The sequence below is a fragment of the Sus scrofa genome, chromosome 3 (assembly GCF_054392235.1).
Source record: "Sus scrofa isolate SSC_HxYL_T2T_F1_AM1 chromosome 3, Sscrofa_HxYL_maternal_Yorkshire_Landrace_v2.0, whole genome shotgun sequence".
Classification (NCBI taxonomy): domain Eukaryota; kingdom Metazoa; phylum Chordata; class Mammalia; order Artiodactyla; family Suidae; genus Sus; species Sus scrofa.
The window spans coordinates 16,390,410-16,501,263 of record NC_139385.1 but is presented as its reverse complement, the minus strand read 5'-3'; the positions used below and the strand labels follow the sequence as shown (position 1 = coordinate 16,501,263).

Genomic DNA, 110,854 nt, shown 5'->3' with positions numbered 1-110,854 from the left:
CAGACTCAGCTCGGATCCCACGTTGCTGTGGCTGTGGTGTAGGCCTAGCCTGGGAGTTTTCATATGCTGCGGGTGTAGCCCTGAAAAAAAAAAAAGCAAAAAAAAAAAAAAAAAAAATCGGGTATCCAAAACTTTTTTAGAAAAATAAATCTAGCAACAGTATTGAAGGAGGAATGGAGGGGAGAAGAGATCAATAGCTGGGTTACCTCATGGGTTACTGGTTTTTAGCCTTCCCTCAAGGGTGGAGTTACTTGGAGTTGCTAGAATGCATCTGGTGATTGCAAGCTTTCCTAAATGCTCTTCCCTCTGCCTGGAATGCCCTGCTCACTGTCTATCTTGCTACTCCCCTTCATCCATCAGTATTCTAGCCAAGCATCTTCAGTGTTGGGAAGACTCTTGCTGAACTAGGTGTCCAGCTGCAGACTCTTGTGGGGTCTTGGAGGAGCATCCAACAGTCTTTCCCCGAACTAGTAGCATGTGGCTTCTGGGCTTTCTCCCCTACCCTACTGTGAGCTCCTTGGAAGCAAGGCTCGGCCTCTTAATCCTGACCCCCAGCCCTCTCCTTCTTCTCCCACAGAAGCCCTAGAACTGGGCTGCAGGAGGCCACAAGGTGGGCAGGGAAGCCCTTGAGACCAGCCATTGGTCCTGACAACTGAATGTTGTGGCAAATCCCTGGGATCTGCCTGCTAGTGCCTGACATCCCTTCCTGCAAAAGTCAGTGGTACTCTGCAAACATGAGGTCCCTTTCCTGAATATCCAACAGCACGCAGGGGGCAAACCCTTTGGCAAATGAATGGAGGCTAAAAACGGTGTTGAGAAAGTGGTAAAAAAATGCTCATGGACTCACTGTTAAAAGCCTCATGAACCTGGATATATATGGATGTGTGTGTATGTCTATGTATAAATATATAATGTATATATTAGCTTTATTGATATTTAGTTGATATACAATAATATATACATATTTAAAATGTATAATTTGCTATGTTTTGACACATATACACAAATGAAACCACGCCGTTCTCAAGACAGTGAACATATCCATCACACTCCAAGGATCCTCATGCCTCTTCAGAGTCCCTTCTTCCTTTTCCTTTGGCTGCACCCTTGGCATGTGGAATTTCCTGTGCCAGGGATCGAACCCACACCACAACAGCCACCAGGGCCACAGCAGCGACGTGAGCCACTACAGTGACAATACCAGATCCGTAACCTGCTGTGCTACCGGGGAACTCCTTGTGTTAACTGTTTTTAAGAGCACATTTCCGTAGCATTACATTTACATTGCTGTGAAACATAACTCCAGAACTTTGTCATCTTGCAGAACTGAAATTGTATCCATTAAACAATTCCACTTCGCCCAGTGCCCCCAGCCTACTTTCTATATATATGAATTTCACTACTTTATGCCATCTCATCTAAATGGAACCATACATTGTTCTCCCTTCGGGACTGGCTTACTTCGCTTGGCATAATCTCCTCAAAGTGTACCCATATTGTGTAATGTGTCAAGATTTCCTTCCTTTTTAAGGCCACATTATTTTTGTATTCTTTTTTTTTTTTTTTTTACAGCCACACCTGCAGCATGCGGAAGTTTCCGGGCCAGGGGTCAAATTGGAGCTGCAGCTGTGGCCTATGCCACAGCCACGGCAATACCAGATCCTTAACCCACTGAATGAGGCCAGGGATTGAACCTGCATCCTCACAGAGACAGTGTTGGGTCCTTAACCACCCAACGGAAACTCCTAAAGCTGAGCCTCAGCAGGTGCTCCTAAAGCTGCGTTATCATTGCATTGTGATAGTTAATTGTATGTGTCAACTTGACTGGGCTAAGGGATGCCCATAAAGATGGTAAAACATCATTTCTGGGTGTGTCTGTGAAGCTATTTCCAGAAGAGATTAGCATTTGCCTCGGTGACCTGAGTAAAACAGAGGGGCCCTCCCCCATGTGGCCCAAATAGAGCAAAAGGTGAAGGAAGGTGAATTTGCTCTATCTGCATGAGCTGAGCCCTCCATCTTCTCTTGCCATTCTTGGTTCTTGGGCTTTGGCACTCAGGTTGGGACCTACACCATCACCCTCCTGCTTCTCAGGCCTTTGAACTCAGACAGAATGACACCCGTGGCTGTCCTAGTCCTCCAGCTTGCAGATGGCAGGATCCTTAACCCACCGCAACACATAGGAACTCACCCCTTTTGTTTTCTGTCTCTCAGGACTCTCTCCCCCTCCTTGAAGAACTTTGTTTCATGTATTTTGCCTTTTGATTTTGTTTTCTATTTGTTTCATATATGATGATAAATCACATCCGGGTGATTCTATCTTGGCCAGAAGCGAAAGTGTGGTGGCAGATATTTAACACAAAATGTAAGCGTGGTGAAGATGAACTTACCGTGGCTTAAATCCCAGCTCTGTCACTATAAAGTGTGACGGGGGCTGGAGTTCCTATTGTGGCTCAGTAGTGACAAACTTGACTAGTATCCATGAGGACTCAGGTTCCATCTCTGGACTTGCTTATTGAGTTAAGGATCCGGCATAGCTGTGGTGTAGGTTGAAAACATGGCTTGGATCCTGTGTTGCTGTGACTGTGGCTGTGGTGTAGGCTGGCAGCTGCAGCTCCAATTTGACCCCTACCCTTCCATATGCTGCAGGTGTGGCCCTAAGAAAAGAAAAAAACAAGTGTGACAGGGGATGGCGGGAGTCTTTTACATCCAAACGGCTATTTGAACTTCTTCCTTAGATGTTTAAAAAGACATCAGGAGTTCTCCTCATGGCTCAGCGGTTAGCGAACCCAACTAGTATCCATGAGGACGTGGGTTTGATCCCTGGCCTCCCTCAGTGGGTTAAGGATCCGGCATTTCTGTGAGCTGTGGTGTAGGTCGCAGACATGGCTCGGATCCCCTGTTGCTGTGGCTGTGATGTAGGCCGGCGGCTGCAGCTCCCATTTGGACCCCTAGGGGAACCTCCATATGCTTCCGATGCGGCCCTAAAAAGACAAAAAGACCAAATAAATAAATAAATAAATAGATAGATAGATAAATAAATAAATAAAAGACATCTAAAAGTCAACATGCTCAAAACCGAAGCCCTGCTCTCCCCACCTCCAAAAGTGATTGTCATTTTGTCTTTCCCATGACAATAAGTGGCAACACCATGCAGCTAATTGTTCAGACCAAAACCTTTGGACTCCTGTTTTTCCCCCCTCACATCCAAATCTCATCAGTCATATAATCCTGCTGGATCTATTTCAAATTATATCCAGGATTGAACTGTTTCTCCCCCATCCATTGCTTCTTCCTGGACTGAGCCACCGTCATCTTTTGCATTGACTATTAGCTTACAACAGCCTTTCTGCTGGTGTCTCTGCTGCCATCCGTGCTCTTGGAAGGTCTTTTCCTAACACAGGAGCAGAGGATCTTTTAAAAATTTAAGTTAGATCATGTCACTTCTCTGCTCAAAACCCTCCTGTGGCTCCCCGTTTCATTCAGAGTGAAAGCCAGCATCCTCCCAGCGGCCTAGGACTCAGTGACCTGCCCCTTCCCCCTTCTTCCTTACCACCCTACCCTCTTCTCCTGTGATTCTCCTGTCACCCAGTCACTCTCTACTCCAGCCACATCGGCTCGCTGTGTTCTTCGAGCATTCAGGCGTGTCCCTGCCATGGGGTCTCCATGTAGCTTGCTGTCCCCTGTGTCTGGAATATTGACCCCAGTCTCCGCATGTGTCCCCTTCTTCATGTCTTTACTCACATGTCTCCTTCTCAGAAAGTGAGGACTTTCCTTGACTACCGGTTTGCTTCTTCTTTTTTTTTTTTTAAGGGCTGCGCCTACATGTGGAAGTTCCCAGGCTAAGAGTGGAGAATCGGAGCTGTAGCTGCAATCTACACGACAGCATAGCAACATGGGATCCAAGCTGCATCTGTGGCATATGGAGGCGCCCAGGCTTGGGGTTGAATTGGAGCTGTAGCCGCCGGCCTACGCCACAGCCACAGCAACTTGAGATCTGAGCTGTATCTGCAACCTACACCACAGCTCACAGCAATGCCGGATCCTTAACCCACTGAGCAAGGCCAGGGATTGAACCCGCAACCTCATGGTTACTAGTTGGATTTATTTCCGCTGCGCCACGATGGGAACTCCTATATAGTGATTATAGACTTGAATCTTCACATCCATCTCTTGTGGTCAATGCTGTAATTACTCCCATTCTGCTGATGAAAGTACTGAGTCTGGGAGAGGTCAGGTGACTTGCTTCTCAACACCCAGCTAGGAAGTGGCAGAGCTGAGGATGAACCCCACCAGTCTGGCCACAAAGCCTGTGTTCTGGGCAGGCAGCAATAACATCTGTCTGGCGAACCAAGAGATTGATTTATCAGAAATTAATGACCCAAGGGATTGAGTTAAAAACAACTGGCCAAAAGGATCATTATTAAATCTCACATGACCATCAACTGCCTTTCCAGTCTTTGTGGTGAAAACAAAAGTTAGACTAGAAGTCTTTTTTTTTTAAATTTTTTATTAGAGTTGATTTACAATGTTCTGTGAATTTCTGCTATACGACAGGGTGACCCAGTTATACATTTATAGACAGTCTTTTTTAAAATGATTTTTATATTTTCCACTATAGTTGGTTTACAGTGTCTGTCAACTTTCTACTGTACAGCAAGGTGACACAGTCAAACGTACATGTATACATTTTTTTCTCACATTAGCATGCTCCATCATAAGTGACTAGATATAGGTCCCAGTGCCATACAGCAGGACCTCATTGCTTATCCATTCCAAAGGCAATAGTTTGCATCTATTAACTCCAGACTCCCAGTCCATCCCACTCCCTCCCCCTCCCCCTTGGCAACCACAAGTCTCTTTTCCAAGTCCAAGAGTTTCTTTTCTATGGAAAGTTTCATTTGTGCTATGTGTTAGATTCCAGGAGTTCCCGTTGTGGCTCAGTTGTTAACAAATATTATTAGGAACCATGAGGTTTCGGGTTTGATCCCTGGCCTTGCTCAGTGGGTTAAGGATCTGGCGTTGCTGCGGCAACAGCTCCAATTAGACCCGTAGCTTGGGAACCTCCATATGCTGTGGGTGCCGCCCTAGAAAATACAAAAAGACCAAAAAAAACCAAAACAAAACAAACAAAAAAAAGATTCCAGATATGTGATACCATATATTTGTCTTTCTCTTTCTGACTTATTTCACTTAGTATGAGAGTCTCTGTTTCCACCCATGGTGCTGTGAGTGGCATTGTTTTGTTCTTTTTTATGGCTGAGTCGTATTCCACTGTGTATATATACCACATCTTCTGGATCCACTCCTCTGTCGATGGACATTTAGGTTGTTTCCATGTCTTGGCTATTGCGAATAGTGCTGCAATGAACATACGGGTGCATGTGTCTTTTTCAAGGAAAGTTTTGTCTGGATATATGCCCAAGAGTGGGATTGTTGGGTCATATGGTAGTTCTATATTTAGTTTTCTAAGTTACCTCCATACTGTTCTCCATAGTGGTTGTACCAGCTTACATTCCCACCAACAGTGCAGGAGGGTTCCCTTTTCTCCACACCCCCTCCAGCATTTGTTATTTGTGGACTTATTAATGATGGCCATTCTGACTGGTGTGAGGTGGTATCTCGTGGTAGTTTTGATTTGCATTTCTCTAATAATCAGTGATGTTGAGCATTTTTTCAGTGGTGTTTTCATTTTTTCAATTAGTGATTGTTGGCCATCTGTATATCTTCCTTGGCGAAATATGTCTATTCAGGTCTTTTGTCCATTTTTCCATTGGGTTGTTGGTTTTTTTGCTGTTGAGTTGTAGAAGTCGTTTGTATATTTTAGAGATTAAGCCCTTGTCAGCTGCATCATTTGAAACTATTTTCTCCCATTCTGTAAGTTGTCTTTTTGGGTTTTTTTTTTATGGTTTCCTTTGCTGTGCAAATGCTTGTCGGTTGGATTAGGTCCCATTGGTTTCTTTTCGCTTTTATTTCTGTTGCCTTGGGAGACTGACCTGAGAAAACATTTGTAAGGTTGATGTCAGACTAGGAGTCTTGAGGGCTGTGGGTTACCACACTCTCCATTTGTTGAAATAAGATTGACCCCATATAGGAGTTCCCGTCATGGCTCAGTGGTTAACAAATCTGACTAGGAACCATGAAATTGCAGGTTCGATCCCTGGCCTTGCTCAGTGGGTTAAGGATCCGGCGTTGCCATGAGCTGTGTGTAGGTCCCAGACGCGGCTTGGATCTGGTGTTGCTCTGGCTGTGGTGTGGCCCGGCAGCTGTGGCTCTGATTAGACCCCTGGCTTGGGAACCTCCGTATACCGCAGGTGTGGCCCTAGAAAAAGACAAAAAAAAAAAAAAAAAAGAATCACAAGATTGACCCCATATAGATGGTATTGAGTGTGCAGCCACAGGAATGGTCAAGAGCCCCAGTCCTGTTAGTTTATTTTGTTTGTTTTGTTTTTTTGTCTTTTTAGAGCCACACCCACGGCATATGGAGGTTCCCAGGCTAGGGGACCAATCGGAACTGTAGCTGTTGGCCTACACCACAGCCACAGCAACGCCAGATCCCAACCTATACCACAGCTCATGGCAACGCCGGATCCTTAACCCACCGAGGGAGGCCAGGGATCAAACCCACAACCTCATAGTTCCTAGTCAGATTCATTTCCAGTGCACCAAGATGGGAACTCCCCAGTCCTGTTAGTTTTAACGGAGACAGTTGTGGGCGACCCAGCCCAGGCAGCACTTCAGAAGAGCTCAGGCAGCAGTTATCATACTGGAGGTATGTTTCGTGTTTTTTGTTTTTGTTTTTGGCCACTCCTGTGGCATGTGGAAGTTTCCTGGCCGGGGACTGAACCCACACCACAACAGAGACCTCAGCCTCGGTAGTGATGATGCTGGATCCTTAACCCACTGAGCCACCAGGAAGCTCCTGGAATGTGCTTCATCCAGACTTTTGAGAGTCAGAGGAGCCATGGGTTGAATCTGAGCCACAATCATTCCTTGGGTGTGGCCTCAAGTAAGTGACTTAACTCCTTGGAGTAAATGAATTAACTCCTTAACTCAAAAGGGAAAATCTTACCCATGCACGGAGCATTGAGTGGGAGAGAAATGATATATGTATGATGTCTGATCATACTAAGTGATAGTTGCTATTATTATTAAATGAAGCCCTACTGGGCCAGGATAAAGCTGGTTTGAAATAGCAATATTCATGAGGACAACTATTTATTCTACACCGCAGCTCATGGTGTTGCCAGATCCTTAACCCACTGAGCGAGGTCAGGGATTGAACCACATCTTCATGGATACTGGTCGAGTTCATTACTGCTGAGCCACAGCAGGAACGCCTATCATTGTATTCTTGAAGCTTTATTCAAAATCTCATTTCCTTGCTTTGGATGTGTGGCAGGATAATAGTTAACATTTCTCCCCACACTTTCCATTTGTCAGGTGCTATATTAAGCACCGGTAAAGTAAGTACTGCTATTGCTATTTACAGATGAGTAAACGAAGCCGTAGAAAGGTTACCAAACTTACCTAAGATCACACAGCTAGTGAGTGATAGAGCCTGGACTTGACTCAGACTGTCAGGCTTGAGAGCCCACATCTGTAACCACCAAATTCGACTGCCTTATCCCCGTGTGTCCCCAGGAATACAACCCAGCAATGGATGTCACCAAGGGTCTACAAATCCTGCCCCTGGGGTGGAAAAAAGGGACCCCCAACCCCACTCTACTTTGTTGGTGGACCTTGAACATAGGCAAACCTTCTGTGTCCATTCTCGTTGCCCCTCTGGGGGTCCAGGACCCTTCAGACGGATGCGAGTCATTTTCAGCTGCGGCGGAGCACTAGACAGGATTTATCTGCCTCAGAAGAGTGGAAACCTTGTCTGGCCTCTCACACCTGAAATTACCACCGTGGTGCATCAAAGGGATCTAGGAAGGGTCTAGTGCAGAACAGGTGGGAGAGGGGTAAGGTTGGAGTCGGCCCGAGAAGCCCGAGAACCCTGGCTCTGACACTTCCTACCTCGTCTCTGAGCTTCACTTTCCTCTCTGTGAAATGGGCTGATCACAGAGCTTGCGTAGCCCTGAGAAGCCCTTGGGGTAAGTCAAGGTGAGCATGCCACTGCAGCACCTGGCCCCATCCCCATGCAGATTTCCTGAGGATTTAATGACTCTACACACATTACAGCTTAGATCAACTCTCTGGCAGCTGGTAAGCACCCAGCAGGTCTTACCAGACTTTCCCTGGGTGACTTTTCTTTCTTTATTTTTTTTAGTTTTTTTTATTTTTGGCCTTTTGCCTTTTTGCCTTTTCTAGGGCCACTCCCTTGGCATATGGAGGTTCCCAGGCTAGAGATCAAATCGGAGCTGTAGCAGCCGGCCTACACCACAGCCACAGCAACGCCTGATCCGAGCTGCGTCTGCGACCTACACCACAGCTCATGGCAACGCCGGATCCTTAACTCACCGAGCAAGGCCAGGGATTGAACCCACAACCTCATGGTTCCTAGTCGGATTCGTTAACCACTGAGCCACAACGGGAACTCCTGGGTGACTTTTCTTTTTTTCCCTTGTCTGCGGCACGTGGAAGCTCTGGGGACAGGGAGTGAACCTTTGCCACAGCATCGACCCTAGGCACTGCAGTGACAATGCTGGATCCTTAGCCCACTGTGCCACAAGGGAACTCCCTGGGTGACTCTAAAGATTTGAATCTCTGTTTATACCTTCAAAGGCTCTATCTGCCAATTTCCTTCTAGGCTCTGGGGGTGGGAGGAAAGAAGGGGAGGGGAGGAGGAGGAGGAGGAGGAGGAAGAGGAGGAGGAGGAGGTTCACTGTTCAACAGGACATTTCCACTTGGAGGACATACCGGCTTTGCTCATGCTCTGACCCTTTGTAAATATTTAATATTTCTGCCTAAAAAATGCCTGCTGTTAAGGGAAAAAAAGCCATTTTCTGGAATTGTGTGTTTTGAGTGGCAAAGAACAGAGACTCATTAGGTAGCTTCAGTTTAGGAACGCTGCAGGGTAGCACTGAGTGGGGACAGGCCAGGCAGGAGTTTCGGCTGTGGACTGGCCCCGCTTCACTGTGCAGGCTCCTTCTGGGCAGCTTTCTTGACTACTTTGCTGCCTCCATGAGATAGGTTGGGTGGCAGCATACGGCCCCCAAAGTCTCAGGGTAGCGTCCCTTGGAGAACGTGCAGCTTAGCCATTTTATCACGGGGCCCTCAGAGGCACCCCCTCTCTTCTGTGAAGCCTTGACCGTGTGCGTCCCTCCCCGCACCCAGCTCAAAAGGCCCTGGCTTTGGGACGCCTCTCCACCTCATTAGTCATTCACGCTTCTTTTCTGCAGCTTCCAAGCACAGCACGTTGTAGTTATTGACGTCCAGAGCTGGTTCCCCAACTAGGCTGTCAATCAGGCAGGGCGGGAGATGTGTATTATTCACACTTGTATCATCAGCACCAGACGGGCCAGCAGGCATGTTTGCTGAGTGAATAATGAATGCAATGGGCATCTTTAGGACTTCTTTGAGGGCCCTGCCCTGCTCCAGGGAGGTCCAGGGGACCCTCCACCTGAATCAGGCCAGCTGGGTCTGGGTTGGCATTTTATTTACATGTTGATTTTTTTTTTTCAGTTTTATCTATCTATCTATCTGGCCGAGCTCATGGCATGTGGAAGTTCCCAGGCTAGGGGCTGAATCGGAGCTGCAGCTGCGGGCCATAGCCACAGCCACAGCAACGCAAGATCTGAGCCGTGTCTTCAACCTACAACGAAGCTCACAGCAACACTGGATCCTTAACCCACCAAGTAGGGCCAGGGATTGAACCTCTACTCTCATGGATACTACTGGGGTTCATTACTTACTGCTGAGCCACAAATGGGAACTTCAACACCAGATCCTTTAACCCACTTCCCCAGCCAGGAATGCAACTCATACCTTCACAGCGACCTGAGCTGCTGCAGTCAGGTTCTTAACCCACTGTGTCATGGCAGGAATTCCAAGAACTCCTGTGATTCTTAATGAAAATTAGTTGTTTAAAAAAATATTTTTGGGAGTTCCTGTCATGGCTCAGTGGTTAACCAATCCGACTAGGAACCGTGAAGTTGCGGATTTGATCCCTGGCCTTGCTCAGTGGGTTAAGGATCTGGCATTGCCATGAGCTGTGGTGTAGGCCACAGACGCAGCTTGGATCTGGTGTTGCTGTGGCTGTGGCGTAGGCCGGTGGCTACAGCTCCGATTGGACCCCTAGCCTGGGAACCTCCATATGCCGCAAGCGTGGCCCTAAAAAGACAAAAGACCAAAAAAAATTAATTAATAAAAATAAAAAAATATTTTCGTAGTTTAAAAATAACACATAAACTGAAAAAAAATTAAAATTCTGAATGTGTAAATTCCCCTCACTTCTCTTCCAAAGCAATCCCCATAGGCAAATATCCATTAAAAATATTTTAACAGCTTTATTGATATTTAAATCATCAGATACCATACAATTCACCCATTCAAAGTGTACAATTCAAAAAACAAGCCTGCCTCAGTCTCTTCAGTAGTAAAATTTGAGTGACAAAGGAATCTACCTCATAGAGTAACATGGTTGTACTGTCACAGTAACTAATATTCGTGGAGCATTTACTATGTAGATACATAACGGACCTATGATTTATAGATTAGTGAATTGAGGTTAGGAGAGGTTAAGTAATCTCCCAAGGTCAAACAACCCCTAATAAACTGATGGAGATAAACAGAATCAGAGGCTGCCTGCAAAGCCTGCATTGTTAACTGTTAATATCAGGGAATAACAAAACGCTTATCAAGGAGACAGTGTTTAGTAAATGATAACTGATATAATTATAAAAAAGTGGAAAAATTAGCAATTGATTCATCACCTAAAGACACCAGCCATTTTTAATTTTTGGCATATTTCCTTCCAAATACTTCAAACATACTAAAAATTCAGAAGAAAATAGACATCAGCCTTCCACTTTTTTTTTTCCTTTTTGTCTTTTTAGGGCTGTGTCTGCAGCATTTGAGGTTCCCAGGCTAGGGGGTCGAATAGGAGCTGTAACATCCTGCCTACGCCAGAGCCGTGTCTGTGACCTACACCACAGCTCATGGCAACACTGGATCCTTAACCCACTGAGTGAGGCCAGGGATAGAGCCTGAGTCCTCATAGATGCTAGTCGGGTTTGTTAACTGCTGAGCCACAACAGGAACTCTTTTTTTTTTTTTTTTTTTAAGACGCAAAATTTCATAGATTAGGTGGCTCTATCACCCTTACTTACCCTGAGGTCTTTTTTCCCCTATGCATTATTTTTCTTTAGATTATTAGAGTCACAACACATCATTTTCCATCTTAAAAAAAAAATCTGTCTTGAGCATTTCCCCAGCATATCAAATATGCTACAAGATTACTTGGGTCACATATATCGTACTGCATACTGTATGGCTGAAACACGATTTATCAATTTTCCATTGTTGGGTATGTAGGCTATCTCCCAGCAAAATTATCATTACACGTTGATCTTTCGTAAAGCATCTGATGATTCCATTTGGGCAAATTCTTAGAAAGGCCAGATCAGAGACTGTCAAGAAGTCTCTTCATAATTTTCTGACAAATAGTGAAGAATGGGAACAGGGAGAAGGGAGTCTGAGATTTTTTTTCACCTTTTAGAACGTTTTATTCCATTATAACACACATACAGAAATGTGCACATAAGCTACAGCCCACCGAATTTTCAGAAGCACCACCTACTCGGGGTCCAGATCCTGAAAGAGAGCATGTCCAGCAGCCCAGGGCCACCTTGCCCCTTGCCATCGCTACTATCCAAGGGGTGGGATTTTAACGCTGCAAATGCCTACTAATCCGATTACATCTTTGGATTAATACTTGGATATACCCTAGACCACGAAAACGTGAGCTAAGTCCGTCTGCAAACGTTTGACAGCCTGAGGTCGGACCAAGAGCGCAGAGACGGGTCGGGAAGACGAGCCAGCAACGCCCCCGGCCCCACGGGGGTCCTCCAGGATCCCGGCATGCAGCGCGGCGATCCCGGCGTGCACCGCGGTCCGCGGAGTCGGTTTCCGGGCGCTTTGCTCGGGCGGCGAGAGCAGCGGATGGGCGGTGAGGGTCTGTGTCCAGCCGAAGGCGACGAGGCGGGGACGACATGGAAGTGTAAGCCGCCCGGGGCGCGTCGTCGGCTCAAGGGCGACGCTCAGAGCTGGGGACGGCTAATTCCTGGGAACCGGGAGATGTGGGCCGGGGGCGACTCCTCATCCGGGCGGGCGGGGAGGGCGGCGGGCCAGGAGGCTAGGAAGGGACTCTCCCTCCGGCCTTCTGAACCTTCGCCCCCTCTCCCACCGCGTGCTCAGGACGTGGGGCGAGGGCCACTTGGCCCGGCTGCCTTTAGGGGTGCCAGGTGTCTGTTCCCTCCCTCACCCACTCAACAGCGTTGCCAGGTCGCAGTGGGGAGCTGGGTATGAGAGCGGGGACTTATTAAAACCCTGGGTCCGGTCTGGAAGTACCTGGAGGAGAGGTAGGGAAATGCTGAAGTAGAGTTTTGCTTAGGAGCAGTGGGCTTCTCGGGGAGCCCGGATTCAGAGGAGGTGCTCTGCAAAGTAGTTAAGAAGCAGGTAGCCGTGTGGGGTTGGGGTGGGGGCTAGGAGTAGAAGGCATTCTAACAATTGTAACTCCACATCGGCTTTTCCATGTTTGCTCCTTGTACTGCGTGCAGAGGGAAGTTTTTGCAGCTACTTTGTATGTGGATTTTTATACCTATGTTGCGTTCTCTTTGGCAACATGTTTATGTTTTGTTTGCTCTTTAAGGCCACAGGTGTGGCTTATAGAAGTTATCAGGCTAGAGGTCGAAGAGGAGCTGCATCTGCCAGACTCCGAGCCTCCTGTGCGACCTATGTCACAGCTCACGGCAGTGCGGGTCTTTAACCCACTGAGCAAGACCAGGGATCAAACCCACATCCTCATGGATACTTCTCGTGTTCGTTGCAGTTGAGCTAGGACAGGAACTCCGATTGTTTAATCCTGACATTTTCCTTTATGTTCTTTTACTTCATGTTTCACGTTTATATGTACTGTTTTGCAGACTTAAAAAAACACACACACACACGCAGTTGGAGTTCCCGTCGTGGCGCTCGTTAACGAATCCGACTAGGAACCATAAGATTGCGGGTTCGGTCCCTGGCCTTGCTCAGTGGGTTAAGTATCCGGCGTTGCCGTGAGCTGTGGTGCAGATTGCAGATGCGGCTCGGATCCCTCATTGCTGTGGCTCTGGTATAGGCCAGTGGCTACAGCTCCGATTCAACCTCTAGCCTGGGAACCTCCATGTGCAGTGAGAGCAGCCCAAGAAATGCCAAAAAGACAGAAAAAACCCAAAAAAACCCAAAAAACCACAATACGTATATGTATCTGAAGTGAAAGCTTCCTGAGACAGTGTTGTATACAGTCACTCTAGTAGTCTCTTCTATTAAAATAGAATGTTGACCCATTAAATTGATTTTGCAGTCTTCTATCTTAGGTTTGTTTATGCTGAGCCACCATGGGAACTCCACTTTCTATTCATTGATTTTTTTATTTTTTTTTTATTTTTTTTATTTTATGGCCGAGGAAGTTGCTGTTGTGGTTAATGAATCCGACTAGGAACCTTGAGGTTATGGGTTCAATCCCTGGCCTAACTCAGTGTGTTAGGGATCCGGTGTTGCCATGAACTGTGGTGTAGGTGGCAGACTTGGCTCCGATCCTGAGTTGCTGGGGCTCTGGCCTAGGCTGGTGGCTACATCTCTGATTAGACCCCTAGCCTGGGAACCTCCACATGCTGTGGGTGCGGCCCTAGAAAAGACAAAAAGACAGAAAAATTTTTATGGCTTCATGTCATTTGTAAGTTCCCGACCCAGGAATTGAACCCAAGCCATAGCTGTGACCTGTGCCACAGCTGCAGCAACACTGGATCCTTTATTTTATTTAATTTATTTTTTTATTTTTTTGTCTTTTCTAGGACTGCTTCCCATGGCATGTGGAGGTTCCCAGGCTAGGGGTCTAATCGGAGCTGTAGCCACCGGCCTACACCACAGCCACAGCAACACAGGATCTGAGCCTCATCTGCAACCTACACCACAGCTCACGGCAATGCTGGATCCTTAACCCACTGAGCAAGGCCAGGGATCGAACCCACAACCTCATGGTTCCTAGTCGGATTTGTTAACCACTGAGCCACGATGGGAACTCCAACGCTGGATCCTTTAACCCGCTGCCCTTGGCCAGAGATTGAACCTTCACCTCTGTGGAAACCCAAGCTACTGCAGTTGAATACTTAACCCATTGTAGCACAGTGGGAACTCCTTCTGTTCATTCTTTTATTTTTATTTTTTTGGCCTCACCTGTGGCACATGGAGGTTCCAGTACCAGGAATCGAACCTGCACCACAGCAGCAAGCCACAGCAGTTGCAATGCTGGGTCCTTAATAACACCCTGTGTTCCACAGAGGGAACTCCCATTCTTTTACTCTTGAACTTAATATACATAGGGAGAATGGACTCTTCTCTATAATCTGTTTGAGATAATATCAGAATTTCCTTCATTTTATAGCTGGAAATACTGAGATTTAGAGAAGTTAGCTAAGAGGTCCTTCAGCAATTCAGTAACAGGACAGAAAAGAAGGTAATTTGTTTGCTGGCTCCTAAGAGAATGCTGCAGTTTAAATTATTCATTGAGGGACTTCCCATTGTGGGACAGCAGAAATGAATCTGACTAGTATCTACGAGGATGCAGGTTCGATCCCTGGCCTTGCTCAGTGGGTTGGGGATCCGGTGTTGCCATGATCTGTGGTGTAGGTCACAGATGTGGTTTGGATCTAGCGTTTCTGTGGCTGCGGGTTGTTGCTGTGGCTATAGCCGGCAGCTAGAGCTCCCATTTGACCCCTAGCCTGGGAACTTCCATGTGCCGTGGGTATGGCCCTAAAAAAAGGAAATAAATAAATAGTTCATTGACTTGGAAGCCTGCTCAGTTTTCTTGGATCACAATTTAGTTTTTCACAGCAGGACTTGGGTTGATAACATAGGTTGAACATGGAAGAATTTGAACAATTCTGTTGTCATTGTGTTCTTAAGAGTTAACTGTGTGGCAATTAATAGACACTGTTTGCTTGGGCTTTTTTGTACGTGTGTGTGCCTCTAAGGAAGGTCTGTCAATAGATCATTTTGTTGTTTATTCCGAATGGATGTTTATATCCATTAAATTGACTCAGCAGAAAGTTAAGGAAATTTTATAGGTAAATTTCAAAGTGCAAGTCAACTTCAGTCAGCTAATTCATTACTTAAGGAAATTAAGTGACTGCCTTCCTGTAAGTTTAGATTCAGACAGTATTTAATATTCACTTAGAATATTTATTTTAAACATCCGTAAATAAAATCAGTACTATTCTCAGTCCTACAAGAGAATGTGAAGGAGCGTGGGAGGAAAGTGTCCTCAATTATAAGTTATACTAATGTCTTTGTTTTAAACTTAGGGAATTCTTTAGTTTTACATCTTCATTTTTCTCAACTTTTTACCTTGAAAAATTTCCAACTCTTTGGAGAGTTGCAAAAAGAGCATCACAAGTACCTTTTATATCTTAGAGTTACCATTTGTCAACATGTGATATATTTGCCTTCCCTCTGTCACACATGCATGCATTCTCCACACACACACACACACTTTTTACTGAACTGTTTCAGAGTTATAGATGTATCATTTTATCAATTTTTAAAGTGCATTCTCCTGTGTAACTGCAATACCATCTTCACACCCAGGGAATTTAGCACTGATAACATTAAAATGCAACCTGTATTAAAATTTCTTCAGCTTTCCTAATATTTTAGCTGCTTTTTTTTTTTTTAATGGATTTAGGATCCAGTCAGTAGTCACATACTGCATTTAGTTTTTTATGGTTCTTTAATCGCTTTTAATAACAGTCTCCTAGCCTCTTTTTGTGACATTGGCATCATGACAAATGACAGTGATATTTGAAGAATCTAGGCCAGTTGCTATGAAGCTTCCTCAAATTGCATTTGTCTGTTTATATTCTCATAACTAGGTTTAAGTTTTTTGACAGGATTGTCATAAGGGACGTTTCCTTCTCAGTGCATCACGTCGTCGTAATTACTGGTGCTGTTAAATTAGATGACCTGATTAAGTTGATGTCTGTCAACTCTCACCATATCTTGTTCTCAACAACCTGCCACTTAGCGGTGGTTATAGTAACATCTCCAGGATAAAAACTGCCTTTAAAAAATTTCCCAATATACATAGTTCACTTAGGACTTGAAAGACAGATACTGTACTCATTGATATTTTAATGCCTAGCATGTTTTGGCATTTATTCCACTAGTATTTGTCTGGGTAAAAAAAGTAATTTTCTTCCTAGTAAGAGAGTCAGTGAGGGAGTTCCCTTCATGGCGCAGAGGAAACAAATCTGACTAATATCCATAAGGATGCGTGTTTGATCCCTGGCCTTGCTCAATGGGTTATGGATCCACAGTTGCTGTGAGCTGTGGTATAGGCTGGCAGCTGTAGCTCTGATTGGGCCCCTAGCCTGGGAACTTCATATGCTGCATGTGAGGCCCTAAAAAAGGCAAAAAAAAAGAAAGAAAAAAAAATCAGTGAATAAATTAGCTTCTGCCCTCCAGAGTCTATAAGATACAGTAATTGTTTAAACATCCATTGTTGTTTTGGCCCCCAAACACAAGTTCATTAAATACACATGAAAGAGCCTTTCCCTCTCTGGGTATTGGCTCTGGAAAAGGCAGATGATGTTCTTTGGATTCTTGCAATTAACAGTGTTCACTTGGACAGAGGAGCAATAATTTGGAAGAGTCCAGGACAGATTTCCCAGTGCATGGAATAGTCTGCATCACAGGAACTATTATTTGGAAATGAAGTTGTCTCAGTGGCACTTGGGATGGATCCATTGGCTTTGAGAAGAAAGAACATTTGTAATTTTTCTCCATTCTGTTCCAGGAAGGGATGTTGCCCCGAATGTTAGGACACAGGGAGTTGTAATTCAATTTCAAGCAAAGATAGAAGGAGGCCTTGTGGGCTGACTTCCTAATTAAGTAGGCAAAGATGACATGTGGTTTGATTTGTCATTTTCAATTTTAATGAGCCATAACATGTGCTCTAATTATGCATTATCCTTCCTGTGTTAGATTCCCTTTAAATATGATATTCTTTGTGACTTGAGTGCAATTGTGGTCATTTGGGCAAAGCAGCACTTTTGTGAAATCCTAGCTATTTGTTGAATGACATAGCATTTGGGAAGCTTCACATGCTGATTTGATTACAGTTGCTGACGTCACTGTGCTGATGACCTAAGGCCTAGGTTGGGTCCTTGTGTTAACTACCTGCTTATTTTGCTTTATTGATTGATTGGGGAAATCACCCATTTATTTCGTCCATGTTTTTGAAATTTTGTGTCCTCATTTTCATCATATAGCCCCGCTCCTAGTTTAAGAGCCATCTGTAATCTTTGTTGCACATTATGTCAAGTCCAAACTCCTTCCTGAATTTTTAGGATTCTGCATTTTTGGCTTCTGTTGGTCCAGTCCCGTTTTATTTTTGACAATTCCATAGTTATTGTCCATGTTAGTTAGGCTTTTTGCTGTGTGCCCTTGAGCAAGTGTTTTAATCTCTGAGCTTCAGTTTCATCATCTTTAAAGAAGGAATCACAATAGCTCCTAAATCACAGTTTTTAATGAGAATTTCAGTGAAATGATATCTTTTAAAAATGATAGCCTTTGTTGAGGGAGATCCCAATAAATACCAAGAAACATGTTATATTTATAAAATTTGTCGTCTCCTTTCATCCTTGTACCAGCTTTCTGAAGTGGGAAGAGGTTGTGATGATGGTAGCATAGGTAGTAGTGATAATAGATGGCATTTATTGAGCACCTGGTGTTTTCCAGGTTCTGGAGTTCCCACCGCGGCTCAGTGGAAGTGAATCTGACTAGGATCCATAAAGACACAGGTCCGATCCCTGCCTTGCTCAGTGGATTAAGGATCTGGCGTTGCTGTGAGCTGTGGTGTATGTCACAGATATGGCTTGGATCTGGCATGGCTGTGGCTGTGGCAGAGGACAGTGGCTACAGCTCTGATTTGACCCCTAGCCTGGTAATCTCCATGTGCCAAGGGATTGGCCCTAAAAAGACAAAAAAAAAAAAAAAAAAAAAAATTAGCGTTTTCCAGATTCTTTATGTGTTTCAACTTAATCCTATAATAGTCTTACGAGGTTGGTACTATAACTGACATTTTATAGATCAGGAAATTTAAGTATAGAGTAGTTAAATAACTTACCCAAATTCGCATAGCTAATGGACAGCAGAGCTGTTTTTTGTTTTTTTTTTTTTGTCTTTTTGCTATTTCTTTGGGCCGCTCCCGCGGCATATGGAGGTTCCCAGGCTAGGGGTCGAATCGGAGCTGTAGCCACCGGCCTACGCCAGAGCCACAGCAACGCAGGATCCGAGCCGCGTCTGCAACCTACACCACAGCTCACGGCAATGCCAGATTGTTAACCCACCGAGCAAGGGCAGGGACCGAACCCGCAACCTCATGGTTCCTAGTCGGATTCGTTAACCACTGCGCCACGACGGGAACTCCTGGGTTTATTTTTTTACTTGGTTTGTTTGTTTTTGTCTTTTTAGGACTGTTCCCGTGGCAAATGGAAGTTCCCAGGCTAGGAGTCGAATTAGAGCCTTATCTGTGTCCTACAGTACAGCTCACAACAATGCTGGATTCTTAACTCACTCAGTGAGGCCAGGGATCAAACTGAGTACTCAGGGATACTAGTCGGGTTTGTTACCACTGCGCCACAACGGGAACTCCCAGAGCTGGGTTTAGAATCCAGGCTGTACTTGTAGATACTAGTTTATCCCCATTTTTTGTTTTATATGAGGATGCTTTGGGGGGTTAATTAACTCACAAAAACTCACATACCTTATAAATGACAGAACTGTAATAGGAACCCAGATTTGTCTGATTTCAAAACTGTAATTTAACTTTTTTTTATTAACATATAGTTGATTTGCAATGTTGTGCCAATTTCTGCTGTACAGCAAAGTGACTCAGTCATATATGTTCGTGTGCATGCTTATGTTTATTCTTTTTTTTTTTTGTCTTTTTGTCTTTTTGTCTTTTCTGCAGCCGCACCTGAGGCATATGGAGGGTCCCAGGCAAGGGGTCTAATTGGAGCTGTAACTGCCGGCCCAAGCCACAGCCACAGCAACACCAGAGCAGAGCCATGTCTGTGACCTACACCACAGTTCGAGGCAACACTGGATCCTCAACCCACTGAGCAAGGCCAGGGATCGAGCCCAAAACCTCATGGCTCCTAGTTGGATTTGTTAACTGCTGAGCCACGACGAGAACTCCCTATTCTTTTTTTATATTATTTTCTATCTGGGGAACTTTTTTTTTTTTTTTTTTTTTTTAAGAGCTGCACTTGCAGCATATGGAGGGTTCGCAGGCTAGGGGTTGAATCAGAGCTACAGCTGCCGGCCTACACCACAGCTCGTGGCAACGCCTGATCTTTCACCCACTGAGCGAGGCCAGGAGTTGAACCTGCAACCTCATGGCTCCTAGTCAGCTTCTTTCCCACTGAGCCACAACAGGAACTCCCTGGAAAATATTCTTTGTGTTATTTCCCATCATGGTCTATCCCAGGAGATTGAATATAGTTCCCTGTGTTGTACAGTAGGACCTTGTTGTTTACTCATTCTAAATGTAATAGTTTGCCTCTGCTAAGCCCGTATATATTTTTTAATTGAGGTATAGTGATTTATATTGTTTCAGGTACACAGCAGAGTGATTCAGTTATACGTGTGTGTATGTGTATATATATATATGTGTGTGTATTTAATTCTTTTTCAGATTCTTTTCCCTTATAGGTTATTACAAGATACTGAATATAGTTTCCTGTGCTGTACTGTAGGTCAAAACCGCGTTTTGTTTGGGCCTCACCTGCAGCGTGCAGAAGTTCTAAGGCCAGGGATCATTCCCGAGCCACAGCCATGACAGTGCCAAGTTCTTAACCTCCAGGCTATCAGAGAACTCCAAAACTGTGTTCTTAATTAGCACACTGTGCTTGGTTGACTGTTGCGCAGGGGTCAGGCTTTTGACCCCTGTTCGACACGTTAACTCTACTCTTGAGGTGGTAGGGAAGATGAGCACCTTGGGAGTTTTGTGGCTCTCTGGCAGGATTCCTGATGTCGCTGGAATTTCCAGCAGCCATGTTAGTGTTAAGGATCCCGTTTCGGGTGATTCAGCAGGAAGAGTTGGCTGCCCGGAATGTCACTAGCCGGTGGAGGGCAGATGGTGCTGGAGAGAGGACCTGGCTGTGGGGCGAGACAGCACTCTGTGTCTCCAGTCAGTTCTTGCACCCTCTGTTTATTGACATCCCCCTCCTCCCTCTGTGGTTTTGCCCTGTGTTCTTCTGTACCTAACGTCCTCTAGATGTCGGACTTTTCTTAACTTCTGCCTGTTTGGACCAGGGATCAGTACAGTATTTTAATCGCCCATCTGGTGAAGGATGTGTGACATACTATGGCTGTAAAAAGAATTTGCTCTGAAATTGCCCATTGCCAACTAAACCAGTAAGACTTAGGACATTTCTCAATCTTAGGTTGTGGTCCCCAAGTTCCTGGACTTGAGTCTTTACAAAGGGATTATTTTGTAAATATTTAATTCCCACAAAGGGATGTGAGCCCACATTGATGATAGTTTACTTTATTTTGCAGGAAGGACGCCAATTCTGCACTGCTCAGTAACTACGAGGTAAATAGCTTTGGATTATCTTGTTTTCCTCCCCCATGATTTGCTCTTTGCTCCTGAAGATTAGTAAATTAGTTTTGGTTAGAAATGACTGAAGTTGTTTGGATCACCCACTTGAAAATAGAAGAGATGGCACCATCTGGTGGACCTTGGAATAGTTGTAGCTTGGTAAATTACATACACCATAGTAATTCAGGGAAGCTGGGACGTCTTTAGTCACTGTAGGCAACCTGCTGCAAACCCCAGAGGTTTTAGATCTTACTTGGGATGCCTTCATGAGACAGAAGCATCTCTTTTGGAACTGATTCTGTTTGCAAAAGTTTTTCATTAAAATACTTAAACCTTTTCCTAATGACCACTCTTTAGCTATAAAATGCTTTTATAAATGTTTATTTTGATCCTCATAATAGTCTCATAAGTATTAACACCTTCATTTTGGGATCGAGAGCTTAGTTGACTCACCATTATGAATAATTTAGTGGGAACTAACAAATTTGGCATTTGGGGGTTTGAGGGTTGGGTTGTTAGAGAAAGAAAGGAGGGAAGGAAAGAGGAGAAGGAGGATAGAACATTATTTTTACCTACCTTCTTTTTTGCCTGGATCTCGTTTGGTATCGGCAAAACTGTCTGATAGTAACTTCAGGTATAGAAAGAACCATTCATATATTCATTGTCAATTTTTCATCTATCAAGGTCTAAACTCACAAAGACTTACAGGAGATTTGAGTCTCCCCTGTGATATATGTAGAAGGTAGTAGAATGAACCCAGTGGGCTGTATTCCTGTCTTCCTAAATGTTCATCTTCAGTGGTTGCTGCTCATAACAGGAAGAAAGTGGCCACTGGTCAAGCCATTGGCTTTTAGGAGCCTCCTTGTTCAGTTTGGACTCTGGAGAAGGTGTTCAGTGTTTGATCCATTGAGGAAACGTTGCATTAATTGGGTCGCATGCCACTATTTCTGAAAGAAATGACAGGTGAGGGAAGGGTTGCATTGTATCTTGTTATTACTGTCTGTGTGCTTCTCAGTTCCCTGCTGCAGGAGAGAGATTTACTCCTCCCATTCTTGTTAGCACTGATACACATATGCTTCTTCCTTGTGGGAAAAGTTTACATCTGAAGTTCTTTTTTTTTCTTTGGGTAAACCACTTTTATCACTTCATAATTTTTCTTCTCCAGAAATAAATTAATCTAGATTTTCATGCTAGAGAAGCAGGATCTTTTTTTAAAAAAACATTTATTTTAGGAATTTTTTTTAATTCAGATAAAACTGACATACAACATTATATTAGTGTCAGGTATACAGCACAGTGGCTAATATTTATTGCAAAATGATCACCATAATAAGTCTAGTTAACATCTGTCACCATACATAGTTATGTAATTCTTTTTTTTCTTGTTATAACTTTTTAAGATTTACTCTTTTTTTTTTTTTTCTTTTTTGTCTTTTTTGTCTTTTTGTTGTTGTTGTTGTTGTTGCTATTTCTTGGGCTGCTCCTGTGGCATATGGAGGTTCCCAGGCTAGGGGTCTTCGGAGCTGTAGCCACCGGCCTACGCCAGAGCCACAGCAACGCGGGATCTGAGCCGCGTCTGCAACCTACACCACAGCTCACGGCAACGCCGGATTGTTAACCCACTGAGCAAGGGCAGGGACCGAACCCGCAACCTCATGGTTCCTAGTCGGATTCGTTAACCACTGCGCCACGACGGGAACTCCAAGATTTACTCTTAACAACTTTCCAATATGCAATAGAGTATTATTAACAATATAGTTGCCATGCTATACATAATTTCCCATGATTTATTCATAACTGGAAGTTTGTAACTTCTGATCACCTTCATCAGTTTTGTCCCCCCCACCTCTACCCCTCAGCCCCAGCCCTGGTCTCTAGATAACACTAATCTGTTCTCTGTATCTATGAGCTTGTTTTTTTGTTTGTTTTTTTTTTGTCTTTTTTTTGGTCTTTTCTAGGGCATATGGCGGTTCCTAGGCTAGGGGTCTAATCTGAGCTGTAGCCATCGGTACGCCAGAGCCACAGCAACGCCAGATCTGAGCCGTGTCTACGGCCTAGACCACAACCCTCTGAGCGGGTCCAGGGATCGAACCTGCATCCTCATGGATCCTAATTGGGTTCATTACTGTTGAGCCACGGTGGGAACTCCCACCTGACATTTTTATTTATTTATTTATTTATTTTGACTTTTTGCCCTTTCTAGGACCGCTCTCGTGGCATATGGAGGTTCCCAGGCTAGGGGTCTAGTCAGAGTTGTAGCTGTCGGCCTGCACCAGAGCCACAGCAATGCAGGATCCGAGCTGCGTCTGCAACCCACACCACAGTTCGCAGCAACACTGGGTCCTTAACCCACTGAGCAAGGCCAGGGATCGAACCCGCAACCTCATGGTTCCTAGTCAGATTCGTTAACCACTGCGCCACACCGGGAACTCCCATCTGACATTTTTAAAAGGTTCTTTTATCTAAGTCAGATAGTGCAAATTCATTTATTTATTTAAACTATTTCAAGTAACAATTGTCACTGATCTTCTTTGATCTCAAAAATAATATATTGAGTATTTGAAAGTAAATTTTCCTAAAATGTGATCATCAAAATTCCAGTTGCACAGATTTGCTCTGGCATAGGCTGGCTCTGATTGGATCCCTAGCTTGGGAACTTCATATGCTGCTGGTACAGCCCTAAAAAGACAAATAAATAAATAAAAATGTAAGATGCTTCTCAGACTCATTTGCTCTAATGCAGGAGCTGTGGGGAGGGTTTATGAGAAGAAAAGGGTATTATTCTATTTATCCTTTAAATCATTGACCTTGAAGTTGGTACAATTCTCAAATTTATTTATGAAAATCTTTTATATATCTCTTCTCAGGTGTTCCAGTTACTGACTGATCTGAAAGAGCAGCGCAAAGAAAGCAGCAAGAATAAACACAGTTCTGGGCAGCAGAACTTGAATACTATCACATATGAAGTAAGCCTAGGCTTCCTAAGGGTCTGCTCCAACTACCACTGAAGGGGGTTGGTTTATTTTGCTGATGACTAGCCACCAAGTCATGACTGCCTGTTGTCTGATTTGAGTAGTTTTTCTCTAACCCAGTTTTTGTTCTGTTTTTAGAAGTGGAAAGGGTTTAGCCAGTTGTGAGTTTAGCCAGCTACAAAGTTGGAAGAAATAATCAAAAGTCTGTCTTTACTTCTAATACCAATTGCAAGTCAGGGATACCTAGGTCATGCTCAGTTTAATAACTCTGGAAGTACTCACAGAAGTTATTGAAAGCATATTACATTCACACTTATAGGTTGTTAACAGGGAAAAGATATTTATTTTATTGATTTTTTTTCCAATTTTTTTTATTATTATAATTGATTTACAAAAGACACTTATTAAAACTGGCCAAGGTTTTGGTCCCTGGTCCAGGAACTTCTGCATGCTGCAGGGGCAGCCAAAAAAAAAAAATTTTTTTTGGCCAAGGGAAGAAGCAAACGGGGATTCCAGGAGTGATGCTTTTTTTTTTTTTTTAGTCTTTTTGCCATTTCTTGGGCCGCTCCCGCAGTATATGGAGGTTCCCAGGCTAGGGGTCTAATCGGAGCTGTAGTCGTCTGCCTACGCCAGAGCCACAGCAACGCAGGATCCGAGCCACGTCTGTGACCTACACCACAGCTCACGGTAACGCTAGATCGTTAACCCACTGAGCAAGGCCAGGGACCGAACCTGCAACCTCATGGTTCCTGGTCGGATTCGTTAACCACTGCACCACGACAGGAACTCCCAGGAGCGATACTTTTAAACACAGAGCTTCCACTGTCCTCTAATGTGAAGTCAGAACATGTTTCTCTTGAAATCAGCGTGTGTTGTATACACAGAATGTCGCCAACTAGGGACTCTCAGCTGAGCGTTGATGTCCAGTTTTTATAGGGGCTCCTTACTAGGCATGATCGAATTATTGGTTGCCTGTGTAGTTCACATCAGCCTCCAGCCCCGCTGATACTGCATGACCCAAAGCCCTGGCTCAAACATTGTTAAGGCCATCCATTAGGACCTAAGGCCCTCAGACAGGTACTCTTATTGGGTATGATGTTCCAGGAGCCTGGAGGTTACCTCCCAGAAGCTGGGGGCAAAGGCCAGATCTTCTTTTTTGGCAAAAACCAAATTTCTTTATTGCAGAGAAAGTGATTCCTTTTATTATAGAAAACGCAGTAGCAAAAAAGATAAAGAAGAAATGAAAAGTAGTTCACAATATTAATAGTTTGTTGCATTTCCTACCAATCTTATATGTTCTGTCTTTAAAAAAGAACATCAAAGCCATTATGTTTGTTATATGTGATCTTTAACTTTGTATCTGTCATTTATTTTTTTCTTGTTATTTCCTTTCTGTTCTGATTTTCTCTATAGAGATTTGGATTTAACTGTTTTTATCTTTTCAAAGAGATTTGAAAAGCTGCATTAATTTATCATAATCTCTTTTACGGAAAATAAGGGGTTTAGCATTTTTTTAGTCACCATTCCTTCTCATCTGATTTTGTTCATTTAACATGTGTTTAGAACCCCAGAGTTCACTTACTCATTCATGTTCTTTTATGTTATATGGTTTATGCTCACTAGCACTCTATTAATTCTTAAGAACTCTTGCTTTTAATTCATGGTGCCTTAAAGAAAGTTATGTTGTGCCCTTCTCATTGCATGATACAGAGTACGTGATATCAGTGTCTTATTACTGATACTGTTAACTTTGATCACTTGGTTAAGGGGGTATCTGCCTGGTTCTCCACTGTAAAGTTACTGTTTTTCCATTTCCATATCCTGTTAATTAGAAAAGAGTCACCAAGTGCAGCCCATGTTCAAAGGGGAAGGGGATTGTGCTTCACCTTTTTTTTTTTTTTTTTTTTTTTTTTTTTTTTTTTTTTGTCTTTTTGCTATTTCTTGGGCCGCTCCCGCGGCATATGGAGGCTCCCAGGCTAGGGGTCGAATCAGAGCTGTAGTCTCCGGCCTACGCCAGAGCCACAGCAACGCGGGATCCGAGCCGAGTCTGCAGCCTACACCACAGCTCACGGCAACGCCGGATCATTAACCCACTGAGCAAGGGCAGGGACCGAACCCGCAACCTCATGGTTCCTAGTCGGATTCGTTAACCACTGCGCCACGATGGGAACTCCTGTGCTTCACCTTTTGAAGGGAGGGATATTAAAGAATTTGAGGACATACATTAAAACTACCACAATAATTAATAAGTATTTTGGAGAAGATGCTTTGAGACTATGTAAATACCTGACTTCTCCTTAAGGTTTTACCCATTAATTTTAGTATTCATTGGTGGGTTCTTCCTGCAGTAATTATTACTGTGGTGCCATGTTCTTTTTTTTTTTTTTCGTTCTTTTCTTTTTTTTTTTAGGGCTGCACTCCGCCATATGGAGGTTCCCAGGCTAGAGGTAGAATCGGAGCTTCAGCTGCCAGCCTATGCCACAGCCACACCAACTCAGGATCTGAGCTGCGTCTGTGACCTATACCACAGCTCATGGAAACTCTGGTCCTTGACCCACTGAGCAAGATCAGGGATTGAACCCACATCCTCATGGATACTAGTCGAATTTGTTTCTGCTGTGCCACGACGGGAACTCCATGGTGCCATGTTCTAATGGTGATTTATTTCTCTCATTCTTTCTATTTTTTAATAGAGTTCTTCTGTAAGAAAGAATTGTTCCTTTCAATCCATTTATTGAGTCATTTGTATGTATATGGACTTGTGACTATTTTATTTTTTGTGTTCCCTATCTATAAAACTTTTTCTGAAATATGACAGCTCAGTTGTCAGACTGAGTCTTTTCTTTAAGATCAGAAAGGTTTTTCATGTTTGTTTTTTATTTTATTCCTGTGCCAGGGATCCGTTCTGAACCACAGTTTCGAGCAGCTGGATCCTTTAACGCAGTGTGCCAGGCGGGGATGGAACTGTACCTTGGTGCTGCAGAGATGCTGCTGATCCCCTTGCACCACAGTGGGAACTCTAAAATTGTTTTGTTTTTAATTTCAGTAATTATTTCTTTTGTTCTTCTTACTGGTTTTCTTTTTGAGGAATTCCTGTTATATAAAGGTTGACTCTCCTGAAGCTATTTGTTTTATAGCAGATTTTGAAACAAAATTTTAGAATACTAAATTATAGCCATTACTTTCTCTTTCTCATTCAGGGTTGTTTGTCTTATGCTTACGTTTTCTTTTCTTTTTTCTTTTTTAATAGACATTAAAATACATATCAAAAACACCATGTAGGCACCAGAGTCCTGAGATTGTAAGAGAATTTCTCACAGCAATGAAGAACCACAAGTTGACCAAGTAAGTAAAAAATATGTTAAGTGGGAAAATATTGACAGGTAATGAAAACGTTAGCTTACAAAAGGCATCCTCAGCAACTGTGTGTTTATATTTAGTTGGGTTTTGAATTATAATTAATACTCTGAGCTCTTTTACAGCAGGATCATGGGATTATAGATGAGACAGCTGAGATTTAGAATAAAGTTGATGAATTAAATCATGAGACATTCGTGTTTGCTTGGGGTAAAAATGGCTTGATAATATTCTGTCCACTCTTCCTTAACCTGCTGAGCCACCAAGGAACTCCTTTCCCTCATTCTCAAAGGGCAGTTTTGCTCGATATAGCATTCTTACTTGAGAGGTTTTTTTCTTTTAGCACTTTTGAGTTTATTGGCCCCACTACCTTCTGGCCTCCAGAGTTTCTGATGATATATCTGCCAATCATCTTAATGACGGGCTCCCTTGTATATGACAAGTCACTTCTCTCTTGCTGCTTTCAGGAGTCTGTTTTTGTCTTTGTCTTTCAAGTTTGTTTATAATGTGTCTCCACGTGGGTCTGAGTTCATCTTATTTGGAATTGAGCTTCTTAGATGTTTATATTCATGTTTTTCATCAAATTTGGGAAGTTTTCAGCTGTTATTTCTTCACATATTCTTCCTGCCCCTTTCTCCTCTTTTCCTTCGGGGGGCTTCCAAAATGTGTGTGTTGGTCCACTTCATGGTGTTCCATAGACCTCATAGGTTCTGTCCACTTTTCCGTGATCTTTTTCCTTTTCCTGTTCAAGGGCATTGATTTTGTTCTGCCTGTTCAGATCTGCCTTCACATCTCTCTAATGTTTCATTTCAGTCATTGTACTTTCCAGCTCCTGAATTTTTTTTGTTTTTTTGTTTGTCTCTATTAATATTTCAATTTTATTCATACATTGTTTTCTTGACTTTCTTCATGTTTTCCTTTAATTCTTGGAGCACCTTTAAAACAGTTGTTTTAAAACCTTTTTCTTATAGACCTGCCATCAGGGTGTTTTTGGCTTTCTCTCTCTCTTTTTTTCTCGAGCCACATCCACAGCATGTGGCGGTTCCCAGTGTGGGAGTCGAATTGGAGCCGTACCTGCCAGCCTTTGACACCTCAGGCACAACAGTGCAGGATCCAAGCCATGTCTGCGACCGACACCACAGCTCACGCAATGCCAGATCCTTAACCCACTTGAGCAAGGCCAGGGATCAAATCTGCATCCCCATGGATACTAGTCAGATTTGTTTCCCCTGCACCATGATGGGAACTCCGCCATCAGATTTTTTTTCAAGGACATTTTCTGATATATATTTTTTTCCTTTGAATGGGTCATACCTGTTTTTTGTTTGTTTGTTTGTTTACCTTGTGATTTCTCTGTTGAAAACTGGATGTTAAGTAATGGGGTAACTCTGGAAATCAGATTTTCTTCCTTTCCCCAGGCATGCTGGTTTTGTTTATTGTTTGCTGTTTTTGTATTTTGTGGATTGTCTCTGTGCTAAGGATAAGCCTGAAGTATAAACTCAAGGCCTTTTCTGAGTATAATCCTTTTTCTCGGCATTCATAATCACTCTCTGATTTTCTGTATATAGGCAGTTGTTTTTGAATGTCCTAGCTTTTAGCATCTGAGCTTTAAGAAAAAGAAGAAAGAAGAGGGTGGAAAGGACGCTGGCCCTTTAAGTCCTAGAAGTCACTTCAGCTGGAGGGGGAGGGGCTTGCAGCAGTGCTGGGCAGGTGCTGCGCCAGTGGCTGCTGCCCTTCTGCTTGCATCGCTGTGATCAGAAGCAACAGTTGGTGATTAGTGCATGGATCCTTGATATTTGGAGGACAAGATCCTTTTTTGCCCTCTTGAGCTTCCACAGTCTGTGTGCACAGCTACCTGCCAGTGGCGTTGGAGGATGGGCAGCTGCTACTGTGCTAAGATCTAAAATTGACCAAAATTAACTGCTGTTTACCTTCCAAACTTACCCTGCAAGTTGCAAGCCTTCAGTAGACTTTAGGGCTCCAAAATAGTTAATGTCAGACGGGATCTGCCAGTGCATTTTTTTGGGGGGCAGAGGCAGATTTCTGGTACTTCCTACTCTTAGCACCTTTACAGAATCATCTCTGTTCCTTTTTTCTTTTTCCTTTCTTTCTTTCTTTTTTTTTTTTTTAAGACTTGGTGTTTTTAGATCAGTTTTAGCAGCATTAAGGGTAAGGTACAGAGATTTTCTGTATGCTCCCTCCCCCTCATTATCAACATCTCCCATCAGAGTAGTGAATTTGTTAGAACCAGTGAATCTATAGTGACACGTCATTAACACCAAAAGTCCATAGTTTGTATTAGGATTTACCTGTGGTGTTGGTACAATTCTGTGGATTTGGACAAATGTATAATGACATTATCCACTGTTACAGCATCAAGCAGCTTCTTTTCTCTGGCCTAGAAATGCTCTGTGCTCCAACCATTTATCCTTCCACCCCACTCACAACCCCTGGCAATCACCGACCTTTTTTACTCTCTGCATAGTTTGGCTTTTTCAGAAGGTAATGTAATTGGAATCATACAATATGTAGTTTTCTCAGATGCATTTAAAGTTCTTCCATGCCTTTTCAGGGTTTCTTAGCTCATTTCTTTTTAGCATTGACTAATCCATTGTCTGATTATATCACAGTTAGTAATCTATTACCTACTGAAGGACATCTTGGTACTTCCAGGTTTTTGCAGTTATCAAAAAAAGCCACAGATGGCACAACATTGTAAATCAACTATGCTGTAATAAAAAGTAGGGGGGAAAAGCTACTATAAACATTCGTGTACAGGTTTTTTGTCAACAAAAGTTGTCAGCTCCTTTGCTTAAATACCAGCGAGCATAGTTGCTTGATCGTATGGTAAGAGTATATTTAGGGTTTATTATTGTTATTTTATTTTATTTTATTTTATTTTTTTTGTATTTTTTCAGGGCTGCACCTGTGGCATATGGAGGTTCCCAGGCTGGGCGTCGAATCGGAGCTTCAGCTGCCGGCCTACGCCAGAGCCACAACAACGCCAGATCCAAGCCGCTTCTACGACCTACACCACAGCTCATGGCAATGCTGGATCCTTAACCCACTGAGCGAGGCCAGGGATCAAACCCGAAACCTCATGGCTCCTAGTCAGATTCGTTAACCACTGAGCCACGACGGGAACTTCTAGGTTTTTTTTTTTTTTTTAATTATATATATAGTTGACTTATAACGGTTCTTCTTCAGAGTGACCCAATCACACCATTTCCCTCTGCTATACATAGGGTCCCATTGCCCATTCATCCCAAATATAACAGTTTGCATCCAAAAGACCCAAACTGCCTGTCCTTCCCACTCCCTCACCCTCTCCCCTGGGAACCTCAAGTCTGTTCTCCTTGGCCATGTTCTCTTTTTGTTTGTAGATAGGATCATCTGTGCCATATTTTAGATTCCACAAATAAGTGATATCCTGTGGTATTTGTCTTTTTCTTTCTGGTTTCACTTAGTATGAGAATCTCTAGTTCCATCCATGTTGCTGCAAATGACATTAGTTTATCTTTTTTATGGCTGAGTAGTATTCCATTGTATACATGTAGCACATCTTCTTAATCCATTTATCTGTCAGTGGATATTTAGGTTGTTTCCATATCTTGGCTGTTATGAATTGTGCTGCAATGAATACAGGGGTGCATGTTTCTTTTTGAATGAATGTTTTGTCTGGATATATGCCAGGAGCGGGATTGCTGGATCATATGGTAGTTCTATATTTAGTGAGTATATTTAGTTTTGTGAGAAACCATCAGACTGTCTCCCACAATGGCTCTACCATTTTTCATCTCCACCATCAGTGGATGAGAGTTACTATTGCTCCACATTCTCATCAGCATTTGGTGGTGTTCATGTTCTGGATGTTGGCCATTCTGATAGGTAGGTGGTGGTATTTCATTGTTACAACTGCATTTCCCTGATGACCTATGGTGTGGAGCATCTTTCATAAGCTTATTTGTCAGCAGTATATCTTTGGTGAGGTGTCATGTCTATTCATGTCTTTTTTTTTTTGGCTGGGTGAAAAAGCGATACCTTATTTTTATTTGCACTTCTGTTATGATGAATGAGGTTGAGCATCTCTGGTTGAGCATCTCTTTCAATGTTTAAAAGCTTTTTCTATGGACTGCCTATTAACATCCTTCCTCCACTTATTTCTTCTTTCTTTTTTTTGTAATATAGTGGATTTACGATATTGTATTTCAGGTGTACAGCCTAATGATTCAATATTTTTGCATATTATACTCCATTGTAGTTTATTACAGGATAGTGGGTATAATTCCCTCTGCTGTGTAGTAAATCCTTGTTGCTTTTCTATTTTGTGTGTAGTATTTTGTATCAGTTCATCTCATACCCCTAATTTGTCTCTCTCCTCTCCCCTCTCCCTTTTGATAACCGCAAGTTTTTTTTTTATATCCGTGAGTCTGTTTTGCATATATATTCATTTGTATTAGTTTTTAGATTCTGCATATAAGTGATATATAGTATTTGTCTTTGACTTATTTCACTGCACATAATAATTCTCTAGGTCCATCCACATTGCTGCAGTGGCAGTGTTCCATTCTTTTTTATGGCTGGGTAATATTCCAGTGTGTGTGTGTGTGTGTGTGTGTGTGTGTGTGTGTGTATACATACATACATATATATATATATTCCACTGTGTATATATATATTATAATCCAGTCATCTGTAAATGGGCACTTGGGTTGCTTCCATGTTTTGGCTATTGTAAATAGTTCTTTTGCCCATTTTTTAAATTGGGCTTTTTTTTTTTTAATTGTTGAGTTTTAAGAATTCTTTCTGTATTTTGGATAACAGTCCTTTATCACATGTGTCTTTTGCAAGTGTTTCCCCTGGTCTGTGGTTTATCTTGTTTTCCCTTTTTTTTTGGCTGTGCCCATGGCATGTGGAAGTTCCCGGGCCAGTGACTCCAGCTGCTGCCGTAAAGCCGGATCCTTAACCTGCTGGACCACAGGAGAAGTTCTTTTTTGTTTTCTTGACTTTGTGTTTCACAGAGCAGATAGATGTTTTTTAATTTTAATCAAGTCCAGTTTACCAATTATTTCTTTTGTGGATTGTGCCTTTGGTGTTATATCTAAAAAGTCATTGCCATGTGCAGGGTCATCTAGGTTTTCTCCTTCCTGTGTTATCTCCTAGGAGTTTTACAGTTTTGCATCTTACATTTAGGTCCAGTTGTCTAGACAGTTGTTGTGCAGGTGGTGGGGGGGAGTGCAGATTCCTGGTGTTTCCTACTCTGCTGTCTTCCCTGAATCCTCTCTATTCATTTTTTCTCCTCTTTGTTGTTCAAATGGGGTAGCTCCTATTGAACTATCTATAAGTTTGCAGACTCTTTATTCAACTCTATTTTGTTATTAAGCCCACCTAGTGACTTTTTAATTTTCATATCTTTTTCAGTTCTAAAATTTTTCATTTATTTGTAATTTTTGTCTCTTTCCTGAGAATTTTTATTACTCCATTCATTTCAAGAACGTTTACTTATACCACGCTGTAGTAGTAGCTACCTTAAAGTTTTTGTTTTATAATTCCTTCATCATGGTCATCATAAGTTTGGTATCTGTTGATTATCTTTTCCCTTGAAAATGAGTGATATTTTCTTCATTGAATTAATTTTATATTGTACCCTGGACATTTTGAATATTGTATTTTTTTGGAGCTCTGGTTCCTGTGAAACACCTCCAGTTAATGTTGCCTTTTGTTTCTTTTAGCAGTTAGGTTCATACCTCAAGTCTGTCTTGGCTTCCATGGCAAGGATTTCAGTATAAAAAGATTAGGTTTTAAAACCTTTGCTGTGCTTCTTTGGATCTTTTTTGCTTATAAAACTGGAGTTGTGGTTTAACTTGTTCACTTCTCAGGGTCTTTGCTGTGCTGCATTTCTTTGTTGTTTGGGGCTGTTCTGTACATGAACAGCTCAGGGGGAACCTAGGACTTGTGCTGATTGCTACTCAGATTTAGAGGACTCCTCTCTCTGGTTCTCCTCCCTGGGATTGCCCCTAGACTCTCTGGCCTGCATGTGCCCTTTTTTGGGTCTAGATTTCTCTCATTGCTTCAGCTGCCCAGGTGTGCATTTGTTACTGGTGCCATCTTGGGGCAAAGAAGGGAGGGAGAAAGGAAGAAAGGGGAGAAAAAGATAATCCTTGGCATTCTGGACCACATTCTGGCTCCCTTCCTGGCCACACCCACTGTCAGGGTTCCCAAAGGAGCTGCCCGCAAGTTGTGGGCTTTACCCAGATCGCCAGATCTCTGGGGCCCCTTTTCTCAATCTTCTGGCCAGAAAGATGGAGTTTCTCTTGGGGTTTTAACTGTCTGTGGAGCTACTGCCTTAGAGCAGCACTGCTAAGGGCGGTCCTGAGGATCAGGGCTTGTGAAAGAAAAAGGGAAAAGAAAGAAACTCACATCTATCCCCAGCAACAACTCTTTCTTTTTTTTGAGTTTTGTTTCCCTTCCCAATCCACCTACTTTTGTTTCCAGAGTCCAGACTTTTGCTTTTGTATTTTGTCCTGAGTTGGTTGTTGTTGTTGTTGTAAACAGCGGAAAGAGGTTTTAGTGGACTTGCCTACCACAAAAGTCCTAATAGTTGATTTTTAAGACCTCTTCTCAGCCGTTTGTCTGATATTTTGCTTCCCAGTTCCTTCAAGAAACCTACAAATATGAATTGCCTTGCAAGCTTACTCATGATTGGCTATAATCTATATAAATTTTAAAGCAGATTGTGATATTCATAGGTTTTTTTTTTTCCTCCTCTATTTGGCTGCTCCATGGAATATAGAAGTTCCTGGGCCAGGGACTGAATCCGAGCCTCAGCTGTGATGTGTGCCACAGCTGCAGCAATGCTGGATCCTTAACCCACTGTGTTAGGCTGGGGATCGAACCCATGCCTTGCAGTGGCCCAAGCCACTGTATAGACATCACTGATCCCACTGCACTACAGCAGGAATTCCCCAGAGGAGGATTTTTTTTTTTTTTTTTTTCTTTTTTGGTCACCCTGCAGCATATGGAGTCCCAGGGATCAGATCCGAGCTACAGTTGTGACCTGTGTCACAGCTGCTTCAATGCTGGATCCTTAACCCATTGTTTTGGGCTGGGGATCGAACCTGTGCCCTGGAGCTGTAGAGACGTCTCCCAATCCTGTTGCACCACAGCAGGAGCTCCCAGAGAAGGATTTTTATCAGATCCCTTTTTGCATTGTGATCATAAATTTGAGGGTTTGTGAAGTCCTTTTTTTTTCTTTTCTTTTTTTTTTTTTTTTTTTTTTTTTGGTCTTTTTGCCATTTTTTGGGCCACTCCCGTGACATATGGAGGTTCCAAGGCTAGGGGTCTAATTGGAGCTGTAGCTGCCAGCCTATGCCAGAGCAACGCAGGATCCGAGCCGCGTCTGCGACCTACACCGCAACTCATGGCAACGCTGGATCATTAACCCACTGAGCAAGGCCAGGGATCGAACCCACAAACTCATGGTTCCTAGTCCGATTCGTTAACCACTGCACCACGACGGGAACTCCTGTGAAGTCCTTTTTGACCCTTTTCTTTAAGTGTTTGATTCCTGGGACAGATGAACATGCCAGGGTTCTTTGGTGGGTTATATAGGTTCTGACTGTCAGAAGCAAAAGCTGCAGGCAGTGTTGTTCTGAAAACAACCGGTAGAGGGGACTGGTAGGCTTCTTTCACTGTCGCTGGGCCTGGCTCCTCTGGAAGGTTGCCAACTATTGCAGCCCATTGGAATTCATTTGGCCTCAGTGCCTGGTGACTCAGGGGGCTGCTTGCCATATGCTGTTAAGACCTGGATCATCTTGTGCTAGCCAGTACAGTTTCAGATGGGAGCCACATTTATAACAGAACCTGCTAATGTGTTCTTTCATTCTGATGTCTGACTATTCCCCTGATAGAGTTTCTCTCTACCATCCTCTCAGGAAGAGGAGATTCAGTATAATACCCTTAACTGGTCTGGCCCTAGTAATGCAAACTGGAGCTCCACTAATTTGCTAAAAACCTTCACTGGAGTCTTTGAGGATTTGGTAGGAACCATGTTTTATTTGCCTTTTAGCTTTATCCAGCAAAATGATAGTCTTGAGACTGTGCTGAAGTCCTGTGTCATTTTTACCTGTAGCACGTTAATTCCCACAAGGAATTTGGTACTCTAATCATTTTCATTTTTTGCCTAAGGCACTTGGTTCCTAAGAACTGCCGCCTGGAGTTCGTTTTGCGGCTCAGCAGTTAAGAACCTGACGTGGTATCTCTGAGGATGCGGGTTCGATCCCTGGCCTCGCTCAGTGGGTTAAGGGTCTGGCATTGCTACAAGCTGTGGTGTAGGTCACAGAGTGGCTCAGATCCCTCATTGCCGTGGCTGATGTGTAGACCAGCAGCTGTAGCTCCAGTTCAATCCCTAGCCTGGAACTTCCATATGCTGTGAGTGCAGCCCCTCAAAGAAAAAAACAACAAAACAAAAAAAGCTGCAGCCTGGCTTGCAGTCCCAGATCTTATCCTGAGATCTCCCTAAGATATACAGCTGTGTCTGCCAGGACTGGAAGGTCTCATCTTTGAGACCCAGCTTAGGTAGGTCTGTAAATAACCTTGGGTCCCCAAAAGAGATTCTTCTGTGCACAGATTACTCTTGGACTTTGGCACCATATTTGGGACTCTTATCTCTGGCGCCAGCAAAAGTCAGAGCAGATGGATGGGTTGAAGGTTTCCTTAATATCTGGAATGTGGTTACTTTGTCTGCTTAGAGAACATGGAAGCTTGCCCCTTACTCTCGCCTGCCCTGACAGTTGTCTCCCTCTAGAACTTCTGCAAGTCAGTGCTTCTCTAGCTCTTTGTTTAATTTATTTTTCAGATCACACTTATCTCATGCCATCTTAGTCATAGGTGTTGCAGGTACAAAGATGAATAGATACAGTGTAAGTGCTATGGCAGTGGGGACGAATTAGACACTAAAGTGTCAGAATTTGAGTGTATCATTTTGTCAGTAGGAAGTGACGCTGGGTTTTCATATAGAGTCAGCCAGAGACAGGTGAGCATTCGCTTTCTAATAAGCAAAGGGAGCATGAAGTGCTAGGGCCTGGAATCTGGAAGTATCTGATGTTTTCCTATATAGAGCTTGTGGTTTCATTCAATTGGGAAATGCGTGGTTAGGGAATGTGAGGACATATGAACCTAGGGAGACTGACAAAGACCAGATTTCAATGGCTTCTGGAGGTTGAACTGAGGAAATTAAAGTTTATACCAAAAACTGTGAGGACAGTGAGAAGATAGATAAGCAGGATAATGAGATGATCAGATTTTCATCTTTTAAAAGATACCTTAGGATTTCCCGCTGTGGCACAGTGGGTTAAGAATCCAGTTGCAGTGGCTTGGGTTGCTGTGGAGGTGCGGGTTCAATCCCCACCCTGACACAGTGGGTTAGAGGATCTGGCATTGCTACAGCTGCGGCTCTGATTCAGTCCCTGGTCCAGGAACTTCCTTGTGCCACAGTTGTGGCCATTAGAAAAAAAAAATAGCCGCAACTTCACTTGTTAGAATGAAGATAGATTGAAAAAGTCTTTGAGTTCAGAGGCCTTTGTCCTCTAACCAAGAAGAATTGAAGTGGCTTGTAGAAATGGTGGGGGGAGGAGACAGACATCATGAAAGAAGTATAATCAGTAATTCTTGGTGCCTTAATATGGGGCAGTGGGTGAGAGGGAGGAGTCGGGGTGACGCAGTTTTCTGGCCTGTGTGTTTAGCTTTTTACCGAAATGGGATGTACAGAGAGAGGAGCTGGCTTGTTCGGAACGGTAGTTAGATCGCTTTGGGGTGTGTTGAGTTTGAAATGTGTCTGAGATCTTTTGGTGGCAATTGGTTACAGAGGTCTGGAGCTCAGCTCACACAGCTTGAAAACATGGATTCCTTGGATGGAAGATGGCACCATGGAATCTTAGAGAGGCAAGCAGAAGAGAAAACCTAGGAAGAGGTAGGAGGGAATAGTCAGGAAGATAGGAGAAGCAGGAAGGAATGGTGTTGTGGAAGCCGCAGGGGGAAGTGGTTTTAAGGAGGGAGTGATGAGCAATGTCAGGTCTCGCAGAGACAGGGGAGGGCAGGACAGAGAAGCATGGAGTCCTTTAACGAGAACAGTCTTGGTGATCACTTGGGGCAGAAGCTAAAGTGCAGTGAGTTGAGAGGTGAAGGGGAGAAAGTAGAGATGATAAAAATAAGCTTGGTTATGAATCCTGGTGGGGGTGGGGATGTTTCTAGCCCCTGCCCCCAAACCTGGCACCTGCAGCAGTGTGGTTCTGTGACTTCTTTTCAGCAGGGCTCAGCTCCTGGAGTGCAGAGCAGAGGGCTTGCTTGGTTGGTTTGACACCCAGGTTGGGTTTTTCAGGGAGCCGCTGTTAATGTTTTCGTCGATAAAAGACGTACAAGATCGTTTTTGCACTGCAGACACTTCTCCAGCAGTTCACAGCCAGGCAGGGTAATGACTATTCTGTGAACTGGTTCTGTTGCTTTGATTGATTTGTAGCTGAGATGCTCATTTATTCAGCCATGTCTTTCCTCTGTTCCCGCTTTTTATTTTTATTCATAGTGTTGGATGGTGATGGTTAAGAGAAATAATTTTGTCTTGAGGGAGGGTCTATATTTCCGACTCGGTTGGGCCCACAAGCTGCTTGCTGCTCTTATCGCAGGTCTCCTCCATACTCAGGTCTCTGCAGCTCCTAGTCCTGTAACCCTCTTCACATCCAGACCTCTCCGATGGTGACCTCACTTCGGCTTCGCTGAGAAGACTATCCAAAATGAACTCCTTTCCCTTCACGTCTCCTCACATTTGCCTTTTTTTCCCCCACATTGCTGTGATCTCAGTGGAACATGAACCCTTTTACTGGAACTTCGAACCGTGGGGTTTTTTTTGAGGGTCTTTCCCTTTCTCCTGTAATTTTAGCCTCTCCAACTGCTTGTCTCTTTAGCAACAGACATGCTTCAGTTTCCCTCCAGAACCTGCCCTCCTCAGGCCATAACTGAGGCCTTTTTACTTCAGTCAAGAGATTATTTCTGTCCATGACACTGAACCGAACTGGACCTGCAGCCACCATGAACAGCAAAGGTCAGCGTCCACCACAGCAGACCTACTCTGCCAGCCTCCCGGGCGTTCAGTGTACACATGGATCTTGCATCTTCCTCAGGTCCCACACTATCTTGATGCTTCGCCTGCCTGCTCGGAGGGCTGTCGTCTGAGCCTTGTGCCCTCGCCTTGTCCCCACCATGTCAGCTGCTCTTCCTGGCACCTCACAGTATCTTCCCATGGCCCAGTCTGTGGCTGTTAGCACTTTAGGTTCCACAGTCCCCATAGCTTAATGTGTGGTTGTTCCCATCTCTCCAGCTGGTTCGGCAGTGCTGGTGGTGCAAGGAGGGTGTGATGCAGGTCCAGATTCGGAGCTGAGGCTACTGCTGGCAGCGTTCCTCTCCACCCCAGGGTGTCCTCCCAGCACTGCTCAGCGTGCAGTCATGCAGGGAGCCATTGTGTTACAACTCAGCAGAAGGGAAGCCTCATGGGTGACTCACATGGTGGCTTCAGCATCCAGTGAGGAACCAAATGCACCTCTGTGCCAGGAAAGACATCACATAGCTTCTCACATTAACCTGAAGTGGTGGCTTAGGCATACATTGTTGGGATGGCTTTCTGGTGCCCAAACTGTCAGTCACTTTTCATACCTAATAAGTAGCCACATACGTGGTGGTAGCAGTGCCTCCCTAGAGCATTTCGATGCAGGAGAGGTATCCGTTCATAAAATGAATGTGGGTGAAGCAGCCCTAAGGATCTTCCTTTAGTCCCTCTGGAGTAATTCTGTCCCATATGGGTCTTTGCTTTTAGTAATACAGCCTCAGATTAGGTTTGGAGAGAGCTTTGATCATCTAATTAAAGTTGCCAAATTATTCTGATTGGTCTTTAATCTCCTGTAAGCCTTTGATATCTATTACTTGTTATAAAGGAAACATGTTGGTTGTCTGCTTTTTCCCTTCTGCCCTTTGCTCTGTATCCCACCCTCAGCCCTAGTTTCCCGTTCCCTCCCACCAGTCTCTGTTGACTCGGTGGTGCAGGACAGAAAGCCACGCAGACCCATTTCCTTCTCTCCCAGCTGTCATCTTTTAACTGTCTTTCACGAGGATCCTCTTAGACCCGCTCTGCCAGAGCACAAACCCCAGTACTTCTGCTCTGGCTCTTCGTAGGCAGAAATGGAGAGTGCCTTTGGACCCTCCTTAAAGGTCTCTCTTTATACATGAACCAAACCCAAATTTGTTTTGGTACCAGAAAAACTGGACTTTTTCTGATATCCAAGGATATCAACACAAACTATACAGAAAACAGTTTAAAATATGAGGGGCAGTGATGTGGTTGCCTTTCAAAAGCCTCATGACTTTAGAGCAAAATTAAGGGGAATTTTTAGATCACAAATTGGTTACCATTGATTGTCAGAGTGCCTGATGCAGGCGCTCATGGCTCCCGAGAATTCCTGTGCTGGGTTAATGGGGTCCTTGTGAACGCCCCACTCCAAAATGACTTGAGTTCTGTGAAATCTAATCAGGCCTAAGAACATTTTGGGATCCTTAATCTTTTGGGATTTTTGTTTTCTGAAATTGAACTACTGTCATTCCACTGAACCACTTGCCCAGGCCACCAGTGCCCGCCTTTTTGGGAAATCCAGCACCTTCTCCACTATCAACCTACTTCCCTGTCTTCAGCATTTGGCACTGTTGATGATACCCTCTGTCCTGAACTTTTCCTTTCTTGGTTTCCATCACATCACTCTCCTGGGTTCCCTTTTTCTCTCTTCACTCCTTTCTCCTTTGCTACCTTTTCTCCCGGCCCCTCGAATGGAGGTGTTTTGTGGTTTTCTGTCCTGCTTCTTCACTTCCTCTGCAGCTGGTCTCTCAATGCTGATGTCCACTCCTGTGGTTTCACATTACTCTTTGATAATAAATCCAGCTCTGGTCTTTTTCTTTTCTTTAGTTCTAGACAGAACCAGAACTGGACAGACTGTTTAACAGAGACTTCTTCGTTGTTGTTTCAAAAGTACCACAAACTCAAATTCAAATTTCAGTAAATACCTTTTTTCCAAACAGACTAAACATCTGACATTAAACCTCAATTCTGCCCTTTCCTTCACTCTACCCCCCACCCAATCTAGTTGTCAGGTCCTGTTGACTAGACCTGAGAGTGACCGGGAACATTTGATAGGTCCAAACTGGTTGCCATCCCTGCTGCTGACGCCCTAGTTCACAGCTTTTGTTTTCTCTCACCTGGAAGTGCTTCCATTTCACAGGTTTTCCACCCCAGCAAGGTGTTCAGTCCTTTCCTTGGTTGCTCTTCTGTGTCTACAAAGTAACATGCAGCCTCTCGGGAGTCACGGCCCTTAGTGGTGGTGTTCCATGTGACTCATTCAACCTTGTGTTCCACAGCCTTTCTAGCAGCCATTTCCTAAAACTCCATGAATTTTTAGTTCTTCTGGGAGTTTACTTGTGCTGTTTGTGCCCTGACTGCCCATTTCTCTCATCCTTTTCCCCTAGAAAATCCTTAAAGGGCCCAGTGCAAGAGTCGTCTTCTTTATGATGCCTTCCTCTTTTAGCCTAGAGTAAATGTTTGGGGGATTATGAGGAGTTGAACTTAACTACAGCTGCCTTAGTAGTGACTGCTGTTTGTGGAGAAATGACAGGGTCAGTCGTCACTGTGCACACTGTGAATACGAGAAGCATGTGGCTGGAGGATTCGAGCTTTGATGGCAAGAGTCCCAGCGCCGCCATTTACTAGCTGTGTAGCCTTGGGCACATTATTTATTTACCACCTTAGCATCAAGTCTGAGGTAAGTGTGCCTGCCATATGGAAAGTAAGTAACAAGTGGTAGCTGCCACCACTATAAATGGCAAGATTTTCATCCTTCATAACCTCCTTGTAAGATAGCTAAGTCATTCGTGTTGGGCAGGTGATGAAACCAAGGCTTAGGGAGAAGTGGGGACCTGGCACTGCTTCCCTGGACCTGGCGATGGGAATGGTGGTTTATTCTTCTCTTTATTCCAGCATATGTTTAAGCTCACTAAATATTGAATTGATTTGAAAGGTGAATTACCACCCGCTCAGGGGTGAGTCTTTCTTTCAAGTCCTGTCGTCTTTGAGAATCCACACATCTCAACCTCCCTTTCAGCAGTGAGCTGTATATTGTCTTGTGACAGACAATAATTAGTATCTTCAACTGTTACTTAAATCTTTTGGGGAGTTCCCTTCATGGCTCAGCGGTTAATGAACCCGACTAGAATCCATGAGGATGTGGGTTCTATCCCTGGCCTGGCTCAGGGTTAAGGATTCAGCGTTGCCCAGCTTAGGAACTTCCAATATGCCACAGGTGCAGTCCTAAAGAGCAAAAAAAAAAAAAAAAAAAAAAATTTTGTTAAAGTTTGCTTGTATTTGTCTTCTTTCCCCAACTGGATTGTAAACTCCTTGAGGACATAAGACTTTGTCTTATACTACTGTGTATTAACTCCCATCCCCTTAAGAGTCTTTGTTTTTGTTTAGTAAGATAACAGGTCAGGTCAAATCTGAGTAACATTTAATCTTAGTCTCAAGAAAGAATTCTAAGCGATGACCAACCAAGATTATTTTGTTAATCTTTACTTTCTATTATTTGGATTAAGAAAGCATTATTTTATTTATTTCCAAATAAAATTTATAAAAAAACCCTGTGCTTTCTGCTGCATTTCTTACAGTCCAAGCCTCTGTACCCTTAGCCTCTGTGCCAGTACACATTTGTGTCCTTGAGTAAGAGTCACTGACATAGGACTCTCCTGCTCCCATTCTTTCATTTTACGACCGAAGAAACTGAGGGCCACCTTCCAAGTTGTTCTTCCATGTGTTATCTGACCAAGTGTTCTCTAAATGGCTTGGTCAGGACTTGAGATCCTTAGGGGTATGAGAGTTTTAAATGCTCTGTGCTTTTCTTTTGACAGAGCTGAAAAGCTTCAGCTGCTGAATCACAGACCTATGACTGCTGTTGAGATCCAGCTGGTACGTGAAGGAGGCTTGAACTTGGGCGGGTTGGTTTCTGGGTCTCAGAGGGAGAAAGGGTCATAAGGGCTGAGCACAGAGCAGCCAGGAACAGCCATTACTTGAAAAGACTGCCAGACCTCCCGTTTTATAAGTGAAAGGAGACTTCACCAGTTTGATCCTAGTTAGTACGGACTTGGGGACAGGACGAGACTGGAGAAAATGGAATTCTTTTTGTAGAGTTTGGGGCTCTGACTTGGCAGCTCTTTGTCTCCCCAGTGTCCTAGGCCATTCCGTAGGAGTTCTTTATTGCCAGCCAGATGCTGCATGAAAACATTAGATTCAGCGTGACTCTGGTGGAGTTCTCTCCCCCACTCCCACCCTCCAACCCTTCCCATATCTTCTCTTGGTTAATGGAGCATATGCGTACTTCCTCACAAGCTCACCCTCTGGACCCAGTCTCCCAAGCTTGGGTCCCGGAGGTCAGTCCCTTCCTGTTCTCTCCCAGTGGGTCAATCCCAGGTTCTGCTGCTTCTGTTTCCTCTTGCCCTCTCTTTCTCCCTCCTGCATTGCATTGATTTCTGTCACCATTTCTCAGCTCGGCCCTTGGAGTTGTCCTCTCGCTGTCCTCCCTGCCTCCAGTCCAGCCCCCTCCTGTCCATCTTCTACGCCACAATCATAGTTTACTTTCTAAAACTGTACATTTGATGGTCTTGTTTCCCTGCATAAAACCATTCAGTGGAACCTCAGCACTTGCAAGGTCTAAACTGCAATCATAGCGTAAGGCTTTAGAACTGGGGAAGCCAGCGTAGAAGGCAAAGATTGTATACGGAGAAAGTGAAAATGGGAACCGGCAGCACACACCAAGTGGTTGCTGTATTGGCATCTGCTGCCTGTGGCATTTTCATTGGTAAGCTACAAATATTAGGCAGGCCTTCCAACTACCAGTAAAAAACTTTGGCTGGAGAATTAAGATGGAGAATAAAGCAGTCTCCAAAGTCAGTTTTAGAAGTATTTAGCTTTGTCAAATTTCCTTCAGAAAAATGTGGAAGAAAATGGCCAAAAATACTCCTGATATTTAGAATTGCTAAAAAAAAAAAAGAAAAGAAAAAAGAAAGAAAGAAACCCCAAACCCTTAGAATTCCCATGTGGTTCAGCAGATTAAGTATCTGGCATTGTCACCACAGCGGCTCAGGTCGCTGCTGTGGCACAAGTTCATTCCCTGGCTCAGGAACTTCCACGTGCCATAGGTGCAGCCAAAAACCAAAAACAACCTTTTTTGAAAGGGTTGTGTGGTATTTAATGTTTGACTAAAGCTTGTCTTCTCATTGTTTCTGCTCTTCAAAATGCACCTAAAATTAAATTAGAAAAATTCCTTCCATAAAGGGTGCCTTCTGGGGGAACAGCCCTTTAGGCTAAATAGAGGTCGTTTTTTTTTTTATACCCTCATTATTCTGATGCTTTCAACTGTGTTGGAGATTGAGCTTAGAAAAGAGGAAAAAAAAAAACAAACAAAACAGCAAGAAACTAATCCCTGTCCCTCTGGGTTAAAGATCACATGTCGTGTCTCCTCCACCTTTAATCAGCAACATATGTTATGCGTGGCTTAATGACAGATGGAGAGAAGAGATGGGGAGGATTAGTGTCCCAGAGCCTGTAGAAAGCCTTCATTACTTGGTAAGATTAGCTGCTATTATGACTGCCTGCTGTGTGCCAGACTTGGTGCCAGGGGCTTTGTGTATGTCACCTGTGATGCCCTCGCCGTAATCTTGGCTAGCGAGTGGCCGAGTGGGTCTGATTCAGAAGCCTTGCTCTGTTTCTCCAGGCCGTGTGTTTTTGGCATGGCATCCCCTCAGACTCTGTACGCGCTTCTCCTTTCACAGGTAGGTAGGTGGGCCTTCAGAAAAACCACGTGTGTTGTTGTCCAGCAATGGGACCATTTGGGGCCAGATTTTTTTTCCCAGCCTGGGATTTGGCTGCGAAGGGTAGCAAAGCATTTACCAAGGTTTGTGGAAGTGTCTCTTCTCATCAGAAAGGGATAAGAAATGAGGTTTTCGCTAGAGTAGAAAGCGCAGAGGACCTGAGAATTCATTCCCCTGCATTAACCCGACAGCCATTATTCTCCCTGGATCCAAAAGTCATCCCAACATAGCAGGTGTCAGGGTTCAGTTCAGGAGGCTGAAGCTTCTCTCTCTCAGTTATGCCTCGGCTGTGGCCCGTTGTGGTCCTCACATCCACGGCTGGCTGCCGGCTGTGCGTGAGGAAGCTACCCAGCTGTGGGAGTGGCGCCATGCCCTGCCACGCGTTCACTTGGGACCCGTGGCCTGAGGACAGGTCCGTGAACCCTGTGACCTCACAGGCCGCTGTCCTGAACCAATACTGTTGTCTGTGCCTGTTATAATTTAATGATTATGAAAAGGCTTGCATTGTATAGTTGATGGCTTATAAGATGCTATCGTGTGTTCTCCTTTGGTCCTTACTATAGGCATTACTTTTGTTTTACTTTAGAGAACACTGAGATTTATAGAGGTTGAGTGAACTGTTCTGTGTCAGAGAGCTAGAAGTCTCGGTTGCTATGAGATTTTGAGTTGTTTTGAGGAAAGTAGAAGGTTAGGCTTGGCAGCTTAGAGTGAGAAACAGCAGTTTTTGGAGTATAGCAGCCCAGTCTGACGGCCCCTGGGCACCAATATAATTTTTGTAAATGATAAAAAAAAATGTGTCTTTCATGTTGACTTGTCTGCAAATACTTTGTATTTTTACATTTCTTTAACTCTTACATTCTGAACGACTTGAACCCTTTGATGTTTGGGAAAGTTGAGATGATGCTTTGCATTTCTTTATCTGGGTTCTGTTTCTTCTGTGTTGGAAAGAAAAGGTGAGGAGTAATGTAATTATTTACTCTAGTGATCCAGAGGGGTTAGTAAGTTTTTGGTTTCTGCAAGTTTCTTTGAGTATATTTCATTGTGTTTAATGCAGCTCAGGTTTTCATCCTTTGACTGGGAAAGAGAGTTTCCTGACTCTAATTGTCTCCGAAGGTTGATTGCTGATAAAAACTTCTTCTCTTGGCAAATTTGGCAAAATTAGTAAAGCTTATCAGCCCTATTGCCAGGAACACCTACCTGAAACCCGATTTGCCAAGCCCAGAGATTAGGATGCAAGAAGGTGGCCTGTTGAAATCCTCTCTGGTTTTCTAAAAAGACCCCTCAGAGGTCATGTAGCCAAACTCTTTCAAACCAGTGGACTCAAGTGTGCCATACAGTGTGTCTGAGAAAGGAAATGATAGAACCTCCGACCTGAGGCCATGGTATTTTAGAAGAAGCTGGGATCCAGAGTCTCAAAAGACCTTGCCGTGAGATCCAGATCATGTCCTTGTAACGCTGAGCCTCCACGTGCTCATCTGTGAATTGTCCTGACTTTGTGCACAGCCTCCTGCAGAAGCCCCGGTGGCGGTGATTCCAGGAAAACCCCTCGATAGGTGTGGAGCGCCGCGCAGATGCTGGCGGGAGGCTGTCACTGGTCTAACGATGGTCTGTTTCCTTTACCTTCTTCCCTGAGACCAGAAACAGTTAATCATCACTGCGTGTGCCAGTTATTTGTAAACTCGGAGACGTTTTCCTTCCAAATGGAGATCATTTTTTTCTCGGGATTAAATAATCAAATTAGATATATTCCTCCCTACTCCTCCTTCATTCTTAGGAGGCAGTGCATATTAGATTATTTCCTTTTACAGACCATAATTTTACATTTAATTAATTAATTAATTAATTTTTGTCTTTTTGCCTTTTCTAGGGCCGCTTCCCGTGGCATATGGAGGTTCCCAGGCTAGGGGTCCAGTCAGAGCCGGCCTACACCACAGCCACAGCAACGCCAGATCCGAGCTGAGTCTTCAACCTAGACCACAGCTCACAGCAATGCCAGATCCTTAACCCACTGAGCGAAGCCAGGGATGGAACCTGAAATCTCATGGTTCCTAGTTGGACTCGTTTCAGCTGCACCACGACGGGAACTGCTTACGTGTCTAATTTTAAAAGTGTGTTTTTGAGGATTGTTCCTTTTTCAGTAGAGAAGTTACGTGGAGCCTTTGAATCTTTAGAATATGGTCGTTTTATTTCACAGCATGAGGGGAAGTAGCTTCCTTGGTTCACTCTGGATCTTTACTCTGGAACATCCAGGAGTATTGGCTAGTTCTGGAAACATTTTTGGACTGAGATGAGTGAAGAGGCCAGTGGCTTGCTGGGAGTTTGATCTTGGGCACATCACCAGACTTCTTTAGCTTCTGTACTATTGTTTGTAAAGCTAGGCAGTCAAACTGAAGTCCTTTTTAGGATCGTAAGCCTAGCTTGTCATCATGCTTTACTTAAATCTGCCAGGAATTCTTTCTGGAACGCCTTTTGATCTTAGTGGCCAAATTTCAGAGATTGTTATGGGAAATGCCATAGGCTAGGACCCTGGACATCTTTAGCTGAGAAAGTGGTTTGTGATCGATGGCTCATGCCACCAAGTGAGTGTGGTTAGGTAACTTGACTGCCTGCAGGCTGCTTTTACAAAAGTGGTTGATTGCATTATTTTTTTGTTTGTTGACGTATTGAGAATTAGAGATGAGGCTAAGAAAACTGGCTTATGATTGTGGATTTCATCATCTCTATGTTCAGCTGCCCAGGAGCACGTCAGAAACTGGGTTCGAAGCAGAGCTTTGATGGGGTCGAGGGAGATTGTTTCCCAGCTGTCATTCACAGACTCCTGTTCTTCATTCTCCTGGCCAAGGCCATGCGGCCTGTGTTAGATTGTAGGTATTAGAGATGGGCAGGCCTGGCTTGGGATTCTGCCCTTTGCCAGGCTTGTCGTGAGGTTTAACAGAAATAATGAGCATGAAGTACTAGGTGCGGCGCTGCACTGGGCACAGGAGCTCCCTAAAGGGCTGTTGTCAGCGGTGATAGTAGTGGGGATTAGCAAAAATATATAAAGCATTTGGCACATAGTGGGCGGTCATCCAAAGAGTTGTTGATACAGTTTATAAGTTACAGCTGTGTTGTGAAATTACCAAAGTATATAAGATGCCATTTCGCTCCCCAGAGGTGGGTTTTCTTTGCATGTACAACATATTCATGTGTGTATATGGATGGGTAGAGAACTGTTAGGGTTCGCTTTTTCTTTCAGGAAAAAATGTTGACCTGCAGCTTGCTTTTTTCACTGACCCTTGTGGAGCATTCACACTGGCTTACTCTGGAACTTGAGCTGGCTTCTCCCATTCATGAAGATGGAGGACCTGGACACCAGGGGTGGCTCAGGAGCCAGGCCCTGAGCCCCGGGCCTAGACCAGGAATAACATGGGTGAAGAGGGTGAGGCTGGGCCCCGCCATCGAGGCGTCTCTGTAACTCCTGGAGGGTTTTCTTTCCCTCTACAGATGGTGGAGGAGAGCGAAGAACGGCTGACAGAGGAGCAGATCGAAGCTCTGCTCCACACTGTCACCAGCATCCTGCCTGCGGGGCCAGAGGCTGAGCAGAAGACACATACCAGCGATGACGTGACAATGGACGAAGAGGACCCGGCCTAGAAGAGCACCGTTGGCTCCAGGGTCTTGTGAAGTCGAAAGGCCCAGCAGCCATTTCCCAGACATTCAAAAAAGGACTGTTTATTTGGTTTTACCTTCTGTCCCAACAGGCCTGATTTTGTGGCTGGTTTGGTAAACCACAAAAATAAGCCTTCCTCAGAAAGAAGCTAAAAAGAAATTCTTGTGCTTTGGAGAAGAAACCTGGTAAAGACAGGCTGAGGTAGTGGTCAGGGCAGAGAGCTAAAGAAAGGAGGACAGGGTCGAGGAGGACAAGGACGTGGAACCCCCTGTGGTAAAAATCCTTCCATGGTCTTTGGCGTGCTCGGGGCAAGGTCCTTGTGCATAGCTGGTGGAATACTTCCTTGTTGCCTTTGATGGGCTCTCGCCTAATTAATTCCATCTGCTTCCCTGGGCGGCTTCCCTGAAGGCCGCGGAGCACTGTTGGGATGAAAGCTGAGTTAGGAGAATCCCAGTAGAGGGCTAAAAACACGCAAAGCAGCAAATGGTTGCTCTGAGTTAAAATCAGCTACTGACCTTGGCTTACCTCAGAGGACTCTTTTCCTTGCGAGAAACAGAGATAAAAGAACAGCCTGGCCAGCCCTTCCTCAGGCCCCTTTCCTCTGCTGGCGTGGGCCCTGTGAGCTGGCTCCCTAGTTAGTCCGAAGTGTTAGAGCGCCGGCTCCCTCCCGTTGAAAAGAGGCATCCAGGCCGAATGACCGCGTCGCCTGCCTTTCTGCCCACCTTCGGTTTCCTGCCCCGTGACAGGCGCTGCTTGTTGAGGCCAGCAGGTGAGCTCCATGTGCACAATGGGCGCATTGCGTCTTTTTAAAGGGCACAGTTATGTCTCTCTTTTTGTGGACAGAATATGAAGAGCTAGAGGTTGATTAATAAGACTTTAAATTTGTTGGCTCTTGCAAGGTTGCATCAGTTTTTGAAAATTTAAAATGTTAGAATAATTACCATGTGAAGAACTTCTTAATGTTCATGCTTTGGAGAGTGTCGTAGCCCCAGACGCGTGTAGTTGCCCTTAGGTCCTAGGAATAGTGTTAAAAATTAATTCCCCCGTTCACTCTGCTCCCTATTTGGGGAAGAAAATGCTCATAGACATTAATTTTTCAAATTGGTACTCGTTTTGTTGTACGATTACATATTTTCCGTGCTTCTGTTAATTGGATTACTTCCCGCCTCTTGCTATTCCCAGGTTATTTCAGCCTCCCCACCACCCCTGCCAGCTGGCAGTTACGTTCATCTTAACCTTATCTTCTGAGGATCAGTTGAGATCTGCTCACAGGCAATGTTGACATGAACAGGGCATTTATTTTTAAATCTCCTTCAAGTATCAGGAATTTTACCAGGAGCTATTGATTTGTCAAGACACGTATTTAGGTGCTCATGTCATTGTTGTTGCATTTTTGAGGTGCTTTTTTTCTTCATGGATTTAAGGCTTGATTAGTTGATGATAAATTGTTTCCAGGTGACTGCCAACTTGTGCTATTTTTATCTTTCAAGAGTTTATTTTGCCTTAGGAAAAAAAAGAAATCTGACTTAGAAAACATATATAAAATATATACATGTTAGTATTTTTCTTAAATTGAATCTATTTAGATCCGAATTTAGCCTCAGCTTCTGATTAGGTCAGACTTACTCTTTATAAGAAATATGGTCTGTGTAATATCCCCATCACATTAATAATCAATATTTCAGAAATAAAAAGTTGTAATTTACACAGGATCACATTTGGGAAGGAGAGCTGGGAGAGTGGGAGACTTGCTTTTTTATTTTATATCCTTCTGTATGGTTTTAATGTTTGACCAGGTGATTGTTTTATTCTTTAAAAAGAAAAAATGTTTGTTTGCATGTTATCCTTGGTCTCTGTGAAAGTTAATAAATGCATTGTCCGTAGTTAAATTACGTTCCGAACGTGGAGGCTGACACCCAGTCCGGTCACTCTGGGAGACACAGCACTGAGGGGAGGTGATCTTTCGAGAAGGTGCTCCTGAGCTCCTGAAAAATGAAGTTGATTCCCAGTTAGTGGTTTATCCAAATAACCTCCTTGCCTCTTTTTGCTTCAGAGTTTTTGGATGACCCACTGCCAGCTCAGGGGACTTGCCATTTATTCAAGGTTCATTCCTGAAATAGTGGGTACCATTTTCCTAATCAGTTGTTGTGTAACCATATCAGCCCTCAAGAGTTTATACCCTAGTGAGGGATGAGTGAGTCAATCCTCCAGTATATTCTTCACTAAATCATTTTTTCCCCTGAGCCAATTTATTATCACTCTTATAAACGGATCATGCCTCAGTAAACTATATATAAAACAGATCACATCCCCTGAAAAGGATCATCAACCTTATTTAATTACATAATGAATGAAGGGGATAAAAGGAAGCAAAATGGCCCAGAACTTCCCAGAAATCCTTATACCTATTTTTAAAATTAGGATATAATTCACATACCATAAAATTTACCATTTTAAAATATTCCACCCAGTGGTTTTGAGTATAATCACAAGATTGTACAATCATCACTACAACTTATTCCAGAATGGTTTCATCACCCCTAAAGGGAGCCTCATATCCATTAGCAGTCACGCTACATTCCCATTTCCTCGTGGTCTCTGGCAACTAGTAATTTACTTTGTACTTTCTCTCTCTCTCTGTCTGTATTTGCCTGTCTTGGACATTTCATATACAGGGAATCATACAGTATGTGCCTTTTGTATCTGGCTTCTTTCACTTAGCATATTTTCAAGGCTAAAACATGTTGTACCATTCCTTTTCATGGCCGAATGGATATACCACATTTCCATTGACTGGATAATACCGCATTTTATCTGTTCATCACTTGGTAGATGTTTGGGTTGTGCCTGCTCTTTGGCTGTTCTGAATATGCTGCTGTGAACATTCATACACACATTTTTTGTGACTGTTTTCTTTTCTTGCATATACCTAGGAGTGGAATTGTTGGGCCATATGGGAACTCTGTATTTAACTTTTTGATGAACTACCAAACTGTTTTGCATAGCACCTATGCCAGCAAAACCTGATGGGGTACAGTCTCTCACTTATTTTCCCTCTTATTGGTGATAGCCATCCTAGTGATTGTGAAGTGCTAACTCATTGTGGTTTTAATTTTTATTTTCCTAATGGCTACTGAGGTTGAGTGCTTACTGGCCCCTTGTATATCTTATTTGGAAAAATGTCTATTGAAATCCTTTATATCTTAAAAAATTACTAGTTTTTTTTTTTAAGGAGTTTTAGGGAGAGTTTCTGTTGGCAGCATCTGTGTAGCTCCAGGATACAGGTTCAATCCCTGGCCTGGCGTGGTGGGTTAAAGGATCCAGTGCTGCTGCAGGTGGTGCAGTGTAGGTCACAACTGCAGCTTGGATCTGATCCCTGGCTGGGGAACTCCATATGCTGCAAGGAGGCCAAAAAAGAAAAAAAATAAAATAAAAAAGAATTTTAAGGTTTAACAGAACTTGAACAGAAAGTACAGAGTTCCTATATAGTCCCTTCTCCTCGCCCCTTCCAACAAAAGGTTTCCACTATTAACATCTCGCATTGGTGTGGTATATTTGTTACAGTTGATGAGCCAATATTGATATATTATTACTACTTAAAGTCTGCACTTTACATTAGGTTCATTCTTTGTTTTACACATCATAAAGTGCAATAATACATACATAGAGTGGATTTTGACATAATATTATGTATAGTGTTTTCTTTAATTCTTTATTATTATTATCAAAGTATAGTTAATTTACAGCGTTTCTTCAATATCTTGTACAACAGAGTGACCTAGTCCCTCCCAGTTCCCTGTGCTGTACGGTAGGAGCCCATTGCCCATCCATTCCAGATGCTAAGTTTGTATCCACCAACCTCAAACTCCCCGTCCAACCCGCTCCCTCCTCCCTGCAACCACAAGTCTGCTCTCCTTGGCCGTGATTTATTCGTCTTCTGTAGATAGGGTCATCTGTGCCATATTTCAGATTCCACATGTAAGTGAGATCATATAGTAATTGTTTTTCTGTTTCTGACTTACTTCATTTAGTATGAGAATCTCTAGTTCCGTCCATGTTGCTGCAGATGACATTATTTTGTTTCTTTTTATGGCTGAGTAGTATTCCATTGTGTGTATATATATATATACCACGTCTTCTTAATCCATTCATCTTTTGATGGACATTTAGGTCGTTTCCATGTCTTGGCTATTGTGAATAGTGCTGTGATGAACATAAGGGTGTGTGTGCCTTTTTTTTTTTAGACTAGAAAAATATTCATTATTCAGTGTTTTATTAAATATATACTAATTAAATTTTAAAATAGAGGCAATTCCTTAGATAGTTCCATGTATACAAACTTTACAAAGGAGTTAAAATAACAGACCTGGAGTTCCTGTCATGGCTCAGTGGTTAACAAATCCGACTGGGAACCATGAGGTTGTGGGTTCCATCCCTGGCCTCACTCAGTGGGTTAAGGATCCGGTGTTGCTGTGAGCTGTGGTGTAGGTCGCAGACGCGGCTCGGATCCTGCACTGGTGTGGCTGTGGCATAGGCCGACGACTACAGCTCTGATTCGACCCCTAGTCTGGGAACCTCCGTATGCTGCAGGTGTGGCGCTAAAAAGACAAAAAGACAAAATAACAGACCACAGCACACATCACAATCAGTATACTCCAATAAATATCAGATACCATTTACAGGCTTTAGTAGATACATACTGATGATTCTTCACCCATCTATAAGAATAATTGATGAACTAAAATATCACAATGTTGTATTTTTATGGGTACCGCTCTCTGGTTAACTAGTGTCAAACTGAAGAGTAACGTTACACTGTTTCATAATGTAGATAGTTTTTCTACAGTGGTTGGTCCATAAAGCATAGCAAATTATGCTAATTGATTCAGTGGCATTGATACCAGTACCTAGGTTGGCTGTATACTTGTAATTTTACAACAACTGGAGATTTAATTCTTTTTTTTCTATAACAATTTTTATTTCAAATTTAAACTTAGTTCTAAAAATTAATCTACTTTAGGTGTGTTCATAATCTCAGGCTTTTTTTGTTTGTTTGTTTTTTCTTTTTAGGATTGCACCCACAGCATTTGGAGTTCCCAGGCTAGGTGTCTAATCAGAGCTACAGCTGCTGGCTTATGGCACAGCCACAGCAACATCAGATCTGAGCTGCTTATGTGACCTACACCACAGCTCACAGCAATGCTGGATCCTTAACCCACTGATCAAGGCCGGGGATCGAACCCACAACCTCAAGGTTCCTAGTCGGATTTGTTTCTGCTGTGCCATAACGGGAACTCCTATTTTTTGCTTTATTTTATTTTTTTGTTTTTGTTTTAACTCCATGAATTTTATTACATGTACAATAATTATCATAACCAAATTTTATAGCATTTCCATCCAAAACCCCAACCCATCCCTCCCACCCCCCAACCTGTCTCCTTTGGAAGACATAAGTTTTTCAAAGTCTGTGAGTCAGTGTCTGTTCTGCAAAGTTCATTGTGTCCTTTTTTTAGATTCCACATATGACATTGCTGTCTCACTGTCTAACTTCACCTAGCATGATTATTTTTAGGTCCATCCATGTCGCTGCAAATGCCATTATTTCTTTCCTTTTTATGGCTGAGTAAAATTCCATTTTGTATGTGTACCACATTTTCTTTATCCACTTCTCTGTCGACGTACATTTAGGTTGCTTCCATGTCTTAGCTATTGTATATAGTGCTACAGTGAACATTGGAGTACATGTATCCCAGGAGTGGGATTGCTGGATCAAATGGTAATTCTATTTTTAGTTTTCTGAGGAGTCCTCATACTGTTTCCATAGTGTTTTCACCAATTAACATTCCCACGAACAGTGTAAGAGGGTTCCTTTTTCTCCACATCTCTCTAGCATTTATTGTTTGTAGACTTTTTGATGATGGCCATTCTGGCTGGTGTGAGTGAGGTGGTTCCTCATAGTTTTGATTTGCACTTATCTAATAATTAGTGATGTTGAACATCTTTTCATGTGTTTTTTTGGCCGTCTGTATGTATTCTATAGAGAATTGTCTATTTAGGTCTTCTGCCCATTTTTTGATGACACTGTTTCTTTTCTTTTTTTTTTTGTTATTGAGCTGCAGGAGGTGTTTATAAATTTTGGAGATTAATCCCTTGTCAGTCACTTCGTTCACAAAAGTTTTCTCCCATTCTGTGGGTTGTCTTTTTGTTTTGTTTAGGGTTTCCTTTGCTGTTCAGAAACTTTTCAGTTTAATTAGGTACTGTTTGTTTATTTATTTATTTTTTATTGTCATTACTCTAGGAGGTGGATCTGAGAAGATATTGCTGTGGTTTATGTAGGAGAGTGGCCTGTGTTTTCCTCTTAAGAGTTTTATCATATCCAGTCTTCTATTTAGGTCTTTAATCCATTTTAAATTTATTTTTGGTATGGTATTAGGAAGCATTCTAATTTAATTGTTTTACATGTAGCTGTCCAGTTTTCCCAGCACGACTTATTGAAGGGGCTGTCTTTTCCCCACTGTATATTCTTGCGTCCTTTGTCATAGATTAGTTGAATGTAGGTATGTGGATTTAGTTCTGGGCTCTCCTGTTCCACTGATAAATATTCTGTTTTTGTGCCAGTACCATACAGTTTTGATGACTGTAGCTTTATAGTATCTTCTGAAGTCAGGGGGCCTGATTCCTCCACCTCCGTTTTTCTTTCTCAGTATGGCCTTGACTATTCTGGGTCTTTTGTGTTTCTGAAAAACTTTAAAATATCTTGTACTAGTTCTGTGAAAAATGTCCTTGGTAATTTGACAGGGATTGCATTGAATCTGTAGATTGCTTTGGGTAGTATAGTCTTTTTTTTTTTTTTTGTCTTTTTGCTATTTCTTGGGCCGCTCCAGCAGCATATGAAGGTTCCCAGGCTAGGGGTCCAATCAGAGCTGTAGCCACCGGCCTACACCAGAGCCACAGCAACGCGGTATCCGAGCCACGTCTGCAACCTACACCACAGCTCACGGCAACGCCAGATCATTAACTCACTGAGCAAGGGCAGGGACCGAACCCACGACCTCATGGTTCCTAGTCGGATTCGTTAACCACTGAGCCACGACGGGAACTCCCAGTATAGTCATTTTGATAAAATATTCACTCTTCCAATCCCAGGGCATGGTATGTCTTTCCATCTGTTTGTGTCATCTTTGATTTCTTTCATCAGCGTCTTATAGTTTTCAGAGTACAGGTCTTTTATCTCTTTAGGTAGGTTTATTCCTAAGTATTTTTTTCTTTTTGATGTGATGGTAAATGGGATTGTTTACCTAATTTCTCTTTCTGATCTTTCGTTATTAGTATATAGAATTAGTCAATTTTTGTATATTAATTTTGTCTCCTGCAACTTTACCAGATTCATTGGTGATCTCTAACAGTTTTCTGGTAGCGTCTTTAAGATTTTCTCTATTAGGTATAGTATCATGTCATGTGCAAACAGTGAGAGTTTTACTTCTTCCTTTCCAATTTGGATTCCTTTTTATTTCTTTTTCTTCTCTGATTGCTCTGGCTAGGACTTCCAAAACTATGTTGAATAGTAGTGGCAAGAGCAGACATCCTTGTCTTGTTCCTGATCTTAGTGGGAATTCTCTCAGCTTTTCACCATCGAGAATGATGTTAGCTGTGGGTTTGTCATATGTGGCCTTTATTATGTTGAGGTGTGTTCCCTCTATGCCCACTTTCTGGTAGGTTTTTATCAGAAATGGGTGTTGGATTTTGTCAGAGGGTTTTTCTGCATCTATTGAGAGGATCATATGGTTTTTATTCTTCAGTGTTTTAATGTGGTGTATCACACTGATGGATTTGCGGATATTGAAAAATTCTTGCGTCCCTGGGGTAAATCCCACTTGATCATGGTGTACAATCCTTTAATACACTTGGATCCAGTTTGCTAGTATTTTGTTGAGGATTTTTGCATCTGTGTTCATCAGTGATATTGGCCTGTAGTTTTCTTTTTTTGTGGTATCTTTGTCTGGTTTTGGTATCAGGGTGATGGTGGCCTCATAGAATGAGTTGGGGAGTGTTCCTTCCTCTGCAACTTTTTTGGAATAGTTTCAGGAAGATAGGTCTTAGCTCTTCTCTAAATGTTTGATAGAATTCACCTGTGAGGCCATCTGGTCCTGGAGTTTATTTGTTGGAAGTTTTTAAAATCACAGTTTCAATTTCAGTACTTGTGATTGGTCTTTTCTTCTTTTCTATTTCATCTTGGTTTTGTCTTGGAAGATTGTACTTTTCTAAGAATTTGTCCATTTCTTCCAGGTTTTCTGCTTTATTGATGTATAGTTGTTGCATATAGTAGTCTTTTATGATCCTTTGTATTTCTGTGATGTTCATTGTTACTTCTCTTTTTTCATTTCTAATTTTATTGAATTGAATCCTTTCTTTTTCTTGATAAGTGTGGCTAAGGGTTTATCAATTTTTTCGATCTTTTCAAAGAACCAGCTTTTAGTTTTCATTGATCTTTTCTGTGGTTTTCTTTGTTTCTGTTTCATTGATTGCTGCTCTGATCTTTATGATTTCTTTCCTTCTGCTAGCTTTAGGTCTTGTCTGTTCTCTCTCTAGCTGCTTTAGATGTAAAGTTAGGTTGTTTATTTGAGCTTTTTCCTGTTTCCTGAAGTAGGCTCATATTGCTGTAAACTTCCCTCTTAGAACTGCTTTTGCTGCATCCCATAGGTTTTAGAGTGTTGTATCTTTGTTGTCATTTGCCTCTAGGTATTTTTTAATTTCCTCTTTGATTTCTTCCATCGTCCATTAGTGTTTAATAGTGTGTTAATCTCCATGTATTTGTGTTTTGCATTTTTTTTTCTTGTTGATTTCTAGTTGTATAGAGTTGTGGTTGGAAAGACACTTGATATGATTTCAGTTTTCCTAAAGTTACCAAGGCTTGATTTGTGGGCCACAATGTGAGCAGTCCTAGAGAATGTTCCATGTGCATTTGAGATAAATGTGTATTCTGCTGCTTTTGGATGTAATGTTCAGTAAATATCTAATAAGTCCATCTAGTCTAATGTGTCATTTAGGGCCTGTGTTTCCTTGTTGATTTTCTGTCGATGATCTGTCCATTGCTGTAAGAGGGGTGTTAGAGTTCCCTGCTGTTACTGTGTTATTGTCAGTTTGTCCTCTTTAAAGTTGTCAGCAGTTGCCTTATATATTGAGGTGTTCCTATGTTGGGTGCATATATATTTACAGTTGTTATATCTTTTTCTTGGATTGATCCTTTGATCATTATGTAATGTCCTTCTTTGTCTCTTATATTCTTCATTTTAAGGTCTGTTTTGTCTGAGCATTGCTACTCCAGTTTTTTGTTTTGTTTTTTGCTTTTTAGGGCCACACCTGCAGCATATGGAGGTTCCCAGGCCAGGGGTTGAATCAGAGCTGTAGCTGCCAGCCTGTGCCACAGCAATGCCAGATTCGAGCCAAGTCTGCGACCTATACCACAGCTCACAGCAACACCGGATCCTTAACCCACTGGGCAAGGCCAGGGATCAAACCTGCGTACTCATGGATACTAGTCAGATCCATTTCCGCTGACCCATGATGGGAACTCTGACTCCAGGTTTCTTTTGATTCCTGTTCGCATGGAATATTTTCTTCCATCCTCTCTCTTGCAGTTTGTATGTGTCCCTAGAACTGAACTGGGTCTCTTGAAGACAGCATATATATGAGTCTTGTTTCTGTATCCATTCAGCCAGTCTTTGTCTTTTGGTTGGGGCATTTGGTCCATTTACATGGTAAGGTAATTATTGATATGTATGTTATTGCCATTTTATTAACTGTTTTGGATTTTTGTTGCTCTTTTTTCTTCCCCTCTTCTCTTGTTCTCTTATATCTTGATGACTATCTTTAGTGTTGTATTTGGATTGCTTTTTCTTATTTGTGCGTGTATCCATTGTAGATTTTTGGTTTCCAGTTACCCTGAAGTTTTGATGTAGGAGTCTATATGTATGCAAGATTGTTTTAAGTTGTTGGTCTCTTAATTGAAAATGCATCTCCAGTGTCAGTGCCTGCATTTGTATCCTCCTCTTCTCACGATTTCTGATTTTGTTAGCGTATTTGTGTGTGGATGATTTCTTACCTTTGCTATGTATGCCTTTACTGGTGAGCCTTGTCATTTGTGGCATTTTTGTTTCTAGTTGTGGCCTTTTCTTTTCCACCTAGAGAAGTTCCTTTAGTATTTGTTGTAAAGCTGGTTTAGTGGTGCTGAATTCTCTTAGCTTTAGCTTGTCTGTAAAGCTTTCGATTTCTCCTTCAAATCTGAATGAGAGCCTGGCTGGGTAGAGTAATCTTGGTTGAGGTTTTTTTCCTTTCATCACTTTAAGTGTATTGTGCCTCTCCCTTCTGGCCTGCAGAGTTTTTGCTGAAAAATCTGCTGATAACCTTATTGGGGTTCCCTTGTATGCTATTTGTTTCTTTTCCCTAGCTGCTTTCAGTGTTTTTTCTTTGTTTTTAATTTTGATCAGTTTGGTTAATGTGTCTTGGGGTGTTCCTCCTTGGGTTTATTTTAAATGGTACTCATTGTGCTTTCTGGATTTGAGTGAGTGATTCCTTTCCCCTGTTAGGGAAGTTTTTGGCTATTTATTCCAATATTTTTGCTGGCCCTTTCTCTCTCTTTTCCTTTTGGTACCCCTAAAATATGGATGTTGGTGCATTTAACATTGTCCCAGAGTTCTCTTAGACTGTCTTCATTTCTTTTCAATCTTTTTTCTGTTCCGCATTGGTGATTTCTACTGGTCTGTCCTCCACCTCGCTCATTCGTTCTGCCTGTTGTATTCTGCTATTGGTTGCTTCTAATGAATTATTTATTTCAGTTATTGTATTTTGCATTTCTATTTGCTTAACCCTTAAATCTTCTATTTCTTTGCTCGGAGTTTCTTGTAATTTATCAGTCTTTTCCTCCAGTTTATTTCCAAGATCTTGAGTCATCTTCACTATCGTCTGTTAAAGGATCTGTTAAAGGATCTGTTTTTCATGGAGGTTGATAATGTCCAGATCTCTTAGCTGTTTTTCTGAGGTTTTTTTCTTGCTCCCTTTCCTGAGTCATACTTCTCTGCCTTTTCATTTTGTATAGATTTTTGGTGTGGTCTCCTTTTTGCAGACAGTGGAGTTGTAGCCTTTCTTGCTTCTGATGTCTGCCCCCCTTTGTGGCTGAAGTTGGTACCAGGAGCTTGCTGATGGGAGGGACTGGTGCTTGCCCACTGGTGGGTGGAGCTGATTCTTATCCCTCTGGTGGGTGGGGCTTTGTCTGGGTGAGATCAGAGGTGGCCGTGTGCCTGGGGGGTCTCTAGGCAGCCTGTTTACTGATGAGTGGGCCCATGATCCCACCAGGATTATTGTTTGGCCTGGGGCTTCTCAGCCCTGATAGGTGGGGTCAGGTTTTTCCAAAATGGCCATCTCTAGGGGAGTGCAGCCTGATGATTATTCCCAAGACCTTTGCCAATGTCCTTCTCCCACAGTGAGCCAGAGTTACACCCTGTTTTCCCAGGAGATCCTCCAAGAACCACAGTCAGGTCTGACCCAGATTCCTATGGAGTCTCTGCCTTGCCCTGGGATCCAGTGCACATGAAAGCCTGTGTGTGCCTTTTAAGAAAGGGGTCTCCATTTCCCCCAGTGCCATAGAGCTGCTGTGCACAAGCCTCACTGGCCCTCAATGCCAAATGCTCCTGGGGCTCCTTCTCCCGATGCCAGATCCCCAGGTGTGGGGACCTGATGTAGGGCTCAGAACTCTCCTGTAGGCGAGTCTCTGTGATAACAGTTACTTTCCAGTCTGTGGGCTGCCCACCTGGCGGGTATGGGGTTGCTTATGTCATGTAATCACCCCTCCTGGCCTCCTCTTTGTCTTCTGGAGTAGGATATCTTCTTTGATAGTTTGCAGTCTATTTGGTTGAAGATTGTTCAGTGGTTGTGATTTTGTTGCTTTTATGAGAGAAGGTGACTCTTTGTCTTCTGGGGTAGGATAGCTTCTTTGATAGTTTGCAGTCTATTTGGTCAAAGGTTGTTCAGCGGTGGGTTGTCATTTTGTTGCTTTTATGAGAGAAGGTGAGCTCCAGTCCTTCTACTCCGCCTTCTTAATCTCATGAGGTTCAGGCCTCTTTGCATGTATCTTTTTGAATGAATGTTTTGTCCGCATATTTGCCCAGGAGTGGGATTACTGGATCATATAGTAGTTCTATATTTAGTTTTCTGAGGTACCATAATGTTATATGCAGTATTATTACAGCATCGTCAGAGTATTTTCAGTGCCTTAAAAATACCCTGGGCTCCGCATATTCATCCCTCTGAATCCCTGGCAACCACTGACTTTCTCACTGTCTCTGTAGTTTTGCCTTTTTCAGAATGTCATGTAGTTGGAATCATACAGTATGTAGCCTTTCTGGGTTGGATTTTTCACTCAGCAATATGCATGTAAGGTTTTTCCATGTCATTTCATGGTATGATGGCTCATTTCTTTTTGTATTGAGTAACATTCCATTGTCTGGATCTTCCGGTTTGTTTGTCCATTCACCTATTGAAGGAAATCTTGGCTGCTGTCAAGTTTTGGCAATTGTAAAAAAAATAGCTGCTATGGAGCTCCCTCATGGCTCACCAGGTTTAAGGATCCAGCGTTGATACTGCTGTGGTTCTGGTTACAGCTGTGGTACACATTTAATTCCTGCCCCAGGAATTTCCATATGCCATGGACATGGCCAAAAAATAGCTGCTGTAAACATTTGTATGTTGGTTTGTGTGGACACAAGTTTTTAACTCATTTGTGTAAATACCAAGGAGTGTTGGAGCATATATGGTAAGGGTGTTTTTTTATAAGAAACTTCCAAACTGTCTTCCAAAGTGGCTGTATCCCATTATGCACCCCCACCAGCATGAATGAGAGTCCCCTTTGTTCCACATTCTCACCAGAATTTGACGGTGTCGGTGTTTTGGATTTTGGCCATCCGATAGGTGTACGGTAGTATCACATTTTTGTTTTAATTTACAATTCCCCAAAGACATATGTTCAGCGTTTTTTTCATTCGTTTATTTATCGTCTCTCTAATTTTTTTTGATGAAGTGTCCTGATCTCGTGCTCACTTTTTTCTTTTTCTTTTTTTACCCATGTCCATGGCCTGGGAAAGTTCCTGGGCCAGGAATCTTGCTCACTTTTTAAATAAGTTGGTTGTTGAGATTTAAGAGGTTTTTTAAAGTATATTTTGGAGACCAGTTCTTTATCAGATATGTGTTCTACAGATATTTTTTCCCAGTCTGTGGCATGTCTTTTCATTCTTTTAACAGTACCTTTCACAGAGAGACTTTAATTTTAGTGAATTCTATCCTATCCATTTTTTCCTTCACAGATCATGCTTTTGATATTGTACCTAAAAGGTCATCATGAAGCCCAAGGTCACCTACATTTTCTTCTATATTAATCTTTTGCAGATATGTGATATACAGTTATTTTCTCCCTTTTGGGGGGTTGTCTTTTTACCTTCATGTTGGTGTCCTTTGAAGCACATAAGTTTTTAATTAGATGAAATACAATATATCTCTCTTTTGTTATTTTTGCTTATGATTTTGGTATTATATCTAAGAATTCATTGCCTAAACCAAGGTCATAACTATTTACTCCAATGTAACTTCTAAAAATTGTATACATTTCAGCCTTCAGTCCATTTGAGGTTATTTTTACATGTGGTGTGAGGAAGGGTTTCAGCGTCATTCTTTTTTTTTTTTTGGTCTTTTTAGGACCACACCTATGGCATATGGAGGTTCCCAGGCTAGGGGTCAAATCAAGCTGCAGCTACCAGCCTACACCACAGCTCATGGTAACACCGGATCCTTAACCCACTTAGCGAGGCCAGGGATTGAGCCTGCATCCTCATGGATCCTAGTTAGATTTCTTTCTGCTGTGCCATGATGGGAACTCCATCAGCTTCATTCTTTTGCATGTGGGTATCCATTTGTCCTAGCGCCATTTGTTAAAACCTTTTTCCTCCCTGAGTGTTCTGTCCCTGAAAAGAAAGTGATTAAGTTTCATCAGTCAGACCCTGTGGGAGTTATCTGTCATCTTGGGCCCTCATTATATGTTTTATAATCCGCAGCAGCCTCTGCCCTCTTTAGACCTCACGCCTTTGTTTAGAACAGGGCCAGGTGCTATTTATCTGTAAAGGGCAAGATAATATTTTAGCCATCGCAGGTCATAAATTCATGTCACAATTATATAATTCTGCATTATAACATGAAAGCAACCGTGTGTGATATATGCATGAATAGGACTGTGTTCCAGCACAGCTGTTTACAGAATTGGGCAGCAGTCTGTAATTTGCTGATCCTTGTTTAGATAGTTCCAGAGTGGAAAGGAGAAGGTTCCCTATCCACCAATAAGCTTCCTCGTGAGGTCCTCCGTGTGGCTTACGTTTCTGCAGGACATCTGGGATCTTTCCATGGATGCTTCAAGAGCTGGCTGCCTAATCCTGGTGGAGTTTCTACACACTAGCATGATGCAGAAGTGTGTGCTCTTGATTGTGTTTACTCTTGATTGTCTTATATACCAGATAGTATGGGGCTGGCCTGAGGATTCCGTTTTCAGTCACATCAACTATAATTTTAGGTGTTTTGTTCAATAAAGGTTTGTGGAGCACGTAGTGTGTACCGGGTTCAGACCTATATCCTTCAACCACAGAGTCAAATCTCAAGTGGCATGCAGCCTGCAGAATAAGGCAGGTTAGTTAGTGCCTCCACGGTTTGCTGTCTGATCCATTGTGTACCCTGTCTGTACGTAATATCTCTATAAAGTAATTTTGCTTTGCATCGTACCCTCAGCTCAAAAACTGAAAGTCTTGTTATGACACTGAAAATAAAAATTCTACTAAGGTGACACGAGCAAAATGGAGGGATATGAAGCTACAACCTTTTGTTCCCTGGCTGAGACATTAAAAACAACCAAAAGCTAGCTAAAGTAAGCCTGTGGGAGGGCTGGAAAACAGTCAAAGGCCTGTAGTAACCAGGTGAATGGCCAATGAAGAAAAAGCTACATCCTTTTTTTGGCCATACGCATGGCATGCAGCAGTTCCCAGGCCAGGGATCAAACCCACACCACAGCAGTGACCTGAGCCATAGCATTGTCAGTGCCAGATCCTTAACTGCTAGGCTACCAGGGAACTCCAAGAAAAAGCTACCTTCAAAATGGTAAGAAATTTTGTGGAATTTTCGTTCACCCTTGATTCCTCACCTTTGGGCAGTCTTGGTCTAGAGGAAGCCAGTAGCTCATTTCTCAATTCCCTCTCTTAACTTGGAGGGAGCAGAGCAAAACTTATTCACAATATTCTGTCTGGGACCTGCCTGAAGAACTAGTTTCTATTTCCTCTAATTGAGCTCTGCAGGGGAACACAGCAGAAAGTGGCAAGAATTGCTTTTAAAATCTCACTACAGCAGCATATACTAAAATTGGAACCATCCAGAGAAGATTAGCATGGCCCCTGTGCAAGGATGACATGCAAATTCGTGAAGTGTTCCATATTTAAAAAAAAAAAAATCTATAAAGAGACTTAAGAGGGGAAGTTGCCGTCGTGGCACAGTGGAAACGTATCCAATTAGGAGCCGTCAGGTTTCGGTTCGATCCCTTGCTCAGTGGGATAAGGATCTGGCGTTGCTGTGAGCGGTGGTGTAGGTCGCAGACATGGCTTGGATCTCGGGTCGCTGTGGCTGTGGTGTAGGCCAGTGGCTACAGCTCTTATTAGACCCCTAGCCTGGGAACCTCCATGTGCTGCAAGTGCTGCCCTGAAAAAAGACAAAAGACAAAAAAAAAAAAAAATCAAATAAATAAAAAGACTCAAGATACCTAAGACAAGACATAATGGGTGGAGCCACACAGTAGACTCTCATCTAAGGCCCCAAGGAGAAACTCTGGGACATTAAGACCTGTAAAAGCCATGTGTATAGAGGAAAATCAAAAGAGATACATGCATCCAGGTGAGATGTGTGCTAAGAAAACATCTGAAGACAATCTTTCTACTTTGGTTGATCCCAAGGATCACAACATGTCCTAATCAGTAAAAGGTTTTGCTGGATAAACTCAATTTGCAAAGGCTAGGAGAGGAGGTTGTTTTTTCAACTGCTCAATTTTCAACAAGATTGCAAGGAGCAGCTACAAATTTTTTACTGCAAAATTGCAATAACCTGGCCTATTCAAAGGAAGAAAATGAAGTGCAGGAACCTTCCCTGAGAAACACAGGTATCAGACTAAAGACTTTAAGACAACTGTCTGAAATATACTCAGAGTTAAAGGAAGATGGACAAAGAACTAAAGGAAATCAGGAAAATGATATATGAACAAAATGGGAATAGTAACAAAGAATTATAAAAAGGAACAAATTCTGGAGCTGAAAAATACACTAACTTGGAAATTCCCTTTGTGGCTCAGTGCTACAAACCCAACTCGTATCCATGAGGGTGCAGGTTTGATCCCTGGTCTCATTCAGTGGGTTAAGGATTTGGCATTGCCATGAGCTGTGGTGTAAGTCAAAAATGCATTGCTGTGGCTATGGATCCTGCATTGCTGTGGCTCTGGTGCAGGCCGGCAGATTCGACCTCTAGCCTGGGAACTTCCACATGCCAGGAGGTGTGGCCCTAAAAAGCAGGAAAAAAAAAGAATATGACGTTCCATATTCTGGCTATTTTTGGAATAGAAGCTATACTGTTTGCCTAAATAATGCTAAAAAGTAAGACTTTGCATTTCTATTAATGTGCAATATTTCTTTGGAAAATAGTAAAGGTATTTTATTTTGGTATTCTGACCAAGGTAAATTAAAATTTAGAGAAGTATGGATTCATTCTAAATAGGATTCTAGGCATATGAAATACACATAAACTTAGAGCATCTCTGCTTTTACCGGCACGCAGAGTCCACCGAGAGATAATATGCAGGCCCTTATACCCATGAATATATATCAAAAAAGAAAGAACACAAACTTACTGCACTATGGAAACACGTTGGGAGGGCGGGTAACCTGGAGATGGCACTGGAGGGAAAGAGGGAGTTTCACGTGAATCTGTGTAGAATAAATAAAACCTGTCACCTGTCTGAAATGTTGAGTGGGAGGTGGCCATGTTGTATGGGTTGAATTCTGTCCCCGTAAGAATGACATGTTGGAGTTTAACCACCAGGACATCAGAACGTGACCTTATTTTGGACATAGGGTCTTTTACAGAGGTAATCAAGTTAAAGGGGTATCATTTGGGTGGGCCCTAATCCAATATGACTGGTATCCTTATAAAAAGGGAAAATTTGGACACAGAAAGCATTTGTGAAGAGACACACGCAGAAGATGGCCATGGACGGCTAATGGGAGACCAGGAACAGCTCCGACAGGGCACCAACCCTGCTGACACCGGTAAATTGGTAAATGTAATTGATTTAGAACTTCTAGCCTCCAGAATGGTTATTTAGTTTGTTGGTTTTTTTGTTTGTTTTTTGGTGGGTTTTTGTTGTTGTTGTTGTTTTTTGCTTTTTAGGGCCACACCTGTGGCTTAGGAGGTTCCCAGGCTAGGGGTCGAATCAGAGCTGTAGCCGCCAGCCTACACCACAGCCACAGCAGGGTCTGAGCTGAGGCTGCAACCTACACCGCAGCTCACAGCAGTACTAGATCCTTAACCCACTGAGCGAGGCCTGGGATCAAACCGGCAACCTCACAGTTCCTAGTCAGATTAGTTCCCCCTGCGCCACAACGGGAACTCCTATTTAATTTCTTTTAAAGAACAAAGCAAAATCTAAGCATTTAACCCTAACATCCTAGGTCATTCATATCCAGGTCATTTCAGTAAAATCTCCAACTGTATTAGTCTCCGTTACCACCCTCCATTCCAGTGAAATGGATCCACTCGTTGATAAGCCAAACACATTTAAAAAAATTTTTTTCACCTAACATATTTTTGAGTGTGTACCATGCAAGGCTTAGGGCTGGGCATGGGGCTACACGGTGACCACCATCCAGATCCCTGCCTTCAGAAAGTTTTATGTTCTAGGGGAAGAGATGCTAAATGACCAATCTCATTACAACTGTGGTTTGATTTAGAAATGAGAATGAGAAGTTCCTATTATGGCCCAGTTGTTAATGAATCCAACTAGGAACCATGAGGTTGCGGGTTCGGTCCATGGCCTTGCTCATTGGGTTAAGGATCCGGCGTTGCCGTGAGCTATGGTGTAGGTTGCGGACGCGGCTTGGATCCCGCGTTGCTGTGGCTCTGGTGTAGGCAGGCAGCTGCAGCTCCGATTTGACCCCTAGCTTGGGAACCTCCATATGCCGTGGGAGCGGCCCTAGAAAAGGCAAGAAGACGGGGAAAAAAACAGAGAATGAGCTGAGAGAGCATGTAACAGAGATCCTGACCTTGTCTGGCAGAATCAGGAAAGACTCCCTGGGAAAGTAATGTTTGGACTTGAAGAATGAGTAAAAAAGTTAGGGAGCATTTCCTTGAACATGTTTTTTTTGTTTTCCTACCTCTTATGTTTTTAAATCTTTTTTTTTTTTTCTTTTTGGTCTTTTTGCCTTTTTTAGGGCCACTCCCGCAGCATATGGAAGTTCCCAGGCTACGGGTCGAATCAGAGCTACACCTGAGCCACAGCAACTCGGGATCCAAGCCGCGTCTGCAACCTACACCACAGCTCATGGCAACGCCAGATCCTTAACCCATTGAGCAAGGCCAGGGATGGAACCTGCAACCTCATGGTTCCTAGTCGGATTCGTTAACCACTGCACCACGACGGGAACTCCATATACTTTTGTATATACTGTGCCATTTGTTTATACTACATGCCTTCTTCAAGTATCCAAATTCTAACACATTTGACTGGCTCATTTCCTCCATTCTCCAGGAAGCCCTTCCTGATCACCTTAAGCTGAAGTATTCTCTCTTCACTATACACTGTACACATTTGTTGTTGTTAGCTATAAGCTAATCATGGCCTTGTGATATTTTTGTCATTCTCACCTTGTCCTGTCATATAAAGCTAGAAGTCACCCCTGATTGCAACCTTCATGCAATCCGTTTAGCAAGTCTGTTTTGGTTCCGTGCAGAGTTTTCTGGGAAAGCAGTGATAAGAGGATTTGGTTTAAATCATCTCAACCTTTATTATAAAATAACAGATTAAAAATACCCTATATAAATTATGTGAATTACAAAGAGAATCTTAAGATTGGGATTCAGAGCATAATGAATTCTTAGGGAAACACCCTTGTGAATACCGCTTAGGTCAAGAAACGGAACTTTGCCAGCCACTCAAGGAACTCTCCCCTTGTCCCAAATACAGTCATCTTCCTCCCACATGAAGTATCCACAGTCCTGACTTTTTTAGAGCTGCCTCACTGAGTTTCTTTCTAGTTTAATTACCCGAGTGTGCATCCCTTCCCACAATAGTTTTCTCTTGTGTTTTTAACTTGACTCTTTATCTTCAGACCCTTCCCACCATCCCTTTCTTTTTCTTAGAATTTCATGATGAAGATCCCAGGCTGCTCCATCTGTAGTTTCTTTTGTGAATCTTTCAGTAAGATCTCATGGAAACAATATTCCCTGAGCTCTTGCATGTTGATAATAGTTTATGTTTGAAAGTCAATCTTGCTGGATATAATAAGTCCTTGAGGAGTTCCCGTCTTGGCTCAGTGGAAATGAATCCAACTAAGAACCATGAGGTTGCGGGTTCGATCCCTGACCTCGCTTAGTGGGTTAAGGATCCGGCGTTGTCGTGAGCTGTGGTGTAGCTCGTAGACTCAGCTTGGATCTGGTGTTGCTGTAGCGTAGCAACATATGCCTCGGGTGTGGCCCTAAAAAGCAAAAATAATAATAGTAAGTCCTTGAGTCACATTTTCTTTCCCTTGACTAACCTATTACTCTATTTTCTTCTGGCATCAAGCCTTGCTGTTAAGAAGCCTGGCAATATCCTTAATTTTGTTTCTTATAGAAGCCACTTGCTTTTTCTTTTGTTTTTCTTTTTGCCTAGATATCCAAAAGATTTTTTTTCTCCTGAAAGTCTAGTGTCAAGTATTCTTAGGTATATGGTATACTTAGGTATACTCTCAACATTTTCCTTTAAATTCAGAAACGTTTCTTGGATTTTTTAATTAATTAATCAATTTGCATTTTTAGGGCTGCACCTTCCGCATATGGAAGTTCTGAGGCTAGGGGTCGAATTGGAGCCGCAGATGCCGGCCTACATCACAGCCACAGCAACTCGTGATCCAAGCCGCCTCTGTGACCTAACGCCACAGCTCACAGCAATACCAGATCCTTAACCCACTGAGCGGGGCCAGGGATCAAAACACAGCCTCATGGGTACTAGTTGGGTTCATTGCCACTGAACCACAATGGGAACTCCTTGAATTTTTTTATTTTATATATTTTATTGATTTTATACATATTTTATATCAAGATAAATCTTTGTTTATGTTTTCCTGATTTTTATATTCTATTCACATGCTTCAGTTCTCTACTTCAGAGGCCTCTATGCTCTGAATTGGCTCTTCTTTGCCTGTCTTCCATACTTACCATTTTTTTTTTTCTAAATTTTTTTTTTTTTTTTTTGTCTTTGCCATTTCTAGTGCTGCTTCCCACGGCATATGGAGGTTCCCAGGCTAGGGGTCGAATCAGAGCTGTAGCTGCAGGCCTACGCCAGAGCCACAGCAACACGGGATCCGAGCCATGTCTGCGACCTATACCACAGCTCACGGCAACGCCAGATCATTGACCCACTAAGCAAGGGCAGGGATCGAACCTGCAACTTCATGGTTCCTAGTTGGATTCGTTAACCACTGCGCCATGACAGGAACTCCTGGTTTTGTTTTAATGATAGCCATCCTAATGGCAGCATCTCACTGTGGTTTTGACTTGCATTTTCCTAATGATTAGTGATGTTGTGTCTTTTCATGTACTTGTCGAGCACTTGTATTTATTCTTTGGACCTGTGTCTGTTCACGTCCTTTGAATTACATTTGTTGTTGTTGAGTTGCAGGAGTTCAGGTTCTTTACATATTCTGGATATTATTCCCTTATCAGATGTTTTGCAAATATTTGCTCCCATTTGTAAGTTTTTTTCCACTCTCACAATAGTATCCTTTGATTATTTTCCCTTTTTAAATTCATAAGTAATTTAGGGAGAGATATTTTAAGATTATATAAATATCCTTTTCCTCATCAAACTTTCACTCATTAATTTAAACATCTACTGATGAGTCTTGAATCGATGGCTACTGTTTTTTGCGCACCAGCCACATTCCAGATACTGTACTGGGTGCTATCATGCCTTCTCCCTCTGTCCCAGATGAGGAAACTGAAGCTGAAGAGGTGCCACAGTGGTGCAAGTGCTCCTAGCAAGTGGTAGAAATGGGAATAGACTCAGGACTGTCTGCTCTAGCGCTGGAGCTTGTGTGCTAGAGCTTGGGAAGCAAGTATTAGCTGGAATCGTGGCCTCCGAGCATCAGGTCTGTTGAGCAAGCCTGTTTATGATGCTCTTTCCCAAACACGCCTGACCTCGAGAGGGTAGGTAGGGCGGGCAGATTTCAGGGCTATGGGCTCTGACATGCTGGGTGTGTTCTGCCGTCAGGAGCCAATCCCCTGACACAGTACCAGCTACTCAGGCTTCTCCCCTGCTTGCAGCTTCCTGGGTGACTATCTGCAGTGTTCAGCAGGTATGGTTCGGTTAGCAACTGGGGTCACAGAACCAGAAGCCCCCAGGTGTCCCTTCAGTGGTAGGGGTGGAGAGTCTCAGTAACCTGGCAAGTGCTGGGTTAAACATCCCCGTTCTTCCCTCCCCTGGGGCCTTAGCTGGGAGGACAGGGTGGGGTCCTGGGGCAGGGAGCCAGAGCCCTGAGTCATAGGGAGACCAAGGAGTCAGGGCCAGGGCAAGGCATGTGAAGCCAGAAAACCTGGAGGAAAGCCATGCTCGGAATGCTGGGAGGAGGAAGTCACCAGGAGGGATCAGTCAGAAACAGAGCCAAGAACAAGCTCTAGCGGGTCAGGATCATCTGAGGTTGATATAGGAGATCCTGAACCTGCGTCTGGAGGTCTCCACGGGGGAGGCTTGTTCCCCGGGGCTGGCGTGGCCTAAGCCTGGCAGGTTGGGGATGCCCAAGGCCAGTGTGGGCATTAGTGGAAGGTGCCTTATTGGCTCAGGCTTCATGATGGACGTTCACATCTCCAGCAGGCCCATGCCCACCTCAGCTACCTCGGATTCTGCCGCTAGCCTATCAGCTGTGGTCCCCTAGTCCAGCTCCTCATCTGCTGTGATTATTCCATCAGTCCCTTAACCCTCTCTTGAATGCAAACTGCATTCTTCAAGAGCTTTACTCTCAGAGATGTTCCATGGAGTGGCTTTTTTTTTTTTTTTTTAAACCATCTAGAAATAATCTCAAGCTCACAAACTTCTGCAAAAATAAAACCAGCACAATATAAAAATATACATTTTCGCCCCCTACCGTCTTAAAGCGAGTTAAATACATCATGCATCTTTATCCCTAAATACTTCACGGCAGAATTAATCGCTGCTGGTGTTTTCTCCCTTGCAACTAATAAGCAGGGCAGGGAGACCATGCAAATATCGTGTTCCTTCTCAAAACCGCCCTCTAGATTGAGCATCTGCTGATGATTCTTGCCTGATCCGATCTGTATCATGATGGTTACAAAACAGTGATTTGCTGACTCAGCAGTTTCCCCACGTCTTCCATTCTGCCTTCAAAACCTCTTTTTTAAATTATTATTATTATTATTATTATTGGTCCAGGGCTGTACCCGCAGCAGATGGAGGTTCCTAGGCTAGGGGTCAATTCAGAGCTGTAGCTGCCAGCCTACAGCACAGCCTTAGCAATCCGAGGTAGCTGTGGTGCCCTTAGCACCACAGCTCAGGGCAATGCCGGATCCTTAACCCACTGAGCAGGGCCAGGGATCGAACCTGCATCCTTATGGTTACCAGTCAGATTCGTTTCGTCTGAGTCACGACAGGAACTCCAAAACCTCATTTTCTTAAAAGCACTTCCTTACTGTCTGGTATAAAAAGGGATTCCAGGCCTGTCACGTACCAGCCCCAGACTCAGTCCTTTCTGTGAGAAGCCTAACTCCTTTTAGTGGGGAAGGGGTTGGAGATTAAGTTGGGAGAACTAGGTGTCCTCATTGCTACTGGGGTGCTTTTGCTTCCTGACTCTTTACATGGACACAGCTAGGAAATAATATGCTGGAATATATATGCATGTACATACGTATAACGCAAATATGCATATATATGCTTTAGAAATCATGATTTACACTGGTCCCTCCTTACAGTTATTTCTTGCCTTGTCCATTCCATTTTTTTTTTTTTTTTTTTTTTTTTTTTTTGGCTTTTGTTGTTGTTGTTGCTATTTCTTGGGCCGCTCCCGCGGCATATGGAGGTTCCCAGGCTAGGGGTTGAATCGGAGCTGTAGCCACCGGCCTACGCCAGAGCCACAGCAACGTGGGATCCGAGCCGCGTCTGCAACCTACACCACAGCTCACGGCAACGCCGGATCCTTAACCTACTGAGCAAGGGCAGGGACTGAACCCACAACCTCATGGTTCCTTAGTCGGATTCGTTAACCACTGCGCCACGACGGGAACTCCCCATTCCATATTTGTAAGTCCCTTTTCCATCAGCAAGAATCCTAGCTTCCAAATGTATCAACGTATTTGCTCAATCCTATATGACATCTTAAATACGGAGTCCTCGTGGCTCCATATCTCATTGTGGCTTCATTAACGAACCCGACTAGGATCCATGAGGACACGGGTTCGATCCCTGGCCTCACTCAGTGATGGGCCTCAGATCTGGTGTAGCTGTGGCTGTGGCCGGCAGCTACAGCTCCGATTCGACCCCTAGTCTGGGAACCTCCATATGCAGTGGGCGTGGCCCTAAAAAGACAACAAAAGTTTATTACACCCCAAATGTTTTCCGAATTGCTTCACCTAAACCATTACAGACAGTAGACCTACTAAAAGGAGTTCAAGATTTGTTTCCAATTCTTCCCCCTCCCACTGCTCCCCCTGCCCCCACCTGAAAGTCTGTGGTCAAAGCCTGTGTAAAGTTACTCGAATTAATTCTCTTTTTCCTTATTTTTTTTGTCTTTTTGCCTTTTCTAGGGCTGATCCCGCGGCATATGGAGATTCCCAGGCTAGGGGTTTAATTGGAGCTGTAGCCGCCGGCCTACACCACAGCCACAGCAATGCGGGATCCATGTCGTGTCTGCGATCTACACCACAGCTTACAGCAATGCCAGATCCTCAACCCACTGAGCAACCCTTTTCCTTTTAGTGTATTTATGGTAGTTATCTGAAATATGACTCATCCCATTATCTCAGTTTGCTCTCAGTTTTAACTTACCTCCTTTCCATTCTTACTGATGTAATTTTGTTTTTGAATATGTGAGATACTGCCGTACTTTCAAGTCCAAACTATACAAAACGTTCTGTTTGGAGAAATACTACTTCCACTCTCTCCTCTTCGCCCCTCGTAGGTAACCAACAGCATTGTTTTCTGATTTATCCTTCCTGTGTTTTTTTTTGTAATGATAATCAGGTATATGGAACTTTAAAAAATTTCCCTTCAGTCTCATGCTAAAGAGAGGACCCTATATGTGTGTGATTTAGTAAGAAATATATTAGGTCTTTGTCCCCAGTTCCTGGCACAGAGCTCCTGAGACCCCTGGGATTTCCTGAGTGATGAGATTGTCTTTAGCTATTTTTGCCTTTTAGGGCTACATGTGTGACATATGGAGGTTCCCAGGCCAGGCATCCAATCAGAGCTGTAGCCATTCAGGATCCGAGACCTACAACCACAGCTCATGCAACTCTGTGTTGCGTGATGTCTCTGTGTTGTGTGATGTCTCTGTGTTGTGTGATGTCTGTGACCTACAACCACAGCTCACGCAACGCTGGATCCTTAACCCATGGAGTGGGGCCTGGGATCAAATCCCCATCCTCATGGATACTAGTCTGGTTCGTTACTGCTGAGCCACAGTGGGAACTCCAAGATTGTCTGTACTTACTCATAAGGAGCCTGTTTTTTGAGCACACCTGAATTTATGCTAATGAGGTTAGTGGGGGGCCCCTAGGTAGCCTCAGGTGCCCAGAAAGACCCAGGGATTGGAAGGTTGGAACTTTCAGACACACCCACCAACCTCGAGGTGTTGGGGAGGGACTGGAGAGGGGGCTCCATAAAAACTCCTTTACAGCAAAAGTTAATGAACCTGTTGTGAAGCCTCCACATGTTGGGAGGGTGGGTGGACCCCAATCCCATGGGGACAGAAGCTTCTGTGCTGGGGGCACTTTGGGACCCCATCCCGAGTACCTCTTCATCTGGCTGTTCATCTGTAGCCTTTATCAGCTCCCTTATTATAAACTGGTAAACATAAGCAAAACTTGCTGTGAGTGCTGTGAGCCACTCTCGCAAACTAATCAAACCTGAGGAGGTGGTCTGGGAACCTCCGATTTACAGCCGGGCATGTCAGAAGCCCAGGTAACAACCTGGATCTGTGATGGCTAAAGCGGGGGCAGGCTTGTGGAACTGAACTCTTAACCCCTGGGCTGCGGTGCTGTGTCCAGGTAGATAGTGTCAGAATTGACACTCAGCTGGTGACACGGAATTGCTTGGTACCAGGAAAACAACCACATTTTTGGAGAAGAGAAGTTTTCAGAGTATTCTCTGTAATGTCAAGGTAGACAATAAGATTTTTCTTTTTCTTTTTCTTTTTCCTTTTTTGGTTGCCCCGTGGCATGTGGGGTTCCCGGGCCAGGGATCAGATCCAAGCTGCAGGTGTGACCTAAGCCGCACCTGCAGCAGCACCGGATTCTTAACCCCTGTGCCAGGTCAGGCAGTGAACCTGCGTCCCAGTGCTTCCAAGACGCCGCTGATCCCATTGTGCAACAGTGGGAACTCCTAATAGGGTTTTTCCTTATAATATAATATGCTTTTCTGTAATTAATTTCTCCACTTCTGCAAATCATTCCACATCAGTTCATAGAAATTTTCCTTATTCTTCAGAGTAAATACTGCCATTCAGTCAGCCAATTTCCTCTGCTTGGACGTTTAGGTAATTTCCAGGATTTTGCAGCTAAAAATAAGATTGCAATAAATAACCTGCATATGTATTTTATATTATTGATGGTATATCTTTAGGACAGAGTTTTAGAAGTGGGATTTCTGGGTCAAACAAAGGGTGTTCCTTTTCTACTGCTTGTACCAAGTTATCACACATTTGGCAGCTTCATACAACACCCACTCATTAGCTCAGAGTTTCATGGGTCAGAAGGCTGGGCAGGCTCAACTTGGTTTTCTGTTCAAAATATCACAAGGCTGAAACCAAAACGTTGGCTGGACACTTATCTGGAGGCCTTGGAAAGAATCCACTTCCAAGACAATGTAATGGCAGAGTTCAAATCCTGACTGAGTTCCCCATTGTGTTGCTGGCTCTGAGCTGAAGCTGCTCTCTGCTTTGAGACGCTGGCCCCCGTCCTTGCTGCAAGATGCCCCTCCACCTTCAAAGCAGCACCAGTGTGTTGAATCATTCTCCCTTGGAATCCCTCTGACTTCTGTCAAAGATAAACACAGCTGGACGCTAGTTAAAGGGGGTAAGGACAGATTGTAATCCGTTAAGAACTATTGCGAGAGGCGAGAGAGTCCAACAGACCGGGGCTCGGGAGAGTCAGAGCAGAGCAACACGGCAAAGGCTCAGCTCAGTTGCTGTGAGTGCAGCGGGGCTGGCCGGGCCCACGCGTTGGCACTCATCAGGGTTGGGCTCCTGCCCTGCCACAGAGGCTGGGAGATGGGGTCCTGGCTTCAGGTTTTGACTGGCGCAAACAGTCAGTGCTTGGGTTTCTGTAGGCGAGCACTTTAAAGGGGCCTGCGGTCACTCTGAGGTTGTGACCTGGAGCTGTTAGAAACTGTTAGTGTTTGTTTGAGCCTTTACAGGCCAAAGTTGAGGCCAAGAAGAGGACTCCGAGGACCCGGGCTGGAGTTTGGTCAAGGACAGGATCTTTGAGTCCCATTGCGGCGCAGCAGGATCCACAGTGTCTCTGGAGCACCGGGATGCGGGTTCAGTCCCTGGCCTGGCACAGTGGGTTAAGGATCCGGTGTTGTCACAGCTGTGATGTAGGTTGCAACTGGGGCTTGGATCTGGTCCCAGAAACTCCATATGCCATGAGGTGGCCAAAAAAGTAAATAAAATTAAATGTGGGGGAAAAAAGAAGATATTTGTTACTTCTTCCCCGACCAAACAAAGAAACTCTTTTTTTTTTTTCTGTTTTGTTTCGTTTAGAGCCACACGTGCTGCACGTTCACAGGCTAGGGGCTGATTCAGAGCTACAGATGCTGGCCTACACCACAGCTCACGGCAACGCCAGATCCTTAACCCACTGAGTGGGGCCAGGGATCAAACCCCCACATTTTCATGGATACGAGTTGGATTTATATCCACTGAGCCACAACTCCAAGAAACTCTGCTTTTATGGAGTTCCCACTGTGGCTCAGCAGTAACGAACCCAACTAGACTCCATGAGGACACAGGTTCAGTCCCTGGCCCTGCTCAGTGAGTTAAGAATCTGGCGTTGCTGTGAGCTGTGGTATATAGGTCGCAGATGTGGCTCTGATTCAACCCCTAGCCTGGGAACTTCCATATGCCATGGGTGTGGCCCTAAAAAGAGCCCCCCCAAAAACAAACAAAAAAAAACCCCCAAAGCCTTACAACAACCGAAAAAACAGAACTGCTTTTAAAAGGCTCCTGTGATTAGATTAAGCCGGCCTGGATGGTGTCCCCTTTGCCACATAACACAACATCATCATGGGAGTTGCAGCAGGGGCCGAAGATTATAGGAACCAGCTTAAAACTCTCCACCCTCGTTGCAGCAGTTCTCTTGGCCAGCACCCACCTGGATCTCACAAGAGCCAGGAGAAGAGGTCTGAACAGTCTGGGGCGCTTACTCGGCCTCTGGTTACCAGGACCAGGGAAGAGCTTTATGGCCCATTAGGAACGTTCTTGGCCCTGACAGTGCGGGAAGAGTGATGAAGGCTGTAAACCGTGTCTTAGAGAATGAGGGCGGGGGCCCTCCCGTGACCCATCTTGAGGAAAGGACAACTACAGTAAGACGGTCTGAGCGGCTGAATCCGGTCTATACTTGTGTGACTCGACCGTACACCCACCTCGCATACACTTTCATCCTCGCTCTGTTTTTCAACCTCCTTCCTAGCCCTGAAGCCATGCGGGTGAGTGGGCAGCACAAGCACAGGCTCCAGGCCAGAGGCATCCAGGCTCTGCCATTTACGAGTTGCAGGACCTTGCAATTACTCAGGGTACCTTGATTTCTTCGTCTATGAAGTTGAGGGATAAGAGTAACTACTTCCTTACTAGCTGGGGGCCGGGGTGGGTATCCAATGAAATCATGTTCACAGAGGGCTCAAGCGCTCCTGGCACAGTCAGTGTCCAGCACAGGTTGGCTGCCTGGGTTTATCACTCTGTCTTGCTTCATTTCTGGCTTTGCACCCCAAGCTCTCTTCTTGGCTTTCTTGTGGTCCTTACTGTTAGCCTCTGGAGTCTCTCAGCATGATGGCTTTTGGTTCCCAAGCGTCCTGTCCTAGAACTTGCCTGACGCTCACACCTTTTAAGGGTGAAACCCTAAAAAAGAGTACCCTGTATATCAGACATCTGCTTGAAGACACCCAAACAAGAAGCAGATGTCTGCCTCTTGCCTGCCACTGTCTTCCTGCTTAACTCAGTTCCAAATGCAAGTTTCAAAACAAACACAAAACGATGTGGTGACTTAAATGACTTTTATTTTGATTCTGATTTTGTGGGTCAGGAGAGGGTTTGGCTGGGCGGTCCATCTCTGATCCATGCTGGAGCAGCTGGAGCTTTACTTCCAAGACAGGTTCTTCACTCCCATCTTGGGCCCCTTCACATAATGTCTCATCCTCCAGGGACTTCAGGATGTTTGGGTCACAGATGGCTTCCCCCAGCCTGAGCGTTCCGAGAGAGATGGATGCTGCAAGTTCTCTGATGACCTACACGCCAAATTGGAGAAGCTGTTCGCTAGTGCCTTCTTTTGGCCAAACGAGCCTCCAAGGCCAGATCAGATTCTGGTGGAGGGAATGAACGTCCCCCTCTCAGGGCGGGAGTCGCAAGGAGTGTGAGCCATCTTTCATCTCCCACAGCACCTGATGAGGAGGAGCTGACTCCCACTGGGAATCTTGCTGCCGTGGGGTCTGGGAAATGTAGTTTTAGGATTTCTAGCCTCTGCAGCCCAGAAGGAGGATGGGGCAAGGGAAGAGGGAGGGGCAATGCAGCCTTCAATTGTATTTTGGTGATCGGATCAGCTTCTATAGGAGGTTTCCCTTCCTCACTGGTGTCAGCATCTTTGAATCCAAATGGGAATTGGAAGCAGTCAGTCCCTCAATCTATCCTGTCCTCTAGGTCAATGCTTTAATTTTTTTTTCTTTTTTTGCTAAAACTCACAACAAAAAATACAGCTTGTATCAATATATGAACCTATATATGTAACCGAAACAAAAGCTTTATGAAACAATCCTTATCTTTACTGCATGCCACCTTCTTTTATAATTTTTTCTTCTATTGTATTCTAATCTTCCTTTAAACAAATATGCTGATTATGCCTCCACTAAGTTAATCTCATGACTCACTAAAGGGTCTCTACCCATAGATTGAAAAGCATTGCTAAAAAGTCTTCTGTCTCTATTTTCAAATAGGGAATCAAAAACTGAAAAGAAAAACATGAGTCCATAGGTAAAAAAAATTATATAAGGACAAAAAAAGTTTCCTTAAAGTAGATTAAATTAATTCAACAGAAGTATAGTCGAGTATATCATTGTTTCACCATTACTCATTCACTTCTCCATAAGGTGATTATACATTCTTGCTTGCTAAGTGGTCCCTTGTGAGGTGTGGCCCCCTGACTTCTTTCAGTCTTTGGCCTATAAGCAGGGATGGCTCATTTCCTGTCTGAGCAGAAACTTTAAATGCAATTGCATGGTTTGGCTTGGTCTCCAGTGATTCTGCCCTCTGCTATGAGAAAAGTATGTTTCACATATATATGTTCCTTTGGTCTGGGTCCCAGAGTGAGAAAATACACAGAGCCAAAGTACAGCCTGTCCTCAGCCCTCATGTAACATGAGAAACAAATACTTGTTGTTATAAGCCACTGAGATTTGGGTTTGCTTGTTACTGCAGCAAAAGCTGACTAATCCAAGAAACATTTTAATAAAAAAGGGAACAAAACCCAGAGCACTCTTTTGCACATTTTAACAATATATATGAAATAAAACATAAAGTTCCCCTTTGCCAACTTCCTGCTCCTTCAGGAGTCATTTTTTTTTTTTTTTTTTTGTCTTTGTGCATTTTCTAGGGCCACTCCCACTGCATGTGGAGGTTCCCAGGCTAGGGGTCGAATCCGAGCTGTAGCTGCCAGCCTACGCCTGAGCCACAGCAACACCAGATCCAAGCCGTGTCTGCAACCTACACCACAGCTCATGGCAATGCTGGATCAGTTAACCCACTGAGCAAGGCCAGGGACTGAACCCACAACCTCATGGTTCCTAGTTGGATTCGCTAACCACTGAGCCACGATGGGAACTCCCCAGGAGTCATCTTTGGTAACATTAAGGTGTGTGTCCTTTCAGAGAAGGCCATTTTTGAAATGGCTGTTTTATAATCTTTATTTTTCTTCCTTTCTTTGCTTTTTTAGGGCCGCATGTGCAGCATATGGAAGTTCCCAGGCTGGGGGTTGAATCAGAATTGTAGCTGCCAGCCTACATCATAACCACAGCAACACAGGATGCAGGCTGTGTCTGTGACCTACACTACAGCTCACGGCAATGCTGGATCCTTTACCCACTGAGCAAGGCCAGGGATCAAACCTGCATCCTCATGAATACTAGTCAGGTTTGTTACCACTGAGCCACAAAGGGAACTCCTATCTCCCTTTTATATTTTATACATGGATTTTTTTCTGAACTATTTATAGTGTAGATATCATGATACTTTATAATTTTAGTATGCATTTCCTAACAATAAAAGTACTCTTACACATAATCTGTCAACTCTAATAATATAATAGTTATTTTACTAGGAAAAGTGAGTTTATTTGGGAAAAGCAGAGGAATTGCAATTTGGGATACATGAACTATGGCACACCATAGGCAAATCCAGAGAATAAGAAAGGGAGATCTTGCTTTTAAAGAGAATTGGGGGGGGGGGCTTATAATAACCAAAGAGTCCACTGGAGGAAGCTAGTAGCCAAAATTATGGAGGCTTCTCATTGGTTGGGCTACTACAGTCTCTAATTGCCTGGGTTGTCATGGTAGAGGGAAGTTTTCTACTTGGGCTGGCTAGTAAAGAAGAGGCATTTTCCTGTCAGAGATGTAACTATTTATTTCTTCCTGTGTGGAGTAAGCAATGATGCATGGTGGGGTATGAGAGCTCCCCCTACAGACCTGACCCAACTCCAATTTTAGCTGAGGTTTCTTTAATTAATTCCACATTTCCCCCTTTTGATCAATATATATCCTTGAAAGCATTGCTAATCAAGAGTTAGGATCTCTGCATATAGTGGTTTATCCCTCAGGGCCAGGAAGGATCTTCCCTGGCTGTTATGTCCCATGTCAGAGAGAAAATATGCAAATCAGAAGCCTCTTGAGGCTGCATTTGAGCAACAGGGGGAGGTGGCAGGGAGAACTCTTCTTGTTAAAAGTTAAAAGAACTCCTGTTAAAAGTTAAAAGGTTGTAAGTATTAGAAATTTTCTCAAAGCACTGAACTAACTCATCTTTATTAGGTGTGTCATTTTTGCAAAAGTTCAACAAGCAATAGGTACATAACTTAAATAGAAAGCAGAATTAAAAACAATAAACCCAGTTTGTAAGATGGTGCTAAACCCGGAGCCCAGACCTGAAGGTAGCCAGCTGAAAAAGACAGTGGTTTGTCAGGTGAAATTTGCTGTAATCACTGTGCTTGCTCTGAACTACCTCAGCCAATGAGATAAGTGACCACTGCTGAGTTGGAACTGCATTGGCTATGGAGTCAGTCCACTCTCTTAATATCAGGGGGAGATACTTGATCATTTGTTCACTGTCACTCACGAATCCATAGGAATAAAGCTCTCCCTGTGTTGGCAAAACCAGACTCTGTACACCTCCTAGGAGTTCTTGCTTAAGGAGATCGTAAAGGTTTAATAGAACAGACCAGTGAGAGACTTGTTTGGTTTTATAGGGAGAACAAAATAGTGAATTCAGCACGGGCACACTTGTCTTTGAATCCTCCAGCGGTCAAGGCGATGAGTTGCTCTATCATAAAGGCCATTCCCCAAATTTCCACATATGAATGTATAATCAGGTGTGTACACAGGCCACTGTATAAGTGATAGTATCTTTGGATTTATTCATTACTTAACCAAGGCTTGCATTTGGCAGCTCCACAGAACTTTTTATGCAAATATTCAAAATATCTTGTTTTCCCATGCCAGGTGCTGGGTCTCCTCGAAGGAAGGAATAATTTTAGGCGCAGTACCCTGACTCAGTAAAATAGGCCCACAGAACAATTTGGACAGACCCTAGCACCTGGAACCCTAGTGAAATTTACTTACAAAGTGGACCAAAGGGCCATTGTTATTGTAGATGGGCTGAGGTTTCCAGTGGTGAATCCAGCTGGAAACCAAGGGGTTTCAGAAATATTTCAGAAATATCTCAAAAATCAGAGCTATTTCCCCCTTTCACAAGGAGCTGGAGAATACAGACACGGGCATGGTCCTTCCCTGGAAGGGAGGGAGGAAATAAGGTAAGGGGCAGTGCTGAAAGAAAAGGATACAGGCCTGCTCCCGACTTCTTGGGAAAGCTGAATACCTCGTGTCATTTGCTTTGTGCAAGTCCAGTTAGGGCTCAATGCCTTCTTTAGGTGTGACACAGAGATCTAGGTGTCCCCTCCCTGGGGTTGAGCAGCATAAGGATTAATCAATAGCGCCTGATGGAGCCACTCCAACACACAAAGTCTCCAGGCTGTCACGTGTGATGTTGATTTGCATCTCCCAGGAGCACGCTGTGAAAAAAGTGCTCTAACAGAGCATGCTTATTTTTGATAGGAGCAATTAGGGCTTTGCAGTACAGATATATCTCCCTTTATCACGTGTGGACCAAAAGAAGCAAGAACTGGGTATTCTGGGTCCTCTTACAAGAGCAGATTCCCACGGAGCCTATGCAAATAGTCATGAAACATGAGATTATTTAATAAGTGTTTCAGAACTTTTGTGGGACCAGATAGGGAGAGAATGATAAATGTTTCAGCTATTGTTGTGAAGATACACTTTATCAAATTGCTGTAAGTTACGGATTACTTAAAAGAGAGCAGAAAAAGGGGTCCATGATGTCTTGTAAACAGAATATTAAAGCCATAGGTTTCCCATTAGCGCTCTAGAAATTCTTATCCAGTTCAGTGTTATGATCCTAAAGTTATCAAAAATCTATATTCCAGAGTACCCGCTAGAGTCTTTTCCACGAATCTCTATTTTTTAAAATGTTTACTTTTTATTTTATTTTTTTCTTTTTTGGCAGCCCCGTGGCATATAGAGCTCCCAGGCCAGGGGTCAGATCTGAGCCACAGTCACGACCTCAGCCACAGCTGCAGCAATGCCAGATCCTTAACGCACTGTGGGGGGCAGAGAATTGAACCCATGTTCCAGTGCTCCCAAGATGTAGCCAACTCCGTTGTGCCACAGCAGTAGCTCCTATTTTTTAAAAAATTTATTTATTTATTTATTTACTTACTTACTTACTTACCGGCCTTGCCCACAGCATGTGGCAGTTCCTGGGCCAGGGATAGAGCAGCAACCTGAGCCACTGCAGTGACAATGCTGGATCCTTAACCTGCTGTGCCACAAGGGAACTCCTCCATGAATTTCTTTAAAAAATGAAATATGCTTTCAAAAACATCAGAAAAGTTTACAGAGTTGTAAGAGAGACTTAGCTCTTTTAATACTGAGACAATTTCGTTTTCTTAACTAATCAGAGACCTGACTAAGACAACAGGAAGCACAGAAAATAATTTTGGTAAAACAGAAATCTGTTTTCCAAGCAGGTTCCTTACAGGTAAGAAACAGCCTTTCACAATTTCTTGTAAGGAGCAGACCAATGCTCCAAGAAAAGCTTGTTCTTTTAGCAAATGAAAGAATATTAAGTTTTAGTTTTACATAAGGACACCACTGATTTTAAGGTTTATTCTCAAAATCTTTATAATCTTCATCAGCTACCATACATAAAGTTTCTTTGAAAAAAATTCCTTTTTCCATAAATCTTCCACAACTTACTATTGCCACTTAGCTTTTTGGTCCTATCTTTCCTCTTCCCTATTCTGAACCAATCAGCCTCATTATAGGACAAAATTCTTCTTTCCCTCAACGAAATGCATTTCCATCCGTCACACCCTTTAACACCAAAGCACACAGCCGCCTCTCCTTGCGTAAGGAGTGGTTTCCCTTATTATTTCCCAGAGCTTCACCAGAACAGCCTGTTACTGTCATATTTATGGGTACATTTCATAATTCCTAAAAGCATATTTTCCTCATAGTAAAATTTCCAATATGGCATGCTTACCAATAGACTCGGATATCCTTTGTTCCTTTGTAAAGGAAACCAAAAATGGATGAATCCATTTTTTTAATAACATTTCCGTGTATTATCTTCCTTGGGAATGATATAAACGTTTAATGACTACCTGCCACTTGACGTAGCAAAACTGTAAGGTTTCAGGTTACCAAAAAGATGTGGGGAGACTATTTATTTTTTTAACTCAATGAATGTTATTCCATTGATAGTTGTTCAATGATCACCACAACTCAGTTTTATAGCATTTCCATCCCAAACCCCCAGCCCATTCCCCTACGCCCCAACCTGTATCCTTTGGAAACTGTAAGTTTTTAAAAGTCTGTGAGTCAGAATCTGTTCTGCAAAAAAGTTCATTGTGTCCTTTTTTTAGATTCCACGTGTAAGTGACAGCATGTGATTTTGGTGTCTCACTGTCTGACTAACTTCACTTAGCATGATAATTTTTAGGTCCATCCATGTTGCTGCAAATGCCACTATTTCTTTCCTTTTAATGGCTGAGTAATATTCCATTGTGTATATGTACCACATCTTCTTTATCCACTTCTCCAGTCTATGGGCATTTAGGTTGTTTCCGTGTCTTGGCTACTATGTATAGTGCTACAATGAACATTGGGGTACATGTTATTTTTCGAGTCATGGTTTTCTCTGGGTAGATGCCCAGGAGTAGGATTGCTGGATCAAATGGTAGTTCTATTTTTAGTTTTCTGAGGAATCTCCGTACTCTTTTCCACAGTGGTTGCACCAGTTGACATTCCCACCAGCAGTGTAGTAGGGTTCCCTTTTCTCCACACCCTCTCCAGCATTTATTGTTTGTAGACTTTTTGAAGATGGCCATTCTGGCTGGTGTAAGGTAGTTCCTCATAGTGGTTTTAATTTGCATTTCTCTAATAATGAGTGATGTTGAACATCTTTTCATGTGTTTTTTGGCCATCTGTATGTCTTTGGAGAATTATCGGTTTAGACCTTCTGTCTACTTTTTGATGGGGCTGTTTGCTTTTTTTGGTACTGAACTGCAGGAGGTGTTTATAAATTTTGGAGATTAATCCCTTGTCAGTCACTTCATTTGTACAAGTTTTCTCCCATTCTGTGGGTTGTCTTTTCATTTTGTTTAGGGTTTCCTTTGCTGTGCAGAAACCTTTCAGTTTAATTAGGTCCCATGTGTTTATTTTTGTTTTTATTGTCATTACTCTAGGAGGTGGATCTGAGAAGATATTGCTGTGGTTATGTCGGAGAGTGTTTGGCCTATGTTTTCCCCTAAGAGTTTTGTAGTATCCGGTCTTCTATTTAGGTCTTTAATTCATTTTGAGTTTATTTTTGTGTCTGGTGTTAGGAAGTGTTCTAATTTCATTCTTTTCCATGTGGCTGTGCAGTTTTCCCAGCACCACTTATTGAAGGGGCTGTCTTTTCTCCACTGTATACTCTTGCCTCCTTTGTCATAGGTTGACTGTAGGTGTGTGGGTTTAATTCTGGGCTCTCTATTCTATAACATTGATCTACATTTCTGTTTTTGTGCCAGTACCACATGGTTTTGAAGACTAGCTTTGTAGTATAGTCTGAAGTCAGGGAGCCTGATTCCTCCAGCTCCATTTTTCTTTCTCAGGATGGCTTTGGCTATTCTGGGTCTTTTGTGCTTCCAAAAAACTTTAAAATATTTTGTACTAGTTCTATGAAAGATGTCTTGGTAACTTAGTAGGAATGGCATTGAATCTGTAGATTGCCTTGGGACGTATAGTCATTTTGATAATATTGAGTCTTCCAATCCCAGAGCATGGTATTTCTTTCCATCTGTTTGTATCATCTTTGTTTCTTTCATCAGCATCTTATATTTTTCAGAGTACAGGTCTTTTGTCCCTTTAGGTAGGTTTATTCCTAAGTATTTTTTTATTTTTGATGTGATGGTAAATGGGATTATTTCCCTAATTTCTCTTTTGATCTTTGTTTTTAGTATATAGAATGGGGAGGCTGCTTAAAAGCTTTACCAGTAAAACTTTATCTCATCTATATCCATTCAATTTACTTGTTTTCAACCATCATGTTTAGATCACTCACAAAAAAATTTGCTTTTCTTGCTGACAAATTGTATAACAAAGATAACACGAACTTATCTGACCAGTGAACCCAGGGAGAATGAAATCTGTATGCCTGCATTATTTTCAGCACTGATAACTCCAAAAATATGCCTGTTTTAATTAAATCCCAAACAAGCTTTCACTCACCAAAATTAATCTAAGATCATGTAAACCTGAAGACCTAGGCCAGTCACTGTCTGATATTTTAATTCATGTAAGTGCTTGTTTGTTTTTAAGCCAATTAAATAGAGCTCTTTTACAAATCAGTTTTAGCAATACCATCTGCAGGTAAAAAAAGAAAGGAAAAAAAAACCCACACATCTACTATACATGTAACACATAAAGACACACATTCAAATACAGACAGATGCAAACAGGCACCTTCTAGTTTCGTTTTAAATTTTATCCATGTCTCAGATACAAACTCAAAAGATGAGTTACATCCAAATTGTGTTTCTGGCATGCAGTAAGGATGTTTTTAGAACTGTTTCTGGAGACAATTTGTCCTTTAGAAGCTTCAGGCTTACCAGTCAAAGAATGCAATACGTTATCTCCCTAAAGGTCTGAAATCCTCTCTTTTAAAGGTACTCCTTAAGGTGGATATATTTCAAAGTTCCATCCTTTTGAACAGGATGGGTGACTTAACAAACAGAAACAGAAAGCAAGTTTTTCTCCTAGGTGGCTATCACCAAAAATCTAGAGCAATTGCTATTTAAGTCTTTCCTTCTAGTTGTTTATTTGCTCCAGGTAACTTTAGAAACAGTCATTAAGGGATTAGGATTTGGCTCCTCAGAGGGTCTGATTTTAAAGTGGTGGGTTTTCACAAAGGAAATGGCACAGGGGTGGAGCCAGAGCAGAAGATAGCTGTCAGGGTGGAGTTGAGACAAAGGGGCAGAGAAGACACACAGGATGGGACCTGGGACAAAGGAGTTGGGGGAGGATTCAGAAGTCCTTTCGTTCTTTTCTGGTTTTTTTGGTTGTTTTGTTTCTTTCTTCTTCTTCTTCTTTTTTTTTTTTTTTTTTTTTTTTGGGTTGTTTCTGCCAATTTAGAAACAGTATCTTGCAAAGAGGCAATTTTAGAGTTTTGTGTGTTATCTGGAAGCTTCCAGATACCAATAAAAATAAATACACCATTTGCTTGATTTTAAACCACAGTTTTCCAGTTTAATCTTCAAAAAAAAAAAAAAAAAAAAGAAGAGTTTGGGGAGACTGAAAGTTCCCCATAAAGGCCACTGTACCTCTGGATTACCTTTAGTTCTTTCAGCCCATTTTGTTAAAAATGCACAAGTAGAAGAAGGGGCATAGTTTTGAGTCACGAAAGCGGCTTGAACCCCCAAAGGAGGCCTGTGCCCTCAGAGCGTTCATGGGACCAGGATCTCATTTTCTTTCTTTCTTTCTTTCTTTTTTTGTCTTTTGTCCTTTTAGGCCTGCACCCGTGGCATGTGGAGGTTCCCAGGCTAGGGGTCTAATCTGAGCTGTCGTCACTGGCCTACGCCATAACCACAGCAACGCCAGATCCGAGCCACATCTGTGACCTACACCACAGCTCACAGCAACGCGGGATCCTTAACCCACTGAGCAAGACCAGGGATCGAACCCACAACCCATGGTTCCTGGTTAGATTCGTTAACCACTGCGCCACAATGGGAACTCCAGGATTTCATTTTCTAAGTTCTCCTGAAACCCCAAGAAAGTTGCTAGAGTCCTAGCCCAGATTCCAAAAGGAATAAAACCAACTCTTAGACCCCAGTTAGCTTGATCCCCAAAAGGGTACCTCATTATTGTTCTCCAGAAAACAACTGAGTGCTCACCAAGGATGAAGTCTTGAATCAGAAATGACAAACCGTTTCCAGATCCCTGGTGAAGTCAGCTCAAAAATGCAAGAGTGGAGCTTGGAACTCAAGATGAGGCTTCAAGCTGAAAGCAGGTGGTGACTCACAGAAGCAAAGAGCACAGAGGGCTTGATGCAGGTACCTCGCTCAATTCCAGGAGACATCATCTCTTACAAATTCTGTTACAAACATTAGAACACACTCTAACTTGTCTGCACAGAAAGGCATTTATTTATCTATTTATTTATGTCTGTTTAGGGCCAAACCCACCTCCTTTGGAACCCCCCCCCCTTCTGACACCAAGTATCAACTTTGATAGCATGAATAGCCAGTTACATTATCAGCAAAAGTGAGTGTATTTAGGGATAACAGAGGAATTCCAACTGGGGATGTATGAGCTACAGCACACCATAGGCAAATCCAGAGAACTGGGAAGGGGAACTTGCTTTAATAGGGAAAAGGGATTTGTTGAAAGGGACTCTGATAACCAGTATCCACTGGAGGAAGCTGGGGCTCCAAAGTATGGAGGCTTCTCATTGGTTGGGCTGCTACAGTCTCTGATTGGCTGTGGGCTGTCACGGGGTGGAGAGATGTTCTCTTCTTCCCGGGGGCTGGTAAAGCAGAGGCACCTTCCTGTCGCAGATGCAGAGGTGAGGGCTCCTCGTGTTTGGAGCAGTTGATGAAGCAAGGTGGGGCATGAGAGCTCGCCCTACAGGCCTGTCCTAACGCCCCTTTCAGCTGAGTTTTAAAAAATTAATGACACAAACCACATTCAAGTTATCACACCTAGAGCATTTAACATTGAGACAATTCTGCTAAGATCCAGACTTCCCCAAAATTGTCCTGAAAAGGTCTTTCATAGCCTTCCCCACCCCAATTCAGTATGTAAAGATTATACAATATATTTAGTTATCACGTTGCCTTTATTCTAGAACAACTCCCGGTCATTTTAGACTCTTGTGAAGCTGACATTTTTTAAGAGTCTGGGTAGCTGATCTACAGATGGTCGGTTTGGGTTTGTCTGGTTTTTGCCCCTCAGTAGTCGCTCCAGCGTAATCATTTTTGGCAGAAATTCTACGTAGGCAACGTCCTGTTCTTGTTGGGAGGGTCATGCTCTCCCTTTGACCAATCATGTGTGATGTTGAGTTTTGTCATTGTTTACACAGTGTCTGCCAGATTTCTCTGCTGTAAAAGTCATTTTTCCCCTTTGTAATTAATAAACATCTGTGGGGAAATTCTTAGAAGTGTATGGAAAATCTGTTCCCCAACAATCTTTTGCTCTGTCGTTTCGGCTCCAGTGATGATTCTTTTCCTGAATCAGTTGTTGTCATGTAGGATGTAAATGGACAGCAGTGTTTAAAATGAAACCCAAGTGATTTTAAAGTATCGTCGGGGGTGGGGGGAAGTATAGCCAAGGTTGGGAATCCCTAGACCAGTGTTTCTCAGTCTGTGCTTCCGCATCCTCTGGGGATCTTGTTAAAATGTACATTCAGACTCAGCAGGACTGGAGTAAGTTAAGATTAAGCATTTCTAGCAAATTCTCAGATGTCACTGGGGCTGCAGGTCCACGTGGTGCACACGTCAAATATCAAGGGTCAGTTTAGACTCCACACAATATCTGCAATTCATCCTGAATACAATGCCTTTCTTCTCTGATTTAGTTTTGCCCAGCATGTCAGTCAAGGTTCTGTTACAAACATTAGAACACACTCTCACTTGTCTGCACAGAAAGGCATTTATTTATTATTTATTTATTTGTGTCTATTTAGGGCCAAACCCATGGCATATGGAGGTTCCCAGGCCAGGGGTCGAATCTGAGATGTAGCCGCTGGCCTACACCACAGCCACAGCAACACGAGATCCAAGCCACGTCTGTGACCTACACCACAGCTCACGGCAACGCCAGATCCTTCACCCCACTGAGTGAGGCCAGGGATTGAACCTGCATCCTCGTGGATGCTAGTCAGATTCGTTTCTGCTGAGCCATGATGGGAACTCCAAAAAAGGCATTTATTGGTCAGCCTTGGGGAACTCTCAGAACCACTTAGCACTGAGCTCCCAGGACCAGTGCCCAGACACGTTGCAGACCTGACCTAATGAGGCAACCAGTCTTCCCACCGCTGGGCACTGAGCCCATTGGTAGTAAAGCCAGGGATGCAAACCAACTGTGTCCACGGCTACCACCAGCACCAATGCCACCCGGGTGCCTGAAACTCAGCCTCACAGCTAGTGCCAGCCTCGAAAAGTAGCTATCTCTTACCACCCTCACCAGCAAATGAATTCCACACACAGCCCACTTCGTCACATTGTTTATTTCGAAAGTTTCATGCATGTATGGTGGATGCTGGAGCCTAGGTCTCATGCCCTCTCCTTAGCTGCAAAGGAGACAGGAAACTCACATTTCCTGGCTTCTATCTTGGGAGATGGGGAAGGGGCAGGAGTCATAAAGCTGAAAATGTCCCAAACAGGCAGCTCCAAAACATGACAAGTGTCTAGTACACAGTTATTTGAAAGAACAGACATAATGAGTGCTGAGACATCTATGAAGAATAAGAGCAATAACAGAGAATTTCTTATATGGAAAATACATTGTAAAACTGCAATAATGCATGTGCTACCCGAATACCTTCACATCGAAATTAAGAGCAGATGGATTAAGGAGTTAGGTTGATTTTTAACCCATTAAAATGCCAGAATAAAATAGACAAAAAGAGTATTCAAAATACATGATAGAAAAGAACTTTCTAAGTTTAATAACATGGGATTCACTCACAAGTAGCTTTACCTTTATAAAGACATAGAATTTATGTGCTTAAACAAAATCAAAGGCAAACAATCGCCTGGGAAAAAATTCTGCAACAAATACCACAGGCACAGAATTAATATCTTTAAGTATAAATTGGTTTTTAGAAACTGCTAAGATGGAGTTCCCGTCGTGGCGCAGTGGTTAACGAATCCGACTAGGAACCATGAGGTTGCGGGTTCGATCCCTGCCCTTGCTCAGTGGGTTAACGATCCGGCGTTGCCGTGAGCTGTGGTGTAGGTTGCAGACGCAGCTCGGATCCCGTGTTGCTGTGGCTCTGGCGTAGGCTGGTGGCTACAGCTCCGATTCAACCCCTAGCCTGGGAACCTCCATATGCCGCGGGAGTGGCCCAAGAAATAGCAACAACAACAACAAAAAAGACAAAAGACAAAAAAAAAAAAAAAAAAAAGAAACTGCTAAGAACCAATAGGTAAATGAGTAAAGGATATAATTAGATAATTCACCAAAAGATAAATACAAATGGCTAATGACACATAAAAATTTTCAACCCCTTTAGGTATGAGAAAAAAAAATCAGCTCACACATATCATTTAAAAAAAAAATCTATTGAGGAGTTCCCGTTGTGGCGCAGTGGGTAACGAATCCGACTGGGAACCATGAAGTTGTGGGTTCGATCCCTGGCCTTGCTCAGTGGGTTAAGGATCTGGCGTTGCTGTGAGCTGTGGTGTAGGTCACAGACGCGGCTCAGATCCCTTGTTGCTGTGGCTCTGGTGTAGGCTGGTGGTTACAGCTCCGATTCGACCCCTAGCCTGGGAACCTCCATATGCTGTGGGTGTGGTCCTAGAAAAGGCAAACACACACACACACACACAAAATCTATTGATAGTGAATATATGTGTGTGTATATTTTTTAATAAGCATATTCAGTGTTTGTAAGAGGAGAAATAAACAGATATTTTCACATGTTGCTTATAGGAAATAACCCTAATTGGGGCAAAACAGAACAATTTGGGCATTCAGAAGAATAATGACTGAAAAGGATTGAAACATATCAGGGATAGAGTCACCTAGGGACTCATAAGGCTAAGAAACAAAAGTAAAAGGTCATCTTTTGATGTTTCTAGGATATCAACTTATTCTGAAAGTTGGTAAAGAAAGGAAGGAATTAAGCACTTATCATGACTTTCCTTATCAACAATATATTAGGATACCCAGGAAAGTTCTTCTTTTAAAGAATTAGAGCGGAAATTCCCATTGTGGTGCAGCTAAAATCTGTGAAGATTTGGGTTCCATCCCTGGCCCTGCTCAGTGGGTTAAGGATCTGACGTTGCCATGAGCTGTGGTGTAGGTCACAGACACAGCTTGCATCCTGTGTTGCTGTGGCTGTGGTGTAGGCGGGCGGCTGTAGCTCCGATTTGACCCCTAGCCGGGAACCTTCATATGCCAGCAGGTGCAGCCCTGAAAGGCAGAAGAAGAAAAAAAAAAAAAAAAAAGCAAAAATAAATAAATAAATGAAAGAATTATAATTATAGGATTAGAAAAATCACCATTTGCAATCCCTAATAAAATAATAAATTTAGGCAATGATCATCCAGCAGCTATTGAAAGTCTTGGGTGAAATGCGAATGGGAACTCTATAATGGATAAACCAGGCTGACAGCTTCTGCACCCACTGGTCAGTCAAAGGGAAAACCAGAGGGGGTTGAGCCTTACTTTGTGATGCAGTAGGGCGCATACCATCTCCAATGAAGGATTCTTGCCCCCACCTCCAAAATTTACTTATGTATTTATTTTCATTTTTGGCCGCCCCTGAGGCACATGGAGCTCCGGGGCCAGGGATCAGATCCGAGCTGCCGCCTCGACCCAAGCCGAAGCTGTGGCAACACCTGATGTTTAACCCACGGTGCTGGGCAGAGGATCGAACCTGAGTCCCAGCACTCCCCAAACACCACAGCGGGAGCTTCCAAAATGTAAACACGCATGTAATCAAGCTTCTGGGATGACATGAACTACAAAGCCTAGAGAAATGGATTAAATGTCATCATAAGGAGCCAATCAGCCCAATCCAGTTCCTGAGAAATTTATAGGCACAATAAGTTAATACATTATTCAACAAAGACCTTCCTTAGGTCTGATTTGAATAAGTCAATATCATTTCAGACGATCAGGGGAAATTAGCATAGACTGAGTGTTGGAAGATACTGATGTCTTATAGTTCATGCTGTTGGTGTGATAATGGAACTGTCCTTATGGTTTTTTTTTTTTAAATCCTTATCAGAAATACATCCTAAAGCTGTCTAGTTCAAATGACAGATTAAAATTAGTAAAATAAAAAATTATGGAGGCAATATAGGAAAAATCTTTATGCATAAATATATCAACCCTACCAATATTATGAATGCCAAAATTAAAACAACCTAAATGTCAAACAATAGGGCAACAGGAGTTCCCATTGTGCCTCAGTGGTTAACAAAGCCAACTGTTATGCATGAGGACGCAGGTTCGATCCCTGGCCCTGCTCAGTGGGTTGCGGATCCGGTGTTGCCGTGAGCTGTGGTGTAGGTTGCAGATGTGGCTCGGACTCCTCGTTGCTGTGGCTGTGGTGTATGAAGACTGGCAGCTATAGCTCTGATTCAGCCCCTAGCCTGGGATCCTCCATATGCTGCGGGTGCGGCCCTGAAAAAGACATAAGACAAAAAAAAAAAAAAAAAAAACCACAATAGGGCAACAATTTTGTAAACTAGATGTATGCCTCATGGCACTCTCAGGTGGCTGTTGAAAACAGATGTTCACAACGAATTGTAATCATATGATAAAGTGCTTGTGTTAAAATATCAAGGGCAAAAAATGTCACAGGATTTTATATAAATGAGTATATGTCAACTTTTGCCATCTAACAAACCACTCCAAATTTAGTCACATGTCTTATCTACCTTGTTTTGCTGTCTGGATGTTTTGCGGCTGCGTGTAGATTGTCTGGGAAGGCCTCACTCACACGCCTGGTGGTTGGCATGCTGGTTGGTCTACAGGCCTCATCTGGGACAGTTCACCTTTGTATCCAGTGATCTCTCAGCCTCCAAAAGGCTAGTCCAGGCTTCTTCTCATAGCAGTTGCCTGGTTTCAAAGAGACGCCGAGAACAAGCCCCAAGGTGCCGGCACATTTCAAGCCTCAAGCACCCTCCTTGCATCTGCTACTATCCCGTTGGCCAAAGCCAGTCAGGATGACCAAGCCGAGTCGGCGTGGGAGGGCAGCAAGCAAGGGCTTGGAGAGAGGGAGACATGAACCAATGGGAGGCCTTTGCTGCAAATATGTTCTCATCTATGATTTTTATTTTATTTTTATTTTTCAGGCTGCACCCTCAGCATATGGAGGTTCCCAGGCTAGGGTATGAATCAGAGCTGCAGCTGCCAGCCTACACCACAGCCACAGCAACGCCAGATCCTTAACCCACTGATCGAGGCCAGGGATCGAACCTGCATCCTCATGGATGCCGGTCAGATTCGTTTCCACTGTGCCACGATGGGAACTACATCTATGATTTTCAAAAACTGTACATTAATAAGGCCAAAAGGAATTGTCAGAATGTTATTCGTGATTACCTCTGAGTGGTAGTTTTCTTTCTATTTTAATACTTTGCTGTGCATTTTCAAGTGTTTGTAGGGGTTCCCTGGTGGCTCAGTGGGTTAAGGCTCCAGTGTTGTTACTGTTGTGGCTCAGGTTACTGCAGTGGAACAGGTTCAGTCCTGGCTCGGGAACTTCTGCATAACGTGGGAGCAGCCACACATATAAATACATAAAACGTTTGTAATAAGTCTGTATTTTTTATTATTGGAAAAAATTAAGTTAGAAGGAAAGAAAAAGGAAGGAAGGCAGAGAGAGAGAGAAAGGAAGGAAGGAAGGAAGAAAGAGACAGGTGCTTTAGTTGCCAGGCATGCAGATAGCTCTCACAACCTGCCTCAGCTTTCATGCTGAGGCCCTGGTCTTCCTGGGCAGCCCAGACCATGACAATGGATGGCACAGATAGTAGGACCTAGATGTTTTTGCTAAACATAAGATTCCTCTGTGGGCTAGCTTTGCTCCCTCTCAAGAAAGTGAAAAGATAATTCACAGAATGGAAGAAAATATTTGCAAATCTTATGTCTCATCAGTGATTGGTATGCAGAATACATAAAGAACTCTTACAACTCAATAATAACAAAAACAAACAATCCAATTGAAAGATAGGCAAAGGAGCTGAATAGACTTTTCCCCAAGGAAGAAATACAAATGGCCAAAGGGCACATGAAAATAGGCTCAACATCATTAGCCATCAGAGAAATGAAAATCAAAACCACAATGAGAGGAGTTCCTGCTTTGATGCAGTGGGGTAAGGACGCAGCATTGCCGCAGCTGTGGCATAAGGTTGCAGCTGTGGCTCAGATTTGATTCCTGGATCCGAAACGTCCATATTTCTTGGGTGCAGCCAAAAAAGAAAAAAAAAACCTCCAAGGAGATACCACTTCATATCCACCAAGATGGCTATCATCAGAAAGACACACAACTATTGGTGAGGATACGGAGAACGTGGAAGCCTCAGACACTGCTGGTGGCAGTGTGGAATGGTGCAGCCCCATGAAAAATGGTCTGGCAGGTCCTGAAATGACTAAATGTGGAGTTACCATAGGATCCAGCAATTCCATTCCTAAGTTCACCCTCAAGAGAAATGAAAACCTGTGTCCAGAGGTCCCCTTGTAGCTCAGTGGTAATGAACCTGACTAGTATCCATGAGGACGCGGGCTCGATCCCTGGCCTCTCGCAGTGAGTTATGGATCCGGCGTTGTGGTGAGCTGTGGTGTCGGTGGCAGACGCAGCTTGGATCCAGCATTGCTATAGCTGTGGTGTAGGCCGGCAGCTGTAGCTCCGATTCAGCCCCTGGCCTGGGAGCCTCCATATGCCGCGGGTGTGACTCTAAGAAACAAACAAGAAATAAATAAATAAAGGAAAACGTGTTCACGTGAAAGCTTGTGTGCAAATGTTTGTGGCAGTATCATTCACGATGGCCAAAAGGTGGACACAACACAAATGTCCATCCACTGATGATGGGTAAACAAAATGCAGCATATCCATACAATGCAATATCAAAAAGAAATGAAGTATTCCTCCACGCTGTAATAGGGATAAACCTTGAAAACATTATGCTAGGCGAAAGGAGCCGGTTATAAGAGACCATATGTTGTATTATTCCATTCGTATGAAATGTCAGAGGGAAATTTATAGAGACAGAGAGTAGATTAGTGCCTGCTTAAGACTAGAGGGTGATGGATTAAGAATATGTGATCGGAGTTCCCGTCGTGGCACAGTGATTAACGAATCCGACTAGGAACCATGAGGTTGCGGGTTCGGTCCCTGCCCTTGCTCAGTAGGTTAAGGATCCGGCGTTGCCGTGAGCTGTGGTGTAGGTCTCAGACGCGGCTCGGATCCCGCGTTGCTGTGGCTCTGGCGTAGGCCGGCGGCTGTAGCCCAGATGCGACCTCTAGCCTGGGAACCTCCATGTGCTGGGGGTGTGGCCCTAAAAAGCAAAACAACAGCAACAGCAAAAAACAAAATAAGAGATGGATCAAGGCCAAGGAGAGCAGACTTGTGGTTCCCAGGGGGGACGGGGGAGGGAGTGGGATGGGGGGCAGTTCGGGGCTTTTGGATGCGGACTGTTGTGTTTGGGATGGATGGGCAAGGCGGTCCTCCGGTTACAGCACAGGGAACTGGGTGTGATTGGGTCACTTTGCTGTGCAATAGAAATTGAAGAAACGTTGTAAATCAACTATACTTTAATTTAAAAAAGGAAAAAAGACTACAGGGAAGTGGAGGATGAGGGGGAATAACAAAAGGGCACAGGGCTTCTTTCGGAAATGCTGAAGCTGTTCTAAAATTGACAATAGTGATGTTTGCCCATCTCTCTGAATATAACTAAAAAACATTGAATGGTTCGCTTTAGAAGGATGGATTGTATGGAATGTGAATTATATCTCTATAAAGGTTTTTGTTTGTTTGTTTGTTTGTTTTTGAAAGAATACAGGAAGTTCCTGTGTGGTGCAGCAGGTTAAGAATCCTGAGTTACCGCCGCTGTGGCAGGGATCATAACTGCAGCATGGGTTCGATCCCTGGCCCAGGGAACTTCCATATGCTGTGTGTATAGCCAAAAAAAACAAGTTAAAAAAGTTAAAAAAGAATATAATGTGAGGAGAGCTGTGATAACAGGGGCACACACAGAGTGCTGTGACAGCAATCTGGAAAACATAGGAAAAAGACCAGACTGCCCCAGGCTAGGAAGGTCTGGGAAAGTATTTTAATAAGGCCTTGAAAACCAGGTGGGAGCTAAGAAGAGGTGAGAGGACTCTCAGGGTCAAGATGGGATGGAGAGCCCAGGTGGAAGCCAACCCGACTTCTGAAGGCTTCAAATTGAAATGCAAAAAAGGGCAACAGGAAAGTCGCTGTTGGAGAGTTAACTGCTGAGAACTGGTTTCAGATCTGTTGGATATTTAAAGCCTTTTTTCCCCCCTTTTCGTCTGCCCCGGGGCATATGGAGTTCCCTGGCCAAGGATCAGATCCCAGCCATAGTTGTGACCTAAGCTGCAACTGCGGCAACGCTGGATCCTTAACCCGCTGTGCCTGGGCCTGGAGGGAACCTGCCTCCCGGCGCTCCCAGGACGCCGAAGATCCTGTTGTGCCACACGGGAACTCCAAAGCCAGTGTTGTCAGGCTTGGATACTTGGGTGAGTTCTCTGAGGAATTCTTTTCCTCAGTCACTAGAGGTGGTGCAAATGCACCTCTCCTTCTAGCAAATTCTCATTTTCCTCCTCCTCCTTTTTTTTTTTTTTTTTTGCTTTTTAGAGCTGCACCTGTGGCATATGGAGGTTCCCAGGCTAGAAGTCAAATCAGAGCTGTAGCTGCCGGCCTACACCACAGCCACAGCAACCTGGGATCCGAGCTGCATCTGAGACCTACAGCACAGCTCACGGCAACACCAGATCACTAACCCACTGAGCACGGCCAGGGATCGAACCCGAAACCTCATGGTTACTACTCAAGATTCGTTTCCGCTGCACCACCCTGGGAACTCCGATTTCCTCTTTACTTCTAACTGCCAACCTTTTTATACCTTTGATGGGCAAGGAGTTAAGACTAACGTAACTGTTTTTCAGAAAACTTATAAATTCTGTATTTGGTCTAGTTCAGGGTTTCTCAGCCTCAGAGTCACAGACATTTGGGGCTGGATTATTCTTTGCTGTGGGGGCCGTCCTGTGCACTGTAAGATGTCTGGCTTCTACCAACTCAGTGGTGAACAGCCCTCCCACCCTTTCCCTCTTGACAAGCTAAAGCATCTCTAGACATTTCTCACTGCCAGATGTCACCTGGGGGTGGTGACGACAAAGTTACCCCAGGCTAAGAACCACTGACCTAACCCCCTTTCTACTCCAAGTGTGAACCACGGACCCATAAAAGAAGCATCATCTGGGAACTTGTTAGAAGTGTGAATTGGAGGGAGTTCTCGTTGCGGTGCAGCAGAAGCAAATCTGGCTAGTATCCATGAGGATTTGTGTTCGATCCCTGGCATCAGTCAGTGGCTGGGGGATCCGGTGTTGCCATGAGCTGTGGTGTAGGTCGCAGATGAGGCTTGGATCCTGTGTTGCTGTGACTGTGGTGTAGGCTGGCAGCTGTAGCTCTGACTCAACCCCTAGCCTGGGAACTTCCATATGCCATGGGTGTGGCCCTAAAAAGCAAAAAAAAGAAAGAAAGAAAGAAATGTGAAGCGTCACCCCCCATCCTAGACCTGCTGAATCAGAATCTACCCTTTAACGAGATGTGTGATTTGTATGCTAATTAAAATGAGAAGCCTGGTCTAGCACACCCTGTGGAATATAGCTTCTAATGGCAACTCAGGTGAAACTGACATTTTTTAACCTAAAAAGGAAAAATATCAAGGCCATGGCCTGGCCTTACTGGCACCGCCTTACTGGCCCTTACCTTAGGGCTTGCATTATTATCTCCGGGCCCCAGATTCTCCGATTCAGTGGGTTCAGACTTTTGGCGAATCTCTCCAGGTGATGTGTTCTCAGCTAAGGTCCCCTGAGCTAACTTTGCTGGGTACTTAACCACTGCTTCGTTCCACATCCGTTCTTCAAGCTGCAAAATCTCTTGAGCTGGAATGATTGGCTGCAAATGGAGCCCTGGCCGTGTTTCAGAAGCAGAGGGAAACTAGGGTCACGCTTGGATTCTGGAGTGGTTTCTTCGCGGGCCTCCAAATCCGGGGGAGTGTGGTCTCTGGACGTAGCCAGTGGCCAAATCTCCTGCTCTTGCCTGGAGGACCCAGAGGGCTGCTCTTTCTGTCATCACACCCTCCCTTGCACACACACCCCTGTTGGAACTCTGGCCACCAAGCTCAGGCACAGCTTTCCTTCCAAGAATACCCAGCCTTTCTCCATTTCCTCTGTGTCCTCAGACGTGAATGGCTGGAAAAAGTGACGGGGCAGGGTTTCTTGGAAAGCAATCTGGCCTGCATCAGCATTAATGAGTAAAATGTGTCCTCATGTGGCTATTCCCCAGCAGACAGCACATTCCCAAGCTATTTTAACTCGTCAGGTCAGAAATGCTAGAGTCTCTCCTCACTCCTTGAGGTCTGGGTCATTTTTCTCCCAGAGAATCAGATCCAGACAAGGTTGACTGAAAGTTTCTACCTCAGAGGATATCTACCTGTCTATTATCTATTTATGTATCTATCACCTATGTATGTATGTATCTCTCTCTCTATCATCTAGCTATGGCTCGATAGTGGTAGAGGGCTTTATAATTACAATGTGTTAAAAGAAAAAAATTCAGGAGTTCCCATTGTGGTGTAGTGGAAACAAATCCAACCAGGAACCTTAAGGTCACGGGTTCCGTCCCTGGCCTCGCTCAGTGGGTTAAGGATCCGGCATTGCCGTGAGCTGTGCTGTAGGTCACAGATGCGGCTCGGATACTGCGTGGCTGTGGCTCTGGCATAGGCCGGTGGCTACGGCTCCGATTAGACCCCTAGCCTGGGAACCTCCATATGCCAAGGGTGCGGCCCTAAAAAAAAGCAAAACCAAAATTCAACTGAGTAAATGTTAAAAATCTTACTGGCTTTATTCAGGGATCCATGAATCAGGCAGCATCCCATCCAGCAGATAGAAAGGAGCTCCCAGGAGCTGCACAAAATAAAAGACTTACTGGCAGAAGAAATGGGGCAAGGAAAAAGCAGATTGGTCGTAGCAAGGTCACCTTCCTTTAGGGGACAGCAGGGGTCTATCAGGCCGATTGCCCCCCTAATGCTATAACCAGGTTAACTCCTCGTTGATGGGTTTAAGATTCCACGTCCAGAAGAGGCCAAAACTATAATTATTAAGTCTCAGGTGACATTATTTGGGGCCTGTTGTCTTGTCTTTAATGAAAGTAATATAACCTTGGCTTAGAAAGTTTAGAACATGATACCATTTTTACAACCCTGTTAAAATTTAATGGCCAGAACGTTCTTGGAGTTGTCAGGGAAACATAGAAAAGACAAGATAAGGCTGCCTTGTAGAATCACAGAAAACTTGGTTTGCTTTATGGTGCTTCTCAGGGCTGGGGACATTTCAGGCATTGTCCAAAAGAGTGTACTTCCCCAGTCTACAGGGTCTTTTATTGCTCTACAAACATTGATTTGTTTTCCCTTCACAAATAAACATGCAATTGACTACTTTTAGTGGGATGAATTCCTGACTTGAAGCTGAAGATTCACCAATTTTTAAAAAAAATGTATTGACATATAGTTGATTTACAATGTTGTATTAATTTCTTCTGTACAACAAAGTGACTCAGTTTATAAATATATCTCTTATTTTCGTTTCCATTATGGTATATCCCTGGACACTGAATATAGTTCCCTATGCTATACAGTAGGACCTGTTGTTTACCCATCTTATATATAATAGTTTGCATCTGCTAATCCCAAACTCCCAATCCTTCTCTCCCCCACACTCCCTCCCCTTGGCAATCACAAGTCTGTTCTCTATGTCTGGGAGTCTGTTTCTGTTTTGTAGGTATGTTCATTTGTGTCATGTATTTTTTTGGCTGCATCCATGGCATGCTGAAGATCCCAGGCCAGGGAGCAAACCCAAGCCACAGCAGTAAGTCAAACCACAGCAGTGACAATGCCAAGTCCTTAACCACTAGACCACCAAGGAACTTCTTGTGTCGTATTTTAGATTCCACATATAAGTGATAAAAGATCCTCCAGTTCTAACTGAATTTATTCTCACTTTCATCTCAGCTGGGTTAAGTTTATGAGACCTTGTTTCTTATTACTGATCAGCAATTTCATTTATATAGTATTTTCTATTCCATTAAATATTTAAATAATCACATCAGTTACCACACTGAGAATGATGACAGCTGATGATGCTGAAATGGGACTCTTGGCAGCGACCCACCAGCGTCCCCAGGAATTAGCCTGAAATCATCCAGAGTTAGCTGAGAGAGAAAAGTTGGAATTCAGTCTTTAAAAATTGCATTGGGTCTGTCAGTGTATAGTATATGAAACGCATGAAAGTGTAGACTGTTTAAGACCTGTAAAGACTTTTGTATTCAGCAAAATTGAGGACTGTCTGTATATACAGAATATACCTTTTTCTTGCAGCACAATACCTTCAAAATTCTTCCCTTCAATCTCCTGAAAACGCAGACTCTTACTCTCTTATCACTATAGCAACCCTGCCTCCTGGTGAATAGGCTCATTATCAAGAGAGACAGAAGTGGTGAAGATTTTTAGTATTTCTCTTGAAGTCCCATCTGGTACCTGCGTCTTATTTTGGGGGACTTTTGACATCCTGACATATGTAACATTTGTCAGTTGGGCCTATAATAGCCCTAACGCGATCATCTGGGTGATTTTAGTGATAAATATGGTAATAAAATTCTAACCTAAGTTTGGCATCCACACATAAAAATAAGTGGTTAGTATAGAAATTCTGTATAAGAAAGAGGTTAAGGGCAATCACCTCTGATACCTGTCCCAAGAAAGGCAACAAAATTTCTGCAGACGGGAACAAAGAGTGCTGCCCTCTAGGGGCAGCAGACTGCAGTCTATCCTGTGAGCTTTTTAAAGCCAGGTGCTCACCTGAAATCCATTTGAGAATGAACGTTTCCGCCTACTCAGTTGCGTTAGGTAGGACTCTTGGTTGTGAGTGATAGAAACTCAACTCAAAATAGCTTAAGCCTAAAAGTGGATTTATTTCAATGAACAATGTACCCTTGGAACCAATGGCTCTCTTGGAACGTAGGTCTCTTGGAACTCAGCAGCAAGTATGCAACTGGGGCCTCAGACATTGTATGGAGTCAGAGATTCCTCGGTCTTGTCTCTCTGTCTCTCTGAGCTTCACTCTTTTTTTCTCAGCAGTGCATCTGCCTCCAACCCTCCAGTCCACATGACCTGAAACATGAACGTAGAGAGCTCCTAAATTTTATAGTTTTACAGCCTCATACCAACCAAAAAGAGCCTGTTTCAACTTTCTTTTAATCTCCAGTCCAAAACATCTATAAGAAGGCACTCATTGGATCAGCTTGGGGAGGGTGATTTCCCTTGAGCCAATCAGCTGTGAGCAGGGGACACAGTCAGATGAACATTTGGAAGCTTGAATCTGGAAGCACTGAGGAAGGGCAGCAACCCTCAGGCAAGTAGTGCCAGCCAGTCATTCCCATGGGTGTCCACTGAACTAATAATCCCATCATTTGGATGTCTTCTTTTGGATCTATGTATGACTGGAGAAATATACCATGTCCATGGATTGGAAAACAATATTTTAAGGTTTAATTCTCCCCAAATCGATTTGAGATTATACCTAATCCCTATTAAAATCTCAACATGTTTTTCGTTTTGTTTTTAGATTACAATTTTTATATCTTTTGTGAATTTTATTTATTTATAAAAATTTTAAATGATTATATTCTATTTATTTAGGTCTTCGCTTTCTCTTTTTTTCAAAGCAAACAACTTTTATTGAAGTACAGTTGATTTACAGTGTAGTGTTAGTTTCTGGTTAAAAGTAATTCAGATATGTGTGTGTATATATATATATATATATATACACACACATATATAAAACTTTTGTTTCCTGATTCTTTTCCATTATCGTTATTACATGATAGTGTATATAGTTCCTTGTGCCATACAGTAGATCCTTGTTTATCTATTTTATGTTTTTATAGTAATAATCTTTGTAAAAATTTTATTAATGTATAATTGTTTATCTCTTTTATATAAAAAGTGTGTGTCTGTTAATCCCAAACTCCTAAATTATCCCCCCCTTCCTCCTTTGCTTAACCGTGCATTTCTCTTCTATTTCTATAAGCCTGCTTGACAACATGTTTTTAAATAAAGCTCGACAAGCTAATTCTAAATTTATATGAAAAGGAACTAAGAATAGCCACGCTAATGGCCTGTTCAGGAAACCCTGGGATATGAGATGATCTAGTTCTTAGTCACTCAAGATGTGATTTTTTGATTTTTCAATGTTAGAAAGAAAGAAAAACTAGCAGGGTACTATCCACAGTTTTCGTTCCGTAAAGGAAGGGAAGGTCACAAGCTGGCTGGAGCCCCACAGGCAAAGTTGGAAGCTTGTTCACAGGCCCTCGGGAAGGAGGACCCAGGGGGACAAGAGAACAGCTGCGTGAATAACGGGCAGAAACAGAGTGTGTGCTACGCAATGGCTGCTGCCTTCCTTCCATCCTCAGACTGTCATGAGAGTCTCACCTGCGGTCCATCCCCCGACAGGAATCATAGTGGAAGGGATTTCAGAGTCTGCAGTTCAGCCTGTCCGACTCGCCACATCACACGCCCACTGCACTGGTGCCAGTGCTGGTTTTGGTAGCTCACACCAGGCTATGGTCATTCATTCATCTCACCTTATCCTGCACATCACTGCCATCGGCGGAACCCTAGCCTCCACTGTGTCTCTTGTGATCAGGCTCGCCCCCCCAGGTGGCCCGGCACTCCTTGTCCTACAGGCTGACCTCAAATCCAGCATGTGCATGTGTCCTCGGGTCACTGCGGGGTGAGAGTGCTGAACCAACCCACTTGATGTAGGTTTCCAATCCTTGTTCCTTTGGAGAAAAAATTCAACAAAGAGACTGAGAGGAGTGAGGCCAATAAAGTGCTCATTCAGAGAGAGAAGACGGGGGTGGAGAAAGCGCAGGCAGGGTGGAGGGGAGGGAGAGAGAGAGAGAGAGAAAGACAGAGACAGACAGAGGGAAAGAGAGAGCCCCCTGCTTTGAGGGTGGTTTAAATCACTTGTGTGGGGCTTCCTCTGGCCAATCATCTTGCTTTGTCTGGCCTTGAGTCCACATTTGGCCCGACTCAGGGCCCTCCCCTGAGTACACACACATCTTTTAGCCAAGATGGATTCCAGTGCAAGGGTTTCTGGGAAGTTGACAGGACGTACTATGGTCCGGGTCCCTCCCTTCCCTGGCTCCTGAGGAATCTCTCTGCACGTATGTCCTTCCGGAGGTCCCCTTGACCTCAAGAATGAGAAACATGTGCTCTCTAGCTTTTATCCAAGCAGGACATAGCTCTTCCTTGCGCCTGCCCTAATCTTTATCTTGAAGTATCTCACCACAGGGGACAGATTCCAGTTGCTCACCCCAGGGCCCATCTATCTCCTGCCTCTCATGTGATCTGGCTGGTCAAGATCCAGCCGATCCCTTTGTTCAGACTCCTCTAGTTCACACCCCAGAACTCCAAGCCCCTCTGCAACAATGCAGAGATTAGCTTTTTCAGAAATGGGGTTCACCCCTGCTCACCAGTGTTTCACTTAATCAAGGATTTGTTGTTTTTAAAGCTGCTTTGCTGGGGACTTTGTTTATTGGCATTAAGGGGCTTCCCATTCCCTTGGTGCCTGTGGCCTAGAATTGCGGAATTCAGCCCCTGGGCATGGAAAAGCTCTTGCATATTCTGCATCCATACTATGCTCGTTGCATGTGTGTAAATATTTCACCAGAATGTAAACAAGGCCTGGGCTTGCTGCCTTGTTTACTGATGTGTTTCCAGTGTTTCCACAGGGGCTGGCACATGGTGGGCATTCAATAAATATGTGGTGAGTGAATGCATACAGTATACAGGCACGTTTCATATAAGTACCTGGGTACAAGTGTAAATATCTGTGTGTAGATATGTCATTTTGTGTGTGTGTGTGTGTGTGTGTGTGTGTGTGCGCGTGCATGTGTGTATTTAGGTAGACCCAAACAGTCATTACTTTAATGACTCCTAACCATAAAACAGAACTTGTTAGGGACACATGTGGAAAACTAACATTTGTGCAGGATGGAGAAGAGTACATTCTTTCTGTAATGGGTTGAAGGGTGGCCCCCAAAAGCTATGCACTAACTCCCAGAGCCTGTGATTGTGCACTGAGGTGGAACAAGGCTCTTTGCAGATGTAAAGGGGTTATGGATCTCACTATGAGATCCTCCTGGATTTTCTGGGTGTCTCTAGGGTCCTGCTCCAAATCCAAGGACAAGTTTCCTTATAAGACAGAGGAAGAGGAGGAAGATGTAACTGAACAAAAACTCTTGCTTGCAGGGAGTTCCCTTCATGGCTCAGCTGAAATGAATCCGACTAGGGTCCATGAGGATGAGGGTTCCATCCCTGGCCTCGCTCAGTGAGTTAAGGATCTGGCTTTGCCGTGAGCTGTGACGTAGGTTGCAGGTACAGCTTGGGTCCAGCATTGCTGTGGCTCCACTATGACCCCTAGCTTGGGAAATTCCGTATGCCTTGGGTGCGGCCCTAAAAAGAAGAAAAAAAAAAAAAGTTGCCTGCAGATCAGTAAACAGAGGATGTTGCAGCCATCAAACCAGCACATTACAGCCCTCTGACAGTGGGCCCTGAGGGAACTCAGGATGGAGGCAGGATGCCAGCCATCTAGCAGTCAATCATTCAGCTACCCGTTCCACACCTCACTGCCTCCACGCCAACAGTGCACCCTGAGGAGACTCAGGATGTGAAAGCACAGGCTACTGGCCCCACACAGCCAGGTGCATTTCAAAGGAATGATTTCAAGGAGCCCAGACTCTTGCATCTTCCCATATATAGAAAAGCACTGGAGTTCCCGTCATGGCGCAGTGGTTAACGAATCCGACTAGGAACCATGAGGTCACGGGTTCGGTCCCTGCCCTTGCCCAGTGGGTTAACGATCCGGCGTTGCCGTGAGCTGTGGTGTAGGTTGCAGACGCGGCTCGGATCCCACGTTGCTGTGGCTCTGGCGTAGGCCGGTGGCTACAGCTCCGATTGGACCCCTAGCCTGGGAACCTCCATATGCCGCAGGAGCGGCCCAAGAAATAGCAAAAAGACAAAAAAAAAAAAAAAAAAAAAAAAAAAAAGAAAAGCACTAAATGTATTAACTTGAGATGTCTAGTTTTCTCTTACTAACAATAACCTTTTGACTCGACTACACTTCAATAGCATTAAAAAAAAAAAAAAAAAAAAAAGGACAAGCATTCCCATTGCGGCTAAGTGGACTAAGAACCTGGCTAGTACCCATGAGGATGTGGGTTCAATCCCTGGCCTTGCTCAGTGGGTTAGAGATCCAGCATTGCCGTGAGTTGTGGTGTAGGTTGCAGATGTGGCTCGGTTCTGGCATTGCTGTGGCCATGGTGTAGGCTGACAGCTGCAGCTCTGATTCTACCCCCCATCTCAGGTTCAGCCCTAAAAAGAAAACAAAATAAAAAATGCAGTAATTAAAAGACAAAAGACAAAAAAAAAAAAATGCAGTAATTGTTTAATGTTCCAACTACCTGGTCTTTGTTGCAAAACCTCCTAAGTATCCTGGACCCCCCATTGCCTCTTCAGAGTGGTCCCTCACGTGATCTGAGAGCCTTGTCTCAGGTTTGAAGTCCTCAGAATGCCCACCCAAGAAAACGTAACTCTCAACTTTTAGGTTGTGCATATTTTTCAGTCGACATGACCACAGTGGCAGAAATTGGAGGATGCAGCCCAGGAAGCCAAGGATTGCCAGCAGTCACTAAAGCTTGAAGAAGCCAAGGAAGAATCTCCCCTAGAACCTGCCGCCAGAGCCCGGTCCTGCTGACACTTCAGCCTCACACGTCTGACCTTAGGAACCGTAAAAGAATAAACACTTATTGCGTTAAGCCATACAATTATTTGTGAGCATTTGTTATGTTAGCCACAGAAAATAAGCAGCCTTCTGTCTGGCATACAAGAATTGTGGCCGACCTGTCCCAGGCTGAGTGTGTCCTGTGGGTGTGCCCCCCTCCCCCACTTTCCACTGCCACTGCCAGCCCAGGGTTGTGTCCAACTGCAGAGCAAATATTTGTAAGGAGTGGAGAAGGCTGGTAGGGACGGGGGTGGGGTGGGGTGGGGGAGGCTGGCTGGGAGGGTCAGGCCAGGCTCACAGGTCTGGAAGCCCAGATTCTCTGGGCCCCTGGAAATATTCTGGAAATAATGCTTCTGGGGCATTTCCCCCTTCTGAGCACCAGGGGCCACCAGGGAACAAGGAGGAAAGGATGAATTTCCTGCTTTCTGAAAACGGGTTCCCCGTTGCAGGTCAGGGTTCTGGAGAAGGGCTTGTACCTTTGAGGCAGCCCCGAGGGGGTGGGTATGGTCTGCCTGCCACCCACACCTTGGTAAGCTGCAGCTCAGCTCCCAGCATAGCACTGGGACTACCTACCTTCCTCTCTGCACAGTTTCCTGTCCCTGTTGCTTTTCCTTCCCTGCACATCCTAGTTCTGTGACCTCAGCTCCAGGACACCAGCCAGCTCCACTTTCCTTGAATGACTGGCAGGCACATCAGGGCCAGGCAGGAATCATCAGCAGAGAGGAACAGGATATTTCCACAGTCTTTGAAATACGAAGTCATTTTGACAGATTACTTATAATTTCAAAAGGAAAAACTTCTCAGTAGAGAAACCCAGCAGATACCCCCTTAACCAGATGGTCATAATTAACCTCAGCACTGATGGGACAAATTGACCTCATGTACGCCTCCTGCTGCCATGTTGTGAGAAAGGAACAACCTCCCCCCTTGGGGCCTTCCTGCCCCCCAAATGCATAACCTGAGACAGCAGACAAAGTCAAGTTGCTGGCTGTTTTACAAATAACCAGGATGCCTCAGGAATGAGAGAATGAGAAACTTTTCCATAATATAAAGATGTGGGACTTCAAGGCCTCTCCAAAGAGATAAAACTCAAAAAGCCTCTGGCTGGGGTAAGAATTACCAGACATTTATCATCCCACCTATCTCATTGTAATTGTTACAAAGTTCCTGAGCCCTCTTTTCTGCTTTGAGCAACCTGGTCTACTCCTCTTGCCCCCTACCAGGAAAGGCATCTGACGTATTCCTCACCGTGCCCCTATTAGGGGCATTATACACCCCCAACCAACCAGCAAGTGTATCAGAAAACCCCTCTTTCCTCAACCAATCATCAGCTCAGCAAGTGCATTGTAAGACCTCTCCTCTCTCGCCTCTGTCCCTGGGCTATAAAAACAGAAAAGAATGACCATGAGCTAGGGTTGGGGCCCTCTCTGATCAGCAGGAAGTCAGCCTGCTGTGTTTGCAGCATTTCTTGCCTCAATAAAGCTGTCTTTTCTTCACCCTGCTCTGAGTCTGAAAATTCTTTTCCAACCCGAGCATGGACCACAGCATAAGAGACTAAAGTGATACCACAACTAAATGTAACACATAGATGATGTGAATGAAAAAATGTTTCCCATCCTGTTGGTAAACGAATGCTATTTCGAAGAAGCAGCTCACCCTAGGAAAGGGACCTGGGAGGACTGCAAGAAGCTGGTAGCCTCTGCAGCCTCTTTAACCACAGAGGATAAGGCAAAGCTGCAGGAGAAAATGCTCCTCTTGAAATAGATCACAGGAGGCTCGAGTGCCCTGTTCAAGAGGCGATGAGCAGGACAGGTCTGCACTGGTGTCACTGGTCAGCATCCATGAGCAGAGAAGTTTGGCTCCTCCCCGGAGCACTTCCCATCCCGGCCTCTCTGCTCTCTGGAGTTTTCTCCCCTGAGGGTCAGAGATTTGCCTAAAAAGAAAGGCAGACCCTGTAGCTACTCCAGCCAATACTCAAAAGCACCCAGCCTCTCTCTTGTGTATAACCTAAACCCCTCATCCTGAACCTCCAACTTGTGGTTCTGAAATCTAGCAGGGGAGCTTTTTAAAAAAATAAAATGGGGAGTTCCTGTTGTGGCTCAGCAGGTTAAGAAACCGACCAGTATCCATGGGGGTGCAGGTTTGATCCCTGGCCTTGCTCAGTGGGTTAAGGATCTGGCATCGCTGCGAGCTGAGGTGCAGGTCACAGACATGGCTCGGATCCCGTGTTGCTGTGGCTGTGGCATAGACCAGCAGCTACAGCTCCCATTTGACCCCTAACCTGGGAACTTCCATATGTTGCAGGTGTGGCCCTAAAAAAGAAAAAAAGAAAAAAAATGTAACAAACATACAGAAGAGTGTACATGTGGCTATAATTTGCTGAATTTTCACAAAATGAACAAACCAGTCAGTTCCCAGGTCTGGAAACAGAATATTATCAACTAGCCTCTTTGAAGTTCCCCCGGTGCCACCTCCCAGTCACAATCCCCATCTCTTTCCCTTGGGAGTCGGGGGGATCCTTCCCCCAGAGCTTTTCTTTTTTATGCAACCTACACCACAGCTCTGGGCAACGCCAGATCCTTAACCCACTGAGCAAGGCTGGGGATCAAACCTGCATCCTCATGGTTACTAGTCTGGTTCATTACCACTGAGCCACAACGGGAACTTCCCCCAAGAGCTTTTGCTTCATAAAACTGACCAGATGCCTGGTATCTATTTTAAAAGCTGCACAGGTGGTTTCTATGCCAAGTGAGGTTTGGAAACTACTCCTGAAAGTCATCTAATCTCTTTTGTCATTAGTGGAACCAGAGGTTGCTTTGCTCCGGTCTTCAGCTCGGCATCAGTAGCTGTCTGGCTAGGTTTACCTGTGAAGCAGTGGGTATTTCCTGTCTCTGGGGTCCGCAGAGCTTGAGGGTGGCAACTCCTGGGCTCAGGAAGCCCAATTGGTTGGTTCCAGCCTGGGCATGGGGCCCTCCCTCCCTGGCAGGAGTTGCATGAAGAGGTATTTTTGGAAGGTGCAGGAATTCTGTAGCCATTTGGAAAATGCCTGCTCATAGGCTGGGCTGGATTCTCATTTTAAAATGCTGATGTGGCGGAGGGGACTGACCTGGCCAGTCTTCCTGGATCTAGGGGTGGGGAAAGTGAAGAGGCATGCTCATTTTTCCCCCTTTTCTTTACATTGTATCACCGTTTTCTTTTTGTCTTAAATCCCTCTAGCCCACAAGCTTCAAGAAAATCGTGAGGTGTCTCCTGCAGTTCATGGGCTCTTCGATGCTGGTGGCAGGTAAGTGTTTCATCTTATCTCAAATCGGGCAGGGATTTGGGGGTCACTTTAAGTGGAGTGAAAGTTTAACCCTCACTTCCCCATCAAGGGTCTTTGGCCCTCACCTGGAGTATCCCTGCCCTTCCAGGCTGGCCCCCGAGTGCCCTCCTAGTCTCTTCCCTGTGTCTCTCTCTGCTTTGCCCTGCTGCCTCCGTCTTCACTGACAGCCACAGCTTCTGCTAATCGTCTATCCATTCACTCACCCATCCATTCATTCAACCAGCACCAAGCCCCACGGTGGGGACAGGATGGAGGGTCGGGGGGATGAACCATCTCCTGTCATCACCGTTTCTGCCCTTCCCCTTGGGAATTCCTCGTCCCCACTTGTCCCCTTCCTCCCAGGTCACATCTGTGTTCTCTGAAGGATCTCGGCTCCTTCCCGGGTGTTGCAAAGGCAGCCTGTCCTCTCCATTTCCTGGGTCCCAGCTCCTTTCTCCTGACCCTCGTTTCCAGCTCCCTTGGGCCGAGACAGAGAATAAAAACGTAGGACCTGGCTTGATCCTCACCCCCAATTTTCCATTTCTGAGGGGCTCCCTGCCCCTGCCACCCTCCCACCTCCACCAGCATCCTCTCTCCATGCCAGATCCTGGGATGGACGTGCCGTGAAGGAGGATGTCCTTCCAGAAACCAAAGCAAAGCCAGCAACGCCCTTCCCTCCCCCAAATAAAAGTATTGGAGGACCGGGCTGCTTCTTTCGTTCTCCTGCAAGCCTGGATGTTCTTAGGGGGGTGGCACAGAAACTCTTCTTCCAGGAGGTGAGAGGACTGTGGTCAGATGTCCTGGCTTACTCTCAGCCAAGCCTTGCCGCTGGGAGAGGACTCCTTGAGGCAGAAGCTGGGCAAAGGGTGAACTAGAAGAAGCCGGCAGCTTTTGGGTATTCGCTGGGGCATCAGTGAGCACTTGTCCTCTGCCTCTCTTTTCTTGGGTCTGTCGGGCTGTTTGGAAGAAACAGTCTCTGAGCCCTTTGAGCTGCCTATTGGTCAGGGGATGAATCTGTCTACTCTCTCAGGTGAGACTGTCTGTGTCTGAGCTGATCACTCGGAAGAGTTTGTAAAGCTGGGGCGGGGGGGGGGACTAGATCCAGAGTGTTCCGAGTATTTGTATTCTATGCAAAACTCATGGAATTGGAGTTCCCGTTGTGGCTCAGCGGCAATGAACCTGACTAGTATCCATGAGGATGTGGGTTCGATCCCTGGCCTCGCTCAGTGGGTTAAGGATCCGGTGTTGCCGTGAGCTGTGGTGTAGGTTGCAGATCTGGCTTGGATCCTGCGTTGCTGTGGCTGCAGTGTGGGCTGGCAGCTGCAGCTCTGATTTGACCCTTAGCCTGGGAACTTCCATATGCCATGGGTGCAGCCTTAAAAAAGGAAAAAAAAAATGTATTTATTCATTTTAAATAGGTAATCCAAGCACAGGGCACAACACTGCAAAAAGTGCCTAAAAGTACTATGGTGAAAAACAAATGTCTTTCCCACTTCTGTGCCCAAATCCCTCAGATTCCCTCCCAGAAACAACCACTGTGCCAGTTAACCACTGGGCATCTTTTGGGAGCTTGACTCTGAAAACCACAAGCATGCATGCAGTGCTTGTGTGTACCTGAAAAAATACAATTTAAATACACTGTTTTTAATTCTGTTCTTTTCACTTATGAGTATTTCAGTCTTTTTTTTTTTTTTTTTTCTTTTTTCTTAACATGTGCTATATGGGTTGGGGGTAGATTTAGAAAGCAGAAAAACTTGTTCTCATATGACCCTGAGCTTTGCTTCAGATCAATCGGCTACTTGTTGGGGCTGCTTTTTGTGTTTTTTAATTAAATTAATTAATTAATTTTTTTGGTCTGCACCTGCAGCATATGGAAGTTCCCAGACTAGTGGCTGAATCAGAGCTCTGGCGGCAGGCCTACGCCACAGCCACAGAAAGGCCAGATCCGAGCCTCAACTGCGACCTACCATGCAGTCTGTGGCAAGGCTGGATCCTTAACCCACTGAACCAGGCCAGGAGTCAAACCCGAATCCTCATAGATACTAGTCGGGTTCTAACCCACTGAGCCACAATGGGAACTCCTGGGTCTGTGTTTTACAGACAGTGTGGTCCCTGGCCCACATGAAGCTGTCTTGCTCAGGGAGACATCCTGCCATGGGTTTTTTTTTTTGTTTTTTTTTTCCCCCCCCAGGTCTTGTAGGTAAGCAAAGTATTTTCTGAGCATTGTGAAGGTCATCTCAGAGAGCTGCATATCTGGCTTTTGGGGAGAGGCTGGCAGAGGCTGTGTTTAAGGGATTAGTGCTCCCCATGGTGCTGGCTGTGGCTTCAAGATTCCTCAGGGCACGGTGAGCTATTTTTCTCTGAAGGGGTCTAG

At 43.8% G+C, this 110,854-nt stretch overlaps 1 protein-coding gene, 2 long non-coding RNA genes and 2 pseudogenes across 7 annotated transcripts; 4 read left to right on the top strand and 1 right to left on the bottom strand.

The window, feature by feature from the left end:
* Positions 1-12,071: 12,071 nt before the first annotated feature.
* CRCP (CGRP receptor component) lies at positions 12,072-49,620 on the top strand. 4 transcript variants are annotated; one of them, XR_014840329.1, is made up of 6 exons: positions 12,072-12,160; positions 20,764-20,800; positions 23,674-23,772; positions 27,029-27,123; positions 42,124-43,385; positions 45,982-49,620. XR_014840329.1 is itself a non-coding variant. In XM_021086359.2 (6 exons), exons 1-6 carry the CDS (start codon positions 12,153-12,155, stop codon positions 47,713-47,715), a joined length of 447 nt encoding a protein of 148 aa, XP_020942018.1. In that variant the 5' UTR covers positions 12,072-12,152; the 3' UTR covers positions 47,716-49,620. The 4 variants fall into 4 exon arrangements, 3 of the variants coding, with proteins under 3 accessions (XP_020942018.1, XP_084873097.1, XP_084873098.1); XM_021086359.2 differs by having other exon boundaries at positions 42,124-42,181; positions 47,566-49,620; XM_085016971.1 differs by having other exon boundaries at positions 42,124-42,181; positions 47,318-49,620.
* On the bottom strand, positions 18,760-25,019 carry LOC146404430 (uncharacterized). Its single transcript, XR_014840365.1, has 2 exons — positions 22,519-25,019; positions 18,760-22,213 (listed from the first exon to the last, which is right to left on the bottom strand). It is a non-coding gene; the product is annotated as an uncharacterized LOC146404430 (long non-coding RNA).
* On the top strand, positions 38,058-38,822 carry LOC146404429 (DAZ-associated protein 2 pseudogene; annotated as a pseudogene).
* LOC146404427 (uncharacterized) lies at positions 48,341-109,186 on the top strand. 2 transcript variants are annotated; one of them, XR_014840330.1, is made up of 3 exons: positions 48,341-48,500; positions 108,396-108,462; positions 108,844-109,083. It is a non-coding gene; the product is annotated as an uncharacterized LOC146404427 (long non-coding RNA). The 2 variants fall into 2 exon arrangements; XR_014840331.1 differs by lacking the exon at positions 48,341-48,500 and adding an exon at positions 108,199-108,310 and having other exon boundaries at positions 108,844-109,186.
* On the top strand, positions 63,140-63,252 carry LOC146404428 (U6 spliceosomal RNA; annotated as a pseudogene).
* Positions 109,187-110,854: the final 1,668 nt, after the last annotated feature.

Excerpts from the sequence above, each read along its gene's own strand:
- CRCP (XM_085016971.1), top strand. Across the intron at positions 20,801-23,673 it reads CACTGCTCAGTAACTACGAG|GTGTTCCAGTTACTGACTGA; the intron begins GTAAATAGCTTT and ends ATCTCTTCTCAG. Across the intron at positions 27,124-42,123 it reads AAGAACCACAAGTTGACCAA|AGCTGAAAAGCTTCAGCTGC; the intron begins GTAAGTAAAAAA and ends TTCTTTTGACAG.